Raw genomic sequence first — 142471 nt, 5'->3', positions numbered from 1 at the left:
GAGGAGCCCGACGTCCGCGTGCTCAACTACGCGCCGGGTGAGGAGGGGGTCCGCTCTGCCGGGGGCGCTCGGAGCTGCAGCGCCCGGCTGCGATCGCGCCTGCGAGATCACGGCCGCTCCAGAGGGGAACAGCGGCATGGCAGCCTGCCCGGCGCGGGCATGGCTGGTGCATTGCTGCCGCCACCTTCCCTCCGCTGGGAGAGGCTGGCCAGGCCCCGAGAAGTGGTGCAGTGGAGGAGATGTAGGAGGGCTGGCTGTTTTACTCCTTATCTTGCCTCCTTCATGCCTGGGGTGCACTACAAGCTGGGTGTGAACTGCTGTTGGCGTGCAGATAGTGGAGCTGTGTTGGGCATTAATTGTGATTAGTTTTCCCCTGACTCTGTGGCTAGAAGAGAAGATGTTCTTGCAGCCAGCCCAGGCGCAGAAGGAAAGCGAGTGCCAGATTTGGCTTTCGGCGGATGTGATTTCTTTTATTGCTTTTTCCCCAGGTCCTTTGGACACGGACATGCAGCTCTTGGCCCGGACCAAAACCGGGGACCCTGAGATGCGTCAGTATTTCCAGGGCCTTCAGCAGAGCGGGCAGCTGATAGACTGCGCCGTGTCGGCCCAGAAGCTGGTGAAGCTCCTGGAAGAGGACACCTTCTGCTCCGGCGCCCACGTGGATTTCTACGACGTCTGAGCTGCCGGCCCTTCGACTCTCGCCTTCGGGCTTTGCTTTCCGCTTCTGTCTGCTGAGCTGCGTCTCTGGTGCCTCCTGTCTCTGCAGCGTGCTCGCCGCCCGGGCTCGAGCGCTGGGGTGCTGCGCAGCTTTTCGGAGCAGCTCTCGGGGCGCCTTAGCAGTTCTTGTAGTGCCCCAGGGCGGACGGGGGAAATCATTGCTTCACTGTGCCGTCATTGCTGAGCTAGAGCCCGGGTTACGCGTCCTCGGGCCCCGGGGAGGGCTTGCGATTCCCACCCGAGGACCTTGCGGCGTAGGTCTTGTCCTACCTGACCACGCCACTGGGTTCGCGGGCCCTGACCCGCAGCAGCCTGCCAGAGCAGGGATTTCACAGCCGTTGGAGACGGGAGGGCAGAGGGGGTGCCAACAGCTTACCCGACCTCTCCTGCTGCTGCTCGAGGAATTGTCCCTGGGCGAGAGTTGTGCTTTAAGATGTGGGGAAAAAAAAAATCCCTTTCCCCACCCTAGAAATGCACACTCTAGAAATGCCCAGCGTCCCCTTCCCGGCAGCAACATCCCCGCAGTCCTCTTCTGTCTCAGCCCCTTGCTTCAGATTTTTGTCTACCCTGATCTACTGTCATTAAATATGTCATGCGTGGTCTGGGCTGTCTGCTGTGAGCGCCCTGCCGGTGCCCCTTCCTTCCGGCTCCGAGTGATTTCGTTAACTCTGCACCTACTTGGTGGGAAAGATGAGGTGTTCAGGCGTTTCAGAGGTAGTTTTGGTGTGACTGGGTCTCCTCGTTCAAGCTAAGCTCCCGGGATGGGGATCGCTCGGTGTTGCTGCTCTCCTGCCTGGGCTTCAGTGCATCCCCAGCCTCACCTGCATCTTCCAGAAAGCTAAAAATCCCGTGTCTCCTAAGCCTGCGTCCGCATGGGCCCTGGCAATGCAGCTCTCGGCTCTGCGGCAGAGATCAAGCCCTTTGGCAAATAAATAGCACCGATGCTCAGAGGTAGGCGTCCTGAATCCTGCTCTTGCAGGCTCTCAGGCCGCATTGGGGCCAGGCAATGGGACCCCCCTCCGGGGAAGCTCGAGGAGCCCTAAATTGCAGGAGGAGCTCTGAGGGTGACAGGGGACAAGACTGACCGGGGCACAGGGACCTCCTGCTACCAGCCAAGCGATAACCGGCGCAGGAAATGCAGCTGCACCTTCTTGCCCTTTTTTCCAACCATTTCAGTCACGCCAGGTCAGCGCTGACATCTAGGGACTTTCAGGTCTGACTTTGTCCAAGTTGCGCAAGCCAGAACCTGCAGGTAGCTTTGCAGCCGTCTCTTTGGAGGGAATCGGCCCTGCTATGCCACGGGAGACCGGCACTGCGAAGCTGTTTTAGGGGCCTGGAAGTAGAGACTGGAGCATAAAAGACACTGGAGACGTGGACAGGCTGAGCAGTTCGGTGGTTGGAGACGAGCCTCCGAGAAACGCTCTGTGTCCTGGGAAATATGTGACTGAGCTCATCCACGACCAGCACCAACAGCGCTGCCAGCCTGGGAGGTGAAGCACGGGCTTTGGAAACGCATGAGATGTAAATCCTTAGATCGCTAAAAGGAGACTGATTTGAGCATCTTTTTTTCTTTGCCTCCTCGCCTTTGAGCTGGTAAATAGGGGGAAGTTTGATGATTCAAACTTTTCTGTGCCATCACGAGAAGCAAAACCGTGCCAGTTTTTTAAATGTGAGCTAAATCATCTGCTTCGTTTCAAGCCTTCTCCATTTGGGGTGACATCCACCGTTCTGGGATGAGTGCGGAAATTGCAAGGGAAAGGGCTATGGTCTGCCGCAGATTCCCAGCAAGGAGGGGTGGAGAGGACACCGGGGCTGCCCTCTCTCCAGGGCAGGAGCAGCTACTGATCACACTAACGTGCTCACCATCCGACCTGGACACACGTGACACTGTGACCGGAGGTCCTTTGCCTTTCAGGATTTGTCCTCGAGTCGTTTGGCCCCGCTGCTTCCTCTGCCCACTCGGGCTGCCCTGCACTTGCTGTGCCTGCACGTATGAGGGCATATTTGACCGTTGTGTATCACCATTTTACAAATTCCTCTGGAAACACCTCGGTCCATGTGCTCCCTCTCAGCCAAGCAGACCAGCTCTTCTTTGTAGTTTGTGGCTCTCCGTCTGGTGTGACCAACGTTGTTGGTGGCACCAATGTTGTTGGTAACTCCATGGTTTCTTCCAGGTCAGGGATACGCATGTTGGAGGGTGGAAGACCAAAACCTCTTCCTGTAGGACCTTGCCATGGGACACTGGCTCAGCGCTGATTCCCTGCCTGGTCATATTTTGCGACCTGGCAGAGAGCTGGTTTCTAGTTCATTTAAAGGTGTGTTGTGTTGATTTTGGTCCTTAATGAGACCGTCATGTTGGCCCAGCCTCAGCATGGGCACAAGATCTTACAGAGTTCAACGGCCGGAGTGGTCGTGTGATTTTTAAAGACACTGAGCTAATTTAGCAGCGTGGGCTTGCTCCAAACCCCTGATGAGAGACCCTGGTGTCTCTGAGGTTTGCTGACCTCTAACTCCCTTTTTGCTGAGTTATTTGTCACCGTGATTTAGCCTAGGGCCACTGGCAGGCTGAAAGACCCCTTACTGCCCACGTGGTCCTATCAGCTCTCCCAAACCCTAGCTCACCATTAATTTTCTTCTGGTGCCACTGATGCAGTGGCAGCACGAGGGCAGGAGGACCAAAAGTTAGAGCCTCAACGTCACTATCCGTTCAACAAGGAGACTGCAGCCTTTGCTTGAAGAGAAAACGTACTGCTAGCATCTACGCTTCAAGAGCAAGCCCGTAAATCAGCATGAATCTTACGGCCGTGGTGATGTGCTATGGCTCATACTGCTAAATTTTGCTGGTGAATCAACCATGTGCTAGAAGTTAAATGGAGTAAGTTTGTCTTCAGCTCAGCCACTTCGTCATTTGACTTTGCTCCAAGCTGTCGCCTGCGTAAGTTATTTTCATAGTTTTCTTCCATTTGGACTCACTGTGCATGTGATTAGGCGTTCAGCACGGCTCTGTAACCTCCAGGGATGCACCACGCTTGTCACTCGAAGCCGGGGTGCAAGGCGCTTCCAAGGGAGAAATGCTATTCTCCGGGCAAAAAAAAAACCCCACGTGCCTGGTGGGTCTGCCTCAAACCGTCTTGGCAGCGTGTGGTAGCTATTTTTTGCTTTGCCTTTTGTTTTCCCCAGAAATCAGAGCTGTTATCTAGCAGATCCGTGCCAGACTTTTTTCCCCAGTCTTTCTGCTCTCAGAAGTTTTCTGGTGCTTCAGTGGGCTACAGCGTTCACCTCCGTGAATCGTTGAGCAGCCTCGGTTTTGCCACCGCAAAATTTGCCAGCTCCACCCCGTCAGTGGGTGAGCACACTGCAGCACAGCCCCCTCTGCCTCCACACCGGGGTGAGGAGAGCCGTGGTGCTCAGGTGCTATTGGTTGAACATAGGGCTGCTGTTGGAAGAGGAGAGCCAGGCTGGCATGAAGATGTGCAGTTGACTGTAGAACGGTAGGGTAGGAAGTCGCTCAAGGAGGACGTAGATGTCTGATGGGTTCTGCACTGATGGCCTGTGACAGAGAGAGACAGGATGGCTAAGCAGCCCAGCATGCTCTTGGTAGTGAATGGAAATGGGCTACCTCTTCCTCTGGGCTGCTCCAAGGAGTGCATGGAAGAAGGCCAGGAGGGCTGCAGGTGGCAAAGGAGTGAGAAGATCGGGAAGGGAGAGGAGGGACACATCAAGGAGGAGAACAGAAACAAGGAGATGCATGCAGCAAAAAAGGGAACCTTTGCTTCATGTAGCCCCAGGGCAGAAAAGAGGTTTTGAGAAGGTCCCTACATGGGGTGACCCAGCATTGCTCTCCCCCTCAGCCGGAGCGGAGGTGCCTAGGCTCAGCAATGCCCACCTCAGGTCTTGTGAGGGGTTTTCTTCCTTTGGTAAGTTTAAGACCCTTCTGAGCTTGGGCCATGTGTTTCACAGAATCACAGAGGTTTCCTCTGTGGTCACCTTCTCCACTGCATGGTATGTGCCTCTCCAGTGAAGATGAAGTTAGGGATGTCCCAAATCATCAGCTACTGGCCACCACACTGCCTGTCACTCAGGCCTTCTTCGGTGGCACCCCATCCTCTGCTCTTCCCAAGCACGTAGGCTGCTTCCAGCCCTGCATTGAGGCCACGTCCTGGCCGGCTTTCTGCATTTCAGGGTTTAACACCAGACCTGAGGAGGGAATGAGCTCTGACCTGCCTCTGCGTGACTGTCCTAACTTTGGGCGTGCAAGGCTCCCTGGCTAGAGGGACACCTCACCATGTCTCGTGGTCTCTGAGGGACACGCATCCGTGCCTGGGATCACGCAGAGGTGCGATGGGAACGTGGGCTTTGCCGGCCCCCTGGGCTGAAGCTGGGGCTCGCTGGGCCTGTCTTCTGGCGATGAGCCTGGTAGGAGCCAGAGCTCCGCAGAGGGCGGCCTGAGGCCGGGCAAAAGCCAGACGGGGCGGCGTGAGGAACCCCCCGCGTTCGTTTGCTTCCCTGGGGAGTCCTTGCCGGTGGGATGCTCCGGGCTGGTGGAAGAAGGAAACCTTCCAAGGGCGTTTCAACGCCGCCGCGAGAGCTGCCGTCAGGTGCGAGCGACACCGACGGCATCGCCGCTGCGTCTCCGCGCAGACAACTGGGAAATCTTCTTCCACCATTTTTTTGTGACCAGCTGAGGGCGTACCGAGACCGGCTAACGGCCACAGGCCGGAGCGGAGGCGGCCCAGAGCTCCAGCCGTCGCCCAGCTGGGACCAGGGCGGGCGGCAAGGCCAAAGCCACCAGCGTCCTGCTCCAGGTGTGGCAACCGCCGCGCCGTCCAGCAGCAGATGTTTCCCCAAAAGGTGGTAGAGCGGCGGCCAGGCGAGCGTTTCTGGAGAAGCGAGGCCCGAGCAGGGCGCCAAGCTCGGGGTCCCGTCCCATCTCCCTGGCTTCTCTGCCCCGGGGTCCTGCAGCGTTTGCTGGGGCTCCGCGTGCCGCAGTCACGGGATCGTGTCCGAGCCGCCGCGCTCAGGAGAAAAAGGGAGGGGAAAAACCAACCAACCAAACCAAAAAAGAAGCGGGGCACCTCTTTTTTCATTTCCTTTTCCTCTTTTCTTTCCCTTTTCCCTTTCTCCTTTCCCCTTCCCTCTCTCCTTCCCTGTTTTCTTTCCTATTTTCTTTTAGCTGTTTCTTTTTAATATCCTTTTCCTATTTTCTTTCCTGTTTTTTCTTAGCTCTTGTTTTTATATCCCTTTCCCTTTCCCGCTTTCTTTCTGTTTTCTTTTAGCTCTTTTTTTTTTCTTTCCCATTTCCTTTCCCCGTTCCCCTTCCCTTCCCTCTCCCGGTCCCATCCCTGGAGCAGCGCGCCCGGTGCCGCCAGCTCCTTCCCCGGCGGAGGCCGGTTTCGGGGCGAGACGGCGCCTCCGGCAAACAAGCAGCCGCCCCCGGCCAAAGGTGAGTGCGCTTTTCCGCTGCGGCAGGGAGGCCGAGGAGGTAAAGGTCCGGCTGTGCCCGCGTTTCCCGCGCGAGCGCCCGCCTCGTCCCGCCGGCAGAGACCTCGGAGCTGGCTGCGCCTGTCCAGGCCCGGCGTGGGGACGCCCGGGCTGCGCGGACCACGCTGGGGGTCGTCTCGGAGGGACCCGGGGGACCCCTCTTCTCCCTGGGGAACCTGCCAGGTGGACACCGTCACCCTGAGAGCCGTGGGCCACCAGCGGCAGGGCAAGCCGGCTTTCTGGGCGATGCGTCTGGAGCTGGGCAGGGTCTTCTCCAGGGAGCTGGGGGATGTTCAGCAAGCCCAGACAGGCTTAGAGCAACGAACACGTCCTTGTGCCGAGCTGGCACGTCTCTCATCGGTGTTTCCTTTACACACCACCACGCACAAGCCAAAATGCACAGCGCCTCAGCACTGTCTCCCCACGACTGAACGCTTGCTCGCGCATGGCCTTCCGCCTGCAGCTCTCTGCGCTCCTCACTCTCGGCAAAGCCCCGGAGCCCCTCGGAGCATGCAAAGGCGCATGTAAAGCCGCTCCGATCCTTTTCCAGCCGGTGCAGGGTATTTGCACAAGGGATTTGCATCAGAGCAGCTACGTCGCTGCAAACATCTTCCACCAAATAAAAGCTCGGGGTGGGCTGGAAGAAGGCAGAGCTGCAGCCGGGTCTCTGGCCCAAACTATTTGCCTTCCTTCCGCTCTCTCCTCTGGTTTTGGTGGCCTCGGCGTGAGGCCCGGGGAAGGACCCGCGCCGGGCTGGCCGGGCCCCCCGGAGAGGCAGCACTTTAAAATGTAACGCCGTGAGCGGTCGGTTAGGCCGGGGGAGATGACAGATTAACCCGCTTTAGAGCCAAAGAGCAGCGGGTTTGCTGGTAAACTGTCCTGTTCCTCCGAGCTTCAAATGCCTTTAACGAGTTATTATTTAGTCTGCTATGAGGTTAATAGCGGGGGGGCGGGGGGGTGCGTTGCAGAAACGATCTGTGATTAATTAAACCACCTTTACCGGGGACGGTGAGAGCAGCTGGCGCCCGGCGGGCCGGTGTGGCCCGCTGCAGCCGGCCGGTTCCCCGCGGCGCTGGCGGCGGTGGCGGCGGCGGGATCGCCCCGCGCCGCATTCGCATTCCTGCCGCGCGCGCACTTGTCAGCCGAGCTGTCAGCCGCGCCGGTAATAGGGCCACGGCGGTCACCCGTGTTGGGAGTAAACACAGCCCAATCTGCGAAAACAAGAGCAGAGCGGGGCCCGCGCGCAGCCTCGCGCCCCCCCACCGCCGCCCCCCGGGAAGGGTGCTGCTACCCAGCGGGTGGGGGGCGTTCTGCACCCGCCGGAGCGCGGGAAGCTCCCACGGCGCCTGCCGGGCGCCCGGCGCCAGCCCGCTCCGGCCGCTCGCCCCTACGGCTTGCAGAGGGCCTGGGCCGCGGCGATGCCAGCGCGCCCTCTGCCTTTGCCCAGGCCCTTAAAATTAAGAGTTTAGGGTTTTTTTTTTTCTTTTTTTTCCGTTTGCCCCCCCCCCCAACGCCGGCTTGGCAGCAGGCGCCGCAGGGCTCCTGCCAACGCCGAGCCCCTAAAAAGCCCCGCGGGAACCGTTTGCCGCTCCCGCGGGAGCCGCCGGCCGGAGAGGGCAGCGGGCGGTTATTGTTCTCATCAAAACCGAACCCGAAATGTTGGGGTCCAAAGCGGGGGGGGGGGGGTCGCTCCGCCTTTGTAATCTTTCCGTGGCTTTTATTCCTATTAAAACATCTCCCGGAGCAGCTCGGAGCAGCAAAGTTTCTTCCCCATCCTCCCCCCCCCCCTTTTTTTTTTTTTTAATCCTAAAGCATCTCGGATGCCCAAGTCGCAACCCATCTCGCACCTAAGCGCGGCGGCGTTTCGCACAAGCCTTTCAGCTGCTTTCTCAGTCGCTCCTCTGTCTCATTCCCCATTCAGGCAGTTGCTATAGGTATGTTTTAATCCCCAGCATGGTAGATTTTAATTAGTCTTTGTACAGATGGCCAATTAACATTCATTACTTTTGCCTTGAGCGATTAATTATGAGTTGGGACAGAACGGGCGATGGAGACGGGGGAAAGACGGGCAGGTGAATAAAAAAAAAAAAAGGAGGGGGGAGGAGGATTTTAAGCAGAGTTTGGGATTTTATTTATTTATTTGTAGCTACGCGCGCGCGCGCAGAGAGAGAAGGCGGAGGGGAGAGCGAAGCGGCACCGCGGCGCGCGCGACGCTGCCGCCCGACCGGCGGAGGCGAGGGGCCGCGCCGGCGCGGGGGGACGGAGCTGCGCTTTCCCGCGCCCCTGCTCCCCCGTTTACTTCTTTTCCAAAAATCAGGCCGCCGAAACGCTACCGGCGACGTTTCCGGGTCTTCACGTGCCCCTCGCGCCTCCGTCGCCGGCGGCCCCCGGGCGCAGGCGATGCCACCGCTCTGCGCCCCGAACCCCGCCGGCCCGGCCCCCCGCTGCGGGTCAGTAAGGGCAAAGCAACCCATTGCCCAGATGGGGAAACTGAGGCAGGGGCCCCCGCCGCTCGCCCCGGGGCTTCGACCCGCCGCTCGCGCTGCCGGCTTGATTTAGCCCGCTTTGGGGAGCCTGACGGCCGCGTCCCGTGCCGCAGCCCTGACCTCCCGGCTTCCTCGCCCGGCCGAGCAGCATCCCGTCCCCCCCCACCCCGGCCCGGCATACTTGTCCCCGCGCCGGGCAGCCCCTTCCCGAGCCGGGTCGGGCTCCAAGCGTCGCTCCCGCGCTGGTTTTGCCCCAGCTCCTCGCCGTGCCGGCAGCGGGCAGCGCGACGGGACTCCAAGCCTGACGGCGCTGAGCACGGGCCCCGCTCGGTGCACTTGTGGGCAGGCGCGCCGTGCCCGGGCTGGGGCCCAGCGCCGGGGCTCAGCGCCGCCCCCACCTGCAGAGCGGCGGCAGGGTATGGCCCTCTCTAAGTATACGCCGTTGCAATGTGCGCGCTTCCTCAAAGCAATATGGAACAGCTAAATATACTGCTCACAAATCTGTTTACACTAATAATGGCTGGGAGCCTGCCATCCATATGACTGCGAGGAACCATTGATTCAACATAAATTAACTGAAAAAAAAATCACTTGCAAGAGAGAGAGAGAGAGAGGAAAACCAGCCACAACTTTTTTCCCCTCCCTCTTGTCTTTTTCCCCCCCCCCGGACCCCGGCCCCAGCCTGAGAAGGGGGGACGCGCGGCGGCGGCATCGGCAGCTCCGCTCCTTCCTCGCCGGCCGCGAGGCGCCCGGCCTCCGAGAAGCAACTCGGTGCATGCATGAGCCGGCGCCGGCTCCTCGTCGCACCCCCAAAAAACCCAAATATCCGTCCCCCCGGAGCAGCGCGGCTGGGAGAAGCCGAGCGCGGAGCGGTTCCCGCGCCCCGTGTGCGGACGGGGCTGGAAAACCCCGCGTGGAGGCTCCTCCGCCGCCGGCAGCTCGAGCGGCACAGAGGAATAAATGAACACAATATTTACCCGTCTTCCAGGAAATAGCAATGGAGACGGAAGGGTCCGAGTCATTATTTTGGCGCGGGCAGATTGCTAACTCGTTTAAATATTAAAAAAAAAAAAAAGGAAGAAAAAAAGAAAGAAAGGAAAAATTGGCAGCGCCTCGCGTATTAGTCGAAGCCGCTGCAGACTTGGCTCCCGCTCACCTCCGCAACATAATGTTAAATGGCATCACGACAGTATATCAGTCATTTACATATGTTGCTTATAGACGCCAAACTTATTAACACAATAAAACTGCCGCTAAGAAGCCTTCCTGCCTATTTTTCTCGTTGCGAACGTCAGTGTTGTAAGCACCTAGCCGCCTCGTATGGAAACACGCGGGGTTTGCCTTTCATACGGCACCAGGGAAAATAAACACGTGAATCACGGCGGGTCCCCCCTCCGACCGGCGTCCCCCTGCCTCCGCGCAGCCGGGGCAGGGTCGAACCCCCCCCTCGCACCCGAATCCCGCTGCACCCAGCGACGGGGCGAGCGCGCCTGGCGCCGACCCCAAATGTCTCTTCTCCAGCTCCTATGTGCAAAAATATACCCGCGAGGAGCAACGGGAAGCAACCTTCACCTTCCCTGCCCGGAAAGCCCGGCCCGGCTGGGAAAAGGAAAGGACAAGCTGGGGAAGGAAACGCAAAAGAGCCGGGAAGGTCATGCTCCATCTGGCTCTCCCTGCAAATCTGTCCGTCTGCATCTGCGGGGGGCAGGCGGCGGAGCTGCCGAGGACCTGGTTAATGTTTGCAAGGTGCTTTGGGAGCAGAAAGTACGCGATAAGCACTAAGCGTTAGCTGCGTGTCCTCCCGCGCAGGCCAGCCCCGTGCCGCTTGGCCGTTCGCCCCCGGCGATGGATGCTTTGCAGCCAGCGGCTGCTTTGGTTTTGCTCCCAGCATCCAGGAGGGGCTGCATCGCCCGCCGCGTCCCCGCTACGGGGACCCCGAGGGCCCCTGCTCTGCCGCTGCAGTGCCGCAGCCTGGGCAGCAGCTCTGCCTCCCTGCTGCAGCCTCCTAAAGTGCTGCAGCCTCCTAAAGCACTACCTTCCTAAATCACTGCACCTTCCTCGATCATTGCACCTTCCTCGATCATTGCACCTTCCTAAATCATTGCACCTTCCTAAATCATTGCACCTTCCTCGATCATTGCACCTTCCTCGATCATTGCACCTTCCTAAATCATTGCACCTTCCTAAATCATTGCACCTTCCTCGATCACTGCACCTTCCTAAATCATTGCACCTTCCTAAATCATTGCACCTTCCTCGATCATTGCACCTGCCTAAATCATTGCACCTTCCTAAATCATTGCACCTTCCTAAATCACTGCACCTTCCTCGATCATTGCACCTTCCTCGATCACTGCCTTCCTCAGTCACTGCAGCCTCCTCAGTCACTGCAGCCTCCTCGAGCACTACCTGGTTCTCCCAGGGCCTTTGGAGCCAGCCGGCTCCATCCCGCCGGCTGCCGCAACCCGGGTACCAGCAGGGCCTTGGCGAGGGGCGCGCCGCCCACCTTTTCTGCTCATCGTTTTCAAATAACGGGCGCCAGCCCCCTCCCGCAGCTCCCGCGAACGCTCCCGTGGTAGCCACGCACGGAGACGGCAGGGCCAAAGCTTTACACGGTTCGTGGGCGAGCTTCGTGGGGAGCCCCAGCGTTAGGCAGCCGCACCTCAGGGTCGGCCGTCCCTCTACAACGCTGGCTTTCGACGCGGGGCCCAGGCTGCGACAGGCTCAAGCTAGCGGCAGGAAGCTGATTACTTCCCGTGCCAGAGTCTGGGACATCTTTATGGCTCTGCAAATCAAAAAAGGCCCAAAAAGCCACTGCTCTGAAAGGCGGCTGTTGGAGGGGGGTTTTGTGAGTGCTGGGGCAGGTCCCCAGGCCCTGCCAGGCAGAAATCGCCCCTGGCCGAGCTGGGAGGGTTTGCCGCTAGCTGCCGAGGGTGCCGTAGCGCTCTGCACTTTGGGCACCTGCACGATCACGCCAAGCTGCGTTAGGAGGCTTGGAGGCAACGCCTGCAGGAGTCAGGGCTGTAAACGGCTGTGGGGAGCCGGATGCAAAGCCCTGTCTGCTTTGCAAGAGCAAGACACGTATCAATCACGCGTGGCTGCAGCCGCGTGAGTTACTGCTCGCCGCACGGGCAGGAACCGGAGCCGGAGCTTTGTCTGGGCTGAACGGCCTTCGGGATCTGCCACTGGTGAGAGCTCCCCGAAGGCCAGGGGTGGCGGCAGCCGCGCCGGGCTCGCAGCAGTAAGGGGAGCCACGCGGCAGGGCTGCCGGAGCTGGGCCTTGCTTGGCTCAACGACCGACTGCAGCATCCTTCAAAGTGTAGCTGAGCGACAAAGGGAAACCCTCCCGAGACCCCGGCGCTTGCTTTTGAGCCGGCTGGCCCCCTGGCTCGTGCCAGGAAGGTGCTCCAGGACTTAGAGGTGGTGGAGCAGAGCTCGCTCAGGGGATGGGAGACCCTTAGGGACAAGGGAACGTGTTTCCAGAGCACCTTTCCTTGCTAGCTGGTGTGTGGCTTTGCATAAAACATTTGGCTTTTCTGCGCGAACTTTCCCACCTCACCTCCCGGTCTAATTAGACTGTAAGCCTGCCCGTCGGCATCCCAGCAGAGCCCAGGTCTACGCAGGATGCTGGACGGTGACACCGACGTGACAGGAAGGCTGCTCTGGAGAAGCAAGGGCAGAGGCAGCCCCAGCGGGAAAGGCAGTGTGACCGTTGCGTAGATAGGTGAGGACCCAACAGCATCTTTCCTGGCTGGACTGTGTTTTCCAGCCCATAGTCTAGCTGTGTCACCTCTGTGGTTTCCCATTCCCGGGCAAGGTGCTAGAATTACCCCTCAGTAGCTGTCTGGGTCCATAGACCAAATCCCTCTCTTGTCTGCCCGTGGGAATGCATGCACCTACTGTTGTCCCCACCATTCCTGTACACCATCCATCCATCCTCTAGGGATGTGCTGACACCTTAAAAAGAGGAGACTCAGGAAGGTGCAAATGAATAACTCGCTGACTGGGTTGTGCATGGAAGGCTTATTCCAAACCCAGCGTCTTCTTGAACCAAGTGAGCGAGAAAAGGAGAAGACGAAGAAGCAGAAAAGGGGGAGGCAAGGGAGCTGCCCAGGACAGGTGGGCTCCCGGACCAGGATTGCCCCGGGTCTCCTGGGCTCTCCAACCTGAAATACAGACCCATTGCTCTCTTCTTCAGCGTGAGGCCACACTTAAAGAGTGGCAGGAACAAATCTGGGCAGGGAAAGCAACTCGGCCCATGGGAATAGCAGGTGGGAGAGTTGAGGAGGAAATGATACAGCACTTTGAAGTCTGGTCAACTTTTAACATCCCGGCACGCTGCGCCCGTGGCCACGCTCCGGGGCCCGGGGCCTGATTTTCCACATTTCTGCCCTTTGATGCTGGAGGCCGCTGCGTTACCGATTAACGAGGAGGGAGGACGGGCTGCACCTGCCGGCAGCGCGCTGCATCTGGCCCCGGCAGCCCCGTCCGCTCCCCCCGGGGCTGGGGGATGGCTGAGGGGGAAGGAGAGGGCCTGGAGTCGCAGTCAGGGATGCAGAGAGGACGAGCAGGCGCACGGGGATGGCCGGGGCTGGGGATGCCCGAGGGGGAGCCGGACCCGCTTTCTGCGTGCTCACCCCGAGCATCCCTGGAGCCGGCCCCCGACCGCCAGCCCTGCGGCTGGCTCGCCGTGCCTGTCCTCTCCCCCTCTCCCTCTTTTTCATTCCTTTTTCGTTTGCTCCTTGGAAAATCGTCACCATCGTATTTTAACGGGCATCAGATTCCCCTCTACTCCCCCCAACACCCCCTTGCCAGGGGGCAATAACCCCTTGAGCAGCCCTGTGTGTCCCCCGCCACGGCCAGCCGGCTCCCTCTCGCGCCCTGGCACCTTCGGTGCCTCTTTCGTTAAAAAGAAAATGTCTTTCTCCTCCATCCGGAGCCCCTTCTCGGCGGAAATTCAGTGGGAATCCAGGCTGCTCCCAGACCACCTCCTCCCGCGGATGCAGGGGCTAAACTTTCCCTCTTAATAAGCCTTGTGCCCGGCAAGGGACGCTGCCCGGGGGCTCCACGCTTTATTCCCGCGGGGAATAAAGCTTCTCGCTGAATTATCCTGCTGCGGAAAGGTGGGGAAAAGGGGGCTTTCCACGGCCCCGGAGCCGCAGGAGCAACCTGCCGCAAGTCGGGTTTCTCTCCCCGCCGGCGGCTCCGCGGCAGCGGCGGGGGCTGCGCAGCCGGGCGCCGGCGGGAGCCCGCGCTTGGCCCTCGGCCTCCGCGCAGCTCCGGGGCGGACGGCGGGAGGTTGCGGAGCCGCAGAGCTGCGCCCCGAAAAGGGTTGCCAACCCCGGCGCCGGCAGGGAAGCGAGCCGGGATTGCAACCGGCCACCGCCGGCAGCAAAAAGCACATTGAAGGTTTAGAATTTAGGAGGGAGATTGAGCGAAACGATTTGTCGCCCGACTCCAGTAGCTTTGGGGGAAAAAAGCTCTTTTTCCGGGCATTAGGAAGGGGAGATGTGCAGGAGATGCCCGGCCGGGTGGGAATTACCTCTGCGAACAGCCAGCGCCTGGGAGGATTTTTTTTTTTTTCCCCTCCCCGCAGAGGATGTTAAAGCACGGCGAGATCCGCACGAAACGAAATGGGAGCCCCGCGCAGCCCTCCGCCACGCCGCGCTTTCCCACGGGCGAGCGCGGAGCGGCGCGGAGGCGGCGGCGGAGGCCGGAGCCGCCCGCCCGCCCCGAGGGTCCGCACGGCCCCAGCGCGGCGGCTGCGCGCTGCCCCGGGCCCGGCGGGATGGCACAGAAATCCGCCTCTGCTTCCCGACCAAAAAAAAAAAAAAAGGGAAAAGAAATTAAATTAAAATGAAATGAAATGAAATGAAATGAAATTCTCCCTTCTCAAAATCGTCCAGACGCGGTACCCGCTCCCGGGCGCGGCGGCTCCCGCATCCAAGCCGAGCGCAGTCCCCGCATCCCCGCTCCTCGGGCCCCTTCCCTTCCCTTCCCTTCCCTTCCCTTCCCTTCCCTTCCCTTCCCTTCCCTTCCCTTCCCTTCCCTTCCCTCTCCTCCCCTCTTTGGGTGCACTGTCCTCCCCGCCGAGAGGCCTTTTTGCTACCCCGCTGACACAGCCCGTTTCTTTAATTGCATTTATAGATATATTTTATATATATATCTCTATAAATATAGATCTTTTTCTCTCTCTCTTCCGGCTCCTCGGAGAGAGAGAGAGAGGAAAAAAAAAATCCAGTCTGGCAACGCGCTGCTCCGTTTCTATCCGTTCAATTCTATATGTATATATATATATATATATATTTTTTTTTAATTTATTCCCCGCAACCCCCCAGCGCCGCGCAGCCTCTTGCGTGACTCCGTCCGTGGAAGGCCCCCGCGGGCGCGCAGGGCTCCGCGGGCTGCTGCCGCTCGCGCCCTGCCTGCGGGCTCCGCGGAAGGAGGCCGAGCGGAATAGCAAGTGGGAGAGAGGCGGCGAGAGGGGCCGGGGCCGGGGCCGGGGCCGGGGCCGGCCCTCCCTCCCCTCGCCTAGCAGCGGTTTTCTTCCCTGCTGAAAACCTGCCTTTCCCCGCGGGAGGGACGGATCCGCGGGTGCCCACCCGGAGCATTTCGGTCCAGCCAAGTGGAAAATAGACTTTAAACCCTCTTTGTGCGGGAGGTGAAGGAACAGCAGTCCTCCTCCTCCTCCTCCTCCTCCTCCCCCCCCCCTCCACCCCCAAATCCCCATCCCCGCCTTCCTCCGCGGGGTTAACAAAACTCAAACCAATTTACGGGCACCCGGCCTCGGGGAGCGGCGAAGCAGCGGCAAACTGCGGAGTGAACTCGGGACGGGCCCGCGGAGGCGGCTGCGCGCCCCGCGCCCCGCCGCGGCCCGGCGGAAAACCGGCCAAAACGGGGACTTTTTAAATTGGAATTTTGTTGTTGTTGTTTTGCTTTGGTTTTTCTTTTTTTTTTTTTTTTTCCCCCTTCCATTTTATTCGCAGCGCAGGAGCGGCCCGCGGGAAGATCGGGTTTTGGTTGGCGGGGCGGACGCGGAGCTTGCGCCGCCGCGGAGCCAGGCCGCGGCCCCGCGGGTGGGTGTGTGGAGGGGAGGCGGGGGAGGGGGGGGAGGTCGGGCTTCACCTCCCTTCCCCTCCCACCCAAAGCCCGGCAGGTCCCGCCAGCAGCTGGGGAGTCACAAACCATCGCGAAGGATTATTATTATTTTTTTTTTTAAAGGAAGGGAAAAAAACCCCACTTTTTTCTTTCTTTTTTTTTTTTTTAAGGGGGGGAAAAAAAATTAAAAGGAAGCAGCAAGCCGCGCTGCTCCGAAAGGGAGCCGCTTGCCGGCGCGCAGGGGCGGGGGCGCCCGAGCCCCTCTCCCCCCCCCTCCCCAACCCCAGCCAACTTTGCGGCGCTTCTCCGGGCAGCGGCTCCAGTCCGGCTTTTCGGGAGCTCTCGACTCTCCTCGGGTCTCCCCCCCCCGCCTTCCTTCAACCCCCCCCCTCTTTCAACCCCTCCGCCTTCTCGCTCCGCCGGCGCCCCCCCTGCGCGCCCCCCCGCGCCCGCGGCAGGTGAGTCCGCCCATTCCGCCGGGCCGCGCCAGGTACCGGCTTTATTTGCAGCGCGGCGGCGGCGGCGGCGGCGGCGGCCCCGGGGGTGCGGGCAGCGTGGGCGCCGCCAGCGCCGAGCACCGCGGCCGGCGGAGCGGGGGTGGGGGGGGGTTGTGTGTGTGTGTGTGTGTGTGTATGTATGTGTGTATATGTGTGCTGCCCAGGGGGAGGTTTCGTGCACACACACACACACACACACGGACACGCGCGGGCACGCGCGCGCGCCCCCCCCCGCAGGAGCAGCCCCGCTCCAGCTCCCCCCCCCCCTCCTCCTCCTCCTCCTCCTCTCCCGGCGCACACCATGTTCCAGCCGTCTGCGAAGCGCTGCTTCACCATCGAGTCCCTGGTGGCCAAGGACACCCCGCTGAGCCCCGACGAGCCGCTGCGCCCCGCCGCCCTGCCCTACCCCGGCCCCGCCGCCGCCGCCGACGCCGCCGCCGCCGCCTTCGCTAACGGCTTCCCGGGCGCCGCCGGCCGGTCCCTCTACGGCAGCGCCGAGCTCGTCTTCCCCGAGGCCGTGGGGCACCCGGCGCTGCCCGTCGGGCCGCACCAGCTGGCCGCCTCGCCGCTCCCGCACCCGCACTCCTTCTTCGGGCCTCAGCACCGCGACCCGCTCAACTTCTACCCCTGGGTGCTGCGCAACAGGTTCTTCGGGCACCGCTTCCAAGGTGAGCCGGGGTGTTGGGGAAGGTGGTTTGGGGGAGGTTTTTTTTGGGGGGGGGGGGGCTGCCGCCGCCTCTGCCGAGCGCGGAGCGGCTGCAGCAAGGCAGAGGGGCAGCTCCCGGGGGCAGCTGCACGACGCCTCCAGCGCGCACCCCCCCCCAAAACCCCAAAGCCAGCGTGCAATTTACGCGCACGCTTAAGAGAGCCGGGCTGCACTTGCAGCCCCGCGTAGGGCCGCGGTGCGTTTGCACGCACGCACACGCGCACCTTCCCCGCCCCGGCCCGTTTGGCACTGCCGGCAACGAAATGTGCCTTCCGCAGGCGCGGAGCGGGCGCGGGGAGCTTCCCCCTCTGCCCCGCACGCCGAGAGCGCGCCCCGGCGCTGGCACACGCCGGCCCGGGGAAGCAGCCCACGCGTGGCCGGGCCCCGCGGGAGAGCAGAGCCGCGGCCGGGGCTCCGCGGGGATGCGCGGAGCGGCGCCGCGGGCCCGTGCGCGGCCCGGCCGGGCGGGGGGACGGGGGGCGTCTGCCGGGCACAGAGTTTGGGGTTTTTCCTGCTCGAAAATGAAGGGAAAGATTGCGCTCGATCTCCTCTCCAAAAAGAGATTTTTCTTTGCCTTTCTTGCTTTTTCTTCTTTCCGTTTTTCTTTCTTTCCATGTTTCTTCTTTCCGTTTTTCTTTTTTTCTTTCCTTTTTTCTTTTCTTTTTTCCTTCTCTCTGCTTCTGCCTTTCCTTCTCTCTCTCCCTCTTTCCTTTTCTTCTTTTTCTCTCTCTCTCCTTCGTTCCTTCTCCTTCTCTTCTCGCTTCGTTCTCTCTCTGTCTTTTCCTTTCGGTTTCTCTTTCGCTCAGCCGTTCTCTCTCTCTCGTTTCCTTCCCTCTTTCCTCCCTTCCTCCCTTTCCCTCCTTCCCCCCCCCTTTCCCTTTCCGCTGTCCTGCCCGGCGGGCCGGCAGCCGCGGCTCTGCCCGCGCCCATCACGCCGTTATCGCGGCGAGCCCGCCGCTGCCGCCCGGGATTAGGTTATCGGCGGCCGCCGGCCCCGCCGCCCCCGGCGCTGCCGCCGCCAGAGCGGCCCGGCCCCGGGCGACCCCGCACCCAGCACCCCGCACCCGGCACCCGGCACCCGGCACCCAGCACCCGGCACCCAGCACCCGGCACCGCACCCCGCACCCAGCACCCGGCACCCAGCACCCGGCACCGCACCCCGCACCCGGCCCGCTGGGCCCGCCGCGGCCGCCCGGGGCCTCCCCTCCGCTCCTCGCCGCCCGCTGCTCCCGCCGGCCCTTTAGTCTTCCTGGGTGTCTTTCCTTTTCTTCCTCTTCTTCTGCCTTCCTCCTTTTTTCCTTCTTTCTTTTTCTCTCTCTTTTTTCTATCTCTTTCTTTCTTTCTTTCTTTCCCTTTCTTTTTCTTTCTCCCTCTTTCCCTCTCGGTCTCTCTTCCTCTCTGTCTTTCTCTCTTTCTCTCTCCCTCAGTTTTTTCTCTCTCTGAGTTTTCTTTTTCTCTCCATCTTCCTTGCTTTCTCTTGCCTTTTTCTCTATTTCTCTCCTTCTCCTTCCTTCGTTCCCTCCTTTCTCTTCCTTTCTCTTGTTCTTCATCCTTCCCTCTCCCTCTCCTTTTCTCCCTCTCTTTTTTCTTTTCTCCCTCTCTTTTTTTTCTCCCTCTCTTTCTTCTTTTCTCCCTCTCTTTCTTTTTTCCTTTCTCTTCTCTCTTCATTCTTTCCTCCTCTCTCTTTCTTTCCCCTCGCCTTGCCTTCGCGCGTCGGGCTGCACCGGGGAAGGGAAGGGAAGGGGAGGGAAGGCAGGAGCCGGGGGGACCGGGAGGGGGCCCAGCAGCCAGCGCCGCCGCCGTTTCCCGGCGAGGCCGAGCGCTGCGCCCCTGGGGGCCCGGCCGGGCCGGGGGCGGCGGGCGCTGACGGGCGCTGCTCTGCCCGCAGGGAGCGAGGTGTCCCAGGAGAGCCTGCTGCTGCACGGGCCCTTCGCCCGCAAGCCCAAGCGCATCCGCACGGCCTTCTCGCCCTCGCAGCTGCTGCGGCTCGAGCGGGCCTTCGAGAAGAACCACTACGTGGTGGGCGCCGAGCGCAAGCAGCTGGCCAGCAGCCTCAGCCTCTCCGAGACCCAGGTAGGCGGCCGGGCTCGGGCCGAGCTCGGCCAAAATCCTCTCCCGGCAGTCGCGTATGGAAGCGGCCGTCGGAGCGGGAGGATTTGTGTGGTTTTAGGGGGGTCGGTTTTCCAGTGTCATCTCTTGCTCTTGGGTGTTTTAGCGAGTATAATACGCCGTTTTTTTTTAAAAACCCAGCAACCAAAGCAGCAGCGTCCGTCCGTCCGTCCGTCCGGAGACCCGCCGAACCGGGCCGTTCCTGCGCTGCGTTGTTCCCGCGCGCAGCCGCAACGGTTGAGGAAAGCCGGGACGGGCGCACGGCGCTGTGCCCGGGGGCCAGCGGGCGCTTAAGGGCAGCGGGCATTTATTTGAGCTGGGATTTTCTCGGTCTAGAGAAGATGCGCGCAGGCGTTTTGCCTGGCGCCGGGAGAAACGGTGCGAGCCAGCCAGGCCGCAAGGACGCGCGTGAACGCCAAAGCCCGCCGTAACGGGGCCAAAAGCGACCGTTCCGGGAAAATCGGGGCTAGCCGGAGAGCACCCGCGCGCGCAGCCAAGGCCAAGGTGCCCGTCGCCTCCCGGATATTCGGCGGTGGAGTCGTCCGGCGGCGGAGCGCGTTTGCCCCCAGCTGCGGCGGGCGCCTGTCGGCCCGTTCGCCCCATCGGTTGCGTTTCTATCCTTGAATTCAGTGGGGAAACAAAGGGGGCGCCGCGGGCGTTCCCGGGAGCGGCGGGGGGGGGGGGGCTCGAGCCTGCCAAAATACCGCCGCCGGGGGCAACGTTTCGGCTCTCGGGCCGAAAATCGGCCCTGTTAACGGGGACGGGGGCAGGAGGGTTTGGGGGGGGGGGCGGGAAGGGTTCGTGGACGCGCGCGGGACGGAGCCCACGTGAACGCCAGCCGGCTGCGTCTGCCCACCCCGAGGGGCGCGGGGGCCGCCCGCCAACCCTCCCGTCAGCTCGGCCCGGCCCAGCCGGAGCCGTCGCTTTGCTGCTTCGGTCCCGTCTCAAGGCTGAAAACGGTGCTAAAAGCAGGGGGGAAAAACCCCCGAAAGGTCAGAAAACGGACCGGCAGCTTGTCCGGGCGGAAAGGGCAGCGGCGGCTCAGCACGCTGGGATTTTGCCTCGTTGCCCCGAGCCGCAAGGTGATTTATTTGGGGGGGGGGGGAAGCAGCAGGCACCCGCCCCCAAATCGGCCAGGGGCAGTGCAGGAAAGCGAGGGAGGCGAGAGGGACCGCACGCGCGGGAACCTGCTCGGAAACCCTTCTCCGTCCCCGGCGCTCGCGCGGCTTTTTGCAATCGTCTCGTAATTGCAAAAAAGAGAGGTGGGGGGGGGGGGAAGGAAATAACGCAACGTTTTTCATTTTTCGGCAAGCGCTCTGCTTTCTTAGCCGCGGGCCCCGTTTGGCAGCGGCTTGGCCCCCCCCCACTCCCTCCACTGGAAACACGGGGCTCCCGCTCCGGCCGCGCCGGCACCTGGAGCAGCCCCGGGGCCAAGGTGAAAAGGGTACGAGGGTCCTGGCGGAGTCAGGAAACGCCTTGGGACGGAGGCGGGTGGGAGTCGCGGGGCGGCCGGACGGATGGACGGAGGCGTTTAACCCCTTCCCGCCCGCTCCCCTGCCGGTAGCCCTGACGTTCACCCAGGCTTCTGCGCGCGAACCGTCTCCTTCCTCTTCCGTATGGAAAAGCCGGGGGAAAACCGCTGCGGGCAAAGGGGCCGGGAGCTGGCTGTGGGCCGGGGAGCGACGCTGCGCGATATCCCCCTCCCGGGCAGCGCAGGCGGCGCTCAGCCGGGCCGAGCCAGAGCCCGTAGGAGGAATTTTGAGCTAGATTTTTCCCCCTCCCATATATATAAATTTGGGCCGGCTCCTCTCTTCCTTGTGCGTTCACGCCGATGGCAATGGGTAAACGAGTCGCATCCTCGCGTCGAGGCCGGGAGCAGCCAAGGGGACGGCAAAGGCGACGGGGAGCTGGCTGGTTCCCCGCGGCCCGTCCTCTTCGCGAGAGAGGGAGGAAGGGCAGCAGGGGCGCGCGGCTCTCGGGAGACGCTTCGCGCCCGGCTCCGGGTCCCGCAGAGCCGCGGTCGAGCGGCTCGATGGCTTCAGGCCTTAGTTTCCCCTCCTCTAAGTTAGGGATGAGGCACCTTCCCGACTCCCGGAGGGCTGAGAGCTTTAATTAAAGTTTGCAAAGTGCTTTGCCGTTGCTGAATGAAAGGCGCCGGCTCAGTGTTGTTGGAGAAATGCCCCAAAGCGAGGAAAGCAAATGGTTTGAGTCCCGGGTGGGGGAGTTATAATATATCCGGGTGCCATAAAGCAGCTGTTTCAGTAGCATAAACCTGCCTTAAAGTCAGGGACTGTTATCGCACTCGCTGCGCTGCAATTAATGTCGCGGGAGTGGGGGGGGGGTTAGCGGCCGGACAGAGACGGGGCCGGCTCCAGCGCTGCTCCGGGGCTGCGGGCAGCCGCTACCTGCCGCCAGGTGACCGCTTCAGCCCGGGCCGCGTCGGGGCTGGCATCGGCGGCCGAGCAGCGGCCCCTAGTGTCCTGCGAGGGCCCGCGAACGGGGCAGCGGCCCGCGGCGCCGGCTGCCTGCAGCATCTCCAATCACCGGCTGCATCCCGCGTCGCTGGGTGCGCAGGGGGGGCCCGCGGCATCCTGAACTGCTGGGTGAGCGGGGGCCTGTGGCATCCCGAATCACGAGCCTCATGGCATCCTGCATTGCCGGCTGCTCGGGGGCCTGCAGCATCCCGAATCACTGGCCACACAGCATCCTGCATTGCCAGCTGCACGGGGGCCTGCGGCATCCCGAATCACTGGCCACACGGCATCCTGCATTGCCAGCTGCACGGGGGCCTGCGGCATCCCGAATCACTGGCCACACGGCATCCCACACCGCTGGCTGCACGGGGGCCTGTGGCATCCCGAATCACTGGCCACACGGCATCCCACACCGCTGGCTGCACGGGGGCCTGCAGCATCCCAAATCACTGGCCATGCAGCATCCTGCGTCGCTGGGTGTGCGGGAGCCTGCAGCATCCCGAATCGCTGGCCATGCAGCACCCCGTATCACCAGCTGCATGGGTGCCTGCAGCATCCTAAGTCAGTGGATGTGCAACACCCCATATCACCGACTGCATGGGTGCCTGCAGCATCCCGAATCACCAGCCTTGTGCCATCCCGTATCACCAGCTGCTCGGGGGCCTGTGGCATCCCGAATCGCTGGCCACGCAGCATCCCGTATCCCTGGCTGCACGGGGGCCTGTGGCATCCTGAATCACCAGCCGTGTGGCATCCTGCGTCACCAGCTGCATGGGGGCTTGCGGCATCCCGAATCACCAGCCGCGTGGCGTCCCACATCGCCAGCTGCTCGGGGGCCTGCAGCATCCCGAATCGCTGGCCACGCAGCATCCTGCATTGCCGGCTGCACGGGGGCCTGCAGCATCCTGTGTCCGTGATGCCGCGTCCGTGGTGCTGCGTCCCAGCCAGGCCGGGGGCTCTGCTCCCGCCAGCTCCGGGCCGTGTCGTGCGGTGCAGACGTGCGATGCCGCGGCGGTGTCAAAGGCGCGAGGGGTTGGAGCTGGGGCCGCCTGCGGGTGAGGAGCGAGTATCTCCAAGGACGGAGACCTGCCACCACCCCCCGGGGCCCTGGGCCAGCGTTTGACCACCGTCATGGTGAAAAACGCATTCCTTCAAGCTAAATATGGCAAATCTGCCCAGATACCAGGGTGAGGGGCACCGGGTTGCAGCGCCGCAGGGACGGTCCCGCGTGCGTGTGCGTGGTGGACTCTGCGTCGAGGGTCTCGGGCTCCCTCTCGCCCTTGGGGTTTCCCGAGCGCTGAGAAAGCACGAGGGGCCAGGATTTCGGGCCGTTTTTGCTATTTTGAGGCGTTTGGTGGGGGGGAAAGGAAGGGCGGGTCGGCGCTTCGGGCCGCCGTCACGCAGCGCCTGTCTCCCCCTCCTGCCGCAGGTGAAAGTCTGGTTCCAGAACAGGCGGACGAAATACAAGCGGCAAAAGCTGGAGGAGGAAGGGCCCGAGGCGGACCAGAAGAAGAAGGGCTCCCACCACATCAACCGATGGCGGCTGGCCACCAAGCAGGCGGGCGGCGAGGACATCGACGTCACCTCCAACGACTAGGGCCGGGCCGGGCGCCCGCGGCACCCGCCATGCGCAGGGACCAGGGGCAGCGCGGGCTCCCGCGCCACTAACTCTGGGGAAGGCGCCCGGCCGCCGCCGGCATCCCGCCGGGGCGCCCAGCCGGAGCCCAGCACCCGGCTCCTCCGGCCGGCACGGCCGCGCCGCCCCGCCGAGGCGCCCGGGGACGCTCCGAGGAGGAGGAAGAGGAGGAAGAAGAGGAGGAGGAGGCTGAAGCACCCGGCGCCCCCCGGCACGCCGCCCTCCTCCGAGCCGGACGCCGTCCGGCGGCCGCGAGCTCCAATAAAAAAGTCCTACCTAGACGCTCAGCGTACCCAACCCGTTTTCTTTTCCCTCTTTTTTTTTTTTTCCCCCTCCCTCCTCCCCTTTTTTTTTCCTTTTTTTTTTCCTTTTTTTTTTAATACGCTTTCGGTTTTAATTTATTCTCCTCTTTCCGTGCCCGTGTGCGTGCGGTCCCTCCCGGTCGTAGGTAGCCGGCAGCTGTAGTGTGTGTTACTGCGTGGAAATAAAAAGCGAAACGCGCTCGAGGCCTCTCTGCTTGCCGGGGGGCTCTGGGGCCGGGGTGGGGGGGGGGGGGAAGGTCCTTTTTTTGGCCAAACCGCCGCCTTCGGAGGAGCCTTTTCCCAGGAGACGAGGAGAAAGCGATGGGACGGCAACTCCGCCGGACGGTTCGCCTCCGCGAAGGCTCGAGCCCGGCGATGCCTCTCCCCCTGCCGTGGGGTCCCGGCAGGAACGGGGCTTTCGGCAGCGAGCGACCCGGCCTGGCCGGACCCCCTCCGCCCCGAGCTCCGATCCCGATAAAAACCTCCCGCAGCGACCGATTGGGACCGAAATGACTTTCAGACCCGTCTTGGAAAGCACCGGCCTCGACCATCCCCGGAACAGGCAACAAAACACCCCGCGGCGCGGGAAAAGCAGTGGGTTTGGCCATGCGTCGGCTGCCAAAACGCTCCCGGGGGTGCTGTAACGTCCACAGGGCTGGTGGGGAAGGACATCCATGGGGATGGACATCCACAGGACCAGCGGGGAGGGATGTCCATGGGAAAGGACATCTGTGGGGCCAGCAAGGATGGATGTCCACAGGGAAGGATGTCCGTGGGGCCAGCAGGGATGCACGTCTCTGGGGAAGGAGGTCTGTGGGGGAGGACATCCATGGGGCCAGCAGGGATGGGTGTCCGCGAGGAAGATGTCCGTGGGGAAGGACGTCCATGGGGCCAGCAGGGATGGACGTCTGTGAGGAAGGGCGTCCATGGGGCGAGCAGGGATGGATGTCCACAGGGAAGGATGCCCATGGGGCCAGCAGGGATGCATGTCTGCGGGGAAGGATGTCCATGGGGCTGGTGGGGAAGGACGTTGGTGGGGAAGGAGGTCTGTGGGGGAGGACATCCATGGGGCCAGCAGGGATGGGTGTCCGCGAGGAAGATGTCCGTGGGGAAGGACATCCGTGGGGAAGGACGTCCATGGGGCCAGCAGGGATGGACGTCCGCGAGGAAGGACGTCCATGGGGAAGGACAGGACATCTGCGGGGAAGGACGTCCATGGGGCCAGCAGGGATGGACGTCCGCGAGGAAGGATGTCCATGGGGAAGGACATCTGTGGGGAAGGACGTCCATGGGGCCAGCAGGGATGGACGTCCGCGAGGAAGGACGTCCATGGGGAAGGACAGGACATCTGTGGGGAAGGACGTCCATGGGGCCAGCAGGGATGGACGTCCACGAGGAAGGATGTCCATGGGGAAGGACATCCGTGGGGAAGGACGTCCGAGGGGCTGGTGGGGAAGGATTTTTGCCCCAAGCCTATCACCCATGGCACCCGCTGCCTGACAAGGGGCATCACTGCCCTGGGCAAAGCAGCGCTGGGGACGAGACGCTCCCTCCGGCTCGTCTTCCCCACGTATTCCCCCAAGCGGGGGGGGGTCATACCCCCAAGAACCGAACGCCTGCAACGCTTCCAACGCATCCGCTTTTTATTCCAGCCATTTAGGAGTGTTACAGAAAGTGTCGCGCTCGCTCCGTCTAGCTGAGAAGGTTAAAAAGCCACCGCGCGCGTTCAGAGCCGCTCGCCGCCGGCAGAGGTATATCCGCGGGGAAGGTGCCGCTGGAAGACGTGGTGGGCCGGGCCGGGGACGCCCCCGCGGGGCGCGCGAGCTGCCGTTCGGGACGGGTGGAAGGTGCTTTCCAACCGGCGCGGCGTGGCTGCAGGTGGCCGAGGATGCCGTTTACAAAACCCAGCAATAATAATAATTAAAAAAAAAAAAACCACCCCCCACTCAGGGCATTTCCTACATGGACCCAAGGGCTGCAGAAACCCACGAGCTAACGGGGCTCAGCAGGGCGGGAAGACGTAGAGAGCAGAAGGTCCCTCCTGTCCCAGCAACTCGGGCGAAAGTGGCTTCGTCTCCAGCGGCGCGGGTGTCCCCAGCACTGCGCGCGGCGCTGCCCGGGCTGCAAAGAGGGAGCCGGAGCCCGGGCTGGCCGGGTGCCCATCGACGCCAGGCCGGTACCCGGCCCTCCGGCCTCGCGCGCCGGCATGGAAGAGCGGAAGACGAGCAACGGGCCACCAAGCTGCCCAAGAGGTGACGCCTCGCCGGGGGCTCTGCCCGGCCCGGCAAACCTCTCGCTGGCACCTTTCGCTGCAACCTGGTCCTTATTATTTCATAATTAACATATCCAAGAAATCAATTAACCACTCCGTTTCTAATTAAATACTACAGGAGATGATCATCTCATTATTATTATCTGCTGAGGGGAAGGATTTGATGGCTGGGGGGGGGGTGGTGGTGTTCGTTTTCCCGTTCTTTCCACGTCCCCAATTATTAGGAAATAATAAATGCAAATGGCTGGGATGGGCTCACAAAGCGAAGGCGCGTTTTGTACATCAGGAAAAGTCAAAGCGATTAATTAGCTATTAAGTGACGGCGCATAATGTTATCATTAGCCGCTGCGTGTATTCTTTTTCGGCCCAATTTGCTGCCCTAATAAACAGCGCTAATGTGCTATCGCTTTCCCCGTGCCGTGCTCTTAATTCCCAGCGACTGCGCGAGGAGTCGGGCGCGCGGCCGGGTCTACGCCTGCATCCTCGGAGGACGCCGCCGGGGCCGAGCGTCCCGGCCAGGTCCGGAGCGGTGTCATGCTCGGCGGCTCTTCCTTCGCGGCTCCGGGGAGGCAAAGCCGCAGCAGCGCAGGGTGCCAGCACGTGGCCAGCCGACGGGGCCAGGGTGGTCTCCTCATTTAAGCTCTCGCCTGGCTTTAAATAACCCTTTTCCTCCCCAGCGTTGACTTGGCAGCAGGCACGGAAGCCGCTCCATCACCGAGGTCCACATTTGGGGGGGGGGTGGTGGTGCCTTGTGGTGCCTCGGGCCTCCGGACGTGAAACGTTGCACCCCCCTCCCCCCCAAAAAAAAAAATCCTTCTGGAATACATTCTGGGTCAGCAGCAATTTGGTTCCCCCTCTACCCTCGCCCAGAAACCCCCAGCCCCGAGCAGCATTGGCGGTTTAGCTAGTGCAGCGTGTGGGTTAGATCGCGCCCGTGCCCACCAGGGCTGGATGCTCGCGGAGATCCCTTTCTCCTCCCGCCGGGCAGAGGCGACCTCCTCTGCTGGCACGGTCTCCCCTCGGGACCCCCAGCGCAAAGCTGCGTCAGCTCCTCCGGCTCGCCGGGCGGTCCTCCCCCGCCGTCACCCTTGGGTACAAGACGCTGGAAAGCCAAATCACGAGGCAGGACACAAAAGCGGAGTTTCGCGACCGCTCGGGCTGGCGCGGCTGCCCAGAGCGGCTGTCCTGCCCGCCGGCTGCTCCGGCTCCAAGCCCTCCTCCGCACCGGCGCGAGTCCTAGCGCGGGACGCACCAGCTCGAGGAGCTCCAACGCGACTCCGCTTCATTTTTGCCGGGTAATTTTGAAGCTGGAACCCGGTTCTGTTTAAGCTGGAACAGCTCTTTGAGGCCGGGAGCGTTGATTTCAGGGCAGCGGCAGTTTTCCTGGCTTAAAGCGTTGGTGAAAAGATGGCTTTAGACAATGAGCTTAGCAGAGCATGACTTACCCAATGAGCTTAAATTAACGACCTGACTGTTAGAGGGCTTACGTTAGGTGGGACGAACCCCATCCTTCACATCTGTGCAAAGTAAAAGAGCAGATCAATGTGACTTGTGCTAGAGCGCTTCCTGTCCAGTGCGTGGGCACGCTGGCTTTCCAGTAGCTTGACCACTGGGCCAAAATCCTTGCCGAGACGCCAGTCCGTAGGCTCGTCCGACGCAGAAAGGCTTGCGAGCGCAACGCGCGGCAGGAAGCCACCAGGCTCGCGTGTGCAGGAGGCGGAGGGCGGGAGGGCGCCCAGGCTACGACCTTCATTGTGTGAGCGCGGGTTACAAATCTTAAGCGTGGAAGGCGGCTTTTGTGCCGGATTACTGGGGCGGGATTGACACGAAATCAATACGGGGCGCTTAGCAAACGCCCGACGTCGCGCTTCGAATCCACGCACCCGTTGGTCCCTACGGGATCAGGTCTGTGCAGCATCAGTGTTGAGATTTAATTCGCATCGAAAAACAAAGTTTGTTCGGTGAAGCCTACGCTCATGAAGTTAGGACTAACCAGGTAAACGTACCGTTAAACGTCCCTCCATGCAGTGCTATAAATTCTGCGATTATTCTTTAGCTAGCGCTCTAAAGTGTTTGAATGTAAATTGTTGTAGTTGTTCCTGTTGCTAATTTAAAACTTTTAATATTAATCTTTTCTGACTGGTGTGAGGTGTCAGTTCTCTCCAAGTGTTAATTCCCTCCCAGGCCGCTGGGAGCGGGAATACGTTACTATCTCTGAGCTCTATTGTTTGTTGTGTCTTGGTTTTTTTTTTTTTCCCAGTAGTAATCGCAAGTCTCCCCCTTTCCCTCCCCAAATCTTCTGTGCCGAGATGGTCCGCTTCCGCTTACAATCCCTTATTGTAGACTACCGTCTTACTGGTAGTGGCCAGTGCAATTTCGGGCTCCAGGCGGGACGTCTCAATCTGCGGAATCAGACAGGAGGAAGGATCAGTATCACACGCGTCTGCTGCAGCAGGAGCTGGACAGATCAATAAATTAACACGGCGAAGCAATCCCGGCCTAGGCGAGCGCACGCCGTCGGCGCAGGTCTCGGCACGAGCCTCAGCGGGGATGACCGCGGCGAGCAAGGGGGCCTGGCTTCGCTCTCGCCTGCCGTGCGTGACGTGGGGGGGGGGACACCCACGGGCACCAGGGTAAGAGGCTCTGTGACTACAGCCAGGTCCCCTGGAGTTACTTTGGCTGTAAACAACAGGTAAATAAGCCAGTAACAACACCGTATCACGGCTGGTACCTGGCGTGCCCATCACGCCTTTCCCAGGTGGCTCCGATGCGCTTTGCTCTGGTTAAGTCGCAGGAAAGGCCTTATATTGCCTTGCCTCGCACGAAACGACGCACGCGCTCTGCCTTGCTACCTTAAATCAAATATACAGCGTCGCTGAGAGTCAAACGAGTCCCGGCCGTCGTCTTAACGTGAGGCTCGCCCTCCTTCTGCCGGAGTCAAGCTCCCCTGGCAGCACGCTAGGGACCCAGCGAAGCCGCGCCGGACCCAGACCCAGCGCCGGGAGCCCTGCGTTCTGCAGCGGGGATGGCGGCTACGACCCTGCACCGACCGGCGTCAGCGTGATCTCGCCCGGGTGACGTCACCCGGCTGACGTCAACCGCGCCAGGAGTCCCCGCAGTGCCCTTCCTCTCCTTGTAGACCGTGGCGCACGTCGGCGGTTTTATAAAATAACGCTCGCCCAGAACAGACCAGACGCCACGCTGGCGGGCTTGGGAAAGCGCTCTGATGTACGATTTAGAGGCTGCCGTGTTTTGTCCCTCTTCCTTCCTCTGTCTCTGTGAAACCACCAGCCCTTTGCTATTTTTCTCCCTAGGCAGATTTGCAGGAAAGCTTTCCAACGCGCCGCAGTCGCTCTGAACCCTTGTACGCAGGGGACGGAGCCGTGGTGCTCTCAGTTGCCGGCGCGAGCAAAGGTCCGACTCGGAAAGAGGCCAGTGCACCTTGCAAGATTATACTTTTTTGGATCCTATACATTGAATTGGTGCTGTCACCGACACAATGCTAGGAACCCACGTTAAAATCTAAATGCTTTTGAAAATGTTTAACCTAGTTAGACAAATTAGCAAAAATTTGTGCAAAACAATTTAGGTATTTAAAATATTCAATGTTTTTAAAAACTGGAAAAACTGTTCTTAGCTTTCAGCTGCAAAAACCCAACAAAATATAACATCAAAGCAATCTTAACATGAGGTGCAACATAACCCTTCAGCAAAGCTGTTAAACAGCTACTGAAGCATCATGGGAAATAGCACTTCATTTATTCAAATGCACATATGTCAGGTTTTTGCACCATATGTCATTCCAAGCTATTTACAGTAATAATTAAATCTTAATCAACGTTTAACCTCTGTAAAATGTTTGAAGGGATCTAATCACCCTTCAGACTGCACTAATGAAGGAGAAATATATAAACATAAAAAGAAAATGATGCATAGATAGCACACCAGAAAGAACAGTAATTGCAAAATTGTATTTCTTTTAAATATAATCAGCAAATTATGTAAAGTAAGCCAACGAGTATTTTAAGTGAAGACATCTTGGGTGTCAGAGGTGTGATCAGCTAATTTTGTACTGCTATCCATAACAGATGTAGCATATTTTCTTTTAGTGCCATTATTAGCAACTTCACCATTTCTTTCTGTGCTGCACCACAAAGTGAAGCATTGTAATGGGGGAGACTACCCAGCAAAGGTAAAGGAAAGGCTATTCTCACGCACGCCAGCCCGGCGGGATCCATTTTGAGAGCGGACTGACTCCAGCCCGCCTGGCTCTGACGCAGCTTTTCTTTCCATTGTTTTCCTTCTCGTCTTCCAGACAGAGCAAGGAAAGCTCCCAGGCATCGGGGCTGGGCATTTGCACCCACTGGAAGGAGAAACACCCAGGTGGAAGGGGCTTCGAAAGGCCCTGGAAGAGGGTGGGCCAACCCTCACGCCAGGTGCTGCCAGACCTCACTCCTCCCCGTGCGAAATCCCGTGCGGAAGATGGGGGGAGAGGCCGCCTTCAGCACGTACTACTTCATTCCTTCAGTCTATCAGGGTTGATTTTTGTAAGAGAGTGTAATTTCACCCCTTTTGGGGTAGACTGCTCTTCCAGCTGTTGGTGGCCTGGACCTCCTTGACCAAGGTTCCACCCAACACAGCATCCCAAAAGGACGTGGCGACCACAGCGCCACACACTGCCATGCAGCGCATACGCAGTGGGGCGAGCCCGACCTGGCCACCTCGAGAATCCCAGTAGCCTTGCTGTGGACCTCTTGAGTCGAGAACTGGTGGCAGAAGCCATCTTGGGAGTAGATGAATCAGCTTTCGCTAAGAGAAAGGAAATCCCCGTGTTGATCACATGGAGATACTCCTACACTGCTGCAGGGGAGAAAAGGGTAGTTTCCTCCAGAACAGGGTTTGATAGGTGCTCCCAAACCCTTGAGAGTCTTCTGGAGGTTGGGCTTGTTGGTCACTCAATTCTTTGTGCCTCAGCTTCAGAAAAAACAGATCAGGAGGGTTCCCTCTTGGTCAGGGAGACACCGAGAAGCCCTCTAAAAAGAAATGCATGCCATGGAGGGCGCAACGAGGAGCAGACTTTACAGTGGGTGGTGGGACCTCGCTCACCCCTTGAGGGACAACTGGTCCTTGCCCTTCCAAACTGAGTGCCTACCGTAGGACTGGGCTTGAATTGTGACCATCCTCTTCCTCCTGAAGAGGTAGACCTACTTGTCATGCTGGGGCAAAGGATGGATCCCCTTCCCGAGTCAAGGATTACAGTGCTGAGGTGCCTAACAGGAAAAGCCTTCAACCGTGATGATGGGAGAATGCAAGTCCAAGTAGGGCGCAAGCTCACCACCAGCACTTGAGGGAATCACGCTGTACAAGCGCCACTACCAGGTGTGCTGAAAAGGGGCTGATTTGGGAGAAGCCCGCTGCCTTCCAGGCAGACCATCAGTACAGCACTGACCGCTCGATAACCTGCCGTTCTGGCACAGGAGACACCATAGCAACACAGCAGGAGAAGGGGAAAAGCCTGCTCTTCTTCTAGAAGGCTAATGAAAGCTTTGGGGTAGCTGCACGTAGATCCTCACCAGGGGCTGGCCAAGGTGCACAGCAGGGCAGCAAAAGCGCTTCTCAAAGCACATTAGGAGATGTGGTAGGAGATCTGGGCAGTGTGAGCCTCAGGACTCTCCCAATACTGCTTTTCCTCACTGGATCTGGGATCCAGCGCAGTTGGAGGATCATTTCCTCCTTCCAGCAGATCGCCAAGTGCATTAAGAAAAAAGACAGAAACCTCAGCAGCTCCTGACCGTATTCAAACAACTGTTTCAAGTCAGCATAACCCGGGTAATGCGGGCAGTGCGCTCTCCCGCGGTGCTGCCGACCCGGCGAAACCTAGCCCTCGCGGGGAACAAAGCCACTGGAAAGGGACTCTCCTCGTGCGGGGCCCGCCGCGTGCGCAAGTGCCTTTCCCCCCATCTCTGCCTTGCAGTGGGAGCCGCTCGCCTCTAATCAGTACCGACAAGGCTAATTGGGGTGATAAAGAACTGGCTCCGCGTGCTGGCGTGGGCTGGAGGAACAAATGGTGCGGTGGTCACAGCTGGTGCTGCGGAGCCGGCACGGCAGCGAGCGCGTGGCGGGTGCCGGGAGCCCCAAGTCTCATCAGCCCATGCTGGCGGCGGGGCGGCGAGCTGGGGGGTTGTGTGTGTTTTGCATTCGCTGCTGACACGGGTGTAGCGTACATGCGCGTCCGGTGAAGCAGAAGCAGGCAGAAAGCAGATGCTTTTTGTTTGGGGTTGATACTCATTTCTATCCCAGCTCGGGAAAAGGTGTAGAAAGGAATGTGCTCCTAAGAGTGGAGGGAGAAAGATAGGTCTAGGCGCGCTGCCAGGGATCCTGTAATGATATGGAAGGCAGCTAGGGGAGACAGGAGCAGATGGATTTGGCATACAGCTCATCACTCAGCCAAAAAAAAGGGGAGGGGGGAAAGAAGGAAGAAAGCAGCCAATTTTGGTAGGGGGAGGGTCCTGCGGACTGACGGATGCTGTACCAGGAGGTGGGGGAAGGGATAATCTGGCTGGTCACCTCCTCTCCTACATCTCCCTTGGGAATTACAACGGGAAGGCTCAGCGGCGGCTCCGGCGTGGACCCCGGGGCAGCTATTGCTGGGAGCGCTTCGCTGGCCCCTTCCAGGAGCCCTGCTGAGGTCCCTGGCTGTGCATCCCTCCAAAAAGGCAACGGGAGACACGGCGACTGCCGAGGGCACCGCCAGGCTAGCTGAAGCTCGGAGCAGATCAGCAATGACTATCACTAATAACGCCTGAAGCAGCGCCACGAAGAACTGCAGTTGCCGGTTGCATGGTGGTGGCTGTGTGCAGAGCTTGCAGCGCCTGCACCACGAGGCTGAGATCTTAGGCATGTCCAGCCCTGATAACAGACCCTGGGCTGCCCTTGGTGTTTGCAGACACAGTGAAAAATGATCACATTTTTCCCTCAGCTTAACGAGCTACCACTCATCAGCCAAGCCGCGGGAACCAGAAATGTCCGCTTGCAGCTTGGTGCAACCGTGGTGTGAAGCCACCTTTGCGCTGGTCTCCGGCGGCTCCTTCGTGATGGCTCACGTCAACCTGATCTACTTTGGGCTCAACGCACAGTCAACTAGTGCACTTCTGCTGAGAAGCAGGAACTCGTTCAACTGGTGTAACGTGATTACTTGGGATGGGAAAAACAGCTTGACTGGGTTTTTTAGGTTTGTTCTTGTTCCCACAGTAAAACCGCCTAAACGTTATGCTTTCCGATATTTCGGATCTTCTTCTTTTAATTGACAGTAGCTGAAAGAATGCTAATAGGACCAAAATTGAAAATCTGTCCTGGAACCTGTGCTTATTTTTATAAGGCTTTCCAAAAATAGAAAATGTAAATTGAACAATTTAAAGACAGCAAGACTTTCCCTCCTCTGCTCAGATAAACTCTCTCCAAACTTTCTCCTCGCCATCAAGAATTACAAGTGCTCCCCATGGATCCACTTGCTAAAACTCAAGATCAGGAAAATGGCATTTGCTAAGGATCGCTGCTTGGAAAGGCTACGATGACATGAAAGTAATGGGTAAAAAACTGGTTAGGGCAGTTGTGAAACCAGCTAAGACCAAATTGTCCCGCCTCAACCAAGCTGCACTAGATGCAGGATGAACTAAATGCATGCAAGGCCTGATGCTGCACTCTGGAAAAGCCCCAAAGAGATGATGACAAGGATGGTTTGTCTGATGGGGGACAAAGAGCACTCGCATCCCTCCTGTTCCCCATCGTCTCCTCCCATTCACCATGGACGAGTCGAGTCTCGGCAGCTGTAGGATTTTAAGACAACCTACAAGGCGGCTAAGCCGAAGGTGCTACCGCAGCACAAAGACAGCCGTAACCCAAGACGGGGCTCTCGTAACCTAACGTGACCCGCTGACACAGGCGAGAGAGTGCGGGAAATGCTACGTCTGGTCCAACACCTTCAGGTGAAATCATGGATGATAGCTTTGGGAAGATACTCAGCCACTGGCTTAAGAGTCCAAGCAACAGGGAATCTACCAGGCGTCTTGGTGTCCTGCTTCAAAGGCTATAAACCATCCCACGGTTTGCGTTTTTCTAACTTCACACTTCCAGCTTTGCATTTTTTTCTTTTCTTTGCTGCACTAAGGAGCTCTCCACTATCACGTTCTCTTCCTGAAAGGTATTCAAAGATTATTAAATCACCTCTTTGTTAACAGGTATAGATAAAACTCCTCATCCTTCTCCTCTGCAAGGCAGTTTATCCTTTAAAAAACTGGTGTTAAAACTCTTTTCTGACCTCTTTCCAGTTTTCCTACGTACTTAAGAAACTATGTACCCAGCAACTGAACACACTGGTTGAGAGATGGTCTCATGACTACTGTATGCTGTGATAAATAACTGTGTCAATACCTGATACTCAGCTTGCCGGCCAAATCACAAAACTGGGGGAAAAGCAATTTAGATAAACCTGATTTTGTTTGTTTTCCTTTCAAATTAACAGTAAAAATTGAACTTGGAGTCGACTGCAATATTTCTCTCCATTTTTTTTTTTGTTTCCCTCAGGTCTTTTAAACTCCCCTCTTTTAAAGACACGTTCACAGTTTCCACAGGAAAAAAACACGGTATTGAGTCAGGAGATCAAAATGTTTTCCTTCAAACACATGGAAACAAGTTATTCAACTCCTGGATGCTGGCTAAGATTTAAAAAAAAAATTTAACCGAAAGCTGGGAAGATGCTGCAGTGGGCCCCGCACCAGCAAGAGGCTTGCCGGGGACTCGCGGCGAGGGTGATTCGCAGCGCGGTGCCCCTTGGTTAGCGGTGGCCCGTGGGGCACACGAAGCGGCAGGGCTGTGCACGACGCGGCCGGACGCAGCCCCGCGCTGCGCCCCGGGGACCTGGGGCTCTCCCGAACGCCTGGGCTCGACGCCCTTCGCATCCCAAACGCGAGCGCGGCCGGCGATGACGTCGGGGTCAGCGCGGGGAGGGCGGCCCGGGTGCCCCGAGACGCTGGGATCAAAGCCGGCTACGCACCTGCGGGAGGCTCAGGCATTTCGGCAGTGATTACTTCCCCTATTCAGGGTTTAGACACTCATTCCTTGCCACCTCCGCTTTGATCCTCGCCTTTTGTCTGACACTTTAAGGTAAGGAATTTTTACCGGGGGACTGACATTCCCTAAGCGCTTGCAACGCTCCCCGGCCGTGACGGCAGCAGACGAAGCTCAGATGTCCCTGCTCAGCCTGTGCAGGCAAATGCAGCACGTCGGGCAGGGACAGAGACCGCTGTGGATGTGTGGGGAAGGCGATGGTTTGGGAAGGCCGAGGAGATGAGGGCTGGGAGCTGCTATCCAAGCCGATGGATTAAGCCTCTCCAGTGCTCTGGACCAGTCTATTCAAAAAGAGGAACACTTGGCACATACTCCTGCCTCAAAAGACAGTCGCCACTACTAGTGCACGGCTTACTGCTAGTAATAAAGTTATGACACAGCCTCACTCAAGGGGTCAGAGCTTGCCTAAGACTGTAAATACAATGCAACTTGTGAAGCATCGCTCCAGGAGGGTAGCTGCACTCGGGTCTACGCCTGAGAGCATTCTGCCAGCTGAAGTTTCCCCTCTTACTCACGTGTTTTGAAGTGAAACACAGCCATTAGCAGATTAGGATGAACAAAGGAGACAAGAAGTTCAGGGCTGTGCTTGATTTATACTACCCTTTTACTGCCATATGAGTGGATTCACATGTAATTCAGCATATATGTAGAGGAAGGAATTATGAGACAATCAAAGTGTATTGCTTGACTGCAAATCTGGAACTAGTGAGATATGTCTAGCAGGTGGGCAACGTGTTTTAAATCCCTGCAATGTAGCAACCTAACAGAGGATTTCACATAAACGACTGTCTCTGAACTCAGAGCTCGGTTTTCAACGAGCAGCTTTTGAGGGATCTATCATTTCTCCACAGACACTAAACCAGGCTTACACCAAAGCGCAAGATGGAAACGCACTGCCTCCACTAGGACCTGAAGTCACTTCAAACTAGCTAGTCCAAGGCCTCCTAACTCTGTCCTTGGAGGACAACTGGCTATGGCCCAGTGTAGGCTTCAAAGCCTGCCCAAGAAATGGGGTAGATGCTGGTGCTGCAGCCCTGCTCCAGCCACTGCACCGTCAGCACTTTCTGACCAGCTTGTTCCCAGCTGCTTTGGTGCATTTACAGCAGCTGCTCTCAAACCTCTGTTTGGATGCCCCTGGAACCGGCATTAAAAAGTGCCATCCCTAGAAATTAATTTTATCTTCATTTTCTCTACCCTCCTTGAAAAAATAAATATTGGCAAAAGGAGGAAACTTGGAATTTTTGGCTGTCCTAGCTCTTGAGGGTTATCCATTTCAGAAGTTTTTTCTGTGCCTGGTTCCTGTCATGGGGCGCTTTGACCACCAGCATCCACCTCCAAGCCTCTGTAGGACCAAAGAGAAAACAGAGGCTCTTCTCAGATCAGGCTGCAAAGGGTCTGAATGTGGCAACATGCCTTACCTCGCTACGACATCTGTTAGAGATAAAGTATGTCAGTGACGGTGTTAGTGCCACAAGCTATTCACACTCTATCACATCTGCTGACACCTCTGTACCGTCCCCTGCAAACGTCACTGCTTTTAGCAGAGCATGAAATGCAAAGTGTCAGCAGCAACTTGGGTGCCATCAGGTTTATCTATAGAGATGAGCAGGAATATTCCTCATACTCAACAGATGTTTGGCTAGAGATGTGCAATTGCTTCTGACACAGCTGCGAGGCTTAAGATGTAACCGCCCTCACCTTAAACAGGAGCAATTGACTTTGCCCCGAAGCAGAACGGGAGAGTTTGCAGGATTTATGGGTCAGTATGGGAGAGCAATTTCATCCAGGCAGCAGTTTTTTAACTTCTGCTCTCCGGATCTGTGAGAACACAGCTGCCTATGCACGGAGTTGCAAATTAGTATATCACAGCTCCTCTAAAGAAAAATATTATGCACTGCTTCTACATCAAGAAAACGTTTTCATCAGAAGGGAAAAAAGGAAAACATGGCATTTTGGGCTACCACCCAGCCAGGCTGCAGCAGAGAACAATTTACTTGTGTGGCGGTGAGCTCCCACTGCCCAGCAGCACGTTTATTTCCGGTGCTATAGAAATGATTGATGACAACAATGTCAGCTCCCAGAAGGTGGGAAAATAACACATGACAGCAGGCACCTAAGGCTGCAAGGTAGCTTCAACCATTTGACATGTCCCTGCCTGTCCTTTGAATACAGCAGCTCAACAGACGCGTTTCACTCCTGTGCTCTGTCCCCTGCGTTCGTTCTCTGCCCTGTACCAGCTCCTCAGTAAGGCACTAGCTTTAACTTTCCAGGTCTCCGTGGGCAGCCTTACAGTGCCTCAGGATGACGTCTCTGGATGAGCGGAAGCCATGCTCAGGAGCAGAGCCTGGGCCTGGTGAGCGTGGGGCTCCCACTGCTCCGAGATCCTCTCACCAGGAAGCAGAACACGCTCAAGTCTTCCAGCTTTCTGAATGCATGGAAAGATCACTCCTCTGAACAAAACCGTCTCCCAGCCCTTGCAAAATAGTGTTTGTGAGTCTTCTGTGGAACAAGAGTGTTGCCCACAGCAACAGAAATGCCAAGCATTGAAAAAATGCAAACCACGAAACCATTAGGTTTTAAAAAGCAAGACCACAAAAGTCTTCCAGTTTCTTATCCTGCAGAAAAAAAGTGACATTTCCAGTTCTTTGTAGCAATCCCAGAAGCAAGGGGCCTTCCCTCTTCTCATTCTCACCATCTTCACCCAGCCACTGCTATCCAGGAGCTGCCAGTGTGAGTCCCTGGTGAGTGTGGCACTGTGATCCTGCCATGATTCACACACAGTGTGAGCAGAGGACAAGGAGATCAAGCAGCAAGGCGTATCATAAATTCACCACCTATATACAGTGATGCAGAAGCTCAGGCGTGACACTTGATCAAGAACCAAAGTGAAGTTGCCCTGGAGAGAGACAAGCTGAGACAAAAGTATGATTTGTCGTGTAAAGCAAAGAACCAAATTGAAGGCCTTTGGAGGAATTAAGTCTCCTGTACTCTGGAGAAGAAGGTCTGCTCATGTGTAAAAGGCAAGTGCTCAAGAGGTAAACTAAATAATTAATTTCTTCAGGAGCTGCTGCCATCCAGATCCTGAATAGTCCGCATCTCAGGCTGGTACGACAGCAGAACCACACATACTCTCAGCTCAAGTCTGCCAGTGTTGAGTGTTCATGAGAGGTCATTCTCCTGAAACTGTGCAGGGCGTTCAGGACAAAAGGAGGCTTCTTCCATTAGGTAATGAAGAAGTCATGTTGCAGACTTCGTTAGGGGATATTCAAGCCAACTGATGGGTGGAAGAGTCGTCAGCTCACCTAAAATATCATCTTGAGAAACCTCAAAATCGCATAGTTCAGGGGCACTGCAACCCCTGTTCCTTACTGGAACATAACGCATCACCAAATAGAGCTGTCTTTCCTCTTCGGAAGAAACAAAATCCCCTGCTTTCAAATAGGGACAGCTGACGGAGGCAACTTCACCTACATTTAGGAACTGGAAAAGAAGGGCCTGATTTCAAGAAGCACTGAGCACCCTCAGCTCCCTGTGCAATCTCTAACTTTTGTCATATATGAAAGGAAGAGTGGACTGGAAGACATGCCCTCATCAACCCAAATGGCTTCACCCTGCCAAAAACAGATCCGGATCAGAGTAACACCAGGCCTTTAACTCATCGCAATATGATCTTCTCTTCCTGTCCTAAGTTTCTGTGGAAAATCCCGCTGTGCTCCAGAGGGGACTGCCCTTCAGCACCGGGCTGTGCAAGTCTGTGCCATAAGAACATTTGGGACATGAAAATGGTGCAGCAAGAGCTCTCTGCCAGACAAACCTAAAGTGGTGTGACAGAAATCTTCCCTAAATATAAATGAAGGAGCAGCGTTTTCAAGAAACGCAATAGTCTCCGCTGGAAGAAGGAAAGGGGAATAACAACTTCCTGCGCTCTAAATTTGTGGCATCACAATTTTGACAAAGGCAAGTTTCCCTTTTGATGAAAAAGTGCAGTTAGGTCCATTTTAATATGAATCCTTCAAGAGGAAGAGCACATTTATTGCTATTTGGTGAGAACGTCAAACCCTGCAATTCTCTAGCTATTACGCAGGAACAGTGTGATGGGTGTTATAGGAATTTAGGGACGTCTTTGTTGCTTTAAAGAAGCTAAGCAAGTTCCTCAGGACCCCAAGCCTTCTTCATATTTCCTTCTCTTGAAGGACCAATACACTCATCAGAAACCGTCTGCTAGATCCAAACAATTTAAAAAGCAATTACAGAGAATTATAAATGCTTGTGCTTGGGAAATGTGATTAATAAGGCATTTTCTACGATAACCAAGTATAATTACAGCAGGCAAGTCTGGACGACAGGCCTTCTTCTTTGGCTCATATCCTTAACTTCTCACTTGGAGTACACTGAGGTACGGTTGCTTCAGATGAGCTAAAACAAACCTCTTGGAGTAAGCAGAGAAGGACGTAACACAACCCTGTACAGCAAGGGAGAGGTGGCCCAGGCAACAGCCTGGAAAGAGCTGGAGAAGGACCCAGTTGCACCAGGCAGAAAGGCTGCTCCAAGACCAGAAAGGAGAACCAGTGCTCAGGATGGGCTGGCAGACAAAAAGGAAAGGTCTTGGCTTTCTGGCCGAGAAGATATAAGTAAAACTGAAGAGCTGCAGGAGGCTCAGTGGACTGAACAGGGCAAAAGGAGACCAGGACTGAGATCCCCTGCGACGAGGGGAGGCATCCTTGGGGGGAAGTGCTTTGGGAGGAGCCGCTCTGTTTATAGTAGGTGCTGCTGAAAGGTGTCCCGAAGAAAGACAGCAATTAACAGGCCTGCAAAAAAATGGCTTCTTTCCACAAAGTGCCTTTTAAGTATGTTTTTCGAGCCACTTTAAGGGTTAATGTTTAGCTGTTTATCCGGAGTTGTCGGATGTCAGCTCTTTCTTTTGACTCCTAATGGCTTATAGCCATCAGGAGGTGAAGACTCCTCAAAAGAGATGGTGTCAGGAATGTTTTTTTATGCCCACTAGCACCCTCACACCTGCAGGAGCCTGTGCTTGCAGGATAGATAGTTTACATACTTGAACCTGTATCCCAGGGACAGAGATATAAACATGAAACCAGATCCCTGTCTGACACTGCTGTTGAAGCCCCTGGGCAGTACAAAAGGGTCCTTTCTCCCACACCCACGTTGAATGACCACAAATAACAGTCTGCTTCAAGCCATTGCTTCACACTAAGAATAAGCTCTGCTGGTCCAGGTTACAATTTTAGGGCCAGATCCTGTGAAATTTTCAGCACCTTTAACTCCCACAGACTTCACCTTCGGTCCTGAAACAAAGGCCCACTCTTACCAACAGACTTCAAAAAACAGCCAAGTCACAAATCAAAGCCTCTCGGACAAGGAACGTGAGAACAAAGACGCCGTCCCCAAATCAATCACAACTCTACTCACTCGTGACCTTCCCAGGCGCGGGATGTCACTGAGCCTAATAATTACCCTGCAAGGTGCAAACAGGCAAGGCGGTTGTAAATCTAACCACCACAACACTTCCTACCGGCTTTCAAAGACTGACGGTGGAGCTGATGCCCCTGAAGACAGGGTCCTTCCTCTTCCTCTGCACTGCAGGCAGAGCATGACCACACTTTCCCCGAAGTGCGGACTGTAAGGGCAGGCAGCTCCATCCCTACTCAAACCAAACCTTCCCTAACCTGCTAAACCAATGGCAACAGCACCAACAGGGTGGTGCAGGCAGGGACAAGGGCCGCAACGCAAATATTTGCTCACCATCTCAGATAAATCTCTAACTCATTTTACAGCTGCTGTCAAGCTGTCATTGGAAAATATCTCCTGCAATCAGCTTGGACACGATCTAATGGGGCACCTTCTCACTTACCTTGGAAAAGGAGATATTTGCTCCCAAAAAGGAGTGTTGCCTGAGACCTCCCAAGCCCAGCCTGTTCAGGACTGAGTTGACATGGGAAATGCTTTGATTGTGTGGGGCAAGAGAAAGAAATGAAAAAAAGAAACATGGAAAGGAGAGCTGTCCTGAACCAGTAATGTTCTTCACTTTGCAAAACCGGTTCCTTCTCTGCTGGTTGCCTCTCACGTAAGTGACCCTATAACACGAGGAGTTTCCGAGAGGTGAATCAAAAGGGCGCTGCTCAGAGTTACGCTGGGATTTTGGGTCTCTGCTGAGGCCGATCATCAGTAACTCGCCTGTCCAAAGAAAACCTAGGAGATGGCCCCGCGACAACGCAGATGCTGCTCTGTGAGATTACCGGCCACAGGCTTGCATCAGGACTTGCCTGTGCGTTGAACCAGACAAGTGAAGAAGGAAATTACCAAGTCACGGTATCTCCTCCATTGCCCTGCTACAGTCCCAGAAATAGAACTTAAAACAGCATCAGACAATAGTGATGGAGAGTTATAATAATGAGGCCTTGGTGTTTTTCAGGACTAGGGGGAACGAGGGTGTCATGGTCACGTAGAACCTGGATTTTTTTTCTTTTTGGTTTGCTTGGTTTTTTTACAAGCTTTCTGTAGAAACACCAACCCCTAAACTGAGCCACCCTGAAGCAGAAGGGAGTTTGTGGATGCTGGAGGGCGGACACAGAGTGGCTGCGGTCAGTTGGTTCACCAACTGAGGCCAAAGCACCACTGCAAGTGAAGGGGGGACCTACTAAGTTCGAAGCATCCTCACATGTTTAGGAAAACCTGAACTTGAGAGAACGGGGTTCACAGCACGTGAGCCTGCCTGCGTCGGACCCTTCCAGCCTGCCTGCACTGGCCGTGCCTGAGCTCCTCAACTCCAAAAAGCTCTGCTGTCCCTTAGATTATGGCTTGAAAATTTAGGATATGGAGGGTGGGTCTGGTCGTGTGAGCTGGCTTTAACCTGTGGTTATGACAGGTACATCTAAGAAACATAGCAAAAGCTCCAGGTTGGTTTCCTGGTGGTCATATTAGAGCCAACAGCAGAGATGGAGAAAGTCGGGACAGCTGGGGACGAACTGACGTGGCAGGCACAGAGAGAGCAGGAATGGGGGCAGACCTCTCCGGCCAAGAGCAAGTCCTTGACAGAACAACTTGCCCTGGAGGTGTGAGATGGCTTGGAAACAGTCCGTGGGCATCTACAGCGCACAGAATTAACATCAAAAATTCCTGCGACTGTTAGTGGTAATGGCTCACTGTCATCTCTGGGGAACCGCGGAGCCCCTTCCACCTCCTCGTGAGCTCCTCTGCAAGCCTAAGCACAAGCATGAACTTAGCCAGACAAGCTCAGGCCATCTAAATGCTCTCAGTAAGGTAAACAACTCCATGCTGGCAGTCTCCTGGGCAGCAGCCTTCCTGAGCACCACAATTAGAAGGAAACTAAAAGTTAGGCTTGTTAGGGGAAACCTGCAGCATTGGAAACAAGCTACGCTTTTTTCCCCCGAGTTCCTGTTTTTACAGGAAAGGTGTTCTGCAGCTGCCAGGCTGCCGAGGTGGGAGAGGGGGTGTCGAGCGAAGGTGTAAAGGGAAGGCCAAAGGGTAGGACCACGGGAAGGCAGTGTGTGAAGTCTGGCTCCTCGGGAAACACTCGCGGGTCTGTACACCCTGCCCTTGCCAGCTGGTGCAGGTGAACAAAAACAGATGAGAAGTGAGCAAGGCGCCAAAAAGGGGGGGCCAGCCAGGGAACACATCTCTTCTGCTTGATGTTCTCAATTAGGGAAGGCTGGTGAGAACAGGGACAGGAGGGAGGTGGCAGAGAAACAAACAGTAAAACCCACTCCTGTTTCAAACCACCGAGGACCGAAACCTTTCTGACAAACAGGCTGTTCAGCCTGGAGTCAGGTTCAAGTTTACTGCCCATCCCTTAGTGTGCAGCCCCAGGCCATAGCTGCAGCTCTTCCTGTCCAGCAGACTCAGTTATTAGAGGGCCACCTTTCAGATGGACAGGCCAGGATTGCTGCTGCGCTGTGTGACCATGATCCCGTCTCTCTGAATGACCTATAGGGCCAAGGACTGAAAACATGGCAGAGCTGAACTCTGTCTCCACGGGGTATGTAGGGCTACATCTGTATTAAATAATAGGAACCCAAATCCATTCTCAGGCCCTGGAGACAACCGGTACAGCCCAGCTTGCATCCATATGGCTAAACCCCCTTCTCCCAATGAAGAGGGTGGCTTTATTCATACTGCTCTCTGGGAGCAGTCCCTGGAAGTGCTACCCCTGGCCATGCCCAGGTATTAGCCGGGAAGTGATGGCTGGCGTGAGCCAAAATCAATCCAGAGAGGGTGCAGACATGGTGTCCAGTCTGGACACCATGGGCCAGTGACCCAACTTCGCTTGAGCCCTGCTAGTATAGACCTAGTCTATGATCTCCATGAGCTATTACTTCTTAATAAGGATGAGCTAGCATCACATTTGGGTTTGGTGCAACTGTTTCAAACCTATGCGTCTAGTCACGGCAGCATCATCCTGCTACTCCCCAGATATCACCTCCTCTCCCATTACTTTCCCCTTCCAAGCGCAGGACTATGTGCTGCCCTTCACACGAAACGGTTCACTTGTTTGTCCTCCAACCTCTGATAGGAATGAGTCTATCCTTACCAAAAAGGCCAGACACAAATCTTGTTTTGCACCATCCTCCCATCTGAAACCCAGAACCGAGTTCAACACATTTCCAAAAACCACAGGTCTTCTCTCTAGTCCAACGTGAACCACACCAGCATTCAATTACTCAGTACCACATAAATCCTGGTGGGTTTCTACTCAAGTAAAAAGAGTTACATGGGCATTAAGCGGGCTCACATACGTCAGCTACACATTTCAAGCACACACTGAAAATAGTCTTGCCTATGTCACCAGTTACTTGCCAGCTTCTGCTGACTTCCAGAGGGAAAACTGGATCAGTACTTAGGAGAGAACTCTCAGAGGAACTTCTTAATGCCTCAGAAGTCAATGATGGAGTGTCATGATATGTGTCAGTAGGAAACCAAAGTCTTACGGCATGGCTGTAGTCACAATTTTCTTCCATCTTCTGGAGATACATACAAATGAGATCCTCCTACAAGTCCTTAAGGACACTTATTTTCTAAGAGTAGTTCTTTTCAAGATCAACCTCCATCGCAAGGGTAGACTTTGGGCAGCACACTTAGGTTACCAGATTCTCAGGAAACCATTCCTCAGACCCAGGAGCAAAGAAATACCACAGAACTTCTCACTTCTCAAACATTTTTCCCTGTGGCAGCTGGCAAATCCTTTCCTTTGCTTCTCATCCAAGTTGGACAAAATTACTGCAGAGAATCCCTCCTGCTCCCCTCCCCCAGTGCAATGTAATCCCAAGGGAGAAATGGTTTCATGGGGACCCCCTGCTGTCTTGCATCTGATTTCCCTCCTAAGTATGGTATAGGGAAGCGTCTCGAGGGCTATGGCTGTGACCTCCATATAGCTCTTTTGTCAAGTGCCATTTCATTAAAAAATCAGCCTTTTAACTGTGGACACATTTCAACCTCACCAAATCTGCTAATTATTGACAGTTGGTGAAGAGGAGATTTCACTTGTTCCTCCTGTTAAACTGCATCTAATTAGTAATTACTGGTTCACTGTCATCTTTACTGCAATAATCCCACTGCACATTGGCTCATTAACCTTTTGCTTTTCTAAAGCAGCCTGCCAACAAGATGAAGGCTAAAACAGATTGGAAAACAATAGCTCAGCCTTAGATTTTAGGCTGTTTATTCCCCGTGTCCTGGAGATCCAAAAGGAAGACTATTTTTAAGAAAAGGCTTTCAGCTGAAATCAGTCTAATTCCGGAAGATGGCTCGTTTTGCCCTAACCCGCTATGGAGGTCCTTTAAACTTAACCTGTGATGAGGGCACGTGTATTAACAGAGCCGGTGCAAAGGTTTCTCTGCCATCAACTCCTGCCACAGCTGCTTCAGCTCCGTTTCTCACCTGGGTTTATCCTTCTTTATCAGCACCATTCAGTGTCCCGTGTGTGGGATGAGCAGGTTTCTGCGCCTTTGCAGCACCCTGAAAGCCCAATAGCATCCTCTGTGATGCTGCAAAATGAATGCTCTGGATGAGCAGGGACCAAAGAGTGGAAAATCAGTGGAGCAACCCCATGGTTATTTCTTTTGCTGCTACACTGAATTTAATTTACACAAGTCCCATTTTCAGTTTGGAACTGTCACAGCTGTTTCTATTGGCAGTGCATAACTGAGTAGGAGTTGTCAGTGGGGATGCTGTAGGATAGGCGGCTAGAAAAGAGATTCCCTGGGGCGCTTGGGAGGCAGTTTCAGGTTCTAGGCTAAATGCATTAACTAGATGCTTCTCCTAAGCTTAACAGTAGTGAATTATTTAATGCATATTGATGCATTTAGATACTGGAGTTAACACTCTACTGGGATGAAAAGTCTATTTCTCAGTATATGAAGTTTACTCAGACTCAGGAACCCCTGTCTTTATGGCTGACACGAGATTTTTATTTTTTAAGGCTATCTTCAAAACCATAACACCTAGAAACAAGCTGTAATTTTGGAGCACACTTGTAGACAATAAAGTGGATTCCATCTGTGCCAAATCAAGGAAGATATGAGGTCTTAGTCTGACTAAATACAAACCCAAGAGAAGGTCTGGATGTGTTATCTTTCCCAGCATGAAGGAAAGGTTGTTCAGCTCCACGATTTTCAGTTGGTCCATACTGATGTTTCTGTTCACAGGATTCTGCACGTTCAGATTCTAATTTCTCTTACGCTGCCTTAAAGCAGGTATAATTCCACTGACTCTGAAGCAGCTACGGCTGATGCATATTGACGCATATTGTTAGGGATGTATAAGCAAAATCAAACCCTGTAGGGAAGGTGGTGAAACTGTGGCTCTTCAGTTGCACCAGCCCATCAGCAGTTCAAGTGGGCTTCCATGCCAAGATATCACATAAGCAGCAACGGGACCATGTTGGTCTGAGGCTGCTCCCCAACTGTGAGAAGAAGTGAGCCAAGAGGGGCTGCCAGGGCCCACATTGCCAGGTCACCCACAACCAAGTGTGGGACTCCCAGGGAGCCAATTCCTGCCTCTGACTCACTCCTGGGGTTCTCCCTCTCCTCAGCTCTCCAAGCTGTGCGATATGTGTCTTGTAAGCTTTTGGCCATGGGAGTATTTAGGCATGAAGTTCACAGATACGGCAAGGCTGGCCCATTCTTTCATTAGTACTAGCAGGGTTGTAAACATGCATCCAAGTTACCTGCTCCACTTACCTTCAAGAAATATGTCAAAACCCACCTTCTTTACAAATAAGTGGGAAGAAGGCATTTGGCAAGACAGGGAAGGACAATTTTGGTGGTATATGATACGGTGGCTGCATTTCTCTGGGACATTTATCAAACGTATCGCAAGGCTTTAATTCTGCTTGAAAACTAACTGTAAGTTTGAAGCATGCTTAGAACCGCCGTTAGAAGAGCGGATCAAAAGAAGACAGTCAAGCTCCAATGCTAAAACCGGGGCTTAATAACACATCAGCTTTTGCGTTTCCTCTCTGACTAAAGAAAAAAGGACTGTGAATGTGTGATTAAGGGCATAATTTGGCTCATTTACAATTCCTTAAAGGGTTGCTCTTCAGGCCATAATCATATTTTCGGAGCAGAATACGCCTATCACATTCTTGTTGTTAATAATTTACTCCCTGGGTAGAGCTCATTACAACAGCATCACCTCACTAGTGTCGTGTTCATAGCTGCTTCACTGACTGCAGGTATGAAAAAAGCAAATACATGCATACATACATACCTATATTTATATACAGAGAGAGAAGGAGAACACTTGGAATAGGGTTAATTTCCAAACACACGGCAAAATCTATTATCTTAGTTGTCTGACACATTCATGGATCAGTGATGAATGATCAAAAAGTCACACGATCATTGAGAGATGCTCTTTGCAATGTAAATCAGTTTTCCTATCCAAGACTGTGAAGAAATGGCTCTGAAGAGATTGTCTCAGATAAATCACTTTGCTCACTTGAGTGGCCCCAAAGTAGTGACCACGGAAGAGATCTCAATGAGATTCGGCAGAACGGGACGAACACCTTTATACATACATACACTTACAATGAATGCAAACGAGACCGGAAGATTGATCGGACTGAGCTTTAGAGAACCTGATTCCTTGGCTTCAAGAGGTCCAACTGTGCTAGCAGAGATAACTCCAGTTGACCAGAGCTGAGACCCCAGTAGTTAATGAGCTATACCACCGGCTGTAATGGTTTCTCGTCATTGACATGATGCGTGGGCAGAGAGCACGTCATTCTGTTTGATCTACTAATCAGCACTGATTCATGTTTACACTGCAGATAACATTTCATCTGCTTTTAGAAGGTCATTTCCAAGTGATTCTGCATGGTTGGTTTCATATTGCTCGGTGCCTGCAATATTCTCTAAGGGAAGTTAGACTTTAATTTTCCCTTGTGTTGGAGGGGGCTAGAATTCATGCAGCTGTTAGCATTAACACAATTTTTCAAGCTGCAATATCAAAAAGTAAACATTATAGCTTATTTTTCACCTATAAAGCTCAGACTGTACCAAAAGCTGGCAGAAAGGCCTCGTGAGTTTCATTTTACAGCTAGAGAAACTAAGACAATGAATAGTTATTCTCGTAGAGCCCAAATTCTCTGAGAAGGTGTTTAGCTCTGATGCCACGGGTTCTGGTACCAAACCATTAGTTCCCGCTGACCTTCGCAGGCACTACTTCAGAGACTCAGGTGCTGAGCGATGCGAGGTGAACCTACAGAAAAAACTGGAAACGTACTAAATTTCAAAAAAAAAATTGTAGAACGAGTTTCCTGTCTATGCTGAAAGAATAGTTTGGTTTGGCCAACACTGCTAAACGTGTGTGTTGCCAACGACAAGGAAGAAAATATACAACGACCAGCTACTAAAGAAGTGAGAAGATACAAAGTCTGGGGAAGTGGTAAATAATTAAGAGTACAAGTCATTGGTACAGGGACAACTGGATCACATGGTGATCTGCGGAAAGGAAGTCCATGTGCATCATACTATGGCCAAACATAAGGTTGCTTCTGGAAGCAAAGACTGTACTTACAGCCTGGGGCATCGTTTTTGGGGAACACTGGCAGTGTCTAACTTCTGAGGTACAGGAGCTTGGTGGTAAACCCTCCAGTCCTGCATCACTGATTATTTTGAAAGGAGACCTGTCAGAAAAGGCCATGGCTAACTTTTGGCGGTGCACGTTGCAGTTCCTTTCCCTGGGAAAGGGATGATATATCCTTCCAACATGAACTTCGGACATACCCTGGGCATGTACCTTGAATGGGTGCTGAACCTGGAAATACTCCTCGGTCTTTCATAGCCAAAAACTCTGAGCAGAATTTGAGGGCAAAGCAAAATAACTGATGGACCATGAGCCAAGGCGTGAGCTCATGCCAACATGACTAACATGTTCTGTGGATGCATGAACTCAAGTAGGAGTAGGCAAATCACATTGCCCCTTCAACCGGCACTTGTGCACAATTTCTTACTGCAATACTGTGTCTGGATCTCCTGTAAATGATCCCAAAAGGATGTTGACTAATTAGAAAAAGTTTAAGGAAGAGCCATGTGAATCATTAAAGCATCAGAAAACGTGTTTTAGCAAGGGCCTCCAAGACTGAGATATATCCAGCTTCCTAAAGAGAAGATTAAGAGATGGTTTTATCTCAGCCTGTAAACAACTAGAAGGACAACAGAAAATTCATAACATGTTTTTCAGTCTAGCAGACAAGTGTGCAACAAGATTCCCTGGCTAGGAGTTGTGGATAAACCCATTCAGACTAGAAAAAGGGAATTAACCAGTGGAATAACATAGCAAAGACTGTGACACCAATTTCTGATCAACTGTTCTGGTTCAAACAGAAAAAATGCCACTAAAGTCCTTTGCTCTGTTTGACAGAGGTTTTACCATTTTATAATAATGATTCTCCCCTGGTTTACAATCTGCAAATCTCCAAACACTGAATGAATGAAATTAATGTCTTAAAAAAAATTTACACCTCAGCAATTTGTTCAATTAACTTAGGTATAAGCAATTTCATCAGCCATTCTGCCTGTTCCCTTTTTCTTTAACAGCTCCATTCCACAACTGCCATCCTATCTTCCTTCTTGCATTTTAGCGGCCATGAGGTGCAGCATCCACTTGGTGCAGAATTGTGGGGTTTTTCCCTGGAAATCACTCAGACCCTGAGAAAACAGTATTTTGAAGCACCAACAATGCAACGTAGAACACAAAGCACCGACAAGCCATGCCCCACAGGCTGTGTCTTCACGAAGATGAGAAAGCAGAAACCCTCAAAGAAACTCCAGGAAGGTACACCTGCTCATAATATGCATGCTAGTTATGACTGTTTGCTTGATGGACAGACTATGTTAATAGCAAGGAAACGACACTGTCCTGGGAGAGCGGGAGCTGGACCATGCTCTGGCTGACGCAGCTCCATTCTGACTAAGCTCACGTTCACAGCAAAGACAGGAAGAGCCCAGCTTGACTCTCACAGCAAGAGTCATCAGTTACAAACACAAACATCGCTTGACTTGTGATCTGACCACATCTGACCTGGACGTCACCAGAAGAGGAAACGGTTACCCACAGTGCCAGCTGAGACACTTCTGATTGGAGATCAAGCAGGTAGAACATTATCCTCATATATTTTCAGCAATCTCTTATTCCAACTTGTGGGCCCCACAGTTCCCTGGTGTTGTAATTAATCACCTTACACGCTAAACGTCCTCCGTACAGGAGAGGTCTGAAGCAAATCACTGCTGGGGGAGAACACAGAATGTGATGGAAGGCAGGAAGACCACACGGTCCCCTCCCTTGTGTCTTTAAGAGGTATGTTTGTTGGGTGGAACAAAGAGTCTTCTGTTCAGAACTTTCGTGCTCACTAGAAAGGTATATCCCACCATACGACCCAAGCGCTGGCTACTGTTAGGGAAAAGCCACGTGATACTAATCTAGGCTGCGCTAGCAAGCGGTAGTGGGGAGAGAGGGATTAACATAACCATCCCCTCCTCAGTGAATCCGCACTTACTCAAATGAAGGAGATGGCAGTGGACTTCATCCACAAAAGAAGAAGCCCAACAGGAACGCAACATTCAACGCAAGAAACGATTTCTGCTGTCGGCGCACGTCTCACATACCAAACACCCGATAGCTGGCGCATCCCCTCTCCCTTCCCATTCCTAAGCCAACGTAACCTGCGTATGGCTAACTGGGAGCAGCATGAATTCCCTTGACTGCTACTGTGGGATTTACCCAAAAGGGAGGAGTTCTTATGGTTTTACCTCCTTAGAGCTACTGCAATGGGTCTCTGCTACCTCATTAAAAAAGAAATACTGACGATTATCTAGGAAGGCAAAACAAGCAGTGGCCTTGCTAAGCAGCTTTGAGATATCCCCGGACGTGTACTGACCTCGGACATCTGCGGGAAGAGACTGATGGCCAAGGGGAGGGCCAGGCCAAAGGCAGCAAGGCACACAAGGCTTTGCACCGGGAGAATCATCCGGGGCCGGGACCTCAGGAGGGACGTTCTGTAAAGAAAAGGCTGTGTTAGCCCACTCCACACACCACATTAGCACACGCCACCACCCAAACAGACGTCAGCGTTTGCTCAGACCTGCTGGCCTCCTTTCCCTCAGTTGGTGTTAGAACCCGCGCTGAGACCAGATCATCTTCAGCCTGACCTATGATTCTAGCCGTTCATTTTACAGGTGACGAATAATAAAGGATCACGTTCTCCTGCCTTTTTTTCACGTCATCTAGGATCCTTCTCTGCGGGTCATCCTAGTGATAAGAACAGGTTTACCCACAGCAAAGCACGATCCAGTCCCAGAGAGGCCCTCTCTGTGTAAGGCACACTGTGGCTTTCCACCCAGTGGTGTTATACAGCCATGGGCAACTGTAATGCTCAGTTCTTCCAAATTAAAACAGGATCATCTCACACACACTTCCCCCATCTCAAACCAGTTTCACCCTGGAGTAAATAACGCACAAGGTGATGTGGACGTATGCAGGTGCTGTCTGCATTAAGGCTTTGGAGACAACGCTGAGTGAGCAGAGGGAAATGAGGCTCCTGAGAGACATACTTCACTGAGGACTTTGTCGTTTGTGTAACAGAATGGTGGTGAAAAAGGCATTTGACTTTGTTAATGGCGTAATAAGCTAGTAAACTTGACAATATCTTAATTTGTCAAAAATCAAACATCTTTAGAGTGGGTGATAAGGATGTTTTAACACTAGCTGTCCCCAGGGGATATTTATGAGTTTAAGATGTGTTAACAGCAAAGGCTTAAAGATATCTGCAAGGTCAAGTTCTGATAATGACCCATTAAGTGACCCTTATGATGCAATTAACACCAAATGACACGGACAACATTCAACCGATAGAAGCTGGTATTTTAAGTATGTTACAGGATACAGAACCACAGAGGGTTTGCAAATGAGTGTGAACCCGATGCTTTAGGAAGAAAAACAGAATTCTTGAGGGTTTTGTTCAGGAGCTATTTTCACCAAAAATGACACCTGTCATTCAATTTATTTCCACCAATCTGAAACAACTGAGAATACTAAAAAGAGAGAGTAGCTTGATAGTGGGTTTTGTCCAAGCATGCAGCGGACTTTAGCAATGCAGAGAGTCAGCCAGACTGGCCAGTGGGCCACTGGCTCCTGCCTTAGTCCCAGAGTGTCTCTCTCCACTCCCTGGCCTTAAGGTGTCCTGCCATCAAACACGGGCAGAGACCTGCTACTGCTAGTTAGTTAATGCCTTTCCACTGCAGTAAGAACAGAGGAGCTCTCCGGGGCAGGGAAGGTCTGATAATCATCAGACTAACCACTAAACAGCACTGTGGTTCCTATCATTGGACTTTTCAAAAAAGTTTCTAATCAAATGTGTGCCCTTCACAAGATCCCCGGCCAAAACAAGTGAAGCAGTCTTTCCACATCAGGGGATGCTGCCAGCCTTGAACCGAAGTGCTTTTGCCTACGCACACGTTATTTTGCAGGACCATCTCCCCGTGCAGCCTGAGCCTGCAGCAAATGCAAGACAACAGACTACTTCAGCCCCCATCTGCTTCACGTCTCCTGCAGGCTACGAGCATGCACCTGATGGATTATAACAAGAGCAGCTGATGTGTGGGAACCCATTACCCTGCTCCAGGTTGTGTGTGTGTCTGAACGACCAGACTCCTTGCCCTTGGCTAGCGACGACTGTTGAACGGTTGCTTCATCTCAGGAAGGTGCGGTGGAAGCAGGGAAGGAGAACCAGGAAAGCAAGATCCAGACCTTTAACTCCGCCAATATCTTAGCTCCTCACTAATAAGCAACTCAGAACTGAGGCTAACAATTTGCACTGTGAAAGCCAGGCTTCTATTCTCCAGTATTTGGCTACTTTGCTCTGAACAGAAAATGATTTAAGCTAAAAGACCCCTGCAGAAGCCTGCGAGTGTTTCATCCGAGTCAGGGAAGCACTCCTTCTTACTCCATACAGAAGAGCAGCCTGCGAGCACTGTTGCAGTACATGAGTCATTCAAGATTTGCCAGCAATGAGCTGTGGTAACTAGTCCTTGGGATGCAGAGGGGCAATTGCTGGAACTGATTTATTCTTACGCTTAAAATGTCGTGATCCATTAGAGCCCTTGTTGAGAAAAATCACAAGACCAGCATCCTTCAAGCCTCCCTGGAGCACAGTTTAGAACCAAGACATCACTGCTTATACTGCCCTGACACTTTAATTTGGAAGCTGCACCCTCTTTAATTACTGCTCTGTTGGAGACCTTATAATCACCCAAGTTAAAACTAAACCAATTTAAAATGATCCGTGGTACAGCCTCCAGGTGTGATTTCCAGGAGTGCTTCAGACTCAGGCCAGTTCAAATTACAGTGGCTAACCTCCTAATTAAGAAGAGTTATGGCTTGATTTAGAAGGAGGAGGGGACTAATTAACACATGTAGTGTAATGTCTTAATTGGGATTTGGATTCTAAAATTTGTGTAGTTCAGAATAAATGACTCATAATCAGTTGAGCGGTCACTTCTCTTCTGTCCCAAGGATTCCTGCTCACAACACAGACCCTGGAAGAAAATTTAGTTAAATGGTCTGTGCTACATTTTGTTACCTGTCAAATACAATCAAAAACTATCTCCCCTCACCCACGACATCCCCGACGGAAGTGAATGATTCCATGTTCCCTAATGGCTTAATTGCAGAGTATTGTATTATAGCAAACCATAACTAAAGAAAACAATTTTCCGTTTGTCAGAGTGAATTAGGTTCCTGCATTGCACTGCGTGCTCTCCCTGGGGGCTAGATCATGGGTGTGGAGGTCTAGACCTTTAGATCTTCCTGAGAGCACAACTTTGCCATTAGCGTCTTCTGAACCAGACTGCTACACTCACAAGAAGGTGAATATTATCTTACCTTAGCAGTCATTCTGCCCAAGTCAACAGAGCTATTCTTACATGACAAAAGGAGTTTTATACACTGTCCTGGTCCACAGGCAGAACTGGCTAGGCTCTGGTGAACTAAACTTTGGCATTCAGATGGGGCACACGGGCTTGAAAGGTTTGTGCCAAGACAACGTCTTATGCTTGAAGTCTGCAGAAAGACAATAATACCTACGTTCTATTGTTCCCATTTTAGAAGCCAAATTTTTGGCAGCAATCCTCTGCCTTGCTACAGACCAGTATAAATGATCAATATGTTTATATATTGCTCTTTGGATGGACAAGAACATGCGTTTTTCTAATACTTTCCCTCTGTCTCTCCTCCCCTCTCCCCATTTTTTAAAAAAGTTTTGTTCCGCTACTCCCCTTCAAATACCCCAATGCTTATTCTTCCCGCAATTTGCAGTCATGAAATCTGCCTGGCAGATAGAAATAAGGGAGCAACGTGTCGGGGACCTTCTGGCTTACTGATCTTAGGTAGCATTTACTGTTAGCAGATATACCTAAAACATCTAGACCTTAAGGGTAACAATTAAATACGCATGAGTGTGCATGTACGTAGGTACATTATACACAGACACACGCATACTTGTACAGACAGTACATCTGCTCCACAGAGACAGTGTGTTGTAGATCTTGTAAATACACCTTCATTCAACTTTCATCACATTGTTCATTAGTGGTTTAAATTTTGCATAATTTGGCAGCTGCCTCTGGCGTTTTTCAAGAGGTACTGTAATTTATTCCATATGGAAGTCACTTGCTGTACTAAAAAGGAGTTATCAGGTTCAGTGAACCAGAGCTGTATTTGTCTAGGAGGAGGTGTCAGATGCTAAACTAAATATGACAGGAGTTAACCAAAGTCTCCCAGCTGACAGATTCTGTGGGGTTTCTGTAGCGTTTGGTATAAACAGGTTCAAAGCTAATACACACACTGCAAGACGCCGAGGATGCCGGCAGGGTAAGAAAAGCACCGGAGGCCAGAGCCCTGGATATCCGAAGGCCCTCTGCTGTGAAAACAGAGTTTTCTGCCCTTCTGTCTTATCCCAGATGACTCGCTCCAAATCCCGATTCTGCTCAGAGTGAGCAACGTACCCCATCGTTCTGCCTGCGGCCACCGTCTGCTTGGGGGCTGCCTCGCTGCTATCTCCCAAGGGTCCTTCCAAGCTGGCAAGTCTTCCTTGCTCATTTGGGCACTGCATGAAAACTGGCTCTTCTAGTGAGCAGGGTCCCCGTCTGCAGCCCCAGTCAGTGACCTGCTGTCCTCCAGGACCTTGTCTACCGGAAAGAATACCTCTTGCTCCGGCTAGTCCCGCAGTGCCCCCTCCAGGGACCAAGTGGATGCAAAGAGAGTGAGGGTGGGGTATTTTTTTCCTTGATTGACATAATTAAGGGAGCAGTTTCAATGTTTACTCTGGAAACAGCCATAACAATTCAAGGTGTCACTGCTGTCAGCTGTTTAGTTCAAACAAACTTCACTGCAGGCTTCGCCGGACAGAGTGACTTTGCACTTAAGAGGAGGAAGAGCATTGGCAGGAAGCATTCTGAAAACACTGCCACAAGGAGAAAATCTCCAGTAAAAGGGCATGAACACAAGGTCCAGGAGGGCCTCCTGCTTCACACACGTTTCTGCAGTGAAAAATACAATCTAAGCTGTAGAAAAGTCCCTTCCACCACCACTGGCCCATGGGCCAAGCATTGGCTATCTATCAAGGGAGTAACTCTTTATACTGTTAGCCTGACTTACCTATGCCAGAGCAGCTCTGAAATGTCCTAATTTTATGAGCTTTATGGGAAAACAGCCCTGGCAACTGGTGCGTGAGGATGCTGACATTCTGTGGTGCTACCAGTCTGCAAACCTCAAGATCAGGATGACATGGAGATGAAGAAAGAGTAGAAAAACTCCTCTTTCAGGGACACAACTACTCCGCTCCCTGCATGTCTCTCAGCTCTTGTCCCCTGCCAACAGTTCCAGCTTTATCCCCCTCCAGCATTTGCACAGTTGGCTCTGTGGCCTTCCCTTGTCTAGCCTGGCATACGTGAGCTCTTGGAGCTCATCCTCAGGCCTTCAGCACTTCAGACCCTCTGAGGCTGCCTCTATTGTAAGGTGGAAAAAAGGCTTACAGATAAAAAGCTTGTAATATATGCTCTCCTGTCCCCACTGCTGGTTATTAGCCCAGAGTGTCCACAGCAGACACTGCTGGTGGACTGAGCTGTGGCCAGCTTGTCCACCACTTGTCCAGACCTCATGAACCTAATACCACCAAATTTGGGCTCTTCGCACCACAGAGCTCAGCCTACAAGGGAACCCAAGTTTGCACATACACACAGACCTGGATGATCTGCAAACAGACCATCTGGATGATGGACTCCAACTCTGCAAGAAGTAGGAAGCTGGACAGAGACTGTTGGAGAAGGCTTGGACAATGGCTGGTGCTTTCTACAAGAAATTGGTGCCGTTTCTCAAATTCCATCATAATTACCAAATAAAAGGATTTGTATAAGTATCTGAATAACACAAAACATATGAGGTACAAGAGGTCCAACTTAACACAATGGATGCAATTGTTCCTGCACCTCTGTCATGTAGAAAGGTTGCAATGAAGTTTCCATTGTCTGCTCTAAAGTCAGCTAAATCCCATAAACGAGCTTTCTTCATCTTAGAGATGATGGGAAACCAATATTTTTCTGTAATAAAGTTGCCAACATAGATATTATTTATAAAACTTAAATGAGAATACATCTGCACAAAATAACTGACACCGTGTTCCCTGCATGGCATATGTAGTCTCAAAATAAACATTGATTCTATATGTTAGCTGCTTCAACAGAGCGTCCAAGCAGCAGGAAATGCATGAAACATGGGGAAAGAATGGAACGCTACGGAGCTCAGCAGTGGGAGGTAACATTGAATTACTTGGAGAGCAGAGAAGGCGGCCCTGGGAGTTAAAATACACAGCAGGCAAAGAGATGAGAGAAGCCAAGAGAGCTGAAAAAAATGGCACAAGAGACGAGAGAGGCAGCTGGGGGAGTTAAAACATGCAGATGGAGAGATGGCTGAGAGAGAGGAAAGACCTGGATCCAAGAGGAAAGACGACGACCAGGAACTGGCCACTTAAAATAAAACTTTTCAAATACCGAGACAAAAACGACGGAGCAGGCTTTCTATAAATCTGAAAACCACTGCTGGGACGCCACAGCCTGCTCCTCAGGTGGTACAACTCCCACACAGCTTCAACACTGTCACCCATTTACACCTGGACTTCTACACAAGACAGGAGAGTTGCTTTCCTCCTCTGCCACAACCTCAAATGCAGGATCCAGATTGCGACTTCTGATTCCAGATCTCCAGCCATCAAGTAATAAGCTGTCGCCCTCATCTTTCTCATTTATAGATACTGTCACGATTTCTATAAATAAATTGATAATACATGCCTTGATATGATTCTTATTTTAAAAGTCCTAGTCTAACTAAAATTGTACTATATTAAAAAAGTGGAACTTTTCAGCCCCCTCCAATTTTTTCAAAAATCAAACTAGGAAAATAAAATGGAAATATTCAATGTTGGCTGAGACAGATCTAATTTTTTTTTTTTGTTTTTAACTAACCCAAAACATTCCTGCTTCAAACTCTCTCTTGGGCTACTGCCTCACGGATAACTCATGTGTGCACTCTCTGCTTTGGGTTCCTTACGCATCCTATATCTCCTGAAATGTAACACAGTTTCACCCCTGACTGTGCTCTTTGGCAACCACTGCAAGGGATCTATGGGTCAATATCTGACCATGACATTGGTCAGATTGGCGCTCTAGTGAAAGGCCTCAATTCTACAGAAGGCCTGAAAAGAAAGATCGCTGTGGTAGGAAATATCATAAATCTGTGGCGTTTCTTAAGTGTCTGCAACGTGGGCAGACAAAAACAGAGGTCCTTTAGGCTGACAACGGCAAAGCAGTTTTGATGGGATTGTAAGGGCTAGAATCATGCATCTCAGTTTAAAGCAGGGAAGCTGTTGAGACGCTGGAGTTCAAAGAAACAGGACAATTCCTGCTTTTCTTGCACATGATGTCGAGCAAGCCCTGAGCAAGGTATGCCAGAGTAAGGGACGGTCACTCCTGAGCAATTCCCCAGTGCAGCACTCTCCCCTCCATCCTCAGTCTGTAAAGCTGGACTAATAACACCACCTAGACCTCTCCACTTTCCTCACCCCTTATGGCTGAGCCCACACACATCAGATCACGCATCAGAAGGAAGCATCTGATACATTAAATGAGAGGAAAAAGTGCTGCATTGCTACAGTGTCAGTCTGTGTACTCCACCTTCTGCAGGAAGCACTGCCTCTGATACTCCCTTCCGTGCAATGCACACTACGGGCTCTCTCTAGCTCCGTGATCTTGCAGGTTAGATCCCTGGCTGGTGGACCGCAGGGTCCCAGAGCAGGAGAAGGCGGCTGTGCTGATGCAGGCTTTATCGAGGGGCCGCAGGAAGCGAAAATCACATGCTCTGCACAAAATTTGTGGGACTGGCAGCTACCCTTCTTGCTTGTGTTTCTCCAGCAGCCATCTCCCACCAGTGGCTTTTACCAACTTTTACCAAGATTGTGCCTTGCCACAGGAAACCACCACAATCCGTTGAGAAAAGAGAGGAAAATAGCATGCCTTGGCCAGCGAGGGCTGAAAACACCTACTTTAGAGTTCCAAGACCAGAGTGTGTTACTGTACTTCTGCCCCACACCTAGCTTATGGGAGGAGTTGGCCTTGGTGTGAGACTCTAGCTGCCACGGAGATACACATGGTATACATTTTTTAAATTTAAGCACTGAAAAAACAGACTCAACATTTGCAGAAAAACCTCAACCCCTCTGTTAAGGACAGAGAATTGCCCTAGGGTAGTTTTGCAAGAGCAAATACGACTGACCAAAGCTGTGGGTCAATACCTAACCCTCCTAATTGTTATTTACTTTGTCAGTGGAGTGCTTTAGAGCAGCCATTATCAACAAGTTTGTTTAAAAAGTGCTTCCAGCCTGACTATCTTGACAAAGGTAGCAAGTCCTTTAGCACCCCCATCTTTCAATGCAGCAATCAGTCTCCCAGGGTTCGCTCGGTGATCCATGCTCCAGGGAGGGCCATTTGCACCGCATGAACTGGTCTGATGGGATGCAAGGAGGCAGCTAGTAGGAAGCCCGTAAGGACACACCTGCCAGACTCCAAAGAGCGAGTGCTCACAGCATCTCCGGGCAGAAGAAAAAGCTGACGTGGAGGAACACAAAGTGGGGAGAACAGTCAATGGACACAGCTCTTTAGTTTCTTCATTGTTAGAAAGCAGTGACACGGGATAATTAGACATGAGATAATAGCCTTGCTCTTTCCTGCCCACTCTCCTGAAGCGCTACCAGAAATGCAGCATTTCTCTCGGGAAGCACTGGGGCTCCACGAAGACATCTGTCAGGAGAGATTTGGGCTTAAACAATGATGGAAAGCAAACTTCTGCCAAATATGTGAAGGTTAGCGCTCCATCGCTCTTCCCTTTTGTTAGCATGCAGCCATACCCTGGACTGACCAGGGACAGAGATGACAGGTGGGAAGGAGAAAACCAAGGCAGAGGTCCTGTAATCACGAATGGAATGGAGAAGGTGGAAGGACATTATTCTTTGCAGTCCCCCGCAAGGTGAGATGAAGGAAGCTGCCAATTCAAAGGTCAGAGAAGTTTAAAACAAAAGGAAGTACTTCTCCCCACTGTGCATAATCATCTGCACTGTGCATAATCATCTGCACTGTGCATAATCATCTCAAAGCCACAGGACGTTACTTAAAGGAAGTACAAGAGGCTTCAACAAGGGCCTAGACAAGTTCACAGAAGACAAGACCAGCAGTGACTACTGCCAAGAGGGTCAGGGTGCAGGATACGGTCGGTACGTCCCTACGCTCCCGACTGCGGGTTGAACGCAAACAGCACACCCCATAGAGCTCCTGCGCAGGTGCTGAGTGCCCGCAGCCGGTCTGGCTGTGAAACGGCAGGGGCAGGACCCCGAGGCTGAAGCCTGGGGTAGGGGACAGAGGCAGCCAGCAGAACAATTGACTCAATCCTTCGAAATTCTCTTTCCCTATTTACTCATTCATACTTTCTGTAAGAAGGAGAATATCATGCTCGAGACCTTTAGTCTGACCCCATGTGGCAGTTCTAATGTTTGCAAAACGGAGAACTGAAAACTTATGAACATTTTCCCACTGAATCCAGAGAGTTATGGCTCACGCTGACCCTATAGAATAGAGTTACTGAAACTGCTACAGAGTCTCAGAAAGATGGTTTAAAATAACAGCACTAATATAACACTTCAACAGGCTACAACAATGGTCAAAGATGCTGGGACATGAACATTGTAATAAGCAAGAAAAAGTCTTTGATGGACAACTGTTACAAATATCAATGAAGAACACTTGTTAAGGACCTTTTTCTCCCTTCCCCATGAAAAGCCCCCTGCTTTCATACTACCCAACACTTACTTTTCCAGTATGGACATAATAATTGGAGGTAGAACCAGTATAGGCATTGGCAGGACCACTCTAGTCAGGGCTGTTTCTAGCAGTGCCTGAAAAGGAAAAGCAAACAAACAAATCCAAGACATTTAAAATGAATCTCAGGATGTACCTGCACTGAGCAATCAATGCGTAGGCACGGAAATGGCTTGGCTGGCCTTTCTTGTGTTGCATATGTGAATGAATGTATCAACAAACATTTTCAACTTTGCAATCCGTTATTTGTATACAACCTAGTTTTGCTCTGTTGCTACAACGGATGGGCTAGAGCCCAGGTTTGCTCACAAATACAGAGAAACAGACCCAAAGGCAGGGCACAGGGCTCCGGATCTTACGAACAGTCAAGCTTTCCTGGTTTCACCTACGTGACCAAAAGCGCTCAATACCATATTGCCACACACAAACATGTCAGTGCTGCCTGGGGGTAGGAAACAAACGCAGAACTGTTGTCTGGCTTATTCTGTAAGGTAAAATCTCTCCGTGCAGGCTGAGATATGTGCAGTTGCAGTCCCCTGCCTGGGGCTCCCCGAGCACTGCCTGTACGCGTGGGTCTCCGTGAGACCTAGGCAGAACATCCTGGATGGGAACGCTGAACAGATTCGGAGCTTTCAAACCTTCCAAAACAGGAGGAGGTCTTGGAGAAGCACAGACTGCAACACTAAGGACCTACCGCATTTTACACTACAAAACCAGGCACTACGCGATTCGGGAAGAACTGTCAGGATTAGATGGCAGCTGAGCGGAAGTTCTCAGGCTCTCAAATTTGATGCTTTACCTCCACCTAAATCACCCTTAACACACCTTCATTTCTATTATTTATTTTTTGTCTTGTCTGTATTCTCCTAGACCATTAGGATGGAGAGAGGAAGAAGGGTCTTGAAGCCAGTAATGTAAGTGAGGAAAACTGGCTCAAATAAGTGTCTCTGAGCCCTTCAACAGATTGTTTTAAGCTCCCTGTTAAACAACAATATGGAGAGATATTAGAGATCTCCCATTTCTTGCAGAAGACTGTAAATCTGTACATTAATTGCTGTCTACAAAGTGCCTTAAGAGCCTTGGACAGAAGGAGTGAGAGAAATGCCAAGCATTATATTATTAACTCCTCTGCCTGGGCGTGTGCTTCTGTACATGCTTTACATTTCAGATTAAAGCCCACTTGAAAACAACATGCCTCAAACAATCAGATGATGCTCAGAAGACAAAACTATGTAAAAAGGAAGAAAACGCAATAATTGCAAGCAGACGGTAAAGAGTAGAAGGTTACAGGCAAAAACAAACCAGGTGTTAGCACACGAATAAAAACATCTGGCCACCCTTATAAAGCTTTGGACGGCAGTTGTTAAAGCAATTTTGACACGGCAAGGGTTAAAAAGCTACTCAGCTTGAAAATGAAGTCTTCCTCATTTAGAAAAAGGTGTAAGCTATCTTTGCTTCATATGCAACATGAACTGCTTACAAGTTTCCACCAAGAAATCCTAAGGCTGTGAATGCATAAGGGGTACGCAGGATCCTTCTGATGTAAATCTGTACACTTTCAGACCATTATGATCCACTACTGGATTTGCCTGCATAACACAAGCTTCTTTCCTGCACAAAGCCTCAACTACTGCCAAGGCTATAGACTACTTTTCAGAAAAAGCTACTTAGCCTTGACTTAAATGCTTTTGGGAAAGACAACATGCCATGTTCAAAAGCACACAGGTCCAAAGATAAACTACTCTGCTTTTCACTTCCTTGAGCAGTCACAGGAACAGTAGCTAATCTTTCAGATGGGAGACTCTAATCTCCCCTACGATTAAACAGATGCCCTCTTGATCAAGCGCTCAGAAACGACACTTAGAGCAATACCCCAGCTTGTCACCTCTAAACTTCTGTGTCCACCAGCACATTCAGCGCTGTGGATACCCAGCTGCACGAGCGAGTACAAAGCAAGCAGTAAGTTTTGCAGCTTAATTCCTCCTGCATGATAGGTAAGGCTGACCTATTTCTAGTTCTTCCAAGTCATCGATTCCTACAGCTGTGGGGATTTGTTGAGCCTTAGGGCCACTCATGTACATGCTTACATCGAGTGCTTGCAAGGAACATCACAGGTACATACGTGTTTTGCAGCAATTCTGGAAGATCCGACAAGGTTTCCGTTATTGTCCAAAACATCAATTCCTTCTTCCAGCTCTGTGTGCCTCATCAGGACAACATTGCAGATATTGGCACTAGCTGAGGATGAGACAAGCATGATGATTAGCAATGCAGCCCTGGTCAATACCAAATGGCAGGCTTCTGTTCTCTATGATATCCCTTCAGCTTCATTTTCAGCAGTCTGCCAAGAAGTTTCTGAAAGTCAAGGGTTCACCCCTGTACAGAGTGGGAGATGCAATTTCGAGGAGGAGAAGATCATTCCCTTTTACTTGCAAAGGAATTTGCTGCCACAGTTGGAAATGTATTGAGGCAAAAAAGGACACTAATGTTGCCAGATCCTCCAAGCTCCCCTGCTCAGCGAGCTGAGTTGCACAGGGATGAGCGTGGGGAGCGTGAGCCTGCGTGCGCGGGAGATGGCTGGCACAAACGGGGAGAAAGGACATCGCCACCCTTCCCCTACGGACATCTCCTTGTTATGCCCTATCCTTTTCTCTGGGAAAATTTTTGTTGACTTATCTCCTTCCGAAAGCCACCTTCCCTCCACCCAGCAACGCTGCTCTCGAAGTCCTGTGGGCTGAGGGAGGCATGAGGACAAAGACTCTTGCTTTGGTACACACCATTGGCCTGCCTCGCCCTCCCCTGCCTTGTGCACTTCTTCTTATGCAATGACCACGAGCTTTCTGCCCTCAAGTCACTTTTCCTCCTATAAAGGCGTATTCCAGGTATAAGCGAGAAACAAGAATTCAGACCTGGACCACGTGCCAGACCACTGACCCACTGGCTACTCTCTACCCCTTTACTGCCAGATTCCCATTCTATCCTTTGTGAAATTTTCCAAAGAAAAGCTGAAAATCCCTGTAAAAGTTTTGGTTTTGACAAACTGGCATTTTCCAGGGGAAAAAAAAACCACACACACACACAACATTTTGTTGCAAACTTTCCAACCAGAACTAATGCAAAGCCACTGCTGCTGCAGTACCACTGCTTCCAAAAATGTGTTTCTGTGCTGTCTGATGGGTTAATATTTGCTAATTAATCTCAATTCATGTCATATAACAAATGTCTAATTTTTTGAGGGTGGTGGGTGGGTGAGCCCTATATGAACGCAGCTCTCGGCAATCAAAGATGATTTGTGGTGACAAATGCTCCTTACACTCCCGAACGAGAGGAACATACACACACGCACACTCTGTCTCTCTCGCTAATCTTCTAACCACCGGACCACTCTTCCTATCTATCAAAATATCTGTGTTACCAGTCCTTCAGCTCACTAATCCAAGATAAAAAAGAAAGCAGGCGTTTCACTTAAAGAAAGTTTACTCCCTCCCTCTTCTTTATTTCTTTTTTTTTTCTCCCCATCCTTCTAGCTTTCAATCAAGACTGAGCAGACGAAAGCGTGCTACAAGAGACTGGTTTTGTTGTATACGTGGTTCTGGTCAAGGCAAGAAGCCCTGGCACCAGATTCTCATGAGACTTTTGTTGGGGTTTCCAGACCTGAAGTTCAAGCGAGAGCTCTAGACGCTTCTCAAAGTCACTAGATCCTTTTAAGGATTCATTGCTGACATCCCAAATTCATAACCTGATCCCAGCACATTTCCCTGAGACAGACAATTGTGTTAGCCACCTCCATTCTGCTCCAGCAAAATACTGGGAAAGCACAAAATATGGCAGATAACAGGTAAAAGTTGATTTTACGAGGGTTTCAAAGGCAAGAGATGGAAAATAAGAAATAAAGATAGAGTTAGAAAATTAGATTTTCAGAATTTGGGGGAAAATTGTGATCAAATAGCCTGTAAACTGCTTTCTTGAAAATATTTGGTGACATACTTGAAACTGCGTGCAGACACAAAAGCAACCCAGTACCCCACTTCTACACTCATCAGTTAAACCAGGCTTTCACAGGGGACCCCCAACCCTACAGGCTCAGCTGGGGCCCTGGGGCCGAAGCCCTCTGATGTGGACAGGAATCTTTCTACCAGTTTTAACCTCCTTTGGATCAGGCCCTGGGACTCAACATTTTTTTCCCTCCAGCCCTCCCCCACTTTTGTCTTTTGTGTGTGTGTGTGTGTGTGTGTGTGTGGTTTGTTTTTTTTTTTGAGGACACACATCTCCAGTATAAAGGACATTGTCTCCAGTGAGGTTCCTTATCTTCATATAGGGCCCAGTGACAGCTATCCACACCGAGTACATTCACTAGGCAGCGCTGATTTAGATGATTAACTGTTTATTAAGGCAGTTAAGCACCTGCCCAAGCACCTCACTTTGGAAGGCATTTAAGCAAGTAGTGCATTTGATGCCTCCCCAGACAAGCGAGTTAGGAAGCACTGGGCTTGCATCGCGCTTCCTTCTCCGGTTGCTGAGCTGACTTTGGAGGCCGACTGTGGAAGCCGAGGCAGAAACGGAAAAGCATTAACACTTTATTTTTATCACTATAGTAACCGTGGATCACAGATCCTGAGATATCCCAATCCTTCTTCCAGTGGCTCCGATGATCCGTTCAACGGACTCAAAGCCGAGCTTAAGCCTGGGAGCTGGAAACCAGCCTGCAGCGAACCCAGCCTCCACGGCCGAGGCTTTGTCGCACTTCTCTTTTCAAACTGCATTTCCTTTTCCTTCTTTAATACCTAAAAATCACTATGTCTCACGTAGCATGTTCTTTTCCCCTGGAAAAATCCTTCAGGGTGGCTACTGAGAGGGACCACGGAGCATGGACAAAAAATCATAAAAAAGGCCAAATTCAGACTCGAGGGGAGTAGGTTCAGTTTCTCTGACACTACTGCAGTTACAGCTATGTAGACCCGACCTCTGCTGTTTAAACAGGCAATTTATGATCAGTTCGTGCCCACAATATACCTCATATATTCACAGCACTAAACAACGGGTAAAATATCAGAAAGGCGTATCTGTATTCTGCAGTGTGTTTGGTGGCTCGGCCACTGGTGCTAGCATTAATTCATTGCCTGAGAGGGCTTAACCTAAGCTGTCCTATTTCAGGATCTGTAGCTATCTGAAAGATCTTGGCTCAGGTAGCTGCCCGTTTCGAGTGGGATTGAAAGGGGATTGCAAGGGTTCATCTGAGGAAGGCAACTCCCCTCTGTTAACTCAGCATCTTGCTCACTAGGATTTATTCAGCTCCTGGCTGCTGATGCTTGAGATCTTCTCGCAAAGGAGAGGCTGAAGCTGCCCGCAAGTAGCATGGCAAGGGCACGGGGCAACTCGTACGATCCACCTCTGCTTCCCCGGTACAGCTGCCATAAAGCCTCCGTGGAGAGTGGAGGCTGCAGGCTCAACCAAGTTTAGATCTTCCAGCGTAACAGCGCTTGCGATGACATTATAACTGTCCTTGGTAAAAGGCTCCTACTCTGCGTCTCCTCGAAGCAAAATCAACGTGGTAAAGATTTTGCTAGCAGTGATGTACCTATCGCTCTTTGATGCGGTGGGAATTTCTTCTTTCTGCCCCAGCAAACAAAGGCACAGAACAAGACAAAGAGAAAAGTTGCCATTTTTTTCCCAAACCAGGAAGCTAGAAGGCAAAGGAAAGACATGCACATTTTTAACTCCTGCAGGGGAAAAAAAAAAGGTTTATTTTGCTCCCCTTGTAGGGCCTTTACCTCACAGCAAACCTCCTGTCAGCTCTTCGCTCAGCTGCGTAAGGCTTGGGAAGAAGGTGGTAAACTGCCTTTCTCACAGTATCACTGGGCACAGATACCCTTTGCTACCTGCATCTCTGAATAACAGTTAAGCCCCTTCCTGTTCAAATTTGGAGACAGCAGGTCTCCAGAACACAACCGCGTTACGCTCCTCCCAGCGAACCCTACAGATCTGTTCTCTGCACTGAAAACCCTCACAATGAACAACTTCACTAGCTGGGTGACGGGCCGGCGTGGCCAACATCGAGCACCTAACACCAGCTCCGAATAGGACCCTTTTCTGCATAAAGTCAGCTACTGATATATGCAGAGATTAGCCGTTTCCACGGTAAAGCACAGCTCGTTTAGCTACCCCCACCGGAAGAGCAACCTACTTCCTGGCTGCAAGGACATCCCTCGCTCGCATTGACATCTCCGGTCCGTGTGACCCTGCGCTCAGGGGCTGGGGGAGTTTTCCAGGCAGGCTGTGGTGGTGTTCCTCGTGCAGCAGCCTTCCAGCTACTGCAAACCACCAGTGGTGGAGTGCAATGGTGTGGTCCAAACTCCCAGTATCTTCTTCCAGTACCACCTGTCCCAATGTGGGGATTGGAGCGATCGAAGCCCGCATCGGCTCTCCAGATCCTCTCCCGCCTGGACGCTGCCTGCGTCATTGCGAGGAAGGCTTGCAGGTCCCTGCTGGTACATCCCCCGTTGCCCCTCGTGCCCTGCACTTGGCTTGGCATTGCACAGTGAAAGAGAAATTAGTGCTAATGAGAAGAGTTCAAGGAGGTATCACAGTTTTGTTAAATATGTCTTATGGACAATATTTGTCCAGGTGTGCTTCAGTTTATTAGGCTTAAGACAGCTATTACACAGCCCAGAGAAGACAGACACGATATGTGAAGCATCTCTGAAGGCAGTACAAACCACAGGCTGCCTCTCCCAGGGCCTTCCCCAGCTTCCTGCTGGGGATGAAGGATGGAGCCATGTGGGCTGTGCAGGGGTGAGGCTCAAGGAGGGTAGCACAGAGGCTTGGCTAATGCTGGTTCCTGTACCCAGCTCCAGGCCAGCTCTAAAGTCAAGTCCTAATCAGCAGCTCTTACTGAAATCTCTTGAACCCTTCTGGGGCCTGGCTGTCTCTTGCCCGAGCGGTAGCTGCACTTTCTCAAGTCTCCATCACTCACATCCCTTTGGGATGAGAGACCATAAGAAGTCTGACACACGCCACCAGCTTCCCAGCTGACACAAACCAGCATAACTCATGTGAGGTCAGCGGATTAGGGAGAGGGAGACGAGAAAGGGCAGGGGGAAACTGTTTAATCCTATGTATGCATGTCAGTAGAGCAAGAGCTTCACACCAGCTTCTGGCCTTTCATGCGTAAAAGGTGAAATTCTGCCCTTTTCCCGGGGGCTGGCAGTTCAAAAAGTAACGGGCAGGCATGTCTTAATTAAACAGGTTGCCCAGGTCTGCAAAGCAATAACTTGCAGCTTTCAAAACAACAAAACAGCAATTAGTCGGACGATGCCTGATGTCCCGGCACATAATTAAGCGTGACAGTACACAAATAAAGTAAGAACTAGAGAATTAATTAAGGGCTAAACAAATTAATTACGGGTCCTCAATCAATTCTGACACAAGCCTAACCTCTCCCTCCTAACACCTTGGTACAAAAATAGAACAATCTGACGGCAAAGATTTTTCCGCACGCATCTCTGATTCAAACCCAGTCTCAGAGCCGCCTCCCAGGTCTCGTACCAGCCTTCAGTGCCCTCTTGAATACAAAAATCAAAAGCTGAAAACCTCGAAAAATAAATTTGGAGCAGGAAGAACAACAAAAACTGTGACATGAGAGCTTTTTCTGAGAATCACTGCTTCTTCAGTCAGAGAGCTCGGAGAAGATAGAGCGTCATTGCTGTTGCGCACGGGCAAAAACGGAGGCCTAAAGGAGTCACAAGATCTCCCCCAAGATCCGAGAAGGGTCAGAGGCCGGTAGCAGCCGTCTCCCCATCAACACTTGGCACAGTGCGCTACGATGCTGCTCCCCTCTCGCAGGCTCTGCTCCCGTGAGCCAGCGTCGCGGGGGAAGGAGTCACAGACACATCAAAAGTGGCAGGCTGTGGGACCAGATGGGGACTGACCAAAACCCACTGAAATTCAAGGAAGAACTTGACTGATCAGTGAGCTCTGCAGCATGTTCTGGGTGCGGAAAGAATATTTTACCACTCTTCATCAAATACCACATTGCAGTGACTTATGTAAAACCAGGAAAACAAAACTAATTTGCGCCACTAGGCTATAGGAATTAACAAATACGTGAATCCACAGACACCAGGATTGGCTTCGAAGCAGCAACATCCACAGATCCTTTACGTGACAGCTGAGCAGTCAGAAACAAGGACCGAACGCAAACTACAGACCACGACCCCAGGTCCTCCCCGCTTTGCAGAAAGGACGCGCCGCTGTTTCACTGGCGGAAAAAAAGCCCCCAAACCCTGGGAAGTGAAGGCAGGAGGGTCAGAGCAACAAGCTCTGCCACTGACTCGCGGAATCTGCATCTAGTCTGAACGTCACAACCATACTTGAAACACCAGCACGAGAAGGCAAGGGAGCATCAGGAAGTATCTGATTCAGAGGCAGTTTAGTGACCATCCTACTGGACATCTAATTTGAGAAATATAGAGGGGATCAGACACAGAATTTGTGTGTACCAGTAAATCTCATGTAATCAGCTGGTGTGTAAAAGGGCTCTGGTCAGCTTATTCAAGGATGTCATTGCCTGTCTCATCTGAGCGCTCCAGTCTCAGGCTATCGTGAAATCTCAACCATCCCTCTATTTATTTTACAGTGCTCTGAATCAATGAATAAAATTAACTCATGCAGGGTCTAATGCATCCGTGCAATGAAATGCAATCACTTGGGTAAAGCTTTTAAAATGAACTCGGGCCCCAAAAGCCATGGCTTTAGCACTGCAGCTACAGAGAGGTCCATTAGGCATGGGGAATTACGCTAGCTGTTCAAGGTCAGCGGTGCCTCCTAGCTGGCAAGGAAACCTTTAAACCGTTCAGAAATCAGATTTTTGCATGAGAGCTAGAAGCAGGGCCACAAAGCAGACCGGGAAACGATGCTCTTTGGGTGGCGATGCTGCCCTGTAAGCCAGCTTTCAGAAGAAGCTCTGAGAAGGTGGTCCTTGCAAAAGCAAAGAACAAAGTTTAAAGCAAAGCTTTGGGTTAACAGCAAATTTGAAAAGAGACCTGCAACAGCGAGCGAAAAAAACCCTATCTCGCTTGATTTCCTTCCTGATTTAGACAAACGTATCTTTGCAGTTTGTAAATAAACAAGCTTATACAAAACAAACAAAAAACAAAACAAAACAAAAATGACACCACTGGAGACTTCTTCACAGCCAAAAACACTCCTGATTTGCTGAATGTTGTAACCACTGGATTCAGAAAAGATTCACACGCTGAGTCCAGCACGTGCCTTCCCTCCTCAGACACTGACCAGTTCACTGACAAATGGCAGAACCATTTATCTTGTGCTCGAGAAAGCCAGCAGCAGTCTTCACGCTCACACACGTCAGCCCCCTTTTAGCCGTGGTTCTTAGAAATCTATGTATTCAGAACAGGAGCGTTTCATTCCTTTTTCATTGAAAACGAAACACAACAAAAACAAAACAGCGCTACTGCCGATTCAAGGATTTGATCTGACACGGATTCATCCAGTATGCTGAAAACGAAAAGCTCTAGGATTTGGATATCCTACGGTCAGGCAATGCTGATTATTTCAGCTGCCTGGAAGCGGAAACTGTGGCTTGACGCCGCACTCGGGCTTCGCTGGCACAGCTCCTTGCAGAGCGAACGCTAGGACCGAGTCTTCAGGTTCTGGCCAATATAAAACCCAGCATAAACCAGAAAGGCAGGTGTTTGCTGGGTGTTTTGCCAGCTTTAATCCAGTGAGGTTTAGAACAAACACTGGGAACAAAAAGCAAACGCATCGGTTCTTACCTACAGCAGGGAATGGCACAAACCTCTGGATCAGGAGACGGGTGGCAGGGGTAAACTTATTTGCTCGCTGAACCAGTACATTAAGGCCCACCTTGAAACAGAGAAGAAAAAAAAAAAACAATCAGAGAAATGGAAACGGTGAGCAACACGGAGAAGGACAGATGCATTGGCTCACAGACGGCGGTGGAGCCCGTCGCAGGATGAAGGTGCTCTCTCCCTTTCCGAGCAGCTGAGGACTAAATCCCCCGTGCCGCAGCGCTCGCCCGCACCGGGTTCATCCCCCAGCTGAGCAATGCCATTCAGTCCCTTCGTGGAAATGCTCCCAGCTGCATTTTATGCCCAGTTCACTGAAGTTTTCCCAGCTAATCTCCCTGCTCTCCCATCTAGCACAAAAGCACTGGGCCCAGGATGCAGAAGGTAGCGTAGGAGCAGGGCGCTTGGGCCAGCCCAGGCTCCCAGGTCATTCCTCCTCCACCAGCCTGTGCCAACCACACCACTCAAAAGCAAACGTTTGGGCTATAACAAACTTAATAATAGAAACACGAGACAGCAGGCAATTTATTGTAACTACAGCTCATTTTCTGTTGCCTCCTCCAACACGTGGATAAGGCAGCTCTCTGCAGCTTTGCTGGAATCTAAGTCATTGCATATGTTAATACGAAAAGCAGGGAGGAGGCTCCCTGGCTTGTCAGCATCAGTGTGGTTAGATATTCGTGACAGAGGATTTTCATCAGAATTTTTTTTCAGTCCGAATGCCGTTATTAACAAATCCGTTTGCAGGAAATGACTTCTGTCTTCAAATGACTTTCCCCTTCCCCATCATATTTTCTGTTTTGCATCCGAAAAACAAACAAGCAAACAAAACCCAGCAGCCCCAAACCAGAACTTTTAGGCTGAAAACGGAAGTCTTCAGCGACTCCCAGCCAAAAAAAAACACAGCAAAAATTCAGATACATTTCAGCCAAAAATCTGCTAGCAAATAGTGGTTTGGGGGCTTTAAAAAGAAAAAAGGAAAAAGAAAGAAAAGGGGAAAAAAAAAAGAAAAGAAAACCATGGGTGAACATATTTTGCGAGCTGCTACATTACACACGTGTCCACAACGCATCCTTCCTTTTGGAAGGTGATGGGAAGATGTGGGGAAGCACAACTGCTGGGCAAGCCCTGCTTAAGCAGCAGGCGGGTTTGCAAAACCTGTGGAGCGCTTCCAGCATCCCGTGAGCCTTTCACTGGGCCCTGAACCCAAACGCGACCTGCTGCCACCCACCACGCCGACTCCAGCCCTGGTGAGAAGCAAATGGCGTCGCTTCTCCTTGCTCTGGACAGAACGGGTGCTTTGTCTTCATCCTCTTCCTTCTTAAAAGCGACTGAATGCTGCTTTCTTAGATTTTCCAAGTCCTAGGAATATATATTGTCAGAATCTGAGAGCTCTAAGAATCTGCAAATGAGCCTAAAATGGGTGCCTTTAAAGGTAAGCTAAGTCAGTCTTAACTACGGCTTTGCTGGTGCTGCCCCGTGGATTCACGTATTTATAGACTAGGTAGAATTATCTGTGGAGATGTCAAATTTTGTTGGGTTTCCAGCCGCCGCTCGGAGGTCGGATTGAAGGATTTGAACGTGATGTGGAAGAGCAGCAGCTTCGGAAATGAGAAAGATTCAGCTGAGTCGGGGAGAGACACTGCTGTGAGGCTAGCGGTAATAAAAGCGTTATACTTTCAGACTGAATTCAGTGCTGCGGATGAACTTGCTCCTCCACTTACAGCAACGACCCTGCTGTGAATATGAAATTAAATGTTGCCATAGATTTGAATCTAATCTCCCAAATTCCCAACACGAGGACTAGACCTAAGAAACTAATGAGGGTTTGTTGTTACAGTTCAGAAATTATTTTAGCCAATCTGTGAACTCCTTCCCGCAGGCCATGTAGTGGGATGACGGCAAACAGGTAGAGAACGTCCAGCAACGAGCAGGTAGTCCTCAATCTCACACCACCGCAAGCAGAAGAGGCATCAGCAAGGACAGCTTAACAAGGTTAATTCCTAGAGGCTGGCCAAGGACCATTGGCTATTGGGTCAAACTCATCACCGAAGCTAACAAAATGACTGCAGGAGGATTATGGCGATGATAACCCTGCCTACAGGCTGAGTCACAGATGAGGGATCTACTGCGCTAGCTCTGTACAAACATGTAAAAGAGACAGTCAGGTGGGATTCATCAGAGCAAACGTGGTAGCTCCATGGGCTCACTTTGCAGCCCAGGGCAGAGGAATGGGCATTTTTTAAGGGTTTTTCATCTCTTCCCAAGACAGAGGCTTACATGTGGTCATGTGAAACACCCCCAAAAGTGCTGTTGGTCTCCACTGACTATCAAAGGAGTCCCGGGGACCTAGCTCCAAAGAAAGTGTCTGCACTGACGATGTCTAAACCAAGGCAAGGTAAGGGGCCCTCCTCGCTTCAGGGAGCTCTGGGCACGGGTCTGCAATGCTGGTGTTTGGCACAGTGCTGGTTTAGGGTATTTCTGCCCCTCCGTCGCTCAGTCCAGCCATTCTCTGAGGGGCTGTGCTGTGACCCAGCTCAGGGAAGAGATCAGCAGATTGCCTGTTACTTGAGGTTTTTACAGAGCGTCTCCTCGACTCAGTTCCTGGAGCATCCCAACAAACTGCAGGAAGCTGTTACACTGCTGTTGCTGCGAGAGTCTCGTAACGTGAGACCGAGCCCTTACGCTGCCTGCTGGAAAGCAACCTAACATGGGGCTCTCCGCTGCCTCTGGTCTGCGTTTCAGTCTCTCCTCAACCTTTCTTTAAACGTGAAGAATTTATTTCCTTACCTTTCTCATTGTCAGCACCAACCGTGTTACCCCAGTAGGGAGAACAGAGTTTGTAATGTTGCCATACTCGTGACTGTATCATGAGATGCTACCACAGAAGGTGATTTTATTAAAGCCCGTTCCTGGACTCGACGGACTATGTAATAACAAATCAAGCTTTCTACTTCCTTCTCTTTCTTCCCGTCTTCTAAAAAACATTTTGATCTCAGGTCCACAAAGACATGGCTTCATGAATCAAGAGGCATGGAAACCACATGCCAACTCCCCCCAAAAAACACTTTTTTGGGGGTGGGGGTAAGTTACTTTTTTTAAAATGTCAATTGTTTTTGAAGCCTGACAACCAGACGTGTTGAACGTCTGAAGTTGGTAATTACTAAGTGATTTAAGAAAATTTGATTTGAAAATCCTACTCCTCGTAAACCAGTTCTGATGTAGTAAGTACACAGCAGTTCACTTACAAAGAAGTTACCATGCTTATTCTTGACAGTAAGTTTTTATGAAATAAAAGAACATTAAGAGCCCAGCCAACCGAGTGGACATCAGCCTGCAGGTTAAGACACCTAAACGTAGCTGAGCTGCTCTCTGGACTCCATTAATTACATTGACTAGATCTCCATTGATTTAAGGGGGTTCAACATGTAGACACCTAAATTCAGACACTTTAATCCACAAGTGGAATTGTGGCAGGGTCTGAACTGTACTGGACCACCATAATGCTCCCCTCAGTGCTCAGAGCAGACGAGGAGAGCAGAGAGACAACTTCTCATCTAAGTCCTGCACAGCTCCCAGCATCTTTCTTCCACAGCCTGTGGTAGTGGCCACTGTTAGATGGGAGATACCAGGCTGGGCACCACTTAAATTTAGCTCAGTCTGTTCGTTCCTAGGTTCCAGCAACACTTGGGCAAAGCTGAGTACTACAGTTTGAGCTAAGTGCCCCCAGTGACACAGACAGTTGATCTGGAAGGAGGGAATAGCTCTAAAGAAGTGTTAGCCTTCAGCCCCCAAACCCGAATTAAGCACTAGAGCACAAACTGGATCTGGTGAGTGCCACACAGCACAACTAAAGAAAAGAGCATTAGGAGAAGGAAGGAAAAAATAATCTGTTAGGGCCGAGAGGTGACGATGGAGATGGAAAACTGGAGAGTTTACCAGCTGGAGATGTACCAAGGGAAGAACAGACTGGAAGAGCGTAAGGGAAGGAGAAGCAATAACGACCTGAGTGGAGAAGGAAGAGGGTAGAGAGGGGCAAGAACAAACAAGGAAGAGAAACTTCAGAGTCAGACCAGCACTCGGGATTGCGGAGGGGCTAAGAGCAGTCCAGTGGCTGAGTGTTTCAACAGAAGAACGCAGCACGGTCTTGAGAAAGGTAGAGTAGAGCATGGTGAGAATGTAGGAGAGAGAGATTAGCAGGAAAAGAGGGACTTAAAAGTGATAAAGAGACAAGCTTGATTTGACAGATGAAAAAGAACAGAAGGATTCCAAGTGGAGGATGGCAGAGCCCCATGCTCAAGATAAAGAAGCTATTATTTTTGCAACAAGCTTTTCATGCGACTGGATCCTGTACAAACACCACACTGTGAGGCTGGCCTGGGACAGAAGGAGAAATCATGGATGAAACCAAACGTGCAGCAACAGAGAGACACCAGTGAAACAACAGCAAAAAAGTGCTGCAGGGAAGATCAAGGAGTTTAGAAGAAGGCAGTAGGCAAGGATCCTAGAGTATATGCTATATACTCCTGAGCCTGGAGGCAGGGTGAAGGGCGCTACATGCCTACCCTGAACAAACCACACTTCTGTATTTGGCTTCACTGTGTCAGCACGACTTAGTCTGTGCACAAAGCTCGAGGCTGAGCCTTTGGGAAATCGCTACTACAACTCCAAGCACTTACGGGATTGACGTAGGAATTTCTGGGCTGGGTTTCCAGCCTGGGTGATCACAACAACCTCTCTCCTGGACTTGGTATCTGTGAATCATTAGAGAAGAAGAGGTGACAAAACAAGAGGAGCTTCTGAGGTTTTGCCAGGACAGGTATCCAGAATGCAGAGCCATGCACCGCTCTAGCTGAAAAGTTTAAGCAGCCAAACAGAAGTTTATCACCTGCTCCTCGGTTCTCCCTGCAATTTTCCTGCAGGCCCCGCTCCTTCCCCTCCCATCCCTCGCCCTACTTTGCACTGACTTCCTCCTCGTTCTAAATGTTGCTTTACCGCACTAAGTGGTGGATAGTCCTAAGGGCAGTGGGTGGCCTCCCGCGCCGTCTCACAAACTGATTATGGGCATCACACCAAATTCACAGGCTGTCAATGCAGCCGCTCCACACGGCTCGCAAACAATTATCAGGAAGAGGGAGCTGGGATTAGAAAAAACCACAGGGGCACCTTCACCTAGAGAGGAGAGTGCAAAATTGTGTCTCTGTGTGCGCGAGTTAAGTGTGTGATGGGAGCAGGAGGGGGCACAGAGCCGGGGAGGATGAACGCCACGCGGCCAGCCATGCCATCCCGGTGTCTCTCTGCTCATGACTTTTTAAATATATTTTTTAAAATCCTTAAATGCAACAAGCCAGCCCAATTCTGATTTATCTAATTACAGCCTTAGACACTCCTCCTAGCTCTGGTTAGACACCATGTCCCCAAACACTGTGTAGCATGGCTGACTGGTGTTTGACAGCGTTTGCATCCCACCATAGGTGTCCATCAGGCGCTGGGACACTTGTCCAGCACGTGCATAACGGCGAGGGGCGTGTTTTCAGCTGAAGGAGCTGGAAGCACCTGACAGCTCTGAAATTCAGACCCAGCCAACCAACTTACCTACTCAAGAGAAAACTGCAGGCTCTTAAAAACACTGGCCTACATTTAAGTAATTCATATCATAAAGGGAAAGAGCTGCTGTATATAAACATAATGTTATTATTTCCACTCCCTGGCATCAGAAGGTTTACAAACCTGCACATGGGAGCAAACATACTTTGCAAAGGTGTATCAGCTATATGGTTTCCTGGGCTGTGGGAGTCAGGGCTGCAAGGCCAGGTATTACCTAAACCCAGCTGTGACATAACCATTACAATGCTAACATTATTCTACAAGTATGATCTTAAGCTTGAACAGTCTTCGACTCTCAACTTCCTTGGGAGGAGAAAAAATAAGAACTTTCTGCTGAAATCCTCTGTGGTCGTGAGGACGTCTTAGGTTGTGAGGGACGACAAGGCCCCATTTGATTTTGCAAGCTGCTGACATCTTTTGTGGGGAGAGAGAGGAAAGAAAAAAAAAAAGCTTGATCTAAAAATATAATTTTTGCTCTATTTGTCTTGAAGCAGACTCTGCTTTAATGTGATTTCTCACACTCACCCTGGCCTTTTCTGAGCTTTAGATTAGACCTTTGCACAAGTTTTTTTCCTCATATAGCTAAAAGTAAAATCTAGGAATTCGAATTTTTGTATAACCGCTGTGCTCAACCAGTTCTGATCACAGCTGAGATTCCGAGCATGAATTCTGATTTATGGAAATACAACCAAAAATCTCTAAGATAAATTACCGTGTTTCAAGGTGCAATGAAAGCTCTGCAGAGTTCACTGCACACAGCAACTCCCTAAATTTACCAAATCGGGTTTGCCCTGCCTCCAGATTTAGACGCATAGCCCAGAGAGAAGGCAGGGCATCCTCGCGCAGACACCTCTCTGCAGTAAGCTGCTTTCTGTTTCTTCCTCAATGAGCAAGTTACATTTTCCAGGAAATAACATCACTAGGGCTTCTGTACAGGAGAAAGCTGCACCAGGAACAAGCAGCTGAAAGGAGGCAACAACTTAAAACTGCTGAAGCTGTTTGCTGGATGAAAATGTGTCCAAACCCATGAACCAAGATTGATTGTGTCAGGTGTCCTAAAACTGATCTGCACAAAGCTCTGTACTAACAATTGTCCTTTATCCTTGCATTTTTCCAAGCAAAAAAAAAAAAAAAAGTATCATAGGATGTCTCCGTAAACCAGATTAGGTCATCAAAACTCTCTCATTTTCCTCCTGTTCTTACACTAATGTTTAACTTCTCCATTACTTTTCTAAACTCCATCTGCTTTCATAGTTCATTAAAACACTGGGTGCACATCTTACAGCAAAACACAGCTTGATCACAACATACAGGCATAGGTTCCCTGCCTCTGCCGGCTTGTCAAAAGTCAGGATTTAAGGTCAGGAAGCAATGAAGCGTCATGTCCATGCAACAGAGCTTTTAAGAATACAATGAGAACACCTGGATCTGCCTGGGAAGAGATGCTTTAAACACCTTCATGTGCACTGCGACTGGCGAGGACTCCCGAGGTGAGTCATCAGTAGCTGACAGCACTCAGGCACCAACGCTACCGACAGCATCAATCACCTGTTTTTTTAGCCAAAGGTTACCCAAAAAGGTGAGACAAAAGGGAATGCTTAAGTCCTGGGCAGGTAAATCTTAACAACATAGAACAATACAAAATACGCATGGCTGACAATCATACTTAAATTATGCTGTAGTTCTAGCTTTTATACCAAAGACGACAAAACACCTACTTCTGTGCAGAATCTAGCTCAGGTTGCTAAGTGATAACAATGTCTTTATTTATCTCTATATGGACAAGACCCAAGCACCTCAGAGCACACAAATGAACAATCACAAATTGCCACTTAACAAAAACCTTCTTCTCAGATGTTACAACCAACAGTGGATTTGAAAGGGGAAGGAGGAAGCCTGGCTACTTCTTTATTGAGGAAAACACCAACGTCTCTCTGTTCAAGAGGAGCCTGATCTCACATGACCATGCGCCCAGTCCCGTAACTGTCAACTACATTCACTTCTGTCTTGCCTGGAAATTCAGTCTTTACCCTGACAGAAAGCATGATTAACCAAAACTTGGTTCAAGGTGGTTTTGGGGCTGGTTGTTTGGTTTTGTTTTCCCTTTCACGGGGGAAGGGCTCAACCCCTGCTATAACGAGACATCTCTAGTAGACATACTAGGCACATTCTGGTTAAGTTACATACACCTACACGTACGACACACTCTATACGTGAGCTGGGTTTACTTTGGGCTAATTACAGACCATCCTGTCACTAAGATGGGACACTGCCAGCAATACACATGCATGTAGCGCCTCCAGGGTCCACAGAGTGGACAACAGATGGACAACTAGCCACAGAGCTGGGCAGCAAGCCAGGAAACACTACATTGCTTCCTGGGAGATGTCAGAAACTTGGCCAAACGGTACTGTAAGAAGAGAGAAATCTCTTGGGGAACCCGCATGGGATTTTCAGCATCACAAGGAGCAAGATTTGGAGCCAGTCTTGGCAGAACCTGAAGCTGTGACTGTGGAAGTTGAAAACCTGATGCACAAAGCTCTGATCCAAAGATTAGACACCAACGGGAATAATTCTCCTAACAAAACAATTTTGGAAGGAGCTAAATCAAAGAGTATCTTAGAGTAAGATTAGCAGAGTTTAGGGTAACAGAGGATAGAGTATATAGTGTCCAAAGAGAAAAGTCTCAGGATCTTTTGCACTTAAGAGGAGGTACAGTGAAAATTCACTCTTGAGTACCAGCTTAACAAAGGCACTGGATAAAACAAAACACGCCTCCATCCAGCTGCGAGATCCAACAAGGAGGGTGCACTGAGGAAGCCAAAGATTAACCACCACAGACTCTCGGTGAGCATCGGTGCAGCATGCGCGGTACACGTGCTACTCCCAGCCTGAGCTGCTCCACGAGGCGTCCACAGGTCTTGTGACAACCTGAAACCAGACAGTCTGCCTTTGGGTCCCCGAGAGCTGGTCTGTATTTGCCTGAAGCCACTGCAGACCTGCCGTTTTCACGGCAGCTCCCACTTCTTGTACCCATCCCCTCTAGTTGGCACACTTTTAATCGCAGCTGCAAGAGTTGCTTCTGACCTCAAACTGCAATTACACTTTAAGGCCCCAATACTAAATAGCTGAGTCAGAAGCCAAAAGGATCAGCGATACAGTAGCAAATCGAGTTTGGATCAGAAATTAGGAAACCTACTTAAGAAATACGTAAAAAGTTATTAACACCATTAATAATAAAGATGTTTTAGTTATGTAGCTCTTCTTTAACCTTTTAAAAGCTTGACAAAATTAGCAGTGTGTGTATGTGCATTTGCTGGAAAGAGTTTCTGTATTATTACAAATTCCTTGATTAGTATAGCTCTTGGCGCTAGAATATTTGAGAAAAAAAACATTTAAAATATGCTCGGTCTTTCTCAATTCTTATTGCTACTCTCTGGCTTTGTTTGCCTTGATTAGGAAAACCAGCTGGTATTAATTGTGCTTCAAGCACCACCATCATGAACAACAGCCAGATATCAGCAAATAAGGCCTAATAACAGGAATCCACTCAATTGTTAAAAAAAATAACAATTACTGCTTAGTGTTTGGAAAAGCAGTAGAGCCAGAGCAATCAAAATAAAAGGCAGGAAGGAGGCTTGTATAGGGAGAACATGATAAAAATAAACTAAAATCACAGAAGGAGAAACATAAATCTAGGTTACTTTACAGTAATCAGAATCCTCTAAACATATTGTCTCCTCGGAGCTACGCTTTTGGAAGTCGTATGCTGTGCGGCGCTCATTCAGAGCGGTTAGCCTAGTTCTCAGCGTGCGCTCAGAAGAGCTAAGAATACACCCAGCCAGAGCGCTGCCTGTCCCTGCATCCCTCCTGTCCACGGCACCGAAAGCAAGCGTGGTCTGCAGGGACAGGGCACGTGCAAAATGGTGCAGGAGGATCATGTAACAAGAATACCTGCTAAACCAGCTATTTCACCTCCTCTTAACCCACAGCCAATCTTAACATAATTTCTTCCAATGTCTTTTCTAGCCCCATTTCAAACAGCTGAATACCAAGTGGGAGATGAAATAAATAAAATGAAATAAAATTCTGGACCTGGCATAGCTTTCCTTGCCTAAAGTCACACTGTGGATCAGGCCAGGCTGGGAGTAGGTGGCAGCACCCAAATCTTCAGAGGCGTGCACAGAGCGGGGCTGGATGTAGCCATAACGAGGAGAGGGGACAAGCAGAGAGACAGCAGTTACCTCAACATACATCTTCCCAGTACGTGTCTGCAGCACAAGACTACAAAGCTTGTCTCCTCGGGGCAAAGGGAATATTGATTCTTCCAAAAACGCACCCCAAAAGGATGTAAATCAACGGTCCTAGTTTAAAACTGTATTGAGAGTCATATATTTAAATGTCCCTTGGAAATAACACTCACCAGAAACACTAACCAAAAAAAAAAAAAAAGCGCATTAGTGAAAGTTACAGGGTCAACACATAAATCAAGCACAAAAGATCTTGATCTCAAAGAAAAAAACGTTTAGAAGTGGAACTAGATCTAAAAGGAAAGCGTTGCTTCTCTGTGATGGAAAATCTCTTGCTCTCCAAAATGAGAAAAGAATAAGGTAATTTGCAAAGATTTGCTAAGACTTTCAGTTAACTGCGAGAAGCATAAAGCCAAAATCTGCTCTTGGATAGATGTGAGAAAGCAACTTGTTTGTCTCCGTCTCTAGATGAAGACAAGAAGGGTTAAGACTATGGGAAGCACAATCACAAGTGAACTGAACTGTCTCTTCATGGGCCTTCTCTCTGTGTCGCCTGCCAACTGCAAACATGGAAGGGGCTCACTTTAATTAATACCAGGTCTCAGTAGACCACTGGAGGTAGTGCCACTTGTTTTCAGGTCATCTGGTCCTAATAGGCTCACACTGGGAGGTGATTTGTTGCTAGCTGACAGCAGAGATCAGTTAATGAGGTCTGAGGCCTTCGAATTCAAGCTAATGAAACTTAAGGCTATTTCTAAATAATTTGCCATCATCATAAAAAAAAAAAAAAAGAAAAAAAACTGCTTGAGGAGATGCTGGTTATTAATCAAGATATTTACCCCATAAAAATCCCTCCCTGCCCTGCAGGGTTTTCTCCATGCTTCTCCACACAGGGAATTTTGCATGCAATAAGCAATGCTATGGATCTGCAGTGCCCTAGCTATTCTGTTTTCTTTTGCACAAATTTGAAAATGCTGGAAATATAACATTTGGCACCATGTTTCCTCATGGTACTTTTAAAGATCTCCCCGAAATGGACAGCTGAGGTGCACAAAATGATGAAGTGTTGTGGCTTCCACCTGGCACTCACTTACAAATTATGCGGTCAGATAAATCCCAGCATCGTTTGGTTTTCCGTGTTTATTCAAAGCTACTTGCTATGTACAGTAGTACATCAGCATCTTCACCTCCAGAGAGCAGACTGTAAACTAATGGAGTCACAAGCCACCGCAGGATGCTGATTGACCAACAGCAAAATGATTAGCCAGCCAGTGGCAGCAGTCACCTTGAAGTCAGCAATAGCAGGCCACTTGCAATGATTTCTTTTATCTACAAGTCTTGGTGTTCAAGAACCAGAATAAGCTTTTTGCAGTGCTTCAGAGAACCAGTGTTTCTCCCACAGCCACTGCTGATCATATGAAATCCCTCCGGCACTTTGAACCTATGTTTCTGCTTCAGCACTTTCACAGTTATCATAGGAGGAACCAGAGACCTGGATCAGTTGTCCCAGCACAGCCGCTCCTGCTTGTAGCGTGAGGGGTTTCCTTGCTAAAGCCTGTCAGCTTCTCAGGGTGACAAAACTCTGCCAGCATCACCTCTTCTGTGTCTCCTGACCTCTCTCTGCCCCTGTTGCTGAAACGGACAGTAGCACTAATGCCAGCAACACGGAGTCAGTGACTGTCCCTCGGCTGGACCCGTGCCTTCCTAGGGGCTGTACTGCAGGCCGCGAGCAGCAGCGTGGGCACGCCACATTTTGCTAAATTCACAAAATAGGAAAAATCCTGAACTAAGGACTGGAAAAAAGAGAGTCACATTTTCCTGTGGTGCAGGAGGAAACCAACCACAGAGAACTGCTCCTAACTGAAGCAGTGAGGACAGCGGGACAAGGACTTGGACATCCCGTAGCTGCCTAAGTGTGGAGCTAGTGTGGACGTGCCTACACCGCGACAGGTGAGCGCTCACACCAACACACGGCTAGTCGATGCACACAAGTCTGGGTCAGTTCTGCAGTGAAGACACAGGCTCAGTGAAACAGAGGAGTAATGTGGCAACAACTAAGCCATAAAGCTAGGACTAAGGAAAACTATTAAGCAGAAGGGTATCCATTAAAATCAGTGCTTTCCAATCCACGTTGTAAGGCACTTTACCAACTCTGTGCCCCTTATTCAGGGGAAACTGGTGGCTTTAGAGGTCTGAATGCTGGATTTACTACTCACTGCGAGTGCAGAGGGCAGCAGCTACAGAAAGACACACTTTCTGCAAACTTTCTGCTGTTCGCTGAGGACACGATAAGCCAAACTGCTCATTGTCAACTCCCAGCCGGTAACTCCTGCCTCCATAATTTTGCTAGCAAGCCTGAGTCTGCTTCAGGCACAAATTTTACCTTGGAAAGGTATCTACACAAGCCCATGCTGACTTTTCTCCAGGGTGTTAGGGAACCTGGATACAACCTGAGTGGTTCCCAGAAGCAGAGCGGGGGTAAGCAGACTGAGTGGTGACCTCTTCCCGTGGCACCGTCTGTTTGCAGAAGGAACGTCTGGAAAAGGATGTCTACGGCTTGAGACAGAGGAAGAAGTTCTGGCCACAGTAACAAATCAACATTGCCACGGGACCTTCAATGTCCCAGCAGAAAAATCACAGACATACTTTTCATGACGGATTTTCAAATAAGCCCCTAAAATGTAACTCACCTAAGTTGCTTCTGAGGAACGTATCTATCTCCTTGGGAACTAGCTGACCCTATTAAAGATAGGCACTTGTGCTTCTCAGGAATCTAAGCCTGATGGTAACACCACAAAGTCACGGTCTCAGGGATTTTAGCTTTTAAGAGCTCCTCATTATTACAGAGGACTTCAGCTACAACTTGAACATGGATTACAGCTTGAATGCTGCCCACAGGTGGAAGATTTCATTTTGAGCATTTTTGTTCTTTCAAGCCAAGGTGCTGACCCACCAGGGGAGTATTTCCAAAAGCCCGAGTCTGTTCAGCATGTCAGCTGTCACACAGTCACTCTATGCAACCTCAAGGTCACTCAGTCTGGCACTAACTTGGACTAGGCTAATTCAACGGAAGTTAATGCAAGTGTGGGTAATGAATTGCATACTAATGCAAGCGAGTTTGCTCAACAGTAAAGACACAGACTCAAGAGTTCCCGTGCACGGCGCCAAGCAGTGCATAGTGCAGGACATGTAAGCGATCATGGTAAAACTCTCCTTCTGTTGCAAAGTTCGGGCATGCATGGACAGACACTTCATGGTTAAGATATTTTCTTGTTATGTAGACTGATTTATGTCAATTAAAATAAACATGCTTGGCAATTGAAACAAATATCTCAAAAGCACTACAGTACTACTGTAAGGGAGCAGTTAGTAGTGAAAGATATAGACATAAAGCGTTACCCACTGCTATTGAGACAGCACTTATGACAGCTCCCAAGTAGCCCTGGATGAACTTGGATGTCGGAGAAGGCTTTGGAAAGAAAAACAAACATATTTTCAATAAATAAGCTTTTGCTTATTAAAACACAACCAAGGGGGGTTTTTTTTGTTCGTTTTGTTTTGTTTTTTTCAAACCAGAGACAGGTTTAATTTTGTCATATTGTTCTATAGCACACGGTCTGTCATCTAGTAGTGGCAAAACCAAAGAAAATTGTAGCTTCATGAACAAGGTTAAATGTAATGGAAAACTAATTGGCATCAAAAAATTATAATATTATCAGCTTAAAGAAAGTATGTGAATGTAATTTAGCAAATGGTAAAAACATTAGCACTCTTATGCACTAGTGATGAACCCTAAACTCTCCAAATTAAATATAAGTCTTCAAAAGGTTATTTTGATGAGCTGGATAATTTCCAATTCAGCTTCCTGTCCTGAGCTTCCAACATCCCATGAAGATATGAAACAAGGCAAAAGCGATGAGGAGAAGAAAGCAGGAACAGTAACACTTCACTTTTGTGGCACCACTTGCAGGAGCATTGCTGGTAAGAGTATATAAAGTCCTTAGAAGATGGAGCCTTCTTGCTACATGAAAATCCAAATAGCTATGATTTTGTTTTTTGCTCATTTATGTATCAAATTAAACCATTTCGTATTAGTTAGAACGATATACTGGTTTAGCTCAAAGGGAACTTACTGCTGAGCCAGCATTACTTATGTACCTAGAGTGATTTCGAGATCTGAAAGAAACAGTAGGACGCTTATCTAGCTTGGTGGGTATTAAGCATAATGCAGAAGAGAGTTTTGTAACCTAGAAATCTCACATTTACATGCTCTTGGAAACGACAGCATCTGATTTGGTGTGCAGGACAGGGATACCAAAAGGGCTCATAGGCAAGCCTCCTCTGAGCTCTGCCAGTGCAAAGCGCAAGGAGACTTTTGGTCCAGCCTGACACCAGCCCTGCTGTCAAGGGCCTGAAGCTTGCTTGAAGGTGCAGATCAAAGGCTATGGAACATCACAGCCCACTGTCACGTACCCTGGCAATACACCGCGTATAGATATTTTTTGTAGGTATTTTTTCACGCTTGCTAGTGTTACCTACGCTCTGACCAGCGATACTCTGTAGTGCAGCCCCTAATCTGTGCCAAGAGTTGAGGAGTTTTGGTGACTGGAACAAAGTACATCTAGGGACCGGAGTAAAAGCAAAACACTCATGTCATTTCCAGCCTAAGTTTAAATTTGAATCCTATACAGGAGAACGGCCAATCTATAAATTCATCACAGTGCCTACTCCACAGTTTCTATTAACAGCAAAGAGACAGGATTTATGTTTCCGTGTCAAAACAGATTAGACTTGCTGCAGGCACTGCATATGTTGGGTCTCCTCACCTTTGTCGCATTTCGGTTTGCATAGTTGACGCATGCATTGTGGCTCTGATTCAACCACTAGAAAAGAAACAAAAAGAGGCAGACATAAACATAACTTTACAAGAATAAATCTACAAACGCAGGACTACCACAGGAAAACTCATCTCCCTTCATACCTGCTCACGACTTGTCACTTTTCTAAGGCTTGTGCATACAGTAAATCTGATCTAATGTCCTTGCACTAAGTTCATACGGAAGCACATGCACAACTGCAAACACAGGTACACGAAAATAAACAACTAGCTCTAAACATAAACTTCAAAATTACGAGCAAAAGCAATCTGAAAGCTAAATCTTCACTTAAAACTTTTTTTCCCTTTATTAATGAAGTGTCAGTGAGGGACTGTGCTTGTCAATTGTTCCAATATTAAACATCGTTCCAGAAAATAATTTAGAAACAGTTGTAAGATGTAACAGTAAGTCCAGCAGCCTGTTCTTCAGTCATTTATTAAGCTCCATGGTTCTCAAACAGTGGGTCGTAGGATGTTTCATCTGAGCAAATGCACCATTTTAGGGACACAGACTCCACTAAATTGGTATTTTTGTCCCTAACTTCTTGGAGAAGGATTTAGTACAGAAGAAGCAGTTCAGCAGCTAGGGAAGAGTAGCGCCACACACATCTGAAGGGTTTTATCCACAGCAGCTGTTAGGAACATCAAGAAAACAATGGTTTCCACCCCATAAATACCCTATTTTCAGTTTAGGCTATTGACAGAACTTGATTCCTCTTCAGCTGTGGTCAAAACTGAGGGGAGAGGGTAAAAAGGGAAGTCGGGGGTGAGAAGAGTCATGAAGTGGAGTGAAACAAGGCACTAAAACATGGGGATTACCTAGTCATCACAAAGCCAAAACCCAAGAGGATGTTCTCCCTGCCAATCACAATTTTCTGTCAAGGAACAGCTGACCCAACAAAGCTTGCTTTTTTGTTTGTTTTCTTCAAGTTGAACAAAAAAAAAAATTAAGAATTCAGCCTGCCAACATGTGCTGGAAATCTGTCTCAAATTTCAAGAGGGTGTTTAGAAACCTCCTCTCTCTAAAAACTTCCACTGAAGAATCCCAAAGAGCCAAGATGGTGCGGCTCCTACATAGGACCATAAGGTACGTAGAAACAGGATTTCAGTGTGAACGCAGAGCCATTTCAGAGCAGTCACAAGGCACATCGACATTAGCAGGTCAGGAGTCCCCCTTCCAAAGCGTGTTGGGAACACAAACCCTCCCTGTTCCCGCTTATCCCCCCAACGCCCTGCTTCAGATAACACAGCATCTCAACACGCATGCCCTGCATTCCCTTCTGACCAAGCTAAGCTACGAGTGCACCTAAGGCACTTCAACCACCCCTGAGTACTCAGGTCCATAGGACCAGGCTAGAGCTATCCGAAATGCATCTGTCACGGGCATCAGGTCCTCCTACAAGCCCCACTGCTTGCTAATGCAGTCATATGCATAGTCCCAAAATCCTACACTTATCCAGTTGAATCTCATTTTCAGAAAAAGATGTAGACATTCTGCTCAGATATTCCTTCTACCCTAAGCGATCTCTACATTGGAAATACCCCCACTACCCATTCCTGAACTCCACTGTCCTCCTGGCTGGCTACCTGACCCCTTCTGGGCTTTTTGGGTGATGACTCTGCACGCTGCAACTCTTCTGAGTTTTCAGACAAGGCCGTTTTCAGACAAGGCCGGCAAATCCTCACTCTCCTATGGGCATAAAGGGCGAGCGAGGGGCAGGTGGCCAGCATGCCCACTTTGGTCAGCAACAGCAGGACTTGAAACGCTGTCGCAAGTCCACCGCTGCTGCTCCGATGACTGCTTACCTCGGCCTGGGGCCTGACATGCCCTGAACTGCAACATGCGTACTCAGGGTGCTGTGGTTAAAGTATGGCAGTTTAGGGCTGCTCTTCTCCAGCTGCTGCTCAGAACCTGGGAAACAAGACTGAGAGGAGAAAAGAGGGGAAAGAAACAGAAAGGAGTCAGAAAAGGAGGAAGAAAGCACAGGGAAAGAGAGAGAGAGAGAATCAGAAAGATGATGGTGAGGGAGGACAGAGGAAAAAATAAAAGTAGGAATACTGAAGGGGAGGTATGAATTCTTTGTCTGGGGAGCTTCACATTCGTCATAGTTTTGAAGTGAGAAGGAATAAGAAATTAAGGTAGGACCTCCAAAAGAGCAGTCCGACTTGGGGCTATCTGGTCTGATGATGGGTCCGGCAGGTTATGATTTGCAAAAGTTTGAGAACCACTGATCAAACTGCAGCTTCTCAGTGGGTCTACAGTTACTGGACTTGCCTGCTACGACCTCTCTCTCTAGCGGGCTAGTTCTGCATCTGATCATATCTGAGGAGCCATAAACAAAATCTGACAGTTTGTCAAGCAGTTCGATTCCTACATATTCCTTGCCAAGTTCTACCTAGCACATCTAACTCCCAGTGAAACCAACGCTGTTCTAAAATTGGCTTGGAACTTGAAGTCTGTGTATTTTGTTAATTAATGTCTCCTTGAAGTTGATTTTTGATTTTGTGTTTTAAATATTCTTTCTAGTTCCAAAAGGATTATTCCATCCTTCTAAAGCTGAAAGGTTCCACTGACTACATTTAGACTCACTACGCAGCAACAGGGGGAATATGCTCTCCTTACTTTAGCCATTTACAAGACACCTGGTCCAAACTAGCTGCTCGGGCTGGCTCACCCTTTAATCACTTGAGGGTGACTTCTCCAAAAGGGTCACTTGAGGATTACTTCTCTTTCCATCTTAGAAAAGAAGCCTAAAAATACGCAGGATAAACTGTCCTTTAAAAATATGAAAATTCTAGACATCTCCAGCCACAATCCTGCCCCCAGCATCTGAAGCCATGTGGACACAACGTATGGCCAAATTAACCACATCACTAGCCACCAGGATATACTTATCTTTTCTCAGTTCTGCACGATCTTTCTATTGTGCTAGGCGGATCCTATCCTGCTTTGATATTCCTTAACCACAACATTCTCTATCATAACTTACACTGCAGATAATTAAAAAAAAAAAAACACCACTGGCAATTAAAAACAAGTCTGAAAATAACTTACTTCTCGCCATTTCCATTACTGCTGAAATAATACTTTGCTATGGGTCCTTGCCACGGGTATAACTCATTCATACACACCCTTCCTCCCCTTCCTCTTAACTCCCAGAATTTTACTGGGGATAACACCGATAAACCCCATTTACTTCCCAAATGCAAAGCTCCTTGCCTTTATGATCTACAGCTATTGCTATTATGATCTACAGCTATTTCTGAAATTCCTCAGCACTGGGGACCTCCTGCTGCCCCAGCCCTGTGGATAAATTGTACTTCCAAGCAGGAAATTTCCAAGGTAGGTTCCTACTACTTGACAGAGCAGCTTCAAAACAGCAGATGTGTGAACTTCAGGGCCTACGTTTCCATGGAACTACACACTGTGCAATCATTTACACCTGTACAAAAAAGCTCTAAAAAGCCGATTTTGAAATCAAGTGCTATTTTGCCTCTCCCTCACAAGGTGTTTATGGTGGCAAAAATTGCAGGGCACCACAAAGCAGGCCCGATAGCTTGCTTTCAGCACGTACCCGACCTACCAAGCCTTTTCCTTTTCCCATCTTCTCATTAACTAAAGCACTGCTGATGCAGAAAAGTCACATGCATTAGTTTGTCCTGTGGATACAAATCAAATTCAGCCTTCATTTTCATCACATTCTCCACACATTCAGTGCACGGTGGCAGAAGAGCGTTACCTGCCAAAAAACAGTGGATGCCAGCGTCTGGTTGGGCAAGAGAAGACCAACAACCTGCAAGAGAAGAGAGGTTTTTATCAACAAAGACATTGTTGGCTTGTTCTTGAGGCTCTTCTAGGCATGAAAACAGTAAGTTTACTTCTATTGACACATAATTAAATTAACTTCATTTCTGGGCTTATGTCATGGTGAGCAGCCAGAGTACAAACCACATGCAACAGGGTGGGGGAACAGATCCATCTCTTCAGTTCTTCTAAAACTGCCCATTCTAATATAAAGCAATGTGATTACGGTAAAAAAAGGAACTGTGAGTTTAGAGCACAGTCCTGCATTTTTAACTCTGAACTTCCCTGCACCCCACTGTCTCTAAATTTTCCGGTGGTGAAATCGGATCGTGTGGCTGCCCATTAAAATTTCTCATCTTTAACTATTGCTTGCAGCACACCTTAAAAGGAGCTTGGCAACGTATATAGTCCAAAGATTAATATATTAAACTACAATCAATTGTTTAATCCAGGTATTTCTAGAATATAACTCAAATGTTGAATTAATGAAAGCGTTCAAAATAGTTACTATTGGCAGCAATGGGGTTTTTCGTATTTTCCTTTGGCACATTCACTGTTCCAAGCATAGGAAAGAAATCAGCTTTGAACATCTGAAGACAGGAGTGCCACCTGGAAGCACATGTGCTCCTGTCTGGGAGTCTGAATTTTGTTTTAAGATAAGAGAATTGTTGATGTGTCATACTTAGAGCTGCGAAAACTCCTGCTTGGGTTATGAGCTCAGCCTGATGATCGGTATCTCCCAAAGAGGCTTAAAAGCAGCCTGTCCCACGCATTTGGCAAGGTGCTGGCCAGCCGCAGGCACCTGCGGATGCGAGACACCACGGCCCTGCAGGGTCACCCTTCACAGCATCCGGGGCCGCGGGCACACATGTGCTGCCTGTACAATCCTAAGCATCCTTAGGACATGTCTAAAAATACAGTCTAGACATACTCTCCAGTCTCTAAAGGCCCCATATCTTTCCCACCATTCAATGCAGCACTGCCTGAGCCTTTCCTGCCTTACTTTGTGGCAATCTTTCCTCTTAAGAAGCGAGAGGCTGAAGAGGAAAGGTATGTCAAGCATGGGAACTCCCAATGATAAACCCAAACAAATGTTTCCAGGAGGACGAGTTCTCAGGCAAGAACAGGTAAGAAGTGATACTTGTCATCATTGCCTTTTTCTCCCCTCTAGCTCCTTACATTTCTGAAAGTTTCTGAAGAAGATGGTCTTCATTTAACAAAATCACTTGCACCTTTAAGAGTATAAAAGCAAAGACCAAACAACTCCTTTAACGCAAAAACAGATTTCTTTTTCAGGGCACTCGGGTAACGACGTGAGTAGAAATGTCTCTGAGGCACCTGCATCTTTGGGCCGAAAGGGTACGAGACTCTAGTCCGGACCAGCTTCTTTAGCTTTTTTTTCCCTGCAGAAGCCGAGAGGAGAGCAAACGTCCCTGTTACCGCTCAGAGAATCGGCCACAAAGAGGGATAAGCTAGAGCGATCTTTGCACATCTGCAGCAGCATCAGTTGAAGAGGAGGCAACTTTTACGCTTAAGGACGTAGAAGAGAAATAACAACAAACAAAAGGGTAAAAGGGTTGGGAGGCCTGGTTTCATTTACATCTTCTTCCCTTTCTCCTCCTCCTCCGGCTTTTCCTCCCACAGCCTTTCTTGAAGTTACAGCTACTTTGTACGCTGGCAAAATGCCAATCTGTGCAAGTTGCACTAATTTACTGCTTCCATTCAATATGCAGAGCTTGCCATTAATTACGCATTTGCTGGTCTCAGCCAAGCTAATTCAAAAGGCGGTGCACCTTCTTACCCCGGGTTTGACTTCAGCCCCAGAAGGCAGCGGGCTAATGAGACTTTGGAGGAGAGGAAAGACTGCAGGCAGCTACTACATTGTCAGCTGAAGCTCAGCACAGAGAAAAATAAAAGAGTAAAATAAATAAATAAAAGAGCACCCAAAATCTGTATGACTGAAAGAGGCACGTTTAAATGCAAACTCTCCATATGTGCAAGAGTCTGTCAAGAAATGTACAGTTTCACTTTTAATTACTGTCAGGGGAAAAAATAACTAAGAAGGAAAACAAAATAAAAAAAAAAAAGCTTCTAAACACCAGAAAAGTATCAACGACAAAATTTAATTGCCTATTAGGTGTGAATGGCCATTCCTGGCCAAAAAGCCAGGGTTAAACACACTGGGACATCTGTCAGCTCTGAAGAGCTTCTTAGTATGTCAGCGTTAGGAGCTCTCGTTCTGCAAACCCCACGTCCCGTCTTGCCTGTCAGGGAGCCGGCTGCGGCGCCGCGTTAACACCGACGCGACGGTCTTCTCTAAGCGTTGCGGAGCCTGAACGAGGCCTCCCAAACTCCCCGTCCGGCTCTCAGTGGACACAGGCCAGAAATTCCTTTTTATTCCCTTGTTATTGGGCGGGTTTTTAAATCACTGCAGTCGGCTGCTGGGGCAGGAGCTTTCAGAGACCAGCCCAGCAGCACGAACCTCGCAACACCACTCTCGCTTTTCCACCCAACTCGCAAAACAGGGAAGCGCTCTCCTCTGGTTTTAAAAACGCCCGCGAAAACTAGCGTACTCGAGGCCACAAAAGGAGAGCAAACTATTGTTACGTCTCGGATTCAGTTCGCTGCACAGCCCCAGACAGCGGTACTATCGCGCTTAAGGGACCGATACAGGGAACGGATAAACAGCCGCAGAATTTGGTTGTATCAAGGGAGTAGCTGCTTAGGCCACAAAAGAAACGACAGCGTCCGCGTGACCCTAATCCCTCGCACAATGAGCTAAACCACACCAAATTATTTTGCATTAGCTGTAGGGAAAAGCTCCAGGACCGCACTTTGGCCGATACGCGGAAAACCTGTTAAATACGTCATCTGCTCGTGTCTCGGGCAGAAGGTATTCGGGGTGTTTTAACTGACCCCGCAAAATCGGGGCGATCAGCCGCCGTGGGTTGGCACGCCAGCGTGGCTTTGCTGGTAAAGACACCCAAGTTTGTTCAGCGAGAGCTAACCGCAGGCACATTAAGTCTCTCTTGAGGAAATCCCATCCCCCTATGTTAAATGCAAGACTCAAACTGTTTTTATGCTAGAGCAGGCTGCCAATTTTGTCACTAAATTTCACAGATCGATTGGCATAAATGTTACATTTTAATTTTAACATTTGAAACGTTTGGGTTTTTTTTTTTTTTTTTAAATGACAAGAGGTTCCAGTTTATCCTTTACAGCTAGTGAAACTGGGCTCATCTGACAGCTCTCGGCTCCTCTGACAGCTCTGGATTTGGGCCGATTTCATTGTCAAATTGATCGTTAACTCATTTTTGTTTAACCTCTTCTTTTAAAATGCCCCATACAAAGTTACCATCAAAACGTTACATACAACAACAAATAGTAACAGCAGTGACGGTTTCTGCTTTTGGGCTTTAGCGACCCCGTTATCACCATTTTGGAAAGGATCATTACCTTTAAGTGCGTGCTGCGCCGCAGTCCGCTGGGTCTGAATTGAGCAGAATTTGCTACTTTAACTGCTCTAGGACGCGTGATCTAATAGAGAGCAAAGAGCCGGCGGCTAGAAGGAGATTTCTACTTCACTGCACGTTCTGGCCCCAGCTCGTGCGATTTTGGGCAAGCCTCCGTGCCTCAGCTTCCCCATTCACAAAACGGCGTGAACAGTTACCGCTTCCGAAGCTCCGCTGGCGTTTCGGCGTTAGCAACCCAGTCAGAATTATCTCCGCTCCGGCTTTCGCTACAGACAGCCCCCCAATACTTACACGTTTCACAGACAGTAACAAGTACAAACCAAAAGCGCACTTGGCGATAACCCCATATAAAGCACTCTCAGTTCTAATTAACGAAGAGGAGAAAAACATAACACCGGCCTCGCGATGTTTGAGCTCTCTAGGTCTGTCACGTTTGGGAAGTGACTCGGAAAACGGGCACAGGGAAAAACATCTGAAGATCAATCCGAGAGTTGCAAAAGTTGCATTTTGCAGGCGGGGAGCTCATCTTGGTCTTCCCTTTCCAAAACGGAAATAAGAAGCTGAAGATGTTATTACAAAAAACACCCGGAGCGCATGCATGCGCCGCGATTGGCAGGGGGCTGGGTGAATAATGTTAAATAGACAAATAACCTCCAGCACAACCAGCTAAACCCCTAGGGCATATTTTACACAATGAAACCATTGCTAACGTGCGATGGGAAAGGTGCGAACCTTTTGTGAATTTGTCACAACACACAACCATGGAACTCGGAGAAGTCTATGCGAGTGCTAAAAAATGCATTTCCTGTTACAGGCACACAAAGCGGGGAGAGATGTTAAAATACTTACAATGGGTGTTCCAAAGGGAATGTAACCTATTAAAGAAAAAAAGAGAGAGAGAGAGAGAGAGATAAATGCATTTTAATACACACAGTTTTGGGGTGAAAGAAATCACACCTAGGAAAGCTAACCCCGCTACTAGCTTAGGGTTCAAGCCACACCTGGCAAGACAGTCTGCTCTCACTTCTCCCAGCTTCGTAGCGCCGTGAGCACAGCGACTTCTGCAGAGCCACATCCGACGCATCAGGCACCAGCGAGAACCGACTCCTGGTTTTTGCCAAACGGCCCTCCCATGCCCTTTCCTTTTTTTTTCCTCCTTGGGTTGCGCTCTAGGAGTTTCCCCCAAACTTCCAAGGCCTCATCTAGAATCTGAAGCTCATGCCACTGAAACCGCTGTGCGCCAGCACGTCACGTTAGCGTTTCAAAGGGCATCGTTTTATTGGCCTGGGGAGTAAGGAGAAAATCCGGTGACGGGAGGGCAACTCCGCACGGGAGCCGCTTCCTCCCGAGCGGCACGAGCTGCATGGCTGTCGCTGCGAGGACCGAACTGACCTAATGGCTTGCTGCCACCGAAAGGGGGAGATCCTGCCCCCCTTCCCCGCTCTCAGTCACGCAATCTGTTCCCTCCCTTGTGCCAACTTCTGCTGCTCGTCAGACCCTCCTACAATCTACCCTCGCTAACCCGGGAGAAAGCTACCCGACTTTCTGTTCCTTCGCCCCTCGTGCCGGGCCCCGTTTCCACCAGGTTAGCATGCTAAAGATGCTCATGGAGTGGTCTAACGAGCCGCAGAGTCCATACAAGTTAAGGAGCAGGAGCACGTCGCCCTGAGTGGGACCTCCTTCCCTTGCTGCCCGTGTTTCATCAGCCTCTCCAATAGTGACTTTATACCAGCATAACTCATTTATTTCTAGGTGAGCAGAAAAAGCAACATGGCACAAGCACTTTGAAGAAAGTATATTTGCATCCACGCTAAGGAACAGAGGAGAGAGGGACTATTTTCGTCCTACTGGTACAAATTAGTAGAGCTCGCTACAATAGATGAGCCTTTACCCCAAATCTTAATGAGTGCCACAAAAAATCAAACGCTTCTAATTTTTTCCCCACTAAGCCTGCCAATTCTTATGCTGCTTATAATTCATTTCCATGACTTCCACTAGAAGGTCTCAGAGCATTTTACCAACATTACTGAACTAAGCCTTATGGCTCCAATTTACAGTCAGGAAGGGCAAAGACCTGAGAGGAAGAAAGATTTTTAAGAAGTTATAAACAAGGCAGCAAAGGAGCGCGTCCTGGCTTTTCTCTCCTGCCCCTCGCCCTTAAAATTATTCTTCTTCAGAGAACTGGAGAACGGGGCCCATCAACCCTGTCACTTTTCCCAGGTGCCCAAGTTGCTCCATCATGTGAAGACAATCCCCATCGAAACACGGAAAAGGTCCTATTAAGAGGGGAAAAGGGGATGATTTAATTCTCTCTGCCTAGTTAAGGCACCTCACCGAAAGGCAGTCCCCGGAGGGGAAGAGCTTTGCTGCAGCTAAGCCGTGGACACGCACAGCTGATCCTTCCAGGGCTTCTCACTGCTGTGGCTGTTACATACCACCGCGCACACAGAAATAGGGCTCACCCTCTTCCCCGGACAGTAAAGCACTAAAGTGCTCGCTGAGCATTAAGCTTCTTTGTTCACTACAAAGTCAAAACAACCACTGCAGCGATGGATACCTCAAAAATGCCAGAAAGGCTACTAGCTTGAGTCCGCTTTAAAATATCTGAAGGAGAGGAAAATACGAAGCGCTGCTTCTCTCACAGGTATTTAGGATCCTAATTCTCCTTGATTGCAAGGGGAGTTAGACAGCCGAATTATCCTGTGATCTTAGCCCAAACGCAGTGCCAAAGCAAGGGAAAAAGATAACATTTCTTAAGACTTCCCAGGAAGATGAATTATTCCCTCTTCAGGATATACCATACCTGACATTCTGAAAGGCATGAAGATGGTCTCATTTGTATCGGGATGTATGATGGCCTGTAAAACAGTCAGCAAACAGACATAGTGAAGGCACAGCAACAGTTGGCAAGCCGTAACGAAGCAAGCAGTCAGCCTCTCCAAATAGCATGTTTAGCTAGAGAGTAAAGAGGGACTTCATACGTCTTGTCATGAGCACAGCAGCATGCTCTCCCTGCTTTTACAGCTCCGATCAAAGACAGCTATTGTTCAGCAGTCTCCACAAAAGCTGCTCCTACTTCTGGTTTTCCCGTCTCCTTTAAAGACGCTTGACATAATTTAGTACAAGTGCCTAACAACACTACAGCCCGAAACGTAGAAGCGTCTCTTGCTTGACAGCACAGCATCCCCAAAGACCACCCACCACCGTGCCTTAACCCAAGCAGGGAAACTGCAGCTCTAGGGGGGAAACGGGAGATCTATTTTGCGTCCCTGACTGTTTTCAGCATCTCCACGGAGGTGCAGCTTGCTGTTCTGGCTCAAAAGCTGCCCGACAAAAGCAAGGGAAAGCCTTCCTTCTGGCACGAGGAAGGGCAGCGCAAACGCGCAGGCGGGCAGGAAGGGCAGGTTGCCTGCTGTGGTGGGAACAGGGCTGTAAATCAGTTCAAATCACTTGTGCAACGCAGTCCTAAGCCCTCTCACTATGAGCCTGTATTGCAGGCATCACAAACGTTCGCTGCCAGCCATACGAGCAGCCGGGGCCTGGCCGCCACGGGATCCGACTCCTCGGATGCCGCAGCAGGGGCGAGAGCTAAATTAGGAACCTACAGGAGTTGCTCTGGACACGGTCCTAAGACTGACTTCATTTGACACAACCTCTAACTGCCACGAGACGGGAATAACTCTCTGTGCAAACTTGGAACTGTTCTTCAGTGTTTCCAGAGCAAAAATGAGTGGTTCTCATTAGAAAATTAACAACAGGCATCCCGGGAAGGCAGACTCCAGCTTTATTTTTAAAATGACAGGTTCTAGCATCTTTTCCACTAACCCTATTGACAGATCTTCCTCTGAATGCAGTGAATACCTACCAATAATGCACAACAACGGGAAACATCTCCCCCATTTATCGATATCTTCATACAAGCCTGCGTGCCAAATCAAAAGAAGTCTGAAATTTTCCTTCAGAATCCAACAGAGTTTAAACAAAAATTTATAGGCATGGTCAGCTCTTGGTGTCATCATAAAGGTCATCTCAGTAAGCTCTTCTCAGATGCCATGAGATTTGGCTTTGCCAGAGGAACGCGACCCTCGCGCCTGGCCACAGCTTCTCACAAGCAAAAGGGGCCATCTGTGGTGGCTGTGGACTGTGCAGACCAAGGAACACCACGCTATGAAACTCATTTGGCCCGATTTGATTTTTTTTTTTTTTTAATTAAACTTTACAACAAGGCAGGGAGGCTGCCCCGGCATAAATCAGCAGGGAAGGAGGAAAAAATGAACCCCGCGTGACCTGGAACTGCAGAAGAGAAAGGTGCGTCATAGTTTTAAGGCTCACTGAAGAGCTGTCACGCTGTCTTTGAAGGACTGGCAACCAGAAACCTCCTGACTAGATAGGAAGGAGGAAATGAAGACATCAGAATATATGAATACAAAAAGAAAAATCAGAATCACAGGTAGAAACAGCGTTCTTGGCAAATGTATTTTCTGTGGCAAGACAGAAGAGCAACGGACAAACCCAGCAGGCAGAAGAGGACAGCACTTTTCCCTCATTTAGCAAAAAGGAAAAAGAACAAGCACTATTTTATAAAACAGCAACAAAAAATGAAAAAGCACATCACCTGCTACATAAAGAGGCACGTTACCTGCTTTATTTTTTGAGCTCCCCAAAGCTAGAAAAACAAAAGAGAACATTACATTTAGAAAAGAGCAGCTTAGTCTTCCCAATCCCAAGTTCCATTCAAGACCCAAAACGTTCTTCTTTTAGCTGCCACAGCAAACGAATGGGAGGAACCGCTTTAAGGCGGACTCCTTTTCTACATCCTCCCAGCACCTCACACTGCTATTTAAGGGGTCCTTTACTCACTGTGAGTTCTTTCAAATTTGGGTGTCCAGTAAGACTACCAGGGAGAGAAGATATTCTTATTATTCAAGATAAGAAAGAGTAACAACATAACAAAAAACCCCACAGAATTCATACTATGCTACAACCTGCAGAAATCAATAATTGTCTTCTCAACTCTGTGGCACATAGAACTCGATGTAAATTTAGCACGACCTTTCCTTGAATGAGCTCCTAGTATTCCTGCGGAAATCAAAGCTTCCTGGAGAACACAGGTGGAGCAAATATTGCAGGGACGTACAAGCAAATACCTCTTCAAATAAAACCTGCAAGTTAGATTCAGTCTAGTAAGCCTCCAGGATTTTTAGTTTTTCAGAAGAAGGGAAACATTCACTGAAAAATACGACTGTATCATAAGGCCAGAGGACTTTCCTTCATGACTTATGCTTAAAATGAAAGTGACAAGTTTGGAAAAAATCCCCCATTTTGATGTATACGTTTCCGGAGACAAAAAAAAATCCCTGGATCATGATAAATTGTTACAACAGTTAATTTGCCTTTATCATTCAAAAAAACTGTCCTACTTTTCCAGCTAAGGGCTGGCTTCAACTTCCAGCCACCGGCTCGTGTTGCACCTCTGTCTGACAGACTTCAGAGCTGCCTATTTCTGTTCTTCACGCAGGTACTCAGAGCTGCTAAAGCCACCCTTTAACCTTCGCTCCAAAAAAACACAAGAGAAAGTAAACGGAGCCAAAAGCCTCGCTGTTTCATTGGCAACGCGCATTTGCCAATCTTTTAACCACCCTTGTGGCTCTTTTATGTCTTTCCAATTTGTCAACATCCTCTTGAATCGAGGATGCCAGGAACCAGACAAATTACTCCAGCAACAGTCGTACCGGTGCCAAATCAAGGCTAGGATAACCTGATGATTTGCACTCTGCTGTTTATAAATCCAAAGATAGCGATAGCTCTTTTTGCTTTAAGAGAGCGCATGTTTCTCTGATTATCCACCAGAATACCTACCTAAATGCTGTGTGCGTATTCGCTCATCCAGTCATTCGCGGTTTAGGTTTTGTTTGGGGTTTTGCTGTTATTAAGACATGAATTAAGCCCAGCTCTGTCGTTCCCCTTCTCCTAAGGCTCAGTGCTTCCCCCAGATACAAATCAATGAAAATACAGCTGGTATAAGGCAATTACTCTTTTACAACCACTAAGGCAGTCTACCTACTGGTGGGTCGACACAAGCTACACCTGCCTTCAGTAGTCTTAAAATCCAAAGGGCAGGAGGCTGCGCGCTGGGACAGCTCACGAGGCTTTTCGGCGCTCGGCCAGGCTGTCGTGCCCGCACACCGGCTCGGAGGACCTCCACGGGGTGGAGATGCTGCAAGCGATGAACCAGAGCATCCGAGCAAACCTGCAGCTGCCCAGGTCTCACGTAACTTCGACGTGAAACCGAAACATGGGATCGTCCTTCCTCTCCCAACTGCAAGCGCAAAACGCTAGCGTAAAGGAAGAAGGATGTTTCTGAGCCAGCTCTATGGCTGTTTTGGTCAAGATATCTAATTTCATTAATTGATCCCAATATTTATGCATTTTCCTGCTGCAGTGCAAATATTGTTAGAACATGAGATTTTATTACTTCTCAGAAGGAGACTTTACAAGATGCACCTGATGAGTCACCTACAGATTCTGCCAGCTCATTTTCACTCTTCTATCCTCTAATTCATTTTCTGTCTGCAGCTTTTTTCAATAGCTTCAGTGCTGAGTAGTCTTGCCAGTTGGGGGGCTTGTTTCTGAGAGCACGTCTCTGTTTTAGCCAGGGGTTTCATTCACACCCTCTCTGGCCAGCTTAGAGAGGCAGCCAAGATTTTGATCTCATTTACACGAGCATGAATCCAAAGCTGGAGCACGCGGAACTACTCCAGATTCATGCTGAATATATGTCAGAAATCAGTCCGCGATCTCTAAGTATAGAGATTCTCTCCAGGGTGGGTCTCCTCTAATAGATCATCTTCCTTTTTATCAGCTTGGCTGTATAGGAATGACTTGAAGCTGCAGAGGGGGCAGTTAGCTGTTTGAACCCTCCCCAAGAATTTTGCCATGACTCCAACTTGGGTGCAAGGACCAAACATGCCCATACATGGATTTACATCCTTCCAGTGATGGAATTTCCCTCTACCTTTCCCAGGACTCTATTTTTCTATAATTCGACAAGGAAGAGATCCTCACCCATTCTGTTTGTGACCTACAGCAGATAGCTTTGAAAAAACTGAACTCGGGAACTGTACTCAGTTATATACAAATTTGATGTACTTATGAAGTTTAAGAAAGGGTACAAAAGACACTGCCACAGTCTAAAGAGACCCAAAGCTGCAGTAAGGAGATAGAGACTGGAATAACTCTTGGGGAATGTCTATGATCTTTGGTTGACAGGACCCTAGTTGGCATTCCTTACTTAGCAGCAGAATCGTAGCTTAGAGATTGCTCTCAAAAAAAGTATTTATTTAAAGAATATATCCACCCCAGATCTATTAGTTAACACCTGCCACAATAAATATAGTACAGAGGGTACCACATATCTTTATTAATTCCTCTCCTATTAACTACAGAAAGATATCGTGGTTTTGGACTCAAAGATGGCATTTTTTCCATCTATACACCCATAAGCTTTCACCTAGATTAGAAAACTGTGTTTACAGATTGCCACAGTTCATTCTTGTTTGCAGCCGGCTCCAACGCTGCTAAAACAAGTGGCCAACTCCGCACTACACCAGCGCAGTCGGCTGTATTGAGACCACCTACTACACTGCTTAAGTTGGACTCGGCTGTCTAAGATCAAGAGAGCAATGACAGATTCACACCACCCACTCCCTTATGCTGCCAGACCCTACCTCCCTCCACGCTCAACGGAGACACAAAGACACATTTGTGAGATTTCTGTCGGGAAATCTGTAATAGCTGTTCTCACCGCTTCCCTCCTTCGACTGTACAGGCAAACAGGATTTGAGTTCTTGCACAATACACTAAGTAGACATTCAAACGTGCTATCTTAAATCCTAGAATACGTGCTCTAAGCATGCCATGTCTGGAATAACTCTGTAGGCAGAAAAGCCTGTTCTGACTAGCTGCACTTTAAAAGCACACATTGACGAGGCATCGTTGTTTCCAAAGAGTTAATGAGGAGTAGCACGTTAGGCAAGCTCTACGCATAACAAGCAACACTGCAGTTTCAGTGCCGCAAAGACTGAGTGGCCTACCTGTATCAGACATTGCACTAACAGCACTCACAACAGTCAGCAAAAATCCCCTAGTAAAGACAAGGTAGATGAGGAAATCCACACTGAACAGTGAAGATTTTTAGATTCTTTATTTCATCTGTCCAGTCAAATGGAGACAGAGCTCTGCCCCAAAGCTTGCGCGTGCCCTTCTTGCTCCATCAGGGCACTTCTCTCACCCTTTCACGAGATCCCGCCTGCCCCCAGGAAAACTCGATTTTAATGAGGTAGCAGTCTGCAGTCTGCGCTCCATCAGAAAGCACCAGTTGTTTCACACTCTGGGAGTTGCGAGGTTTATTAAAGCAAAGCTCCGATTATCTATCCCACAATGAATTCCAAGTATTTTGGTGTAAGGAGTGGAACGCGTGATACAGCAAAGCTCATGCTCAAATACAAGAGCAAGCTACGTTCACGTATGGCATGGCCATTCAGGAGACAGCCTCCAAAACCAGGCATTCTTTGCTCCAATCCCAATCGTTTACCTGATACAAAACCAGAAGAATAGAGCTGTCCCAAAAAAGCAACTTACCATGCTGGAAAAGCTCACACTTCAGGCCAACAGCAGGAATCTGGCATCATATTCGTGTTAAGTAATATTAACAATTTTGCTTCTTCCTATAACCCTTAACTAGTAGTCAAATGGTCAGAATAAGACGCTGGGGACGGGTCACACCTCCTCCAAGACGTCTACAACACAAACATCCACTGCTGTGAGTTCTTTGGACTGCTTTTATGACAGCAGGCAGAAAACCAACAATTCATCTCATCCTGACCAGCCGACTGGTCCAGGGTAGGGGATTTGCACTCCAGCAATACTTGTTTCTCTCCATTGACTTTCAGAGGGAGGCTACATGGTTAGTTTTGGCTCAAATTGCGAGTGACTCAAGATATAAAAACACTCCAAAGTGTCAAGCACCTGCAGCTCATACTGACTTCAGCATGACTTGTTTGGCATCTTTTGGATTCCGGTGGGAATTTCATGAAAGGTGAAGCTTTTTAGGCTGGAACATTAAGACTTGTGTTGCATTTTTTTCAAAAAGGTCCTCACACAAGTCTAGCTCAGCAGTAAGCGGGCAAGTGCTCCCACCTGCCTCTTGCTTTCCTCTCCTGGAGCTCTGGCTCCACCAGGGCCACCCGCATGAGTCAGAAGTGCTCATCAGCAGCAGCAGGTCCAGTGCAAAGAGGTTAGTTAGCTCACATGTATCTTCCTTGAAAGGCTGAACATACCGGAAAACTTCTACTACTCACTCCCTGTGAAGGTCAGCAGGTGACACAAAAAGAAATAAGTATCCATGTACCTTCAGTATTTCACTAAAACTGAAAACCAGTGCCAATCACAAAGCAGTTCGGTGCAGCCTGATGGAGCTGCCTGTTAAAATCCGTTCTGCTCTGCTCTCCACCCTGCGCTTTCTTCTTTCCCAGGAGCGTGATCACTCGTGCTTCGCGTGCCTTTCTCCCACTCCTCTCCTGCCTGCTCCAGCTTGAGTCCCAAAACCCACATTTCCCACTTCTTGCAAAGTGATATTTAACACAGACAAATGCACACTACAAGCTCCAACCAAAGCATTCAGTTACAGTTAAATGCTTTCTAAAAAGACTTACAGCTTTACAATAGTGGAATTGCGTACTTTTGGTTACACATTAAACGTTGCCTCAATATCTGTACATCTGGTGGAGGTGCCTGCCCTACCAGCTGATGTCTGGCTTTATCAGTAACATGGAAAAAAAAAACAAAAAACCCCAGATAACATAACCCAGAGTCTATACTTGCTCCTCACTTGGAAGTCTTACTAAGGGGCCCTTTCCAGTCATGCCCCTAATAATCATTACCTTAGGAAGGTCTTAGCTCCAAGGAGATAAAGCTCAAATGACTCACGCATGGCCTAAATCACAAAGAAAACCTACATGTTTTCTGTCCTGCACCCAACACTGAAATACATCGGTAAAACGGCACCCTCTCCATCCTAGGCATCATTAAGTCACAACTGCTGGCCACTTTCAGAGCCATAAAGCCCTCAGGAAAACCTGCCTGTTGAGGAGCATCAGTTGAGACACCAGGGCTGCGGGACAGCCGAGTAGTGGCCGAAGCCGTGCAGAGACACTACGTGCAGCACCTGTCTGCACTGCAGTGCTGCAAGGCAATCCCCAATCATTGGGAATTGGATTGTGAACCATGAGCAATTCCACTAAAATACATAGATTTACACAGATACAGAACTAGTGTAGGTGGAAAGAGAATCAAGTCCTAACCGATAAAAAAAGATAGCACTTAAATAACACTTCACCACTCTGCGGCACTCAATAAACATTAACTAATTAATCCTCACAGCATTCTGCTGGAAAGGTTTAAGTAGACTAAGAGGCACTCACAGAAAAGCATTGCTTGTGCCAGGGTCAGAGAAGGACTTGGATGCCATTATATGGTTTAAAGCACAGCCTCGGCAACCATGCTTGCTAACGCGAGGAGCTTGCTCAAGATCAGGTTTGTTTCAGCTTACTTTAGCCCAGACAGAACTTGTGAATCAAGGCTAATTTGTAATCTAAATGTGAATTTAGAGAGCGTCTCTCAACCCTCTGATGATTACATGAAGCTACAGCAGTCTGCTGCTGAGTAAAAGCTTCTACAGTCAAATTAAGCATGGTTTCATTAAGGTGCATTAAACTACCACCCCTCCACTTCCGCCCAAGCTCCACAGGTGCCTTTCGGCCTCTGACAGTCTGGACACGACGCCTAAAATGTTCAACCCATCTTAGACCAGGCCACGGTCTCTCAGAGGAACAGTTAAACTGCAGAAGACAGTAGTCCAAGTTCAATCCTTGGACCACCGAACCAGCTACTTTCTCAGAACAAAAGGGAAGCAGCAGGACAACGATACATCTACGGTTTATCCTATCCTGCAAGAGACCAGAGAAAAAAAGTACAGTTTACTGCAAATGGACCTCTTCGCTCTTCATCAACACTGTTAAGAAAAGCTATTATTCTCCAAAAGGGATGCTGTTTAGACTCTGATGGATTCATTGTTCTCTGCTGTGTCTGGGACAGCATGAGTGGCTCTTCCCGCTGCTAACATGATTGAAGGAAGAACACAGTAATAAATACATGCCCATTAAGCTGGTGAGTCTCTTTTCACTTCACTGATACTAATGGGGAAGAAATGAAACAGTTTCAAAACAGCAAGTTGCCAAAACTGCATTTGGAAAGGCTCAAGAGTGAGAAGTCACAACTGACACACCACAGTTCATGCTCCGCCAACGCTCACAGGAAGGGGCTGGCTGGAGGAATAGCGAGTGTCTGTCTCCAAGGGACAATTTCAAAAAGCAGCATTTTTCCTCTCACTACAGATCATTCAGGTTTTTTCAGCCACCCTCGTGTGCTGAAGGGGTGAAGCCTTCCGAGTGGAGCTTCCAAGGGTAACAGAAGAGAGTAGTATAACGGAGCTGCCTCACTGCTATCTTGATTTCTAACAAATAAATAAGCATGCATCGTAACATATGCACGTACATAGTTGTATCACCAAATGAGCAGCTAGAGGGAGTAAATCTAGGGACCTCTGTTAGACTAAGTGACCTCCCAAGGTCCCCTCCAACCTGAACCATCCTACGATCCTACAGCAGACAGGAAGATCTGGTTTCTGCCCTGAATGCCTCAAAATCTAAATATCTGGGGTTTCAGAGCTACAAGGATTTCAGCCAGCAGATGATCCCGAGCTCAAGATGTTTAGTTTCGCCCTTAAGAAATCTGGATTCGTTTCCTACCTTGAAATTTCTAACCTCAGACGTGCTCTCATCTTCACCAGCAGAAGCACGTCTAAGGCACCACAGCTCCAGTATCCTTCCCTATCCTAGGAGCCCTCCCTCCCCTACCTCGTACCAGCACGGATGTTCACGCAGAACAAAGTTCAGGGAGCTGCTCAAGTCAAGAAACGAAGCACTTCAGCAGTGGGGGAAGGGAGCTTTAGTTTTTCATTAAGATCAGCTCTCTGAACCAGCTGTGCCAATGCAAGCAAGCAAGGAGGTGGGAACACATGGCCGGGAGGAGAGACGGCAAAAACATGGCAGTGCTGACTTAGAGCAGCTTATGCTGCCATGGAATCACACGTTCCCTTACAATATTCTGCACACAGACCAGATTCGTATCAGCGCAGGTAGGAAGTGCAGAGAGCGACAGAAGTACAATCTTCATTGTGGGTGCACATTTAAAGCAGTAGCTATTTCCATCAGACTAATAGCTGCATCTGCACAGGGGTTACATTTAGGGAATCGTGTTAGTTTTTAAACCTCTTCTTGGGCCCACGCTGGCATTAAAAAGTAAAAACCTTGTAGGGAAAAAGCATCACTCAGTGCTCACGCTTGCGAGTCCTCGTTCAAAGCACACGTAGCCTCTCAGACGCTCCTGCCGGCGTGTTGCTGTTCTGTGGCTCTTTACCTCTCTCTACTGGCAGGACCAAAGGGAGAAGCGAGGGTGCCAGATCAAGAGCAAAGGGACAGATGGGAGGTAGAAGAGGACAAAAACCTTCCTCACTCCATTTCTCAGGCTGTACTCTACATCTTGTTTAGACATTGAGTTTTTGGGAGAGAACGCTCTGGGTCTGCAAATGGGCAAACCAGGGCTCTGATCCTAACTGGACCATGGGCCTAATGTCACAACAAATACCGAACAGCGGTAGCTTAGACTCTTGGAGGCTAGAGCAGCAGCTATTTCTACTTCCATTTCAAAGGCAAAAAGAGACCTCGGGATTCAACGCACAACAAGGACATGTTCTGCTGTATGTGCCAGCAGTGCAGTTCAAGCATGGAAGTATTGCAGAGAATTTCAGCAAAGGAAACAAAAATATGGGCATTTCAGTTGAAAGAAAAGGGCAGTGTTAAGTCCGTAAGAAAAAATCTCCCCAGCACTGATGCCTTGCTGCAGCCCTTCAACGGCAGACCTTCATCCTGCACGCTGCTGTGCCTGAACAGTGCTGTCCGCACTGGACATTCACCAGCCTTTGAGAGGGCTTTTCTGCAATGCACGTTTCTGCAGCACAACAATCACACAGTAAAAAGCAGCTGTGTCGTAAAACGGGAATGATTTAAATCTCTTTCTCTGATAGCCGTTGAGTGCTGCTTCTCTTAACTTTTACCACTGCTGACATGCCAGCGCCAATCTGTTCCTCCAATCTGTGCTGGTCTGTTGGACAGGTTGGAAAAGGGACTCACACACACAGAGGACACAGATGCAATTCTACAAATTAGTGAAAGAAGCCTGAGGATAAAGGACAAAAGCCACATCATTATGCCTGCAGGTGGTACAGCCTTGCGGCTTGAGGATAAACCTCAGCCCTGGTACTCCAGGACTAGAGCAAACGTGCACTTTTAAGGAAGCCGTCTCTTGACTCTTATTTATCAGCCTGATATTTTGCAACAACTGTTTTTATAGAAGAAAGTATTCCCTCAAATGAAACCATTTTACTCCAGTGGAGATTCCCCACAGGAGGCAGTTTGGGGAATTGCCTGCCCTGTTTAGAATTGGCTATGTTACAGTCTATACCTTCTGCTGCAAATTGGCTCCGAGTGCACTTGTGTGTGTCATTTTCACCTACCCACTCTCAGATATCACCAGCCACCAGAGTTTCGTGCTAAGGGCCTGATTCTGCCAGCCCTGTACGCCGCCAGTGGAAACCTTCATTAAAAGTGGCTTGCAACAGCGGGCCTTTTAACACATCTCTCTCTCCCTGTGTTGTAGGCTGTAAGGAATGCAACTTTAAAAGACTGCTTAACTATAACGAGAGATGGCTTAAATGAGGAGTGCGTTTAAAGTGCCAAAGAACACACCAGCGAGACGAAGCAAGCCTTATGGAACAGCAGTAATACAACAATATCTCTAGAGCTGGAAAGATGGGACATAATTTACAAGTGAATTGGTTTCTCCCATCAACATGAATCCTAAACATTTCCTTCTCCCTCCTCTAAGAATCCTACTACTTTCTGGTTTCCTACAGGACCCGTAGATGAAACGGGACAACGTACCATTTCATGTCAGCACTCCAAATGCACTAATCCTCTGCAGAAGGAGCTGTCTAACCAGCGTCAGCAGAACTTCTAAGATTTCCGCATTTCCATTTTGACTGCCAACAAGAACTAATCAAGGCAATAGGAAGTTTTGAAAACTCACCACATCTCTTGAAGTTCTCAGGATAGAGTTTTTATTTCTAGATTAGTATTAGAAACCGCTGTTTCTTCTACCAAAGCTTGTCTTGATTTATGGAATTCAGTCATTCAATTCAGAGACACTTGGCAGTCCCAAAACCCCCATTAGGGGAACAAACGTCCCCAAAGCCTTCGGGGGGGCTGTTTTTCGAGTAGGTTTTAGGTAATTCTCATAACCCTCCTCAAGTCTCTCCCCCAAATAACCAGAAGAATAGAAATAAACCCTGCATGGTTACATTACTAAGAATATCTTCTTATTTAGAGAAAAATTTTGAAATCATAACCACCTATTGGGGGAGAGGGGGTTGACCACAATGTGGGCTATTTCCACTTCAGAGAACGTTGTTGTTTGGTAGATGCTAATAAATGGAATGAAAACACCCAATTTCACTCATATCTAATCAAAACCAAGCGTGGCTGTCAAACGCTAGAAGAAAAAGTTGGGTAAATGAGCTAAGCTGAGGGGGAGGGGTTTGGAGCATGTTTTCTTGCTCAGATACATAGTACTGAATAAACAATAATCAAACAGGCATTCATCTTTCGCTTTGCTAAGTACATAATTTATGTACCAGCTATGGTAAAAATCATGTTTTGAAAATATTTTTCCCCAGTGTAGAAAATACTACACGTTCCCTCATTAAAAAGCTATCAGCTGTCTAGCAGCTATTGACAGTTAGGAGATCAATTCTTCATTTTTGCTAATAATGCCCAAGAAATAGGTTTTTACCATCTTGAGTTAACGGTCATTTTCCCAAGCAGTGAAATCACTCTAGTTCAAGAGCAAGTACAAGAGCTACTGGATCAGCGCAAGACCCGTGAGCAGTAAAGACGAGCCAGGAGGCTACTGATGCAAAGGGAAGTACAAGTCCATGGTGGAAATCAAAGGAGCCGGCAAGGGGCAGACTCAGAGGAGGAAACTCTGCTTTTCAAATGCTCATGCTTCAGCCTCTCTCTCTGACACCGAGATGAACGAGGAGCTAACGCACAGAGGGGCAGAAAGATGGTGGAAGGAACGTTACTGAAAATCTAGATGTTGGGAGCGCTGAAGTCCACAAGTCTTCTCACTGAGAGAAGCTGGAGATGAACAGCATTTCTTCTGCAATCTGGCTTAGGGATGGTCACGGAGAACAGGAGCAACACACAATTCTGGCTGTCCAGAGAGTATTTTCTTTAGAATAGTCCACAATTGTTCCATTTCAGCTCATTTTGAAAAATCTGTTTTGGAAGGGAAAAGAAAGGCTCTCTCTGCAAAGGCCTGCCAAGAAGATAAGAAGTGTTGAAGAGATATTTGACATCATTTCAGGCTTTTATCTTTTCATTTTTCATGCAGTGAAATCATTTCGGCAAGCAATATAGATTAAGCTGAGCTTTTGGTATGCTTTCAGCTACTGCCTGGCAATCCTTGATGAGCGCCACAAATTTCTGAATGGGGAAGAAAAAAAGAATTTGAACACTGTCAAACATGGTGCACCACAGAAGCAGATCAGTCAGAAAATTAATTAAACATCTCAGTCAAAACAAGTTGTCTTTCAGATTTGGAAGCTGGCATTTGAGGGGTTTATTGGGTTGTTCAAAAAGCTAATAAATTAAAACTGTCCAGACCCTCATCCTTAAGGCTTCTAAGGTGATTATCATTGCAATTCTGACTACGACGCCCAGCAACCCTGTGGATCTTTTTGTACCATCTGCCTTCAGCCTCTTCTACCTGCAGGCCATATCCCGTATACGTCTACAAAGCTCACTACAAAGGGAGAAATTAAGCGGCACCAGCAATGAAACCCTCTGGATGAGCTCCTAAACAAAGATACAACCGAGCGCTCCTCTCTTTAGCATCATCTCCACCCAGCCTTTTCGATAGGTACAACTATAGTAATGAACTAGCTACACACACCTCAGATGTGATCAGGCTACCATGTTAGATGAGCCACAGTAACTACCAGGACCTACATACATTTGCTCACAGTGAACACAAGGCGATTAGCTCTGCCCACAGTGCAACAAGGTTAAAATAAGTCGAAATCAAATTATCTCCTGGTTGCGGTTTTTCTGCCAGCATGTGGCAGCTTGCTCAGTGCGTCGGGGGGCACGCAACATACTTGGTTACCAGCTACGTAAAAACATTGGATGGCTCAGTCACTTATTCCACCATCAGGGCAGATACGCAAGCCTCTCTACCCAAAGTGAGTACCTTGTCTGAGCTGCAATGGGCCCCTTTTCCCAACCAGCACTAGCACGACTACAAACTTGCCTTAAACGATGTCAAATAACTCAACTTACTGCCTTGTAGTCAAAGCCCAGCCTGAAGAGTGTTGCACACAAAAACCATAAAAATGGCAACTCAGCTTGGGGGAAAACAAACTAGAGTGTTCTCCAGACTTCTGTGGTTCACCACTGGAATATCTGGGGTGAAATCAATGCAAGGGAGATGCTTCCCTTCCCCCAAAGCAATTAACCGGCACATCATACGTTCTGCAAATGCCTCTGTAATTAATGAGACATATACAGCTGTGCATATCTGGCACGCTCACATGTAACTCCATACCAGCAAGTTTGCCAGCTATCCAGATCTCCCTACGTGCTCCCCTCGAGCTTCATTTTTGCTCCCAAGTTAGACAACAACTGATGCTCAGAGCACAAGTCTCACAAAGTAAGTTCGGAGGACTTGCGGCCAGCAGCAGCTCCAAGAAGAGACAATGTTCACACTCCTGTTTTCATCAGATTTATAGTTAGATCTTCCTCTCTACCTCAATCTCTCATACATACTTTGCCCAGTTCTTTTAAGAAACTAGAAGTAAAATTGTATTTTCCATCCTCTTTAGGATCAAAGGCATCTGGTCTGCTCATCTCAAGTCTTCTCGTAACCTTTGAAAGTTTAAGAAAAGATGTGGCCTACACTAGTGCTAATTTGGGGATCTGGGTGTTAAAATCCTCCTCGTAAGTTTTTGGAACTGAAACGCATGTGATCTGTTGGAGGAGACCAGATCACAGCAGTCTCTTTGCAAGCAGAGCTGGCAGTTCCTTCCTAGGAGAAGGAGATCCCATCCTTGGCCTTCCAAAAAGGAGGGGAACCTCAGAGTAGGCCACTGGGCTGGAACTCAGGAGACCTGGATCCTCTTCTCAGTTTTTACCGGGGCATTGGCATACCTAAGTGGAAAATCATTTCACCTTGCTGTAACTCAGCTTTCACTTCCAAAAATAACAGCATTAACAACAGCCTCCTCTGCAAACAGTAAGTCTCCAGCCGCTTTACAAGACTGTTGGGGCAAACTATGGTGACAAAAGGGAAGGACCACTTTCTCCTTAGAAAGCCTCAGCCTTTTTGATGGATTTCATCCATAGCAGCAACCTCCTTTACCTATGGCCCAGTATGCAGTTCCTGCCACTCCCGTTTGATCATTAAGGTGCTTGATCATTACTTACAACCAGCTAAGTCAAGCAGCAAAGAGGGACTGATGCTTGCTGGCTTCACAAGTCATTTCCCCAGGTTAACAAGCCAGTTTCAGCTGCTTCTTAAATACGGTCTGTCATACTGCAGCCTCGGCACACTGACCTATCATCTGCTTCCAAGTCCCTTCTATCGTCACCCTTTCTACAGAGGTGGCAGTGTCACAGGTGGACATTTGTGTGTCTCAGTCTGCTGTTGGGATCTACCCAAGGCTAGCTCACCTTTTCCCACCGTTTGGTTTAATTACTGCAGCAAAGGATACCTGAATACAATAGCAAGTACATGCTGCAGTTCCCACCCCAGGCTTCATGGCTGCTTCTTGATTTTGATCACTGAAGAAAGTGGTATCCAGCTCCTTGGGACAGCTACTGATCCTACAGTCAAATGTAGGAACAAGTCATCTGTCAGAAGAGCCTGCTTAAGACCCCCCCCTAAGACAATTTACGTTGTGATCAAGATAAATAAAAATAAAAATAAATAAACTGACCAGGATTTTTATTTTTTATACCGATGTGCTGACAGTTTTTTCTAGAAAAGACATTTTTGGCCTCATTTTTTTTTTCCTCCTTCATCCTATACCTTTATTTCACCCTTGAGTCCTCCCAGTTTGCATAATAAAGTTAGCCTCATGCTTATATTGTCATGGCTGAGGGAAACAAATAACATGTGAGACTTTTCTTTCTCTCTCTCAATGCAATTCTGAATGAACTCTGGGTATACCCTCGGTTTATCACCACGCAAACCCAAAAATATAGGTCAAAAGCCTGCGCGGCTTGCCACAGTGAATGACTTATATTTCATCTGCCTTAAGGCAGACGAGAACTGAGTCATCTGCTGCTGCATCATTCTTTGCTTTCCTCTTTTCCTGAGTTCTCGTTTCTTTTTGTTACCATTAAATTATGGTTGACAGAACACAGTGACATCAAATGACCAAGACAGCGATCCCTTGGAGCACAAGCCATGCAGCGAGGAGATATTTCCCACTTAGTTTCTGTTGAAACAATGCCTCTTTCCCAAAATAGCACCCACCTAATAAGTAGTCACTTCCTAAAGTGAACGCAAACCTCAGTTTTCTTCATTTACCTCTGATAGCTTCTTCACATGAAAGGCAACTATCACACATGTACAGAAGAAGAAATAAAAGGGTTATTTAACCTACAGGGAGTTAAGAGAAGAAGCACTACTGTTTCTACCATTGTTTACCTTGGAGCTACATAGCTCCTTTGTCATAGCTGCTTCTTATAACTTCTGAAATAGGTCTGCTAACAAAATGCTGTTCTTCACTTTTCCCTTTTAATCTTGGGCACTTATGAACCTCGTCACTCTACACAAATGCCATGATAGAGCTGGGAGACAGGACAATCTGAAGGTTAAGGTAGCACTAAGGACTAAAGCACTAACTCAGAAGAACAAAGTCCTGCGTTTCTAGCCTTGTAACAAAGTCTATTTATGCATTTTATCCATATTTTATGTCATGTCATGACTTCGGACTGAAGTCTCTTATGCTAGATATTGTACAGACACACACCACAAAAGAGCCCTTGTGTTGGTGTCCATACACCAACCAACATGGAAAAAAGACTGAGAGAACACCTAAGGAAAAGTCAGAGAGAGAGAGAGAGAGAGAGAGATCATCTAGCCCATCCGTCTGTCTCAAAGGACCAAGTTCTACCAAAAACTACCTTCTTCTTGGCAAATTGTGCTAAGGCCTTCCCATCTGCAGAGTTTTTGCAACCTCCTTCAGGAAATCTACTCCATGCTTAGGTATTCTAACAGTAGCAATATTACCTAGTATAAAGTCCCACTTCTGAAAAATATATTCTACACTATGAAGACATCCACCAGCTTACTTGTAGCCCAAACAGTCCTCTATTTATTTCAGTGAGAGAATGGTAATTTTTGTGACCTCCAGCAGAAGTACAATAGCAGAGAGAGCTCATGAGCCACAGTTGCTGATTTTAAAACCTACAAAACTGACAGTAAGCTTTCCTTCACGGAAGCAAAGGAAGCTAATTGTTGTTGTTATTGTTGAATTCTTAGCAATAAGCACACTTTGCAAGGGAAAGGGAGGCAACAGCATTGATCAAAGATAATCAGTAATTGTGCAAGCAGAAAAACCCAAGTTTTCTACCTGCTCTAAATAAAAATCTTATACACTTTTTATTGCAGGCTCCTCACTACCACTTTCGTTCAGCAGCATTTCTAACACGGAGATTTCAAAACAGCCCAGCTTCTCTATAGCATACTGGCAGGTGAGCTGTGAAGGACCGCCAGCTCCACTCTAACAGTCAGCAGTACAACTGAACACATCCGGTACCAGCTGCTAACAGTACAAACCCCAAAAACATAAAGCACTACTGCGTTTGACTGTAGACACAGATTCCCTTTAGACTGCCTGAAGGGCTAGAAAGGCAGCAAGGCTTTTTTTCTCTTACCTCTTTGTTGGTGACTCCTGGGGGTAAAGTTCCATGCTTATAATCCTCCAGCAATTGCACGGCTTCTTTCAGACGACTCTGTAAATAAAACAGTCCGCATCATTTGTTCTGCACTGAATTGATTTATCTAAGGCAATGTCTTTAAGTTATGTGATCAAATCTTCTTTCTTGCAGACCTTGTGATGGGTCCTTTTACATATAGGATATAAAACAGGAAATAGTTTAAGGCAGTTTAAGACAGAAAGGATACATTTATGCCTAACGTAGAACAGATTTCCAAGGAATTGATTCACTCCATGTATCAAACTCTCAGATGAACACCTCCCAACGACGCTGACAGGGAAACTTCTGAGAAAGACTGGAGAATTGACTTTGCTCCCACACCCCCTCCCAATGCAAGTCCTGGGGAGGTGCAGTTAAAATGCACCAGCAAACATACTCAGATTGCTGAAGGGAGAAGAAGTTATAAGCTTGCATGTACAGACTTACACAGTAAGGTATGTACAGACTTACACAGTAAGGTATAAACCACCACCACCACCAGGAACTCAGCGCTCACGGAAAAGTTGCGGTACAGCAAGTCTGAGCCTAATTTCCAGCACCACCATGTAAGGAAGGACAGCTCTACCGAATCTAGCGTTTAAGAGCATGCAAGACAGTGTAGCAGCCCTGTTTTGTAGCTATATAATGGAGATCAAGTCAGGTTAATTTATCTTAAGTGCCATGACATTTTCATATACTTCAGAGGAAACTCAAGGTACCGCTATGCGGAACGGCCGACCTGTCCTGCTTTTTGTCATGGTGCCTGGTCCGCACCCACGGAGGGTTTTCTTGTCTGTTTTTGCTATCGGTTATGTTTTTTAAAAATATCAAAGAATCAGTGTCAAGTCATTGGCGCAGCTAAACTTAGAACTGGAAGATCAACAAGCACGCATGCGAAAACCCTAGCAATTAAAGTAAATGCATATGTAAATAAAGATCATCCTCATATTGTGAGAAAACAGGAAAATAAAAACATTTCATGTGTTTAAGTGATCATGAGGGCATTAAGCCTTGCTACCAGCCTGTCAGAATCATCAATTTACTCCCAGAACAGTTATTCATATAAAAGGAGAGTCTTTTGCAGTTGCAGCAGTCAAAGGTTTCTTTACGTTTTATTTATTATTGCTGAAATAATTTCACCTACAGAAGAACAAGCCAGGTTCTAAGTGGTGGCTTTGGTGGGGTTAAATCTGCTTATCCAAGCCTGCAGAAAGCAGCAGATAACTGAGTAATGGTTCGCAAATATTCAAAGCCAAATCAGCCACTCAGATTAACATTTTAAAAAGATTGCTGCAGGTTATCTATCATCCAGATGAATAACGTGGAGTTCATTTGACATTTCTGCACTGGCTGGGCTGGTGGCAGTTTTTACAATATTACTGCCCGAGGACATTCTACAAATACAGACTATTTTGTCTAAAACATCATGCAGCGCGATTATGACTCATCTAAAGACCTGCAGTTTTACCGTAATAGTGTCAGGGCCCCTCAGGACCATTACAAGCGCGAGTCTCACATCGTCTCGTCAATAAGGCAAGGATCCTTCCAGCTCATTAGGTAGGCTTGTACGCGGGATCGGGCAGGGAGGCTACTTTGCTCCCTTTCATGCAAACTTCAAAGGGGACTTTGTTGTTGTCTTGGAAGCGCCACCAGTTACGCCAACCTGAGAGCGGCGGCTAATGAACGACTAGCGTCTTTACAACGTTCATCACGAGACGCTTGGAAAAGCGTTAATTCCTTCACTCACCAGGGCAAGCATGTTGCGACCGGATTCGGGACCGTTTTTACGCAGGCTAGACTAATATCCCAAGCGTCGCAGAGTTTCTGCCCTGCTATCTCCTATTTCACTCTCTCGCACTGATTAGCAGCTTCTCAACAGAAGCAGTGCGTCTGTACAAAGATGCCAAATAAGGCTCAACATCAGAGGCAGGAATCAACGCTGCAAACAACCACGTATTCTCGGGGAACCGTGGGCTCAGAGCTTGGGTTTGCTCTTTCCGCGTGCTAAAGCGGAGCTCAGCACTACCAGACCGAAGCTCACCGCAGTGCGTCGCTACGCCTACGTAGCGAGTGACAAAGTTTCACCTCTCGAGTGCTGAAAGCACGGATGTGCCTGGGATGCAGATGCCTGTACTAAAGCAAGATTATCTCGCAAACGTGACTTAGGTGACATAGCCACACTCTGACCCTTTGAGGGCTAAATGAGAAGGCCATGTTCTCAAAGCAAAAACTACTACGACTCAGAGCACTACACACCCATAGGCGAACAGGGCTTTTACAAACATTATGTTGTTCTAAATGTTTTCTGCCCTCTTCCAGGGTTAACCCAACCATTTCAGGCTCCCTTTTTGACCGAGCCTGTCCCAAGAACCACGCCTGCCAAGCGCCTGCAGGAGAGGACCTTGATTGTCCTTCTTGCACTTCAGTGCTCTTCTCGCCCTTCTCTAGACTTCCCAGAAGCGGGCTGGATTTCTCTGTCAGTTGGACTTAGATCCGCTCCCGGCGTTTGGCATCACCCTAGCCCGGTACAGTGTTCATTCTTCTTCCTGAACAGGACTAGTTTACATTAAGAACATGTAGGATATCAACAGAAAGACAGTCCAGGTTTGGTGTTAACTATTTCCTAGTGCTAGGTGCGAGAACTATCTTTTGCTCTCTTCTATTCCTATTTTACCGGGGAAGTAGGAACACTGTATTCATCAGTTACTCATCTTCAATATATTGTGAAATTTATAGTAATAAGGAAATGCGTTCAGGAATCTCCCCACTTGTTGACAGGTTAGGAAGTCACCAATTTCGCCCAAAAGCGGGCTGTGGAAACACAATACATTGCCCCAAGAATCACAGAATGATTTAAAACAGAAAACTTCTGTTACTGGCTCAGAAAAAAAACATTCACCTAGTTCAGACTTCCTCCAACAGTGCCCCTAAGCAGATGCACAAGGAAAAGCAAGAACAAGGCAAACAGAAATGATGATTCCCATAAGTACTCTCCCAGCTTCCAACCACTTGCAGCTCAGGCGCTTCCCAAGTCAGATGAGGTTTCTCTGTATTTAGCAATCTTCAGTGGATTTCCCTTCCAGCTACCTGTCCAGTATCCCCTTGAACCAACAAGCTGTCAGCATCCACTGTCACCAACAAATATATGCGTCTTAACCCCCTTCCCTTGTGCACATACACACTAAATCTGTCTTAAGATTTAAACCTATCTTAATAACCATTTTGTTGTGCAAGTGATAGAGTTAACGTTTAAGTCCTTTCTTGGAAGAAACTTATATCTTTAGAAGCATAAATAAGCTTGATCTGGATACTAAAGTGAATAAGACTAGTCCCTTGCCATAATTTTCACATCTATCCAATATCCCGCAGCCTTAAGAAATGAGCATTTATTGTTTAAGCCAAAGTTACATTCGAAGAAGTATCTTCTCCTAGCAGAAAGATTAGCTTCAGATGAACGCAGGCTAGCAACTGTGGCAGGGCTGTGTCCTAAAAGACAAATTTCCCCCCTTTCAGAAGTGGCAGAAAATGACTGACAAGGAACTAAAAGCAAGTTTCACTCCTAGAAACATTCCTCAGAGACTGATTTTCAGCCAAATTCCTAGTCATTACTGACAACAACAGACAAAAAAAGAAGAGTTATGAATTAGTAAGTACTGAGATGCAGTACTGGGGTGCACCGTACCTATAAAGAGGACTGGCACCTTGTATGGGAAGAAAAGCTGACCTTGAGAAATAGCATAACACAATGGGATGAAATCCAGTTGTGCTAACGCTTGTCTTGGCATTTGCCGAAAGGCATGGATTTCTGCTAGACGCTCAGAGCTCTGTAGCTGGAAGTGCTCTCCTTCGCCAGGCACTCCGGTTCCTCTTCCTTTCTTGCATCTTGCCTCTCCAAGAGAAGAGGCAAATAAATAGTCCTAGTAGATAGGAGAAGCCCACATACCATGTGGAAGATGCAGAAACACAGAAGAGTATCAAACCTACTCTCCTGCGCTGGGCCTCCTCATTGCAGGGAGGCTTTTGTTCGTTACAATCCTGTTTAATAAAGAACGGGGAAAGAACTCAGAGTAGGAGAAAGACGTAGTTAGAGTACTGGTTGATCACAGGAAGACTATGAAGCACCGCAGACCCGAAAAACAAATACGATTTTTAGGCTTTTTCAAGTGAGGCATTTCCAATGTCTGAAGAGTAGTAGCCATACAAGTTCATAACAGGACACGATTCTTAGTTCTTCTTGATAGCTTCTTGCCTTATGAGTCTCATGGTTACTTGCTTAAAAACCACCACATTAGTTCAGGTAGGAAAAAGGTACTACCTACCCTGCATATCAATAAAATATAGTTGTGTAACATTTCAAATATTGCAAGCCAAAATCCAGAGGTGAAAAGGCAGAGCCAACTGAATAACTAATAACGGCAGATCCAGGGAAGACAACCGCTCTTGCCTCCAAAGCTAAAAAATAAACTAGCAGTGCCAGCACAGCATTCTGGAGAGCCATTTGTGCTCATTATTGGTATGTTTTTTGTCACTGAGATTACCTACACTGTGTGTCTTGCAAATTATCTACACAGAACAGCATGCAACTCTGAATGAAAAACTGGAAGTAATAGATGAATGGGTCTGTGTTCTATTTTTTCTCCTTCTCTTGAGGAAATCTTAGTAGTTACTATAACAACCCTGGCCAGATCCCATCTTGTTTAGTATGGTAACAAACAGAAAACAAAAAGGCCCAATTTTGCTTTTAAAATTGCAGTCTTCATGAATTTCCTTTCAGTTCAGTGGGGAGAGAGGGGGAACTTTCCTCCAAGAAAAGGAGTCTTGAGACAAAACTGCTGATAGTTCCTATGCTTTGGGAGAAGTGGTGCAGAAAGCAAACAGGAATGTTAAATGTAGGGGGCACATCAAGCCATGTGGAAGAGGTCTTCTTAGAGGTGCTCAGGTAGTTTCAGTGAACTATTCACAGCCACAATATTTTATTAATGAAAATACACGGTTGCCTTGCACCCTTTTAGAAAGCCAAGCATGCTCTTAACAACTTGAACCTTCAAAAAGACCAGAAATAACTTTACAGCATGCAGCAGCTCAGCATGCCAGCCAGCTCCACTCCCCGGATTCTAGCATAGCGCGGCATTATTGTGGTAGTCGGTAATGTGTTCACAGCTAAGATTACGCTGCATTTCCATTTTAACAGGGATAAGAGAGGTCCTCAAACACACTGTCTACAAGGTTGTGCTACCACTTCAATATTTATTGTTGCTTGATTTTTTTTTTTTAAACGGATATTCATAGGGAGAAATGTCACTTGAGTTTTTATAGCACTATTAAAAAAAAAGAGAAAAAATTGTGCAACTACAGTTTTTACTAGTATGCGACATGTCTTTCATACCCCTTTTCTCATAAAAACTACAGCACTTCTAGTGGTGGATTATGGGGTCTCAGTTCTCACAATAGGGTGCTAGACAGACCATCTGTACCCAGAGAGTGTTCTTACAAACCTAAAACCAGAAGCACTGCCAGGGATCTACTGAGCTCAGCAAGGCAGAAGCACACAAACTCAACATTTAGCGCTCCACCACAGCGGCCAGAGGAGCATCCACCTGGGAAACGCTACCAAGACAGCAACAACAAGCAGCTCTGAACGACGGCTCAGTCTTTGCCTCGTGCTGAGCACAGTTTAAGAAAAAGACTGTTTCAGACTACACCTCAGTTCCCTAAGGCCACGAGGAGGGTGCAATGGGCTCCTGTTAAACTGTGCGACTAGACTTTATGGCTACAGCTCTGCTATTAAGCCAGCCAGGGCCTGGGCATGAGCCTGCAGACATCAATTCCAGTCAACTATCAGCTTGATCTCTGGCATGGTTTGGATTTGCACCAACTATCCCTCTCCCATATGATTCCTGGTCACGGTTTGAGAGTTAACACGGGCCAGGACAGCTGCCAGCATGTACCTTTTGGGGAGGAAGGGAGCTCAGCTGCATGGACACAAGCCATACCAGCTGCCTGCAGACCCCAGAAACAGTACCTGACTCAGTCTGGCTAGACTAGCTCAGATTTAGCCCATAGGTTTTAGCGCAAAGAACTAATCTAACCTGCTCTGCCCTGGCCCAGAGCAACAGGCGTCGACTCAGCTGCTCTTTGCCTGAAGCACACTTGCAGGCCTGCTCTGGCAGGAGGCTTCTGTCCCCGTAGAAACACTCCTTATTCACATCGGCACGCGTGATGGCACACCGCAACATGGGAGTCACCAAAGGATGACAGTATCAAGAGCCTAGTTTTGCCCTGCAAGGAAAGGAAAACAATGAACAAAGTCTAAGGTGCCAGCAGGACAGAGCAGCACACATCAGGCTGAGCAGGTGGCCACCACCAGGAATCCAATGCCAGCACCCAGAGTCCCTCACGGCCATCATTTCAGCCCTGCAGTGGGACAGAGGACACAACGGGTCCCACAGACGAGCGTACAAATGCACGTGTCAAACACCCTCTTCCAGCAGGTAAGCTCTTCTGCCGATTTTCCACCTTGGCCTCCATGGTCAAGGGCATACTGTTTCCGTTGGAGATCTGTGCCTCCTCTTGTCTTGGATCTCAACTGATGCCTACACATGGCTTAGAGCTGCCTCCAGAAAACCATATGTGCATATACAGGCCAGGATAACAGTTCCTGTGCCAGTAGCACGACATCGCCACCGTTATGGAATCAACCGAAAAAGAGTCAAGTTTTGAGTCCTAGACTTTTACAATAACATCCACTGATGGGATAGGGCCTGCTTGAATAGTTTGCATCTCACACTGCTTGTATGGGGCTTCACTGGGGTTCGAGGCCACATCAGCGCTGGCCTCCTGAGAGTTTCCCTGGCCTAAGGCTCAGGCCAGGACCGACTTACTCGGCGCACAAACCAAAGCCAGATTCTTCTGCCCGTCGGCACCACAAACTCAATGTGAGATATGGAAATCCAGCTGTGCTCTGCCTCCAGTGACTCAACAGTTTCCAATTTTTTCCTCACTAGTCGATGGGATGATACATACAGCAGACTTGACTCCAGCTGGCCCTATTGTATTGGATCTACAGCGACAGACAACAGGAGCCAGAAACTTTTTGTTCAAGTAGAGCCAGCAGATGTGACACTGAATAAACACAGACAGTCAATCTGCTGAGTAAGAAGGTATCGTTCATATAAATAACATACATCTAATCCTGCTTCCATTTTAAACCCAAATATGGGAATGCAAGATGCTCAGCACTCTGTAGATTTATGCTTTAAACAATGAGACAAAGTACAAGCAGATAACACACAGCCCCTCTGAGCGCAGTTTAGTTCTTGGTTCTTATCTGACTTTTGCTTTGAATTATTGTCAGATCTACAGCTTCCTCCAGGAAGAGCTTCCCACAGTGTGTTAACAGTCTGTCCATGCTAATGTCAGATGGAGTAAGCCTTATAAGAAGTATCTGCTGGTCCCTACTGCTTCTCCCAATGAACCTTAATTACAGAGCAATTAAAAGTATTATTCCAATCATTTTAACCTCACACATTTCAGAAAATAGACATTACACCCACTAAGGGGCTTCTAGAGGTCTCAGCGACAAGACTCGTTGGGCTTGACCTCAGAAGTGATACATTTTCTGCTCATTGGAAAAGTCTGCAAATTTGCTGCAGCCAAATATTATTTCATTAGAAAGCTAGTAAGGACATGAATTAGCGCACACAGAAATCTTCTGTTTAAAGGTGACATGCAATACCGACATAAGCTTGGCGCTTTGTTTCAAGAAAGCGCATAGAAAGCAAGGGAAATTGGTAGGCAAGTTTGATACAGATAATCTTTCTACTTGAAGGCTCTTACCATAAAACTGGGGCGACTGGCCTTCAACTCCATCACTGCAACATAACTTTGCACAGGCGTATATCTTCTTTTCATGAGTTCACAGACTGCTCATTACAGCATCACCTAACCTAATGCTTACCATGCATCCAGTGAGGATTCAAGAACCTCTAAAATACAAGGCAGTTTTTAGCTAAGAATTTGCTTTATTAAAAAAAAAAAAAAGCAGTAAGAGATTATTGACTATATAGTGTTTTTTTGTTTTAGTCTTACTGACAATCAGATATAATTTGAATTATACTCGCTATCACTGTGGTTGGTTCCCTCACTCAAAGGAATCATTTTGTTCATCCTCAAAACGCAGCCCCCAGTAAGATGGAATGATGTAATGCACAGCAGTTAAAAAAAGGAAGTAGGAAGAAAAAAGCATTATTACATTTCCCAGCATTTTCCATGGGATTAACCTCTATTCTCATTAGAGATTCATTTATTTACTTTTTTCATTTGCTAGTGAGCTCCTCCAAGACAAACAGCAATCTATTTGTTCTCTGAGAACCTGGGCCTGAAAGCTGCAGCCATCTGTCAGCGGGAAGGAGCTCTCTGTAACCGGCTGCTTGTTCATCTTTTTGCCTTCAAACCTGTTATAGATTTTAATTTGCTACTTAAATTATCGAATGAGACCAAACAGCTTTTGGTTACACATACATACACACAAAGTATTCTAAAGCACAAAATCAGATACGCAGAGCCCAGCAAGCAGGTCAATCAGAGCAGATTTTATGTTCTGACAAGGTCTTCCCATGACACCAGGTATTAATATCTGCTTTGGCAAGAGACTTTTCTCAGGAAAAAGAGCTAATGCAGACCTCACGATGTGCTGCAGAAGGTCTATTAAAGCATTACTGCAATAGAATTCAAACACCCAAAGACAATGGACAAGGGTGCCTCCTTCTGTGGAGAGCCACCAAGCTATTCCTGAAGATCATGGATTTCAAATCTATGCTCAGATAGAAGGAAATCAGATCTCTCCTTTACTGAGGTTCTGTTTTGTGTCCAGAATTGCCTGAGGCACTCAGTTCTTTGTATTTGTCCCCAGGATGAAAATGGACCACTCATATTTTGCTCTTTTCTCAGTCTCACCTTCTTAGGAGAAGCTTGTCAAAAGGTCCATGGAAAGTTTAAGTTATGGTAGTTGACCACTTTGTAATCCCAACCTTTCCAACATCCTCAAAAGATTCTAACAAACTGAAAAGGAGGGCAACAGGAAGATGGAAAAGCATATAGCTGAGGCAAAGAAGGGATTCATCTCCTTCAAGGAGAGAGCAGGTATCCAACTTTCAGAGCGCTTACCTGAGTGTCTAGACACCCTCCATATTCGATGGAGCATAACAAGTGAGATAATTGCCCTCAAAGGGGCCTAGATATTACAGCAGAAGAGATTCAACCCTCAAAAAGAAAGAAATGCACAGTGGAGGGGAAAAGCGAGCCTTTTGGGATCCTAAAATACTCGTTTTTGTTCTGGAACCAGACCTACGTGTTCCTGCAGATAACGGGATGGGTAAACTGACTGACTTGGCTTTGGGTATGCAGTGAAACCAGATCGAGTTATAGTGCTCAAACAACACACAACTTTTGCATCATGCTACCATAACTATAGTGTAAAAGCATTTACCCCATCCCAAACGGGAATACAGTGTATTTTCTTAAACCTATTTTGTTATAGTAAAAAAAAAAAAAAAAACAAAACAAAATCACTAACTCAATCAAGTTCAATCATCTCCCTGCAATTTTGGGATATACAAAGAGATATATCCCAAAATTTCCCCAAAGGGAATAGTTTTCTGCATTAACGCCATTTTAAAAATCAGTAATTTGGCATTATATGGTGCACAGCAGTTTACCTATACAACACACACACTCTGTATATTCTCACACAGATGCTACAGACCTAAAGGGAATTTTGAGAAAGGTAAAGAGTATTATCGGAAGAGAGACATTCCCAAAGGAAAAGAAGTTTTAACTAAACAGAACCGGATGGATTACCTCCGACAAACCAATTTTTCCTCCAAAAAGAGTTTAAAAAGAGTCAAGGCACAATAAAAAATACACAAGTGATGGCCTGGAGAAAGATGAGCAGAATCACATGCTTTTTCTGCCACACACACAAAACCAGAGAAGAATAAAAGAGAGAAGACTGAAAACCAGCAAAATGTTATTCAGACCCTGGAACACAGTGGCACTAGGCTTCAAGGAGACAAAGTCTGACAGATTCAAAGAGCCTCAGTAGCTGTTTGAATGTCTTACGAGCTCAGCCAAGTCCTTCTCAACTCAAGGCTCACAAACACGCAGAACAAGACAGTCGACCCTGGCCTGGAAAAGTCTGCCCTGCTGCATTTTCCTTCCAGAGCATCAGAGCCACACACCTGATTTCCTCTCTTTTGGGTGACCAAATTAGGACCTTTTGGAGCAGCTGCCTGGATCCCCGGGACCTGAGTCGATCCTCAATATATCCTGGCACCGTGAGCACATCTTGTGCCAGACTCTGTGCCCTGGAGCACGAGACTGTAAAGCAGCGTGCTTGCGTGTCTATGGAAACACATCAAATATCAACTCCATAAAGCTTCCTAATGCAAAGTAGCCTGCATTACACAGATGAGATAGAGGTGTTTTAATGTTTATCGGGATCCAGATATTTCTGAGCCTCGGTTTCCTCACTGTTCTTTAGGTTTCTAATTGGCGTTCTCAGTGCACTACAAAATTAGCTGAAGACAGTCCGTCTCCCTTCTCCAATATCCAATTCCCTTTTGCACGTGAAGTACCTTCTCCTTCACTCTTAAAAAGCATCATTCAGTAGTGAAGACCCTTTACATCAACTGAGCTTCTGCTCAGTTTCCACCTCACTAGTGTAAACTGGCTCTCCCGCACAGTAGTGGGTCTCTGAAAGGGCTTTTCCTTTTCCACCTAGAAACGACCCTGTGCCACCACTTGTTAAAGCGTCACTGTGAAATACAGTAACACCACAATATTGCCGTACAACAACGATGGGGAAAGCAGGTTAGCCTTACAATCAAAACATAATCTGTAGATGAGGAATTTCAGAATCAAAATTACGAAAATATATAGAGAGAGAGAGCTCACAAACGATGTATAACAGCCCCCTGCAGCACCATAAATGCCGGCTGGAGGATTCCTCGCGCTATCACATACGCTCCTTCAATACGCATTGCGTTGCATTGAACACTAAATCTCTGTTAAGGTCACAGCAGCACCGAGCCTTTAATGCATAGTATCGTTTCCGATTCTGGCATAAGCGCTTGCATTCTCTTTAAATAGCAACTCTAGCATCTGCAAAGTGCACTGGATCCTCAGGCAATGTTGTGATTTTCATTCCTTTTTACCATGACACCGAGGGCTAACGATCTCTCACTGGAATCGCGATGCTCTTTTGCGAGTAGGTTACTTCCCCAGGTTGAGCTCCATATCAAGAACGCTGGCTTTTGAAAACTGATCTCATACTTTATCTGAACCCGTGTTTTTACAACTGAAAGTATAATCTTCGATTTGCTGGTTTAAAAACGGCTGCTTCACTGTCTGCATTTCTCTTGGGCACGCATCCAAAAGGTAGTCAAAAGGAGCTACCCAATACATCTTAGCCTTCTGTTTTTCAAGGAGGCCAACAGATTCGGGAAAAATGGAACGTTTAAAATGGTACCAGGTACTTTCCGGTCACAACGCGTAAGGACTCCATTCAGCGCTAACCACATTGGGCAGATCAGCTCCCAGTGTCCTGAGAATTTAATTTGCATGTATTTTTCTCAATTTATACTACCCCCTCCCCAAAGAGAGAGAGAAAAAATAAGAAGAAAAAGCAGCTGCCTTTCACTGAAAGCAAAATCATAGGTTTTCCAGCCAGCAGGCAGAATTTAAGATGACCAATAGGAATATTTCTTTGGAGGATTTCCTCTCCTGTAATTATTAGTTGGCTATTTTGTGAATGTGACGAAATGCAGTAACGCTGGACGACACTAATGAAATGCAAATAGGTCAGGAAACTTAAAAGCCTCTTTCAGACAGGATAATTACTATGGAAAAATAACACCACCTTACTCAGAAAAGGTCTTCTCCCTGCGTGTGGCCACAGAAAACCCGCAGTGCGAGCCCACCTCCGATGAATACCGAGTCCACGCAATAAGGACGCTAACAAAGGGTTCCCTGTTGCCTAATGGGGCAAACCAACATCTTCATGGTACCTACGGTATTCGTGACACCCCTTTGGTGTGCACTATCTAACAAGGAGCTCACGTTCCAGCTTACCTCCTCCCCGACGTATTAACATGGGCGCTTTCATCTACACAGCTCCGTTTTTTCATGAAAACTTGGAGCGCCCTCAGCTACAAAATTCCCACATCTCTGGCAAATTTGACCGAAATCTGCTCAGGGGAATCACAAGTTACTAGAGGGAGATGGGCAGGCAGAGTGGTGGGGATTCACTGATGTCTAATAAAGACCAAGTTTCAGCTGCAGATTAAACACAAGTCAGGCAATCAATCAACTGCGAGACACAAATCTATCGGAAATCTGACTTCATTAGTGCTGCTGCTCACAGAACAAATTGTTTTTAATTCAAACCTGTCTAATAAATAGTATTTTCAGAAAACAAGGAGCATATACATTACCTCAGTAACAAAGAGAGTGCGTGGATCAATGATATCCAAGAAGTGCCTGAATCTGCCATAAAATGAAGTCTGGAAGACAGGAGAGAAAAAAAAAAAAAAAAAAAAGCATTCAGTTAGAAATTGCCTTTTCATCTTCTGCGGAGAAAAGCTGTATTTCCTCTGCAGAGCTAAGTAACCACTAAAAAAAAAAAAAAAAGAAAAAAAACCCATTCATTCACAATTTGCTTGTGATAGGAGGTCTGAAAGGAGAGGATGAGGACACTGACCCTATTAATACTCAGCATGGCAACAGAGATGCCAGAATAAAGTGCTATTACTAAGCCGTTAAAATATCCTTTACTTTCTCTCCCCAAAGAAATACTTCACCCAATCTAAGAGTGAGCCAGCCTAACATCTGGCCCACAGGGCACAGACTCCTGAGAGCAAGGGGAAGAGAGAGCTCTGTCCCCTAGCAGTCACCTGGTTGATCTTCCTTACGGTAATCATGACGGAGATGTCCCGCACCACAAAAAGGCATGGTATGCTCCTAGACCTCCTACGATGGGCATCACTATGGAAAGAAATCCCACTCCGCAATGCCTTTAACATTGTCCCCACGCTGCTTTTCCTGATTTCCGCCGGCACCCATTTCACGGGACCAACAGGACCACGCAGTCAGATGGAGCACGTGGTCATCATGTTGGTCAATATACACAGAGTAGAAGATGGACCATGAATTACGGTCTCGCCTTAACGTATGTAAAAAACAATAACTTAATGGTTTGAGCTTGTTCCTAGCTGCATGTTTGGAAAACATAGTGTTAACCTCCAGGACATTAGAATATGGACAACACCACGCTGAAATGCATATAGGAGAAAACTCATAAAGACTTCACAGAATTTGAGGAAAATCTATGTTCAACCCCGCATCCCCAAACCAGACCACCCCCTGCAACATGCTCACAGTACTAAGAACAAGGAGGACCGAAGACCAAGGGAAATAATGATAACACAACAAGGGAAGAGGGGTTTGGGTCAACCCCAGCGAAACACCCGCTGCTGCAGCCTGAGGCAGGCGGAGACACAGGGGACAGAGGCATAGTATAATTCACCAGGCAGGATGCAGGATGTGGCCCCTACAGGAACGGGTTGCATTTCGGACGCTTTCACACATGTGCTGTTGTAAGGCCCTGGGAGCTTCGTGGCTGGCGGATCTGGGCACGCTTGCGCACGGGTAACAGCGCGTACTGCCGCAGGGAGGATGCTGGCACGAGAAGCGACAAACCAGGCTGCAGGATCAGAAAAGGGTCCAGAGAACAGGGAGGAGAGCCTGAAAGAAGGGGAAGGCATCTACGAAACAGGCTGGAAAGATTATGGACAGCTGCAAAGCAAAGGGAGAGCAGCTTTGACTCGGTAGAAAAAAAATACATTTGCAATAATTAAAAATATATCTGAACTTAGGCAAGCCCAGAGCACTGGATCATGAAGTATGGACATTTTAGGAGCACTGAGGACACACGTACATCATCATTTAAACACAGGTCCACATTCACTCCCATCCTGCTGCAAGCACACGCGGATGTGGGCCGAGCACCAGAGCCGCGGAGGAAGAGAGAGTAGCGGCCCAAACTTTCATCCGAGCGCCCCGGGCGCTGGCAAGACCGCACGAACACGCGGCACGCCAGGCCAGCGGCCGCCGGCCCTCGCTCGGCTTCTCCCGAGCCGAATCCATACCGAGGAACTTGCAGCTGCTCCCGGGTCTGCTTCGAATCTCGCGGCCGAGGCAAAAATTCAGAAGGCCAACAGCGAAGGGGACCCCGCTGCTCTGCAGGCACGAGCAGGCCAGTCTCCCCTGCGAGCTTGTAGCGTGGAAGCATGCTATAAATGCAAGAAAAGGATACGGAGAGAGCAGCGAGCGCGGCATTTAATCACTGCCTGGCATCGTTTTACGAAGCCCGCTGCTTCTCCTCCGCTGAATCAGGAATGCCAATAATACTTATTCAGACAGAAACCGCTCTCAAACGGCGTAACAGAGAACGAGGGGGGCTTGAACACTCGAGTCACCTTTTTGTGGCGCTTACGCAGAGTTTCAGCTTAGGGGCGCAAGGGCAGGGAAGCCTACCGAACGCTAGTAACGCCTCGGGAGGCAGCAACCGTAGAGCAGCCAAGTTCGCTCCCGGAAAGGACAAACTGCCTTTATTCAGCTCGGAGAATTGCCTTGCTGTTATTTTCGATACCGGATTTCTCTCTGCTACGCTGTCCCCCACGCCGCCGGTGCCCGATGCCTTCCAGCGGGGCAGCGAGCGCCACGACCAGCGCGCGATTCAGCCGGTCGCCCACCGCTTTGCCCCGACCGGTCCCACGTAGCTTCTTTCTCCCGCCGCCCGTCCCTCCGCGTTTGCTGAACGGCAGCGCGAGGACGCAGAACAGTTGTAAGGAGGCGATTTAAACAAGAACAGGAGATGGAGCGGGGGGTTAGATGCCAGCGGTCTCAACTTCCCCACCGTCTCCTTGCTTACATCATCGCGGCACGCGTTTCACAGTGAGAGGTCAGCGTTAAACGCTCCTGGATTAGATTATTAGGGGGTTTTACACCCACTTTATGAAGGTGCAAATGACAACATAAGGCACAAGGAAGGGGGAAAGGGACCACGCTGTGCTCGTAGGTTAGAACGTGCGACACCGCATGATATCAGTGTTATTTTAGAACGACGGATTTAGAAGTACAAAGCTACCGAGGAGCCGGTCCGGCAGCCCGGGGACACGTCCGTTCGGCTCGGGTACGACGCTAATCTCGGTCCGATTCTTCAAGGCCGAGCCTTTAAAAGCAGCTCCCGTCTGCCCTGCTCAGTTCAAGCAGCCGCTGGCTCTGGATGCGTCTCAGCAGCCCAAAGCCACGGGAGCCAGGCCGGCTGCAGCCCCGTTCCCACGCCCCCTCCTCCTCCTCTGCCTCCCCGCGCCAGCGCCGACACTCATCTGCTGCTGCGACGAGCCAGTCAGGCAGCTAAAAATGCCAGAAGACTAATCCCTAAATGAGGGATTCATTTTCAGGTAGCGCTGTTGCCTGAAGCCGGTTTACCCTGTGGTCGGACAAGCCCCAGGGCAAGGGCAGGACCCCTTTGCTAGGGTCAGGACAACAGCCCTGACCTGGGCTACCCTGCAATCGCACATTAAGCTTTGGAGTACGGAAAAAAACCAAAAAACCCCAATACCCCCATGCAGAGCTGTTGACAAGTCTTTCAAACGCTTGCGGCTAACAACCACATCTTTCGTTTCAAGTGCACACATATACACGCACAGCCAACCAGAAACTGCGGCGGCCCGTAGGCAACAAAGTGGTTTCCCAGCTTTGTAGAACTTATAAGATCCGCAGGAAATAGTCTGGAGGCTCTCTGACGACTTTCCCCAAGAAGCAAAACTGCCCTTGCCTCTTAGCCTTCTTCCTGAAAACAGTCTCAAAACATAGCTGAGGAACCAAGAAAATTCATACTGACAGCAAGCAGCAGACACGGCGCCACAGACTTGCTAGGAAACGATGGTGCAGAGGGCCCTCTTCTCAAATACGACGGAGTGCTTCATGACGCTAGGTCACTTAAGACCAACGCTTTTCTGCTAACGGACAGGACGGTTTCAGCGTTTGCTTCTTTCATCCCCACTTTCGAAAGATGCAAGAAACTATGAAATTACCCTCTTGCCGCTGCTACTTCAAAGCGGAGGCAATAAGACAAACGTACTTTTTTCCTAGGCCAAAACACAAGGCAGGTTCTCAAGAACTTCTGAGCACCAGGGAACCACAGACTATCAGGCGGGTAGGCCTGAAATCTCATCCATCCTCCCTACCCTAACGCAGGCAACAAGACACGACTGATCACTCGTGGCTTCCACCTTCTTTTTAATTATCCCATGGCCTCTAAAATGCAGCTATATAAACTTGCTTTTCCTCGTTGTTTTTAGTATGAGCCCCTTGGAAATGAGCCCCCCCTCTTCAAACTCTCCGGTGAAAGGGATTACACACCTGCTGTAGACACGCTGCACGTCCATGCTGCTGCTGCTACCTAACCTCGAAAGCAGAAGGACTTTTGTCACGTCTAGGCTGAATCTCCATTACCATGATCTAAGCCAAACACTTCCTGCTCCATTTTCCAGATCCCAATAAACGGGATCTGCCGGAGCTCTGCGGCAGCGAGTTATTCTTTAACCTACGCCGACCTGGTGTGCAAGCTCCCAGGTTGGTTGTGGTTGCAATTACATCCCACCCGCACGCCTCATTACCACGAAAGGGTGGCACTGCTGAAGATAAGCTATTAGCAAACTTCTCACTCGGCTGTCTCTAATCCAAGTTTCTTCAAACACAGCAACTGCATTAAACCTCATTTACTCCCACGTCCAGGCCAAGATTTTAAAGAGCAGCTTTGTTAATCAAGCATCAGGGGAAAAAGGGAAAAAAAAAAAAAAGATCGGTAATTGGTGAAAAAGCACTTCTGCCTTTCTCCTGCTTCTCCCCCTCCCATGAACACTCAAGCTGGGCTCAGTCACAATCAAAACAATTGGGGGGGAAAAAAAACAAATAAAACTCCGCCTTGGGTAAGGAAGCAGCAAAAATCAAAGGGAGACAAGTACAAGAATGGGAATAGCAGGAATTTCTCAGGTCCAAGTCTAAACTCTCTGGAAAAGTCATTTGCTTCTCCATGCCTTGTTTCCCAGGATGAAAGGAGGAGTGAGGGGAAGTATGCCTTTTACCAACAGTATGCGAGTCCGAACAAGTTTTTTTTTTTTACTCTGAAGAACGAGCACATCTTTCTCCGGGAGAACGCAGCAAAAGCTCCCTTTCCGCCTAATTCACTGCCGCTTGCGCTTCCGACACCGAGCACCAGACAGCGGTGAACCAAACTCAAGCTCTGGGCAAAGCTTTCTTCTTGAGGTTGCCTCCGAACGGCTGGCTGCCTCGCCAACTGCGCAGCCCTCCGAAGCAGCAGCCTGCGTACCAACACCGTACAGCCACCAAGCAAAAAAGCCAAACCCCTGTGGTCGATTGAACTGCTGTCCAGTTATGGGACTTTCCATCTTTTCCTTCTTCAGGAGACCATGAAGAGCTGCTTTACTCCTGGGCCTTGTTGGATGCCTTTCTATCTGTTAAGAAGCAGAAGCTGACCTAGGTTTAGTCTCCTGACTAGGAGCCAGTAAATCTTTTTAAATTAGAGGTAGTTACTTGTTTCACATAGACATACATGCGAAAGAAGAGTTAAAAAAAAAAACAACCTAATCTCCCCAAAATTTAGGGGTAAATCAGATCAGATCTGACTGTTGCACCTCAAATGCATCTCGCCATGCATAATTGCAACGCTGCTGCTCGCAAAACAGGCACCGATTATGAATTTGCTCTCCAATTCTTATTTGAACACTTTCCTGCAAACACTGGATTTCTGCAGGACTAGGGAGGAGAAAAAAAAAACCCTACACACAAACAGCCACAACGTAAGAGACTGCTTTGCAGACAGTGACACAACCGAAAAGAAGTGCTGAAGAACTTATTTGGTTCTAACAGAAATAAAAAAATTGGTTTCCATAGTACTGTTAAGGGCTCAAACCAGAGACCTCCTAAGTACCTCGCCTTACTTTCAGTTATGCCCTGACATTTTACACTGACCGGCTACTCAGGCTTCACTGAACGATGCACAACTTGGCTGTCACTTTTATTCAGAATTAAACATGACACTCCCATCACACAAAGAAAAACAACACCTCTGTGCAAGTCCTTTATTCAGATGTCTCAAGCAGCCAAAAGAAAAAAGAAAACCAAAAAGAAAACCCTAGAAGTGTTCTGGAGACACTTACAGAACTTTTAGGACTCACTTAAGAAGAATGGAGAAGCCCCTAAAAATCCAAAAAGACCTCATTTAAAAATAGTTGGAAGGAATAAAGTCAGAACTGTATTTCCGATAGGTTCTCCTTATTGTTTTTGTATTTATCATCATCATCAAAAGCTATTTAAAATGTGGTATTATTCTATATCAGACCAGACTGCCACGTTCTCCCGGGGTTTCTGCGGGAGAGAGATGCCTCACTGAAAGTCTAAGTGACGGGAAAATAAGGGAGCAACGTCACCTAAAGCACAAGATTGCAGTTTCTTGGTTTTAGACTTCTCTTCTGGAACTGCTTGAAGCTCTGCCATTGCCATCATAAGCCTTTGCTTTCCCGGGGCACGGCTGCTTCCTTTTTAGGGTAGTTAAAGGGCTTTTTGGCAATTCCGTTTCACGCAGGTACGCAAGCTGCTTCAGGTGTCCGCGGGAAGGGTGCCACGACAAGCTCCCGGGATGCAGGGCGAGCCTGGGAATGCCAGCCGGTCATTTATCACAAATCCCGAGAAGAGGGAATTGGATTTTACGTGCCTTTTAGATGCGAGTTCAGTTACGTTGCTCAAGTGCTCTCAAGCTAACTCGCTCTTCCACTCTCTCTTCTTTCTGTCATCCACAGATCACTTCCTCTGTGTGAGCTTCCAACGCTCTCTGCTCCCTCCTTTCTCCAGACCCACATTATGCCCCCGTTCATCCAGTAAGGGGGCAGCAAGGTATTTCCAGCTCCCTCAAGGCTTGAGCTGGATAAACCAACTTTGCAGCCATCCAGCAAACGAACATCATGTCCAATAACTCCTCCGACAAACGACTAGCGTGGAGGATCATGTCCTGCTGCCCAAGAACTGCCCGTACTAGCACAGTGGCAACCGTAATGCAAATTTAAACTGGAATCATCCTGAATTTTCATTTACTGGGATTATTTCCAGTAGCTTGAAATTCTGGCCGTCATATTCCATGCAAGGGACGGAGCTCCAGAACCAACACGCCCCAAAGCTTGACCTTCGGCTCCCAACTATCCATCCGGCATCCTTTTTTTGCCATTTTATTCTTGTAACAGCTGTTGTAGTAAATGGCGATTTGGAAGAAAACTGAATAACACAAATTTCCTGTGATTAATCACAGCTATTTTGGTACCAGTTCTCACCAGCCTGCAAGCAAGATTAAGTTCTGAAAAGTGGCTGGGAATATTAATTCCCTTCCCCAGCACAGCAGTTCATAGAGAGCAGGGGAGTACATTACAGCTCCAGTTCAATTAAATCGCGGTGCTGCAGGCCATGTAAGATCCAGCTGACTCCAAGATAAGTAGCACAAGAATGAAAATACTTCTTGCAGGCGCAAGAAATTTGGAGAGAAGGGCAGCGAGAGATAGGTAAATGACCAACGGCAAACACTTGTTCATCACCCGAATTTAAAGAAGGTGGGCATTCCTCAAGACTGCATGCAAACTGCGAGCAGATGCTTAGGAAACTGGACAGCCCAGAGGAATAATAGGAGACACGCAGAATTTTACCAGTTTAATTACAGTGTGATTTTTAAAAGGATTTAATTAAGTCAGAGCAAAAGGCACATAGACTTGTTTTTTTCTAGCCAGACTCAGGCTTACGTCAGCTTGCTTTAAATTAATTAGGAAGAGATTTAAGCTAAACTAGGAAAAGGAGAGGAGAAGGAAAAGGGAGGGGGGGGGGGAAAAAAAAAAAGAAGAAATCAAGCAATTGAGCAACCGCACTTTGGCAAGGTACTGCCTGACAGCAGAGCTGTGGTAATTGCAGGCATATTTGTAGTCCGCCCTATTACAATGCGATGAAGACAGTTCAGGCTCTGACTTTACAGTATGAAACGGCTAAACGTCTCTCCAGGATCAGATCCTGCATCTCAACCGATAGCTGACAGCTTGGGGACCTGCAGGGACAGGCCTGCTCACAAACGCAACCTGGAACAGAGCATGGAAGCCTTGCAAGGGTGTTACACAAAACCAACGTTTTCTTTCCCAGGTGAAAGTTTAAATGCCCTGACAGAGCCTTAGGGAAGAGATGAAGCCTTCATTTTCCACCCGCAGAAGAGCTGGTGGCCCCCCAGTCCTACCTTTCCCCCAGCACTGCAAACTCTGGACCTCTTTCACGGCCTCTGAAGTTTGCCCCCACGTTGGTTGTGACCCTTGAGTGACAGATTCCCACCTTACCGCAACCTGCTCAGCCTCACATGGGAGCATCTGTATAAGCGCTTACAACGACTGCGCAGAAGACAAGGCTGCAGAGTCCTCCGATTCGAGGGGATTCGGGGGGGGCACGTGCACGCAGGTGTGCGCACGCATAGCCAGGGTGCTGGTAACACCACCAACTGCTCCCCCAGCTCTGGGCAGGGGGTTTCATCTTGTAGTACAAGACATAAACAAACAAATTCTCCGTTTTAAATCCAATCCTGGCTGATAGAGACGTAAAAAAAGCCAACCGATGGCTTTTTTGGCAGATGATATGAAGTTAGCAGATAAACATCAAACCCGAAGGTGTCTGCATTTCCTCTTCTCCTATGCAACTCGTCTTCAAGCATGTGTTCACAGAATCCAATAGATTGCACAGGATAAACAGGGTCAGCACCTCTCTTCAGGACTGAGAAAGCCACGTTTACAGACAGCAAACACCATTTAGCGTATGCCAACCTCATCTCAAGCAGCTTTTAAGCACTGGGTTGGACCTACTTGCATACAAAAGTTAAAGCAGATGCAAATACTTCTTGCCTTCTGGCCAGCTGTGAGCTGCTTTAAACATTATTCAAAGCATCATCTCTTGACAAATTAAGACGGTAGATCTCAAGCCACGTGGGCTAATAGCCCCAGCTTCTCACCAGTGTCCGCTGCTGTAGTGGCCTCCTACTCCCAGTTCGTCGCCAGTGAACTTGCCAGTTCCCTAAGCAAAACTGCACGGATCAGCTCTAACTCCAGTAACTACAGCACAGCTGGATCTGGAAGGGACCATTCTTTCTTCACCTCAAGAGCCTGACAGACCTCATGGCAAAAGGCTTTTAAATGAGGCAAGATTTAAGAAAAGCCGTTCTCCACAGTGATCTTCCGGGGCCACTAGGAGAAAGGAGTCCCATTCACTTCCTTGAGCGGGGAGGGGAACACACACATTAATCGAGGCAGTATGAGCAGAAACTGGACTTCTGTGTTAGCTTTACCCTGTTTGTTTTATTTTTCTCGTTTCTCCTGCCGCCCCAAACCGAGGCTTTTGGCAATTACTCTACGCAAGCAGCAAGCCATCAGGCTCCTGAGAGGCATATCTAATCAAGAGCTGCTTTATCTGTATGTTCTTGCAAGGGTTATCATGGACACAGGAGCCATGTGGTTTCGTTAATGGGGTAATAAACCCCGTTGTGTGTTAAATCTATCAGATTAAACTAATAGAGAGCAGGAAATAATGATTTTTAGCGCTAAACGTCCTTATAAGATAGCTACGAGATTAGCATGTGTTCAGTTCAAAGACTGAAGATATCTGCAAGGTCAAGCTCTGACAACAGCGTGTCTCTAATTATGTTGTTAATATTGCAGTCATAAAAGTGACATGTTTGGCCAACAGAAAAAAAACATCCTAAGCATATGATGGACTACATGACCGCAGACAGCTTCCAGTGAACACACACACTGAACTGTTCAGGGATAAAAGAGTTTACAGGTCTTTTGGGGGTTGTTCCCCTCTATTTCCCTCTCCTTCCCCTAAAGGATCTGGGGCTTCTTCCTAGCCAGCAAATATAAACACGCAGAACTTGTTATCCTGCGTTATAAGGGAGATCATTTAAACGCCGGCTGCGAAGAAAGTTACTTTGCTTCTTGTTCAGCTCTTCTGGGCGAAGTTCACAGCCCTCCCTGTAACAGCTCGCACAACCTTGTGGGACTGTTTAAACCCTCAATAAAGATAGAGCAGTATGACCAGTGCTACCCTTATCTAGCACTTCACACTACCATTTGGCAAACGACCTACACCCACACCTTACTTGGTCTTTGCAGGAAAGGCTTCCTCTTCTCTTCTGATAGAGGGAAAAGATGTTTCATTTGTACAGGGAAAAGCAGGGGGCCAGGGACAATCAAAAAAGGCTGCCAGACCCCAGAGCACTGGGAACATGCTCTAGGAGGGGGAGCGCTCGGCAAACCTTTTAAGAAAGGGGTACACTTAATGAACTGAAGCTAGCTGCCAGGAAATTGAACCCGTATCACTTGGGTCCTCAAGCCTAACACCCTTATTTCTTCTTTCACCTGAAAATAGTCCACTTTTGCTAGTAAGAGCCTTAACCTTATTCCCCCCGCCCCGCAAAAAAAAGTGACTTGACTCAATGTGACTTGTCCAAAGATCAAGAAAAACAAGTGAACTGGAAAGTAAGAGGTGGGAGAAGGGGAATTTAATAATTTCCAATGCTTCTGCAGGCTACAGATGTTTTCTGCCAGCTGTCCCAAATTCTGCTTGGTTTCTTTCTTGGGGCTCTGGATACTGAAAAGAGTGAAGCCATCCTGTCTCCTCTGAACTCAATCCCCAGAAAGCCGAGTTTTCTCTCCAGAGTTTTTGTTCCTAGCACACAACTTTCCCTTGTTTTCTTCCTCCAGGACAAAGATGCTTAAGCAGCTCCGCTGTATCTCTTGCGGCCCTAGTTTTAGGCAGGTCCCCTCTTAAAGGGGCACAGCCTTGCTTCCAGCTAGCATTTCAGTGAAAAAAGTGGATAACGTCATTATAAAGGACAACTAGAATTTAAATAATCGCCCTAAGTGCCACTAGGGCTTTACAAAACAGGTAGACGTCCTTTGTTAACTGGACTGCTTAAGGCCCAGACCTTCGAAACAGCTATAATGCCGCAACAGGCCACCTAAAGAATTTGAAAGCAGGCACTCGAGCTGCGGGGGGAAACTCTTTGAACAGCCGATAAAAAAAAGGATCATCGCATTTCAGGTGCACTTCCCTCACGCCAATGTAGGTGTTCTTCACCAGCACCATGCAACAGCCCCGGAGACTTCAGTTTTCCGACAAACAATGAGGTCAAGGTGAAAAAAAATAAGTACCAGTTTCCTCTCCCTGAGCCAGGACAGAAGATCAAGGAGCTCACATCTGAGTTAGAGTTAAAACCTTTGCACCAGGTCACGTCACGGGAGAGGACGTCTGGCTGACCAACTCCAGCGCTTGAGGAAAGGCGAGGATCCTGTACTCCAAACCACAGCGGGGCAGCCGGACTCTAACACACCTCTCCGGGCGCGGGACTGGAGCGGGTGCCCCGCAGTACAGCCTCTCTTGCTCCATGACCCCGCAAAGCTGCCGGATCCCAAATGGGGCTGCCCAGCCACGTTTTGTATGCGGACACATGGAGCAGGAGAGAGGGTACAGTGCTGTGGGGGAGCAAGATCCAGCAGCACGAGCACGGGATTTGCCGAGCAAAACTTCCCAGGCTGATTGGAAACACCACCAATACAGGGTAGGTCTATCCTACGCTGCAGTACCCCGCCGATTCCCACCAGCGGTTCAGTGGGAGCTCTTGCAGGGACAGGTTTCTAGCAGTCTCCATCGCTCGTCTACCTTGATGCGCTTGGAGCAGTCAGTATGGGGCAGCAGCAGGCAACCCATGCTCCAGCGCTCACCACGGCTCCTGCTACTGGATTGCCACACTGCTTAACAGCAGGAACAGAAAATTTTACAGGAAAGGACCGTAACCACTAGAGATGATAGGGGATATGTATTCAGAGCTTGGAGTGGCCCTCTCAAAATACCCTCCCATCAAAGCACCCAGCTCCAAGGGTGCTTCCTCCAACAGCAACTCACCCTCTGGGACATGGGTGGATTTCCACACAACTCATTTCACAGAAGCCTCAGTTAAAAGACAGGACAGCTCTGTTCAAATACGTATGCAATCATTAACATCCTGCCATACCCCTCGAAACATTTTCTAAATGTTGCTACAAGTGACAGTCACTCCTTAATGAACAGAATGCACCGATTCTGTGCCTGACACGCTGCCAAGTGTGCCTCGAATCATCTGTGGTGTCTAGAAGGGAGTAGCATCTCCTCCTCCTCTCCTTATTAAAAAGCTCTGTCTCCTCAGCCCGAGCATCCCTTGGCTTATGCAGACAGGCAGATTCTCAACACGGGGAAATAACCCCTTGGTGTAGAAGGCTTGTTACTACAAGCTCCCTCCACCAGCAGGATGACCTCCTGTCCTGTGCCGCAGTCACGTGGCCAGCCTGCTTCAGATATATGTCAATAGAAAAAGAGGCACGTATATCTGTTTTCTAAAGTGTTAGCACGGCACAGGAAACCAGCAACTGGACTTCTTCACAACCAAAATAGGTGGCTTCAGTCAAGCAAATCTAAGGTCTGCACTTAGCAGATCAGACGGCTGGCCAATAGCGGTCTTGTAGCTTGGACTTCAAGTGCGCAGCTTGTGGACTTCAAGCAGACAGTGGAAAGAAAGTTTCCTCGGAGCTTTCCCCAACAGTCAGAGGTAGGAGGGAAAGAGGACCTATCAACAAGCAGATTCTTCCAACTCATTCTTGAGTTGGTAGCTAGGGACAAGCAGTTTGAAACAATGCCTCATTCCTTCTCAAAATGGTCTTATCCAGCTCAAGAAGGAAATCAATAGTAGCTAAAGTAGATCACATGAACTTTGTTAGCCATACCAGAAGTCTGCTATTGCTCCAGGAACATGAAGAACAGCCTTTGTCAGCCAAGCTATAGTAGGGAACCTGAGGATAACTTCAGCATCCATGGAAGGAGTATAGTGGAAACAAACCATGCCAGAACTTGCACTGGCTTTTCTAACCTCTGCATTCTTTATCAGGCCAGTTTCTGTTTGTTTCAGGCCTTTCTAATTATTTCCAAGTCACTGGATATCCAGAGAACTGGGTAGCTGTTTATGTCTACAGTTTCCTAACCTCCTATGTCTTCTGAAGTCATGTATCCTCATCCACAAAGTCAGCTGTGCCAATGCAATACCTCATCTAGAGTGCTTTTATGAACACCAGGCTTCTTGCCAAGTGATAACTGTGATTATGGAAATAGGTACTTAGATGGTTAAGCGGCCATGTGAATCAACAGTCCAAAAATCGCTTCTCCACAGCATTTACAGCCAGTTGGCACAATGAGGTCAAATTTTCTTTCTGCCCCACCTGGATCTGATCCAGAAATCCTGCAGCCTTGCTCATTTGAGGACCTCACCTTCAGTATAGCTCCTTCAGGGACTTCCCCACCTTTTTCCTCCCACTGCTGCCAAGTCCTACCAGGGCAAATGCAAAGAGCTTCTCTATTGTGCCATTTCCCAGTCCCACCGCAGGCAGAGCAAGGTGACAAGAGACAGGAAGGTCTGCAAGCTATCTACACCAACGCTCTCACCGTTGTGCACAGGTCGCAGTTTCCCAAAACATCCCTTAAGAAAACTCATTGCATTTCTGTACTGTTTCAACCTAAAGCAAGTGCAAAGTAGAGATCTTAAACCACCATGTATAGAAACAGCAAACACTCTAGCACAAAACAGCATAAAATTACACTGCTTCCATCCTTTAATTTTTTGCTTTAATGAACCAGCTATTTTGTTAATGACAGCCTTCTATGCAAATTTGCATGCAAGCAGGCTTTCTTGAGGTCCAGCATTTGCTAAAGAGAGAGAGAGATCTTACAACACACCATGAAACCTGTTTTTGTGTATCAGGACAACCCAGTTTTCCCTCTGACATAAAAACCCACAACAACAACTTCCATCAGTTCCCTCACAGAAGAGGGACCCATCAAGGCCTAACAGGTTTGACGAGGAAGTCCCTCAGCTGCAGCTCCCCAAGATGAGGCAGAAGCGTTGCTGTGTCCTTGGCATATACACTCCGCTACTGAACAACATCAACGAGGAGGCACAGGGACCTCCTGGGCCAAGGGGCCGCTGGCCACGGGATCGCGCCCTACGCCGGGGTCAGGGCGCCGCAGGCCACTCTGGGGTGGCCCCATCCAGCGGGGGCCATGCAAGCAGCCGGGGACATGTCACCGCTGCCTCGCGGGCTGGGAGCCAGCCCCACCAAGGGCCAGCCCTGCTCCTCACCTCCATTCAACCTTGGGCTCCCCATCACCACCTGCGAGGAGCAGGGCCAAGTACCGCACGCAAGCCCTGCCCAGGACGGGTGAGGGAGCACGCTGGGCGTCCTCCCCCGAGGCAGGGGACGACCCAAAAGCCCGGCTGCGCAAAGCCATCGCTTCACCAGCTGCAGAAGCGCATCGAGGCTCCCTGCGCCCAAGAGCGGGGCTCGAACCCGCCACCCTCGCGCTCCGCGCCGCGTCCCGCACCCCCGGAGCCACAGGGGCACGGCGGGAAGCACCAATCACCGCCCGCCGCGGGAGCCACCACGGGCCGGGGGCGGGGGGGGGCTATGAGTGACACCCCGGCGGCCCAATGGGAGGGGGGCTACGCGCCAATCAGCGCACGGCCGTAGGCGAAGGCGGGCGAAGGGGGCGGGGGGGGGGGAGGCTTCTCCTCAGCGGCGAAGTCCGGTGGGGGCGGGGGGGGGGGGGCGCGACGCCGCGCCCGGGAGGGGCCGCTCCCGCCGCCGTGCCCGTCCCCCCACACCCAGCCCTCTCGCCCGGCGGCCGTACCTGCTCGAAGCGGGGCTTCCCCAGCTGGAAAGGGGGATAGTCCGCCGGCTCCGCCATTCCCTTCGCGCGCCGCAAGCGCCACTTTAAACAGCCTCCCCCCGCCGCCGGGCCCGCCCCTCGCCGCGGCGCCGCGCTGATTGGCTGCGGCCCACCGCAGCTCCCGCGCGGCACGCCGGGAGATGTAGTTTGCCACCTCGCCCGGCGCCTCTCGGGAAATGGGGTTCGAACTGAGGCGGGAGGCGGCGGGGAAGCGGATGCTGGGAAATGGCGCCCTCCCCCCCCCCTCCGCCGGCCAATGGGGGGTGGGCGCGGAGGACGCAGTGCAGTATGGGAGATGTAGTCCGGAGCGGGGCGGCGCCCCGGGGCACGACGGGAAGTGTAGTTTGGCGGGAATCTGTGAGGGGGCCGAGAGGGAGGCGGGTGGCGGCGGGAGCAGGGAATGGGGGCAGCATGGAGAGGGCCACGGGGGGGGGGGAATCTCCTCAGAGCGGGGCTGTGTAAGGCTCCTCCGCCATGTGGGGTCGCAGGGCAGACCCCATCCTGCCTCCTCCTGCCTGGCCCCGCTGCTACCCTGCCCCGGCTGCGGGGGGCGCGAGGCCCACAGAGGGACATGGTGGGTTTGGCTCTCCTGTGGCAGTGTCTTCCTTTCTTAGAACAGTTTATTCCTTTCTTAGGACAGTTGAATTTAGGAACTAACAGAAACTTCACAGGCAACGGGCCACCACTGGATGAGAATTATGTTCTTCCTTTGCCTAAAAGCCGATATACTTCATGGTGCGCGTTTCTGACCAATTCACTAAGGAATTCATTCCAAAACGTTCTTAATTTTTGGTACTCAAATGCCATTTTCTCCTTGACACAGCAGCTAGAATATGTATGGTGACATAAGGCTGCTGGGATGCACAAGAACATGACACGGAGTGCAGACATTTGCCTTAACGCTAGAGACTGTTCAAGCAAATAATAATGCACAGCAAGATGAAAGCTCAAGAGGTCCTGAATAAACTCAAGATTCAGCATTTCCTTGGGGAAATATGTATTCTTACTTTGGCAGGAGCCTAACAATTGCTATTGACCTTTAAAATATGCGATTAAATATAAAGAACAGGAAGCCTAGAAGTAATAAGTTTACTGTGATGCAGACTATTTGTCTGCTTCATCGGTATTATGACTTGTAGAATAAAACAAAGATTTGAGCGGGACTGAGAGCCTAAGGGATGCATATGAAGAATTCTGTTCTCTAGATTAGTAGAATAAGAAGTGTCTGGCCCTTCGAATGCCTGCAAAATTGTTCAGAGGATTAGGATCAATTGTCCTAGGAAGAGCAAAGAGCCAAGGATAACATTGGAGATGCAGATGAAGTAGGGAATACAATCAGGACACGAGAGAAAGGCTTGGCACAGTAGAAGTAAAGGCACCAGAATATAGAGCAGTTCATAAACAGACCTTCCAGCTAAGGACGAGTTAAACAATGTACCAGAAAAAAAAAAAAAAACCTTATTTTTTGCTATGCAGTGAAAAACATAAACATCAGAACATTTTGCTGTGGGAATGCTGCTCTACTTCATGGGAGCTGTAATGCTTTGTACTCCCTTTCCATCTGCAGCAGCAGCAACGGTTTTTAGGCCAAGTCCCCACTGATCCCCTCTACTGAATCTCAAATCTATCCTGCAGTTTCAGGCAGAAAAAGGGGCGCAGCTCAGGGCCTGCTGCAAATATGATACCTTATGTCACTGCCAAAGTGCTTGCCCCATCGTAGCTGGCCGAACAGCGGACGAGAGGCTGTGCTGAGCCGCAGCAGGGGAAGGCAGATCATGCCACCCCCACCCAGGCCTCACGCTGTCCTACTGCAGCTCTGCCCGGGCTGCACTGCAGCCTCAGCCCCGTGGTTGTATTTGCTTAAGGGAGTCCTGTGGCGTCACTCAGGTTATATGAGAAGGGCAAAGTTAAACCTCGCTTTACTAGAGCTTTAATCTGCCACGGGAACTTGGTTCATGAAAGAAAAGAGGGCTGAACAGATGGGGAAATCCAAATTAATGGCTGAAAAGCACCGTGGTGAGATAGAAGGATTTTGCTTCTGCTGAAATCAACCAAAATATGCCAGGATTTTTATGACAAATTAGTTTTCTATATACTGGAAACCCACCATCAACCAGTGGTGACACTGAGACTCTTTACAGCCCCAAACCAAATTTCTGCATCTACCTTTTAAAGGCTGTTATTTTGGAGAGCCCATGTTGTGATGTCTGGGACCCCAAAACTGTAACACAGAGCCCAAGACAGCACTGCCGAAGCATATATACCTACCCCTTCCACAAGCCCTAGAGAGCAGGATTCCTGCCTGAGGGTAGGATCAGTTAGCAAGAATTTTTTTCTGGTGCTGTCATGTTTGGAAATCGATAGGTGACCAGAGACTTGAGGGGCAGGAAAGAACTTCTACCAAAATTTAAAAAAATGACATTTTCTCATTTCTTACTCATTGTCCATTAGAGATACTGCTCAATGAAAATCAGATTTTAGCTGATTTATATCTGATATAATTGATATATATGTTAATACCTCCTGCACTGCACCAACCTGCTCCATCAGCAAGCTTGTTTCAGAGACAGTCTGATGACATCCAGCATCACAGCTCCCTTTGTCCATTCTCTGCCTTGCTGTGCTGTTAAGGATGAAAACGTGACCTCTCTGGGGATGGAGGATGAGCAAAGATCTGGTCCAACAGCCAGTTTTACTTACCAGAGTATATCCCTTGCTGTCCTTGTACCCTGTCCTCAGAATTAGTTGTTTGCTTGTTTTAATCAAACACAGTTGTGGTGCAGACTCTGCTTTGGGTGCTTGCAGGCTTCTTGTGGCACACTGTCTGTGCAGGTGAGCGTGGGTCTGACCTTACTTTCAGACTGGCTACATCCACACTTCAGCTTTGTCTGCACTACTGTTCCCTTTGTCCTTATCCCTCTACTCGCAGTGTGATTTTTAGCCCTCATCCTGAAGAGGAGCATGTAATCGAGGTTTTGATTTTTCTAAGCAGGGTCTAACACTGCTTCAAGCTCTAACCCTGTGTTAGAAAAAAAAAAAAAGTTGTTATGACTGCTACATTAGGAGGCAAGTCCTTGTTTTTAGGCCAAGTCCCCACTGATCCCCTCTACTGAATCTCAAATCTATCCTGCAGTTTCAGGCAGAAAATGGGCGCAGGGCCTGCTGCAAATATGATACCTTATGTCACTGCCAAAGTGCTTGCCCCATCGTAGCTGGCCGAACAGCGGACGAGAGGCTGTGCTGAGCCACAGCAGGGGAAGGGAGATTTTCCTCCTTTTCCAAAGGTTTCATTCTATATTTTACACAAGTAAACTCATCAAAATCGTTAGGACTCTCCAGTAAATATTATTATGCTGTTTAGATCCCAAATCTTCTCTCAGTCTATGTATGAGGGAAATCCCCCTCCCTTCCACTGTGGTTAGAGCCAGATAATGGATACAATCCCTAATGTTGAAACACTTAATGTTTTGTAACAACAGAGGGGAGAGAATCTGTTTATCTTAAACCACATTTGGAGTGACATAAGACTATCACTTTTTTGGTTGAATACCAGAAAGAACTCAACTCTTTGGATCATATCAATCTAA

General features: G+C 49.4%; 3 protein-coding genes across 9 annotated transcripts in view; 2 read left to right on the top strand and 1 right to left on the bottom strand.

The window, feature by feature from the left end:
* The window catches only part of SPR (sepiapterin reductase), a 3358-nt gene extending 2039 nt beyond the window's left edge, over positions 1-1319 (top strand). Inside the window, exons 2-3 of the mRNA XM_068943848.1 lie at positions 1-37; positions 489-1319. The exon at positions 1-37 is cut by the window's left edge and continues 254 nt beyond it. Coding sequence (XP_068799949.1) covers positions 1-37; positions 489-679 — 228 coding nt within the window. The 3' untranslated portion in view covers positions 680-1319. The remainder of the gene's footprint in view (positions 38-488) is intronic.
* A 15261-nt stretch (positions 1320-16580) lies between these two features.
* Positions 16581-23255, top strand: LOC138067260 (homeobox protein EMX1-like). The gene is made up of 3 exons (XM_068943847.1): positions 16581-16947; positions 18874-19058; positions 22998-23255. The coding sequence occupies exons 1-3, from the start codon at positions 16581-16583 to the stop codon at positions 23163-23165; spliced, it is 720 nt and encodes a 239-aa protein (XP_068799948.1). The 3' UTR covers positions 23166-23255.
* A 4761-nt stretch (positions 23256-28016) lies between these two features.
* On the bottom strand, positions 28017-139041 carry SFXN5 (sideroflexin 5). Of its 7 annotated transcripts, XM_068943846.1 has the most exons (14): positions 138846-139041; positions 124412-124480; positions 111879-111956; positions 96338-96364; positions 94502-94556; positions 92548-92573; positions 88161-88214; positions 84371-84427; positions 82948-83013; positions 69655-69745; positions 61983-62098; positions 59852-59937; positions 50323-50440; positions 28017-28180 (listed from the first exon to the last, which is right to left on the bottom strand). In XM_068943846.1, exons 1-14 carry the CDS (start codon positions 138900-138902, stop codon positions 28103-28105), a joined length of 978 nt encoding a protein of 325 aa, XP_068799947.1. In that variant the 5' UTR covers positions 138903-139041; the 3' UTR covers positions 28017-28102. The 7 variants fall into 7 exon arrangements, with proteins under 7 accessions (XP_068799947.1, XP_068799945.1, XP_068799943.1 ...); XM_068943844.1 differs by lacking the exon at positions 82948-83013 and having other exon boundaries at positions 138846-138986; XM_068943842.1 differs by lacking the exon at positions 96338-96364 and having other exon boundaries at positions 138846-138986.
* Between the last annotated feature and the right edge of the window lie 3430 nt (positions 139042-142471).

The sequence above is a fragment of the Struthio camelus genome, chromosome 4 (genome assembly GCF_040807025.1).
Source record: "Struthio camelus isolate bStrCam1 chromosome 4, bStrCam1.hap1, whole genome shotgun sequence".
Lineage (NCBI taxonomy): Eukaryota > Metazoa > Chordata > Aves > Struthioniformes > Struthionidae > Struthio > Struthio camelus.
Note: the sequence above shows the minus strand (reverse complement) of the source record. Positions and strands in the feature narration are given on the sequence as shown.

Coding starts and splice junctions, on each gene's coding strand:
- LOC138067260 (XM_068943847.1), top strand. CDS start 16,581: ATGTTCCAGCCGTCTGCGAAGCGCTGCTTCACCATCGAGTCCCTGGTG. Junction 16,948..18,873: donor CTTCGGGCACCGCTTCCAAG/GTGAGCCGGGGT, acceptor CTCTGCCCGCAG/GGAGCGAGGTGTCCCAGGAG. Junction 19,059..22,997: donor TCAGCCTCTCCGAGACCCAG/GTAGGCGGCCGG, acceptor CTCCTGCCGCAG/GTGAAAGTCTGGTTCCAGAA.
- SFXN5 (XM_009681851.2), bottom strand. CDS start 118,156: ATGTTGCGGTGTGCCATCACGCGTGCCGATGTGAATAAGGAGTGTTTC. Junction 84,428..88,160: donor CATCCACTGTTTTTTGGCAG/GTAACGCTCTTC, acceptor TTTCTTTTCTAG/TGGTTGAATCAGAGCCACAA. Junction 62,099..69,654: donor TGTGCCATTCCCTGCTGTAG/GTAAGAACCGAT, acceptor TCTCATCCTCAG/CTAGTGCCAATATCTGCAAT.